Here is a 143,274-nt window from a genome sequence, read left to right on the forward strand (position 1 = left end):
AAAAAGAGTTTGTTCATTTTCTGTGTATTAGAACAGGAAGACTGTTGGTTGGCTGACTGATTTCCCCCACTTACTCTCTGCCTAGTTAAAGTTTAGGTTTCATAAAATCGGTTTAATTTTTATGGTCCAAGTGAAATAGAAGATGAAACAATTAACTACTTAATTTAAACTATGTTAGCAGTCAATTCAAGTGGTTCTTACATTGGGCACTTTCATACCTTGAATTATTGATGAAGACAAATCTATAAAGTTGAATATTGGTCCTGATACAGTGCCAAGCTGGGTCAATTAGGACATGAAGTACAGAGCTCAGTTTCTAGCACACAGTATTTTTATTCCTCTGGATGATTTATATTAGTGTTGGCAAATGGATAAACTAGCAGTTATCAATCATTTTAAATTTGTAATATTATTTGATTTTATTACTTCTTCCTATTATATTTCTACCTTTTTGCTTTTAAATAAGTAAAGTTAGACTTAGCTAAGAATCATATGTAATTTTGCTTGTATTTTTTTCCTTTGAGATACCTACAATTTCTATAATTTGCCTTAAAATCAGTTTTGGAAAGGATTGCCTTAGACATAGAGAACTGGATGCATCTGGTCCTAACTTTTATTTTAGAGATAAAATAAAGCTGAGGCCAAGAGAAGTGAACTGCTTAAAATCAAACCACTGGTTGGTGGTTGTGGGAGACTGATTACAAAATAACTGCAATTGTCATTTTGTCAAAATGTGCAGTTGCCATCCGTGTCTTCATTCATTACAATGTGACTTTGTAGCTTCTCCCATCAAAAGGTGACGCAGACTTATCCATACCTTGAATCTAACCTTGCATTATGACTTCTTTTGGTTGATAAAACTCATAAGAATTAAGGGTGCCTATTCAGCACCAAGAGATAACTAATGCATAACTTATTTTGTCTTTTTCTTTTAACTCCCAGTGTATCCAGAAAATCAGAAATACACATAGGAATTTTTATTTTCCCTCATCTCCTGCTTCCAACTATTTAGCAAATTTTCAAATATTTGCATTTACTTTTGCTTATGCATTGAGTGATTTCTTTGCATCTTTTGCCTCATAAAGCTTTCTAAATGTGTAATTTTCCTTTTCTGTTTTTGAGTTTTCAGAACATCTTTGGCTGAGATGGAATTTTTGTCCGTGCTATTGGGCATTACTTTATGGCACAAAGTTTTAATCCACGTAACAGCTTCCAGCACATTTACCTTTTTTGGCAGGCAGGTGATGCTGTCAGCTATGTCATACCAGCAGGCAAACAGCAGCAGGCAAATAAGTGTTGGAATAAATGGAATAAAAACAACATCTTTGACCAAGGGGGAGGTCAAATTGTGTTTGATAAATTTTAGTTCTTTGTCACCTGAAGCTATGCAGCATGGATTCATAGCTACATCAGCATAAGGCGTTATCATATTCACAGCTGAAATAGAATCATATTATCTAACACCTTGTTTTTTTTTTTGGAGAAGTTACTTATTCCTAGAGAGACACTCTAAAGTAATAAAATGAACACTGAACATTATCATGGAAATTCTAAGTTCAAGATTACCCACCCATTAGCAGTATCACTTTGGGTAAGTCACTCAGCTTCTGTCAGACCTTATTTCTTCATTAGTTGTTTTACAGAATAACATAAAGTGTATAAGGCATTTTGCAAGCTGAAAACTCCAGTGTCTATTTCTCTCCAGAGTTTCATACATTTGCAGTTGCTAACTGAACATTCTCTGCTAGGACCAAAGCTTCAATTTGCTCCCTGACTTCCTGCATCCCTTTACATGTTACTAATACTTCACCAGTCATCCAAGGTTCTGATCTCCAAGTAAGGGTATTATGCTTCTTTTTCTTGCTTTGCTTACGCTTGATAAGTTATTCATCAATGTATGCCTATAGAAAATTATTATTAATCACCTGCTTTCTTTCGGGTTGTTGTACATCCTCCCTCTTTCAGTCTCATCTCTGTATTTCAAGCCAAGTTTTGCTCCATTTGATCTTCCTGCTTCACATTCTGCTCCTCTGGATCTGGCATCTGTCTTAAATTCCTTGACTTAATTTTAATCTGATGGAATCATTTCTCCCATTGTCTGTTCTTTCAGCCCCAATGCCTCTGATTACCTCTGGTAAGAAGAACTGCTTTATTCCTAATCTGTGCTCTGTAAACCTCCCCTTGTCCCCAGTGACCAGCTGGGCCCTCTAAGCCAGCTCATTACCATACACATTTCTTTGTGGGAAGAAGAGACAAACACTATAAGGGAGACTGAGAATGTTACTTTTTTTTTGCAGGTCTGGGGATGGAACCCAGGGGCATTCAACCTCTGAGCTACACCCCCTGCTCTATATTTTTATTTTTTATTTTGAAACAGGGTCTCACTGAGTTGCAAAGGCCCTCACTAAGTAGCTGAGGCTGTCCGTGAACCGTGATTCTCCAGTCTCAGCCTCCCGAATGCTGGGATTACAAGCGTGCGCCACCACACCCTGCTTACCTAATTTTAATGAACATTATTTCCACATGTGAAAAGATGAAGAGGATGATGGCTATCTCACAGGGTCTTATTCCTGGTACAGAGGAGGTACTCAGTAAGAGTTCTTCCCAGAGACCAGGAAATGCTTCCACACACTAAACACTCCTCAGCTAAGGATTCAAAATAGTTGCTTAGAATCAAATAAGAGAGATGAAAATGAAACGCTTAATACAATTTGTATGTAGAGTTAGAATATGAAATGAAATACAGGTGGCTGAGTATAAACTGAGAAATAAGAAGCAGAAACTAGAGTCATTCAAGAAACGCAGGCAGGCAGTGACTTGGAAAGAAGCCATTAAATATAAATTGATGAAAATAGAGCTGAAGAATATTTTAGGTGTGGGAATCACATAGAAAAATGCTTTGAGAACAAAACAAAGTAAAACACTATGGTCCTAGCCTGGTAAAATAGCAAGGATGGATTTTAGGCTAAAGATCGTATTTAGAGAGGTAGAATGGTGCTGGCTGTTGGAGATTTAAATTCTTGTCCTGGTAACAGAGAAATATATATGAGGTAAGGGTTCCAATTTATTCAAATTTACTTTCAATAAAGGAAATGCATTTTGTTTTGTCTTTCTAAAAGAGGCAATTGAGGAACTTAATGAATTTGTAAATCCTTTGAGATTACATTAAATAAGTGGTCTAACCCATTTTCAAAATGCATCATTTTAAATGTGAAAAAATGTGTTTAAGCCATCATCCTTCTGAGAGGTTTCCTTTGTTTTATTTATGAACATTAGTTACCTTTCCTTTCAGTGTGAATTGGGCCAGAAAAATCACAAATGCAAGTCTTTTGGATTGTCTACTCCTAGCTCTGCACATTTTACAAATGAGAAAGCAGAGAGGAGCAGGTTAAATGTCTTTCACAGGTCATAGCTAGTCATTGACCAAGTGAAACTTCCACTTCTCTCTAGATTTTAAATCTAATGTTTTTTAAAAATATCCTGTACATTAAGGAATTTCCCTCTTCCCTCTTCCCATCCCATTCAGTTAGGTTGCTTTATTTGTTCATCTATGGTACTAAGCCAAACATGGGAAGGAGGAAATGGGGTGGGAATTGGGGAAGGATTAAAGGAGTGATGTGCTTATGTATGCCTCTACCATCTTGTACCCCATTAAGATGTATGACTATAATGCACCAATTAAAAAAGAAGAGAAAAGCCGGGCGTGGTGGCGCACGCTTGTAATCCCCGCGCTTGGGAGGCAGAGACAGGAGGATCTCGCAGGTTCGAAGCCAGCCGTGCTGGCGTAAGAGACCCTGTTTCAAAAATATAAAATAGGTCTGGGAGTGTAGCCCGGAGGAAGAAGGGCTTCCAGGAACCCCAGTACCACCAAAAAAAAAAAAAAAGAAGAGAAAAGAAAAATAATAAAAGTAAACAGTAATAACTCAAAAAATATCCTGAAGGACTTGAGATGGCCAAAACAATATTAAAGAAAAAAAAACAAAGCTGGAATACTTCCACTACCAGATAGGAAGACTTGATCAAAAGCTATATTAATTAAGAAAGTATAATATTGGCACAATAAGACTAATAAACAGAATAGATTCCAGAAAATATGAACACTAACAGTGCTTTGATTTGATAAGAGCATCACTGCATTTCAGTAGGAAATTGATGATATGCCCAATAAATTGACTCAGTTAATGGGATATATCAATAAAAACAATAAAGAACCTTAACTTCCACCTCACATCAAATACAGAAATAAATTTGACATGGATCACAGAATTTAAATGTGAAAACTATGTTAATCAGTTTTCTAAATTAAAACTTGGAGGATATCTTCATGACTTTGGTATAGTAAAGATTTCTTAACTGAGACACAAAAACACTAGGCAAAAAGAAAAATGATTAACAAATTGGATTTTATTAAAATAAATAAATTTTTGAATAAAGTGTTAGCATTAGAAAGATAAAAGTAAAGCCACAGGCTGGAAAATATTGATGTAACATATATGTATTTGTCAAGTTACTCATCAGCAGATTAAAAAAACTACAAATAAATAAAAAATGTAGAATACTCAGAATAGGTTAAAGATAAGAACAGACATTTATGGCATCAAAATTGCTTAGAAATAAATAGAGGTTTAATATTGTTAAAAATACAGTTAAAACACATATACCAAAATATTTAAGATTAAAAACTGTCAACCAGCCAGATGTAGTGGTTCATGCCTGTAATCACAGTACTTGGGAGGCTGAAACAGGAATATCACAGGTTCAAGGAGATCTTAAGCAATTTAGTAGGACTCTTAAGATCCTACAGAAACCCTCTTTCAAAACAAAAACATAAAATGGGCTAGGGACTGTAGCTCATAGGCAGAATTCCTCTGGATTCATTACTTAGTATCAAAACAAACGAGCAAAAACAAACAAATAAATATTACCCACCAAGTTTTAATGGTGATATGAAGGAACTGAAATTTTCTAGTGCTGATGGAAAGTACACTGATGTGATCAGTTTCAAAAATGACTTGCCAGATATACCAATACTAAGCTTGCACTTAACCTGTGACCCAACTTTTCAATCTTAGCTACATAAACACACACACACACACACACACACACACACACACACACATTCACAGACAGGTGTATATACGTATACATGTGTTTATATGTGAGTGAGTATATGTCATTTAAAAGATATATAAAACATGTCCAGAGAAGCTTTATTCACAAAGTCCTAAATGAAGATAAACCTGTTTTCAATCAATACTGACATGAGTAGATACATTTTGGAATAGCTACATAGTAGAATACTACTGTAAAATAAAAAAACAGACTACAGCATGGATGAATCTCACAGACATAATGTTGAATAAAAGAAGTTGGGTTAAGGAAAAGTACATGATTAATAATATTATTTATATTAAAGTAAAAAATAAAAAAACTAATATATGATGATCAAGTTAGAATAATGGTTTCCTTGATGTAGACAATCAAAACATGTTAGTTAGGTCTCCTCGCCTCCTTCTATTAAAAGCTCCTCATTTCTGTTATGTGAGAAATAACTAAGTATGTCCTTGAAGATGCCATATTGACAAACTGCCAGCTTGCTAACTCTATCCCCAGGCACATTGCCACCTTTGTTCACTCTGTGCCTTTAGTAATCTTATGCAGAAGCTTCTTGCAGAAGTCTTTACCTGCAGAGGTCTCTAGTCCTCAGTTGGTCATCACTGAGTAATATGTTCAGCTCCCCACAGCTGGAATAAAGGCATGTCACCCCCTGCCACAGAGCCCTCACTTCTACCTTCAGACCAGATCAAGCCCATAACTTCCAAGTTTTGGTCACTTGCACAATACTTGCATTATTGGTAAGAAGGTGCTAATTGGGAGGGCACACAAGAATGCTTTTTAAAGCTTTGGGAATCTTTTATATCTTAGTCTGGGTTGTAGTTTTATGGATATACAGATATTTAAATATTATTGAGCTGAATACATTTACTACATGTTATATCTCAATTATTAAAAATGGCAATGATATTGTTATAGTTATATAAAATCTGCTGAAGAGCTCATGCATTAATGTTCAGAGTTGATATAATAAATCATGAATATTATAATTTCATTAGTAGATGAATCCATTGCATTGGATTTACTGGATGCTAACCTAGGCAGGTGGCGTATGGCTGGAGAAAGTTGGGTCTCTCAGGTTGTGACCTTAAAAACTGTGCTTTGGTCTTTGAATCCCCTTGCTTATTTGCTCTGTTTGCTTCTATCTTCCCTGATGTGAGAGTAGAATTCATGTTCTCCCTGGTTCCTGTGCCATGCCCTGAGCTCTGTAGACTGGGCTTCATATGGAGTGAGCCATAAAATTCTCCAAAAGCTCTGAGCAGATAAATCTTTCATTTTCTAAGTTGTATGGCCAGTCCTTTTGGATTACAGCAATGATAATATGATCAAAACAAAAGTTGGCATTGGAGGAGTGGGATCACTGATGTATCTAAGTCTCAGCATGTGTTCTATGAATCTTTGAAACTTGTTTGTAAGAAGAAGTTGGAAGGGCAAGAATGTCTCTAGAAAAGCATACAATAGAAACAGTAGGTAGGAGATTTTAGAAGGTAAAGACAATCCCATAGGAAAATTGAATAGAAGCTATATGTTACATTCTGGATAATAATTTATCAGCATTTTGCCTATGTCCTGAAACTCTGTATAAGGTTGAATTTAAAGATGATGGACTCATTAAACTGGTGGAGAAAATATCAAAACAACAAAGTATCCAGACTGTATTATGGATATTGATGTTTGTGTAAAGTAACTTGTACAGTGAATTTCAGAAGCAGAAAGCAAAGAAACTTTATAGTTTTGCGATTTGGCCAGAAAGGCATGTATAAAACTGGGTCCCAGAGACATAGTGTTGTGCAAAAAAATAAGGTGGCTAAAAAGAAGTAGAATTTAGTTCTTAAAAACAAGCAAACAAACAAAGAAACAAAAAAAAAAAGAAATGTAGTCAGCAAAGTTTGTAAGCATAGAAACAAGAGTGGCCTTTTTGAAGAAAGGCATTCAGGTTTCTTACCCTAAACAAAGATGAAGTTCAGCCCAGTGGTAGCCAGTGTTGGAGGCCAGCCCAGTTGCTGATGAGAATAAAAGGACTAAGCAGCAGTGATTAAAGAGGCCACTATTACCTTTGCTCTTGGTAGTTGATTTTGGCACTTAGGTAATACTTTGCTAAAAATAAGGGTTCATAGAAGCTTCCTTCCAGACTTCAGAGGAAAGCCTAGAAAGTCAGGCAACCTGTGGCACAGTTAAAATTACTGCAAGCAGGCCCAAGTGGGGGCAATTTGTGAAGCTGTAAGGGTGAAGCCAAGATTGAAAAGAAACACCCTGAGATTGAGAAATGTCAGAAATGTAGAACAACAACAAGGAAAGGTTGCAAGCTGCAAATTATAAAGATAGGCTAGAAGAAACAGTTCATTGCCAATTGCAACCAACTAGGCCATAGGGACAGAGCTGCAAAAAGGCCTTTTGAGATCATATCTCACCACTATGTCATCTGGATGTCAGAAAAGGAGCTGTGGGATTAAATGCTTGCCCTGCTGAATTTTTATACAGGTTTGGTTTCATTTTTTCTTTCTAAAGCCCTATCCTCTTTTGAAATTCAATTGAAATTTCAAAATTGCTGTGCCATTGTATATTAGATTCATGTAACTTGAGTTTTATTTAGATTTTTATTTTACTTTTTTATAGGGGCTCAAAGCCAAGAGTGTGCCTTGAAATTCAGAGAATACTTTGCACTTTGGACTTTTGAATGATGTTGGAACTGCTAAGAAATTTGGGAACTCTTGAAGAAAGACTAAATGCATTTTGTATCCTGAAATGGGCATGGGCTCTTTAGGGGCCAGAGCTAGAATGTTATGCTTTGATATATAAAGTTTTCTAAAAACTCATGTATTATTGTTCAGAGTTGAAACAATTAAATTTTGATATTATAATCTCATCAGTTTAAAATTCATTGTAATGGATTGATTGGGTGCTAAACTAGGCAGCTGAGGTACGGATGGAGAAAGTGAGTCCCTGGAGGAGAGGCATGAGGAAGTCTGCTCTTGTCTGTGAATGCTCTTGCTTTTTTGCTCTCTCTCTGCTTCCATCCTCCATGATGTGGGATCTGATCCATGCTATGGGAAAGATGTGATATTTCAGAATCATCAGCATTGTAGGGTAATGGGGAGCACTATTTGGAGCTACAGAGCAGGCCTCCTCTTGAAATCTTTTTGGTGGAAGGAGAGACCTGTTTCCAAATTAAAAAAAAAAAAAAAGTATAAAATAGGTCTGGGAGTATAGCTCAGGGGTAGAAGGGTTTCCAGGAACCCCAGTACCACAAAAAAAAAATCAAGATAACTACTAACAATGATAATTTTATTTGTAGTCATATAGAATTTTAATAAATACATTTTTTAAATTTTAGTTTATTTTTGCCATGTATTTTAAGCATAAAATTTATTTGTGTGTCTACAGAGTCTAAAGCCACATTTTGTTCACTGATTTTTTTCTATAGGAATTTATAAACAGAAGCAAGAACCTTAATATTATACAGTCCTATACATTTTAGTATTTTTTCTTTTTCACCATATCTTCAAATTACTACTTTCTTTGCATGCATGTGTATATGTGAATGTAGCTAAACAACTTTTTAAAATACTTTTTCCTTTTTAACACATGATAATTGGGCATATTTATGGAGTACAGTATAGTATTTTAATAAATATGTATAATATATGCTGATAAAATCAGGATAATTAAGCCGGGCGTGGTGGCACACGCTTGTAATCCCTGCGCTTGGCAGGCGGAGACAGGAGGAACATGCAGGTTCAAAGCCAGCCGCGCTGGCTTAAGAGACCCTGTTTCCAAATTTAAAAAATGTATAAAATAGGTCTGGGAGTCTAGCCCAGGGGTAGAAAGGCTTCCAGGAACCCCAGTACCACCACAAAAAAAAAAAAAAAAAAATCAGGATAATTAGCAACTTAGGCCCTCTGCAACTTAGTGAGACCCTGTTTTAAAATAAAAGAATAAAATTGGGCTGGGGGTGTAGTTTAAAGGTAGAATGTCCCTGGGCTCCAACATCAGTACCACAACAACAACAAAAAAGAAATGATAAGTATAAATGCTAATTATCCTGATTTTATTTTTTTGTGGTGGTTGCTGAGGCTGGCCATAAACCTGCAATCATTCTGCCCTTTTTATTTTTAAATAGAGTATCATTAAATTTCTCTCCTCATCTTTCAGTTTCCTAAGTATTGGGATTCTGAGCCATTCTGATAGAAGTGAACTGTTATCGCAATTTTGACTTACATTTCCCTAATGCTTAGTGATGTTGAGTATTTTTTATGTATATATTTGATGGTCATTTGAAAGTTTTTCTTTGAGAAATGTCTATTGAGATTATTTGCCCATTTTTAATTGGACCATTTAGGGGGTTTTATTGTTTTTTTGAGTTTCTTATATATTTGAGATATTAATCCTTTTTGAGTTTCTTATATATTTGGGATATTAATCCCTTGCCTACAAATATTCTTGATTATTTTATAGGCTATTTCTTTACCTTTTTGATTGTTTCATTTGCCGTGCATAAAAATTCTTAAAATTCCGGTTGTTCATTTTCACCCTTATTTTCTGTGGTTTTGTAGTCCTATGGGAAAAAAATATTACCTACACTGATGCCTTCAAGTGTTCCTTCATGTATTAGTCTAATAATTTCATAGCTTTAGGCCTTGAATTTAGAGCCTTGATTCATTTAACTTGATCTTTATAAATGGCGAGAGGAAGGGAACTAATTTTATGTGTCTGCCCACAAATATACAGATTTCTCAGAACCATTTATTGAAAAGGCTGTCCTTTATTTAATACGTTTTTTATACTTTTATAGGTGCATTATAATCTCACATCATAATGTAGTTCATAGTGGTAATGAAATGCGCACACATAGTTCTTGGTAAGTTTCCTCTGGGCTCTCTCCCCACTCCTCCCTTCTTCGCAGGGCACTGAGACTGGCATTAATATTATTCTCACATATGAACATAATGTCAGTGGACTGTTTTCATCCTTACTTTTCTCTCTCCCACACTCTCCCCAGAACCACCTCCCTCACTCCACTGAAATTTCTCCTCCATTATCTACATCCCTCTTACATCCTGATTACACCCTAGCTTCTGCATATAAAAGAAAACACATGACTTTTCACTTTCTCTGACTTTCTAATCTCAATATAACGTACTCTAGGTGGATCTATTTTCTTGAAAATTATGTAATTTTTTATTGCTACATAGAAGTACATGTTGTGTCTAGCCCATAATTTTGTCCTCCACTCATCTGTTGGTTATTATGAATTGTTCTGCTATAAACATGTATATATTACCATATGCATATATTAGCATAAAATTCTGATTTCAGTTCCTTTGGAAAGATACCCACGAGTTGTATAGCTGGATTATTTGCAGTAGAACCATTCCCGATGTTCTGAGAAATATCCACACTGATTTCCATTTGGGCATCACTAATTTGAGTCTCACCAACAGTGTAGAAGATTTTCTACTTATTCACATTGTTGTTAGCATTTAATCTTGTTTGGTTTCTTGGTGACTGTCATTTTAAGTGGGGTTAGATGGAATTGTGTCGTTTTGATTTTTTCATCTCCTTGATTGCTAATGACTTTGAACATTTTTTATGTATATATTGGCCATTTGTATTTCTTCTTTTGTGACATATCTCTTTAGTTAAATTGCCCATTTCTTGACTGGGTCATTAGATGTTTTAGAGTTGAGTCTTTTAAGCACTTTGTATATTCTAGATATTAGTTCTTATCAGAAGAATACCTGACAAAGATCTTCTCCCAATCAATAAGCTCTCTTTTTAAACTCTTTATAGTTTCCTTTGATGAGCAGAAAATTTTTCGTTAAGTCTGCCCCATTTATTAGTTCTTGTTTTAATTTTCTGAATTTAGGGATCTTTTTTGCAAAAGTTGCTACCTGTGTCTATATATAACAGTGTTGAGCCTATGCCCTCCTCTAGTAACTTCAAAGTCTTTGGTCTACTTTCCAGGTCTTTGATCCATCTTGAGTTGTCTTATGAAAAATGAGAGCTAGAAATGTAATTTCTTTTTTTTTTACAACTGGATAACTAGTTTTTCCAAAACCATTTGTTTAAGAAACTTTTTCCAACATATGTTTAAGTCTATGTGTCTATTTTTGTGCTGATATACTGTTGAATAGTTGATATACTCTAGATGTCTTTGGCTTATTTTTCTGGGTTCTAATATAGGATTATGTTATTTGTATATAGAGTTAATTTTAGTTGTTCTTTCCCGATTGATATTTCTTTGATTTTCTTTTCTTGCCTGCCTTCTGGCTAGAGTTGTAAGTAGTATGGTATAAAAAAGTGATAATAGTGGACATCCTTACTTTGTTCCTAATCTTAAAGAAAATTCCCACAATATTTCTCCATTCAGTATTATTTTGGCTTTGGGTTTGCTGTATATCACTTTTATGCTATTAAGGTAAGTTCTTTCTACTCTGTCTGCAGTGTTTTTTTTTACATAAATGAGTGTTAGATTTTGTCAAATGTTTATTCATTTATTCAGTTTATTCAGTTATTATACTGAGATGATCATAAGACTTTTGTCCTTAGTTTTATTTATATGGTGGATAACATATTTATTTGGCATATGTTGAACCAGAAGAAAGAAAACTAATGTGATCATGGTGTACAGTTTTCTTCATATGTTTTTAATGCATATCACTAGTATTTTGTTTAGAATATTTTTGTGAATATGAATACGTTTATAAGATCAGGGTCTTTATTTTTTTTTCTTTCATTTGTTTTATAGTGTTCTTTCGGCTTAAAGAGTCTTTGCTCATCTCTTGTCTGAAAGATTGATCTAGTAGTGTAAGAAGTGTGTCAAATCTCCCAAAATTAGTGTGTTGGGGGTCACCTGAGACAAAATATCCAAAGAGTTTGTTTTACAAAATTGGGGGTAACCATATTTGGGACATTATATCTTCTTGTTGGATCTATTCAGAGCCTGTAGCCTACTGGCTGAAATTTAATGCTCAAGGACACCATCATAGCTCTGTTGGATTTGAACAGGTGAAAAATATGGGCTGCTGGCTTCCAACATCTGTGATCACTGGGCCCGAGCTCAGCAGGGCAAGAGATTATGATATTCTGCCCTTGTGGTCTGGCTGGCTGAGCTTTAATGTCCCAGAGATACGAACACTAATCTGCTGGTTGTGATAACCTGGAGCTCATTTAGCTATTGGCCCAGTCAGCTACTGGCTGACAGGGTATTGTATTTCCAGCCTGCAGTATGGCTATCAAATTGCCCCAGATATACTGCTCTTGCTCCACCAGCTTCAATCACATGAAACCCTGTTGTTTCACATGAAACTCCTTGCTTTCAGAGCCTAAACTCTGGCAAAGAGAGATTGCATTGTTCTTATTCTGGGGCTTGGGTGACTGATTCATTAAGTATTAGAAACACTGCTGCTTCTTTGGGCAACTGTGGTCATATGAGATACTGCTGGTCACTTGATTTGATAGTTTTGGCACCCAAACACTTCAGAGCAAGCATTTTTAGCCTCCTGAGCCTGCAGCACTTTTGACTAAGTTATTCTACATCATAGACACCACTACTGGTGGTCATGCAGTGGTCACTAGACACCCTGCAGAAAAAAGATGAATTGCCAATTCTAGGTCCTTAGCACCAGAGCATCCCTAGAAATTATCTGCTAGTTTACATATCTACTATGTCTGACTATAGCTCCCATTTCTGCAGGGATAACTTGCAAACTCATACACCCAGTGGGTAGGTTCATTGCAAGCAATTTATGTAGATGTTCATGCTACCACTTGGTTGGTTTGTAAACTTATATTTTTAACAATGCCACTTGAGTACCTGCAGGAAGCATCTATAGTTTCTTGGTCCCCATGAGTCCAGGTGCAGCCACTGAAATTTGCTGGTTGGTTTGGCTGGTTGGTCTGGATATTCCCAGTTGTCTTGATGAGGTGAGATATAGCCACTAGGGTCCTCCAGAAAGGGCCTGTCATTTCTTCAACTGATTTTAGTTGCAGCCACAGGAATTTTCTAAGCAGTTTTGCTGAGTTATTTGGCTGGGCAGTCTAGAGAGTTGCTGTATTCAAGTGTTAGTGTATGGTGAGAAGAACGTGTTTACTTTTGGTGTTGGCTCTCTCCAATCACTGGCTCCACAAGATTTAGCTTATTTTGTGTTGGCGTTGGAGTTGGTCTAGGAGACTGTGGTTCCAGCTGACCACAATGGCACCCACCACTGCTCTTTGTTCACCATGTTCACCAGATGAGACAGTTGGATGTTTTTTTTTTTTTATTTTGGCTTGTACTCTCTGTGATGCCTCCAATTAAATCACATTTTGACTTTCTTCTGTTGCATTCTCTTTGATTTTCTTCTCTTGCCCAGAAACAGTCATCTTGCTGGTTGAGTTCCAAATCTTGGAATAGCCAAAGCATCCTGCCTTCCTCTATTCTGCCACATTTTTATTGTTTAAATGAAACTCCAAAATGTTTTTGGCACCTTTGTCAAGAATCAGTAGGCTGTAGAGCTGTGGATTTATTTCTGGGCTCTCTATAGTTTTCTCTTGGTCTATGTCTCAGTTTTTATGATAGTGGCATGCTGTTTGGGGTACTATGCTTCTTTGGTATGTTTAGAGATCAGGTATTATAATGACATTAGCCTTGTTATTTTACTCAGTATTGCTTTTGTTATTTAGAATTATTATGTTTCACATAAAGTTTACAATTGTTCCTTCTAACATGGTGAATAATATCATGATATTTTAATATCTATTACACTGAATCTTTAAGTCATCATGAGTAATGTGAACATTTTTGTACTGTTGATTCTTCCAGTCCTTGAACATAGGAGGTTTACTAATTTGTGTGAGTGGGTGTGTTTTAGTTTTCATTACTGTTTTTTAATTTTCATTGAAGAGGTCTTTTGTTTCTTGGTTAAATTTATTTCTAGGTATTTTATTTTAGGCAACTATAGTAAATGAAATTGTTTTCATGATTTCTTTCTCAAAATGTTTGTTATTGGTGTATAGAAATGCTATTGATTTTTGTACATTGATTTTTGTACTATGATACTTTACTGAATCCATTTATTAGTTCTAATTATCTATCAATGGAGTATTTAGGTGGATGTCTATATAGAATTATTTCATCTGAAAGCAGGGATAATTTTTTCCTCCCTTTCTATTTCAATTTTTTTTCTTTTTTTCTTGTCTGTTCAATCTAAAAGTTACAGTACTATATTAAATAAGAGTGGTGAATTGTAATCCCAGCATTTGGGAGGCTGAGACCAGAGGATCATGGTTTGTGGACAGCCTCAGCTACTTAGTGAGGCCCTCCGCAACTTAAGAGACCCTGTTTCAAAATAAAGAATTAAAATATAGGGCAGGGGTGTAACTCGGAGGTTGAATGTTTCTGAGTTCTATCCCTAAGCTCACACAGATACACAAAATAGACTGTTGAAATTGAACAGCCTTTTCTTGTTTAAGATCTTAGAGTAGATGCTTTCAAATTTTCCCATTCAATATAATGTTGATTATGGGTTTGTTATATTTAGCCATTGTTATATTAGCACATTTCTTTTGTACCTAATTTTTTGCTTTCATTGTGAGTTAATGTAGATTTTTATCAAGTGCTTTCTCTGCATTTGTTGAGATAATCATATGATTTTTATTCTTCAGTTTGATGATGCCTGATAAATCACTAACTGATTTTGATATGTTGAACTATGTTTACATCTTTGAGATAAATCTCACTATCATAGTGAATGGTTTTTCGTTGATTTGCAAGAATTTTGTAGAGAATCTTTACATCTATGTACAGGAAAGATATTGGTATGTAACATTTTCATTACTTTTTGTTGCGTTCTTTCTTGGATTTGGTTTTAGGGTGATGCTAGCATTGTAAAATAAATTTGGAGGAGTTTCCTCCCTTAAATTTTTATGGAATAGTTTGAGAAGAATTGATGCTTTATCTTTCAAAGATGGAAAAATTAATTAATAAAGCCATATGTTCTTTTTGGGAGACTATATTTCCAGTTGAATCTCATTTCCTGCTTTTGGTTTATTCATGTTTTCTATATGTTTGTGGTGCAGTTTTGATAAGTTATATGTGCAAATCACAACTTTCTAAAAACAACTCAAATTTATTTTTTTCCTCCTTCTTCATCTAAAGTTCCTCCTATGACACATTTTCTCCCTAGCTTCTGCATATTAGAGAGAGCATATACATTTTTACGTTTTCTTACTGACTAATCACAGTTAGCATAATGTTCTCCAGTCTATATCTCCACAAATGATTTAATTTTGTTCTTCTTTGTGGTTGAGTAAAATTATATCGTGTACATATCCCATAGTTTTGTTATCCATTCATCTGTTGATAAACATCTTATCCCTTGCAATATTTCTCTACGTTGGTGCAAGAAACATTGAACACCTTTACCAGATAAAGATTGACATTTTAACATTTTGAAAAATGCATACTTCTGTACTTAATAAACAGAATTGCCATAGCTTTCTTTCAAAACCTGTTCCTCGCCGGGCGTGGGGGCGAGCGCTTGTAATCCCTGCACTTGGGAGGCTGAGACAGGAGGATCACACGGGTTCGAAGTCAGCCTCAGCTACTTAGTGAGGCTTTCAGCTACTTAGTGAGACCCTTTTTCCAAATAAAATATAAAAATGGTCTGGGAGTATAGCCCGGAGGTAGAAAGCCTCTGGGTTCCACTCCCAGTACCACAAAAAAAAAAAAAAAAAGATTCTGTCTTTTACAAAACTGTACATACTGTTAGAAAATCAACCTCTCTCTCTCTCTCTCTCTCTCTCTCTCTCTCTCTCTCTCTCTCTCTCTCTCTCTCTCTCTCTCTCTCTCTCTCTCTCTCTCTCGCCTTATAATTCTGTATTATTAAGAGAGACGGTAAAATGCCACTTTACTTAAATAACTACAATAGTAATTTCTGTGAATTACTTCCAAAATGGTAGATATTTTTGTGGTTGGTATTTATACTTCTAATTATGTTTTTTTAATTCCAACAGTATATCTGTCCTGTGTAAATTTTTAGCAATGGGTTGGAGACAATAAATTATTATTTATTAAGCTATGACTTATTTCTTTGTATCAAAAAGGACCCTATGACTTATTTTAGTCCAGCTTTAGAAAGTGCTAGGTGCTAGTTCAGGATATGATATCAGAGCTGTTTATGCTATAATGCCTTTGTAGCAGTCTATAATATTTGAATATAAAGATTATATTTGCCTCTATTTAGCTTGAAAGGTATTTCCCATTCACTACTCTCATGTTTCCATATCCTATTTGCAAGCTTCATCATAAGAATTATAGAGCTAGAGGGACTTTAAATATCCCCCAGACCAGAGCTTCTCAAGTGGTGTGTGTGTGTGTGTGTGTGTGTGTGTGTGTGTGTGTGGGTGTGGGTGTGTGTATGTGTGTGTGTGGGTGTGTGTGATTACATGACATTAATGATTGGAGATGTGTTGAGATATCATCATTTTAGAATTTAAGACCACTGGTGTGACATTTAGTATCTTCTACTTGGTGTGTGTTTGTGTGCATGTGCCTGAGCACATCATGTTGTTACATAAAAAAAGTTGGAAAACCTAATTATATATTTTTCATAGGTGAAACTATGAACTAAAACTAAAACTAGGAACTAAAACCTGTTGAGTTTGCAAGGTGTTTCTACAGAGTTTATTAGACCTGGTGCTAGATATGAAGTCCAGATTTTTGTTACTCTTTCTGTGATGCAATTTGGCATAATAAACCTCCTTTCTTTTATTTGAACAAGGCAGTAGATCTACTGGCTGCTTTTGGTATATTCTTTGACAAGAATATGATAAAACTTACTTACGAAAACAGTTTGCTGAACTTTCCTGGAATTTATTTTAAATGCATTGATAGCAATTCATATAGAGAGCTCCAAGATAGATTCTATGATTATTTTTGGTATAGAAATGAAAATTTACATTGAGTAGTTAAGTGGCTTGTCAAAAACTTCAGAGTAAGTTTTACATATCAGTTTTTCTGGATCCAAAGCTTATGTTTTTTGTGAATTATGACATAACTATTTGTTGAAATGCAGATTGCCATCTTACATGATACAGGAATTCCACCTGCAAAGGAAATAGATAGAAGATAGTGTGAGATACATGAGAAGTTGCTTATAGAGGCAATGGGACATTTGTTGTAGCTGCTAGTACCTATTAACTTTGAACTAGCAATGGTTTTGTGGAACTGAAAAACAAGTCACAGGTGTTCTGCAAGAAGATTCCTTGGTTATTTTACTGATTTTATTGCTTCTATAAGACAAATAAATCAGGAAATTTTTCAGTTGAAGTATAACTACAGAGAAATAATGTTTACAAGATTTAAAGAATTAATACTACAATATTATTTTTAGATTCTCCCATTGACCACCATCTCTCAAATGAGTGTAATTCATGTAAAGAATTATATTACTCTCCCATCCTAAAATAATTAAAGGTTTTGTCATATTTTAATTTTTTATACTTACTTTACTGCCAACAAAATGCTTGGGGACAAAAACTCTTCTGCATTTTATACTTATGCAAAAAGTCACTCATATTTTTTAAAATAAAAGGTGAGAATGATAGAAAAAAGTACAGCAAAATACCATGGCACAAAGATTTGCCAATAAAGTACTTTTGGCTTTTCTTAGTGAATCTAGAGATTGTGAATCTAGATCCCAAGAAGAGGACATGCAAAATGAGCTTCTTGTGCTAGAATTCAAGAAACTCAAGGAACAATAAGTTGATTCAAATGAACAGGAGCACACTCATTTAGCTTCAATTTCTGCGTTTTTTTTTTTTTTGTGTGTGTGTGTGTTTGTGTGTGTGTGTGTGCTACTGGGGATTGAAAACAGGGTCATTCAATCCCCGAACTACACAAATAGCCCTATTTTCTATTATTTATTTTTAGCAGGGTCTCACTATGTTGCACTGGATCTCATCAAGTAACTGAGGCTGCCTGTGAACCTGTGAATCTGTGATCCTCCAATCCTCCTGTCTCAGCCTCCCAAGTACTGGGATTACAAGTGTTTGCCACCATGCCTGGCTCCAACTTCTACGTTTTTAAAATACTATAATACATTGTTGGTGGGATTGCAAATTAGTACAACCACGTTGGAAAAAAGTATGAAAAATCCTCAGAAGAATGAGAGCAAACTTACAATATGATCCAACAATACCACTTCTGGGTATTACCCAAAAGAATGGAAACCAAACTACCAAACTAATGCATGCATATTTATGTTCATAGCTGCACAACTGACAATTGCTATACTATGAAATCAGCCAAAATATCCATCAACAGATGGATGGATTACAAAACTATGGAATATGTACACAATGGAATTTTATTTAATAGCTACAAAGAAAAATACAATGTCATTCACAAGGAAACGAAATGAACTAGAGAACATTATGCTAAGTGAGATTATTCAGTCACAAAAAATAAGAAATAGGATGCTCTCCCTAATATGCCAAAGCTAGGGAGAAAATAGGTCATAGGAGAAACTCTAGACAAAGAAGGAGATACTATAGGTGAGTAAATAAGGCAACATGAGGGGAATGAGTGGAGGGAAGAGGAAAATTCCCTAACGTACATGATGTACATTAATAAATGTATCAAACTCAATCACTAAGTCAAACATGAGAAGAAGAAAAGGGTGGGGAGAAAATGGGGTGGGAATTGGGTAAGGGCTAATTGGGTGATATGTGCATGTATTACTTTACCATCTTGTACTCTACTGAGATGTATGACTACAAGACACCAATAAAAAATTAAAAACAAATAAAATTAAAAAATATTTTCAGATTTTGTGAGGTAGAATAAGACTATATACAAAATGTACTTAATTTTACAGTTTACTGCAAAGCTACTATAATAAAAGTAATAAAGCCCTTTTTAGACATATAGACCAATGTAACAGACAAAGATCTTAGATATAAATCCTCATTTATATGGTCAGATGATTTATTTTTTGGTGGTACTGGGGTTCCTGGAAGCCCTTCTACCTCTGGGCTACACTTCCAGGCCTATTTTCATATTTTGTTTTTATTTGGAAACAGGGTCTCTTAAGCCAGCCCGGCTGGCTTCGAATCTGCATGATCCACCTGTCTCCGCCTCCCAAGGGCGGGGATTACAAGCATGCGCCACCACTGGCTGGTCAGATGATTTTTAACAAGAACACGTAGACTAGCCAATGGATAAAAGATGTTCTTTACAACAAATGGTGTTGGAAAAACTGGACATGAATACACAAAACAATGAATTTAGACAGTTACCTACACAATATCTAAAACGTAATTCAAAATAGTTAAACAACTAAATATATGCGCTAAAACTATAATATTTGTAGAAGAAAACATACATACGAGAAAATCTCCATGACGTTGGATTCCTTGATGATTTATTGGATCTGACATCAAAAGCATAGAAAACAAAATAAAAATAAACTAGATAAATTAAATGTATCAAAGAACATATATTTGCACGATCATCAAAGTATGTATTTGCACATATATTAGTATATATTTATGCCCAAAATACTTCTTTTCACAACTTACTACAAAAATATTACAATCAAAACAGTATGTCACTTCTATAAAGACAGACATATAGATCAATGCAATATTCCAGAGAACCCAAATAGGATGTACAAATGACCAGTACACGATATCACTAGGCATTAGGAATAAAAAACAGAAGTACAAGATTACTACTTCACCCTCATTAAGATGTTTACTACTTTTTAAAAATCCAGAAGATAGTAAGTTTTGGGGAAGAGGTGGAAAAATTGAAATGTGTGAACTGTAGATGGGAACGTGAAATGGTACAGTCACTTTGAAAAATGGTTTGGTGTTTTTTTTATTTGCACATAATTACTGTAAGGCCCCAAAATTCTAATTTGAGGTATATGTCCCAAAGAACTGAAAGCAGAAACTTGAATAGATAACCTTATATCCATGTTTATAGGCAGCACTATCCACATAGCCAAAAGCTAGAAGCAACCCGTGTCTATCAACAAATGAATGCATAATTAGAATGTGGTATGAATGTAGGATAGAATATTATTTAGCCTTAAAAGTGAAGAAATTTTGACACATGCCACAACATACACGTTCCTTGAAGACATCATGTTAAGTAAAATAATCCAATCACAAAGGACAAATTTATACACGGTATTTAAAGTAGTCAAATTTACAAAGACAGAAAGTAGTATGGTAGTTGCTAAGAGCTAGAAGTGGGAGAAATGAGAAGTTAAAGTTTAATAGGTAGAGAATTTTAGTTAGAAAATGTTGGGAATCCTGCCCGACAGCTGACGGCGCTTGACGAGATGATGACTACCGATGACTCGAACACAAACCCATGAGCCGGGAGTCAAGTCAAGCGAGATCTCATTTATTCCTCTCCAAGCAGTTCTTTATATAGCACCAAGCCATGAGGGGAATTTCCATGAGAAATAGCCTAGCCTATCCGGGATAAAGATCACTAGCACGTAGTTTACAGCCAATCCCAGGCCAGTACACGAGCCATTCATGTGTGCGGAAAGCTCCTTTAAAGGTAGAAAGGGAAAAACCGCTCAGTCTCCCCACCCATAGTGAATGGGGAAACCACGCCTTCCTAGCTTCCTCCAGGTGCCATCTTGACCATTTTTGCTGAATCACTTTACTTAAAGTTTTGCCTTAGGCCGTAGGCCACTCAGGCCTAATCTTCTTAGGCGCTGTATAGACACACCCCATCAAGAAAATATGAAAATATTCTAGAGATCAATGGTGGTATTGGTGACACAATAATGACCTGTGTATACCTGTGGTATTAGGTATACACTTAGTGGTTAAGGTGGTGGATAGTTAGGAATAATCGACACCATAAAAATGTGCTTATCCCTATCTTGTCCTGGGGAGGATCAAATTTTAAAAAATTTAATGTGTTTATATTGGTGAATTAGCCTCACATCATAATGTAAATCATGTTGGAAATAGAATACATGCACACAGCAGTTGATGGGCCTCACCCTCTCTGGCCTCCCCAGCTCCCCCTCCCCTCATCTTCATGCCAATACTGAGTGTTGAGTCAAAATGTTTTTTTGAGTAAGAGGGGGGAAAAAAAAGGGAGACAGAACACGGGAGAAAAACTTGATCTGCCCCCTTTAAAGAAAAGCTATTACTTTTACTTTGAAAAATACTATTTTCTTTAGAGTTGGCTTCATATTTTCAATATAGTTGGGTAGTTCTATGACTGTTTATTCTGCATCTTTCCTCCAGCTTTTAGGAATATCATTGCCACCTTTGAAATCTGTTTACACGGATCATGATAAGTCTCATTCTCTCATTTTATTAGTCAGGGTTCTTCATTACTTTAGGAAATTGTTTGTTCAACAAAGACCTATCTCATTTGAAAAATGGTTGCTGAATCCCCTGGATTATGGCAGGGATTTGATTTTGTAATAATCTCCCACGAGAACTGTCCAAACAGCTGTGAAGGCAGAAGCCAGCAAAGGACAATCATTGTCTTTAAAGCACAGCAAGGAGGGACCAAACCTGGGCACAATGAATCTTTTCTGCTTCTCACTGGTAAGTCTCTTTACAGGCACCTCTTATGTTGTATGTTTATGTTACTGTGCCATATCAAAGGAATTGAATCAGGGTTTATGCTAACCTTCCTATATGATGACATTAATGCAGTTAATGTTTCTTAAGGGACTTTACATCAGAAAGGACTGAAATGATGCTTTCATTAAAGCACTTAAGGTAAATATTCAGAGACAAAGAACTTAAAAAATACATTCCCTTACCATCATTATTAATCATTTAACATTTTAACACTTGCTTGTGAAGTATGATTTCCTGAGAACAGTATTTTGGAAGAACTATTTTATTTGTCATGAGTATTAGAAAAAGTTTTGAAAAATATGCTGCATTTGGGTTACTTGCTTTGCTTTGAAACAGTCTAGGAATAAAACCTTTTTCTGTATTATTTGAGTAATGAATTCCATTCATTGTTGGCTTGGCTAAACCTCCATGGAGGCAGAACTGTGAGTTACACTGCATTGTAAATGTAAGGTCCAGTAGATGAAGCCAGTCCTGGAGATGTGCTCACTCAAGGGTAGAAGTAGCTCTCACAATCATTTTTATACTATTACTTTTTTTTCTTTAGCCTGAAGTGGAACAGTGAAAGATATCAGGCAGCTGTAGATTTGGAAATACTTTATAATTCTAACCTGAGATTGTGACCATCTGCCAATGCTTAAAAATGGATTTCAGAAATAATTTTATTCATTTCTATTGATGTTTACAGCCGGGTATTATGCCTATTCACTGATATTTTAAGATATTGATGGGAAGATCCCTCTCATTTGGGAAAATAAAATGGTTTACTTTGAATGTTTGTCTTTGTTTCAAATTGCAAATGAGATTAGCATAAGTTCTAGAGATGGTGCTGACATACATTGCAATTCCTTCACAGGAGGCATTTTAAGTCAATATAAGGGATTTGCTCTTAGAGCATCTTGAAAAATTAAATGCAATTGTGAGTTGTGGACAGCTGAATCATTGAGTCTGAGTTGTCTGTCTAGTCCAATTTACAAAATAACTGCTAGGTCTCAACTTTGCTTTGTGCCATATAAATCTAACTGGAAATTTTTTATTTCAGGTGATTTAAATATTACTGTGCATTTGTTTCTAGTTTGTCTAAAAGAGGTATACACAATTTTTGTGAATATACTTCCCATGGAAATAGGCACTGTAGCACCAAAGACTGAAATCATTTCGAATGGTAACATAGTCAGTATGCTAATGTTTTTATAACAGAGCATGGTACTGTGTAGGGCAGTATATGTTTGTAATCCTACTGTTAAAGACATATAACTATATAATGAACACAATTGTTTTTCTCAGTAACATAGGCAAGGCAGCACATACAAAGAATCATTTAAAGTCCTGCTCCTGGACTCAATATGACTGCAACTTTTTTCTGTATTTTAAAGTTGTCCTTAGAAGTTACTTGCTCAAATAGTTAATAACTGAGCCATGATGAACACTGGAGTATTTGTATAAGCACTCCAAAGTTGATAAACGGTGAAACTTAATTGTTTTAATAAAAAAATGTGCACTGAATATTTGAAGAACAAAAAAAGTATTTTAGGTGTCTCTTTTTTATTCTTTCTTGTGATATAAATAAAAAATATGTAGAAATATGTAGCGTATGGGTTCTCAGCCAGGGTGTTGTGACTTCCTACTGTTCTGTCATAAACAGCAAAAAAAGGGGGTATGTTACAGCTTTAATCAGATATTTACCCATAATCCAAAACACATTTTATCTGTGCCTGTAGAAATGTGAACATATGGGACACTGCATGTAAGAAAAGAGATCGAAAAATCACAGATTTTGTGGAAAGATTACAGATTTTTAAATGAAGTATATATAGATATATTGACCTTTAAATTTCTGGGAAGCCAGTGATTTTAAGTATCACATAAAGATTACCATGAAGAAAAGAGTGAAAGAGTTAAAAGCCCTCCTTTAAATGGAGGAAGAAATTATAAGTCTTCAAGTAAATGATGTTTTAAGAGAAATATAAATGCAGAAACTTAACTACCCATTCTGAATCTTGCATTGCTATACATAATCCATTAGAGGTGAATATTTTTCTCTTGGGAATACTTTTTTTCTTAGTTTTCTTTAAACTAATTTAGGAATACATTGTAATTTTAGATACTTATTGCAAGTAAATAATTTTGCTAAATTTAAAACTTTTTGGTAGTCCGTGGTTTACTTAAAATTTTCTATGCAATCAATTAATTTTCTTCTTCTCTAGCAAAGATACTATTCTTAGCTTTTCCACTTCTTTCTTCTGTGATTCAGACAAGAAGGAATGCTATAATGGCCGGCATCCTTGTCTCATTTCTCACATTTGTATAATTGCTTCTAATTGAGTCTTCCTGAGCATTTTGATAAATAACCCTAATTAGGACAAGGGATTCTCATTTTTTCCCAATTTACTAAAATTTTATCATAGATGTTAACATTTTCAAAAGCCTTAGACTTATTGGTGTAAATTTGTTTGAATACTTATCATATATTGAAATGTTGAAACATCCTTGTATTCCCATATCAAAACACTGATTAGTCATGATATATTTTTACTTGTGCCATAAAATTTAATTTGACTGACAGTTAATGTAGGATTTAAAACTAAGTTAAGTAAAACTGAATAGTTGCAGTAATTTGAAAATTCCATTGTTTTCTTTTTCTGGAATTCCTATAGTCTTATGTTGTAGTTTCTCAGTATACTTTCCACATGTTTATGTGCATATTTCATATATTTTCTATTTATCTTTTTATGCTGCCCTGGGTGAAATACTTAGCATTTCTTTTACTTCTCTCTCTGATTAGTCTACATTCTTCGAAATTTAAGAAAAATTTATTGGTGCATTGTAGTCATACAGCATAATGGGGTGTAAGAGGGTGGAGACATTCATGCACATATCACTCATAGCCCTTTCCCAATTCTCACCCTATTCCCTCCCCCTTCCCTCATAATGTTTGGCTTAGTGATTGACTTTGATTTGTTTGTAAATTTTGATCATTTAATATCATTTTCTGAAATTTGTTATTCACTTTCAAGACTTTTGTTTGGATTTTAGTCCTATCATGACTCTAGTTTCATTTCTGTCAGTTTTGGCATCATCATACATTATTTGAATCAGATATTACATTTTCATTTAGCTTTGAGAAGATTATAAATATTCTCTTTTAAATTATTTCTCCATCTGTTTTATAATTTTAATTTAATCTGGAATGAAATGGTTTTATTTTCAGATTGTCAATTTGGTTGGCTCTACTTCTCAGCATTTGAGTTTTGGCTTCTTGCATGACAAGTCTTTCCTCATTCTCCTCCACATTCTCCTCCTCCTCCTCTTACTCTTTTTTCTTTTTATACTCCATTTTCTCCTAGTTTCTTCACCTTTGTCTATTTATGAGTATCTCAAGTCTCTCTGAAGCCCCAGTTTAGAACCAAGGATGATATTGCTGGCCCAGGGATACCCTCTCCAAGCTGATACATGGTATACTACTGGTATAACACCAAACCATGAGCAGCTTTATATCTCATTTGGGGGCTGTATTTTGGATTTTGCTTTTTAGATCCTCAGCATCCTGTAAGCAATTCCTTTAGCAGTTGTTGGCAGAAGCTTTTTTTCCCCCACCTCTTTTAGTTGTTGTGAGTGCCACTGTAGCCTGTGAACTCAGCATGGGATTTGCCTTATGTGAAGGACATATACATCACCCGAAAGACTTATGACCTGCTCAGCACTGCCTGTTTCTGGGTAAAGGATAGTAGGCTCAAAGCTTTAGCGCCATTCACTTCATGTTTCTTTTAAAAAGTTGGATTTTCCTTTATGTTAATGTATGCTGGAGAATGCATATCTTCCTTAGATCTTTATAATTTTCCTAGTAATTTACCATATGTTTGGAACAGGAGATTGGAAAATAAGAAAGTGCAAAACATATTGTCTGTTTCTAAAGAGACAGTGCATTCCAATTTTACCCTGGTTATATGTTAATATATTTTTAAAAATGAAAACATCTTCAGTATAGTACTATATTTAAAAATCCTGTCAAACAAGAAACCCATTTTTAATAATCCAGAAAATTTTCATATTGATGAAACCTTGTCAGCATTATCAATTAACATCTACAGAATGAAGTGTTTGCGTCTCTCCTCCTTCACTGCTTGAAGACAATGCCAGAGATAAACTAATTCTGTCTAAACAATGAGGAAAATAACAATTATGTTGTTTCCCAGATACAAAAAAGGAGTCATAATATTATTCACAACAGTTTGAATTACAAAGTCATGCAATTTAAAATTTAATGTTCCCAAAAGTTCAAAACATTATAATATGTATGTTCTAAATGCTTCTATTAATGCCTTGTGAAATACTTTGGGTATTTTAAAGTATATGTTGTATTCGTTCTATGCTTATGGCTCCTCTGTAATGTGAAAGAAACTGCTCCTTTATAGTGGAGAAAGCTGAAGGATAACAGATTGTGTTTCTCACACAAGTAAGTGGTACTTATCAAAGGCAGACATGGGATTAAGACCTGAAACCAACATGGTGTATTGGTTGGATCAAAAAGGCCTTCGTTTAGCTAGCACTCTGAAGGTGATGTCTTTATCACACCTCTGGAGGAACTGCTTCCTAGCATGCCTGCCTCCCAACACTGAGAATCTCATTTGGATTTCTGCTTCACACCAAGTGGTGAGAATGTCTTTCTTCACTCTTGTGTTGAAAATTACCATGCTATAAACTCTAAATCCCTGCGGCTGGTGTAATTTGAATGGGGTACTATAGAATGGTACCTGGATAAATTAGGTGCTTTTATTCATAGGAAATTATTTTTCTCTTGATCTTTAACTCATTCCTGTCTGGGTTGCAGGAAGGCTCTATGGATAGTTTATATGAGCCAACCTCAGAGCACGAGGCTGATGGAGGAAGCACTTCTGGGAGGACTGGTTCTCCTACCTCACCCACAGGGGGAAGAGGACAAGGGGACCACTGTCACTTCATGGTGAGTAAAGCCTGAAACTGAGTGAGTCTCTTCTCCAGTGTGTGTGTAGTCTCACTGCTCAATGACATCTCTTTGTTTTTGTTGCTGTTGGAACTCACTTAAAAAAAAAAACTGTCATGAACAATACATTTCAATCATTTCCCCCGTTTATAAATTCTTCGTAAAATATACTTGACAATTTTAAAAGAAAATTTCAAATGTTGCTTTTATTTCTGAAGTGCAGATGACTTATTTTTTGGCCATTTTTTATCATCCTGGTGAATTATTGTGTAGCTGCTACAGTAGTCTGATAACATTTTGCAGTTAAAAACAAAACCACCACCACCAACAAAACAGATTAGCAGAAAGAACTATTCTGTATGCTACTGTCTGACAATTAACACTTATTTCATTGTAATGACAAAGTATCACTTAGCACCAAATATCTATAGGAAATACATCTTTCTAAGTGACAATTAGTGCAAAATAATATTCTAGAAAGTAACTGTACAATGCTATATTTTAACTGGACACAGGCACAGCTGCCCATCAACTTATAAGAACTATTTGGTCAATGACCCTGCTAAGAAATGAAAAATCCATTATTCTCAAAAAATTATCTTCCTTCCTTCCTTCCTTCCTTCCTTCCTTCCTTCCTTCCTTCCTTCCTTCCTCCCTTCCTTCCTTGTTCTTTCTTTCTTTCTTTCTTTCTTTCTTTCTTTCTTTCTTTCTTTCTTTCTTTCTTTCTTTCTTTCTGTATTGAGCCCAGGGATAGTATACTCCAAGATCTTTTTACTTTATTTTGAAACAGGGTCTCTCTGAGTTCATGAGGGTCTCCCTAAATTGTTGAAGCTTGTCTCACACTTTATGATCCTTCTGTTAGCCTCCCAAATCCTGGAATTACAGGTATGTATGCCGCCATTCCCAACTTTTGTTTATTTTGAGTTTCTGCTATTTCTTCTTATTGATGTTTTCTTCATGATTTTAGCTTTACCGGATCTACTTCTTTTATTTCTTTATTATTAATTTTTATTGGTGCATTGTTTTCATACATATTAATGGGGTACAAGATGGTACAGATATACATGGACACATCACTCATTTAGCTCTTCCCCAATTCCCACCCCATTCCCTCCGCCTTGCCTCCTTCTCGTGTTTAGCTTAGTGATTGATTTTTATGTGTTTGTGAATGTACAACATGTACATTATGGAATTTCCCTCTCCCCCTATCCCATTTCCCTCAATTAGGTTGTCTTATTTGTTTATCTTTGGTTTTTCCTTCATCTAGCATTCCTCGTCTAACTAATTCTTTTTCTCCCTAGCTTTTGAATATTAGAGAAAGCATATTTTTTTTGCATTTTATGATTGACTAATCTTAGCATGACATTCTTTAGGTCCATCTATTTTTTTGCAAATGACATAATTGTGTGTGTGTGTGTGTGTGTGTGTGTGTGTGTTTTGTGGTACTGGGGTTCCTGGAAACCCTTCTACCTCCAGGCTATGCTCTCAGACCTATTTTACATTTTTTTTAAATTTGGAAACAGGGTCCCTTAAGCCAGCAAGGCTGGCTTCTAACCTGTGTGATCCTCCTGACTCCGCCTCCCAAGGGTGGGGATTACATGCGTGCACCACCACACCGGGCCATAATTGTGTTTTTTTATTGGCTGAGTAAAATTCCATTGTGTACATATCTCAAAGTTTTGTAATTCATTCATCTGTTGATGGACATCTTGGCTTGTTTTATAGTTTGACATTGTTGAATTGTACAATTAAGAACATAGATAACACATGGATTGGTTTGGTAGTTTGGTTTCGATTATTTTGGGTAGATACCCAGAAATGATTATTGGATCATATGGTAGGTTTATTTGCATTCTTCTGAAGATCCTCCTTACTATTTTCCAAAATGGTTTCACTAATTTGCAATACCACCAACAATGTATTAGAGTTCCCACTTCTCCATACCCTTGCCAGAATTTGTTGTTGTTATTTGTGTTTTGGATGACTGCCATTGTAATTGGAGTTAGGTAACATTTTAGGGTAGTTTTGATTTGTATTTCTCTGATCAATAATGATATTGAACATTTTTTCATACATTTATTGGCAATTTGAATATCTTCTTTTGTGAAATGTCTACTTAGTTTATTTGCCCATTTTTATTAAATTATTAGTTTTCTTTTTTGTGTGTGTGGTACTGGGGTTCCTGGAAGCCCTTCTACCTCTGGACTATACTCCCAGACCTATTTTTTATATTTTTATTTGGAAACAGGGTCTCACTAAGTTGCTGAGAGCCTCACTAAGTAGCTGAGGCTGGCTTTGAACCTGTGCAAACCTCCTGTCTCAGTCTCCCAAGTGCAGGGATTACAAGTGTGCGCCACCACGCCCGGCCCTTGATCCTCCTTTTAATTTCTTATATCTTTGGGGTCTTGTTGAGAAAGTTGTTACCTGTGCCTCTGTGTTGAAGTGTTGGACCTATCTGCTCTTCAAGGACCTGCAAGGTTTCTGGTCTGATTTCCAAGTCTTTAATACATCTTGAATTGACTTTTGTTTAAGGTAAAAAAGTAGGGTTTATTTCTATTTTTCTTCAGATGGTTTACCAGTTTTGCCAACAAGATTTGTTGAAGGGGCTATCTTTTTTTCCAGTGTATGTTTTTGACCCCTTTGAAAAAAATCAATTTTATAAATGTACAGAGTTGTTTGAGTCTTTTATTTTTCTCTGTTGGTCTATGTGTCTGTTTCTTTGCCAATACTATGCTGTTCTTATTATTTGTAGTATAGTTTGAAGTCAGGTATTGTGGTGCCTCCTGCATAGTTCTTGTTGCTGAGAAATACTTTAGTTATTCTCTTTTGTTGTTGTTGTTGTTGTTGTTCTAAATGAATTTAAGAACAGATTTTTCTGTCTGTGAGAAATAATCATGGTAATTTAAAGGGTATTAAATTGAATCTTTAGATCAATTTTGGAAGAATAGCCATTTTAATGATATTTATTCTGCCTATCCAATAGCACGGAAGGTCTTTCAATCTCCTAAGGTTTTATTTTTATTTATTTTTTCAGTGTTTGGTAATTTTCCTAGGTATTTTATTTTTTATGGGATATCATGAGTTGAAGTATTTTCTGGATTTCTTGTTCAGTGGATTTATGGTTGTCATAGGAGAACTTCTGATTATTTATGATTGATTTTGTATCCACATGCTTTGCTAAATCTGTTGATTAGTTCTATAGGACTTTTGGTGGAGTTTGTTGGATTATGTACATATAGTATTATGTCATCTGCAAATAGGAATAGTTTTAGTTCTTTTTTATTTTTATTCCTTTGATTTTCTTCTCTTGCCTTATTTCTCTGGCTAGAGTATAAAGTACTATATTGAAAAGAAGTAGTGATAATGGACATCCTTATCTTGCTCCTGTTTTTTATGGGGAATTATCAGTTTTTCTCTATTTAATATAATGTTGACTATGGTCCTATCGTATATTGTCTTTATGATGTTGAGGTATGTTCCTTCTATTTTGGTCTCTGTAGTGCTTTTAGCCTGAATGGGTTTTGGGTCTTATTAAATGCCTTTTCAGCATCTTTTGAAATGATCATATAATTTTTGTCTTTGGTTCTGTATATGTGGCGAATTACATGGATTTTTTTCATACATTGAACCAGCCTTGCATTTCTGGAATGAACCCAACTTGGTCATGGTGTCTGATATTTTTTTTTTCATGTGGTTTTGAATGTGCATCTCTACAATTTTATTTAGCTATTTTGTGTCTAAGTTCATCAACAATATAGGTCTATAGTTTACTTTGTTTAAGCTGTCTAATTGGTTTTGGCATTAATGTGATTTGGGATTCATAGAACAAATTTGGGAGACTCAGACTCTCAGTTCATTCTATTTTTTTTTTTTTTTTTTTTGGTACTGGGGATGAAACCTAGGGGCATTCTACCTGTGAGCTGCACCCCCAGCCATAGTTTTTGTTCTTTATTTTATTTTATTTTATTTTATTTTATTCTATTTTATTTTTTGGTGGTACTGGAGTTCCTGGAAGCCCTTCTACCTCCGGGCTACACTCCCAGACCTATTTTATATTTTTGAAACAGGGTCTCTTAAGCCAGCACAGCTAGCTTCAAACCTGTGTGATCCTCCTGTCTCCACCTCCCAAGTCGGGGGCCGGTTGGGGGGGATTACAAGCTTGCGCCACCACACCCGACTTATTCTTTATTTTGATACAGGGTCTCACTGAGTTGCAAAGGGCCTCACGAAGTAGTAAAACCACGATCCTCCTATCTCAGCCTCCCAAATGCTGAGATTATAAGTGTATGCCACCACACCTGGCCTGTTTCATTCTATTTTATGGAATAACAGATTGAGAATTATTGAGATTAGCTCTTATATAAAAGCTTTATAAAGTTCACAACAGAAAACATCTGGTTCTGGAATTTTATTTGATAGTAGACTTTTTATTGCTGCCTCAATATCTTTGATTACTATTGGTCAGTTTAAAATTTTAATATCCCATGACTCAGTTTAGGAAGTTTGTATGTATCTAGAAATTTGTAAATTTCTCTACATTTTTTATTTTTTTGGAGCATAGTTTTTCAAAGTAGTTTCTGATAATTCTCTTTTTTTTCACACTGTCAATGCTAATATCTCTTTTTTCATTTCTTATTTTAGTCATTTGGATTGATTCTCTTCTACTTTTGATTAGATTGGATAGTGGTTTATATATCTTGTTAATTTTTTTAAGAAACCAGTTTTTTTTATTTTCTGTATTTTTATTCTCTAATTCAAAGATTTCTGCTCTGCTTCTAATAATTTCCTGTCTTCTATTGGCTTTGGGGTTACAGTTTCTGTTTTTTTAAGGGTTTGAGGTGTGGTCATTAGGTTATTTATTTGGTGATTTTTCTGTTCTTTTTATGTGGACAGTCATTGCTATAAATTTTCCTTTTAATATTGCCTTCAAGGCATTCCAGTGGTTTTTTTTTCAGGTTTATAAAATAACCTTGATTTTTTAAAAGTTAATATATACACTGCAGGAAACAAAAACACAAGTATCAAAGAACAAAGTCATCCAGTCACGAGAAGCTTAGTTGGCTGTGGCATTTAAACTCCTGTGTACACATATAAAACATGCCATTTGTGTAATCAGGATTTTAGTATTCATCGTGCTTTTTCACACATCAATATCATATGCAACTCAAAATCTCAGTTACATGAGTATTTTCAATAACCAAGGATATAGGACACCAACTCAACTTGTTAAAAAATTGTAATCCTGCCTTTATTGGGATGAAAATTTCACTGAAAATAAAAAGAGCAGCAGACCATTGGACAGACATACTGACAGAGTTGAGTAAAATACTACATTCCTTTAATACTAAATTTAAAAGTAGATATAAGCTGGGTGTGGTAGCACACGCTTGTAATCCCCATGCTTGGGAGGCAGAGACAGGAGGATCACGTAGGTTTCCAAATAAAAAAGTATAAAATAGGTCTGGGAGTGTAGCCTGGAGGTAGAAGGGCTTCCAGGAACCCCAGTACTGCAAAAAAAAAAAAGTAGATATAAAGTAAGAGTATACCAGCATGTTTCTAAGAGTTATAAGATTTCTACTACTAAAGTATAGATAGTGGGAAATAAGTACTTGTTGGAAACATCTAGGCTGTCTGGATATTTTTAAAGTGCATGGCGAGGATCAAAGACTTAGAAATTAGACTTGAGACTGTGAAGTTAGTAGAGGAGAGCATAGGTTCAACACTACAACATATTGGCACAGGCAATAACTTTCTCAACAAAACCTCCAAAGCTCAGGAAATTAAAGCAAGAATTAACAAGTGGGATAGCATCAAACTAAAAAATTTCTTCTCATCAAAGGAAGCTATCAATAACCTAAAGAGGAAGCCTACAGAATGGGAGAATATCTTTACCAGCCACCACTCTGATAGGGGACTAATATCCAGAATATACAAAGAGCTCAAAAGACTCTACACAAGCAAAACAAACAATTCAATCATGAAATGGGCAATTGAACTGAATAGACACTTCACAAAAGAAGAGATACAAAGGGCCAATAGATACATGAAAAGATGTTCTACATCGTTGGCCATCAGGGAGATGCAAATCAAAACTACACTGAGATTCCATCTAACCACAGTCAGAGTGGCAAGCATAAAGAAATCAAATAACAACAAATGCTGGCGAGGATGTGGGGAAAGAGGAACTCTTTTATACTGTTGGTTGGAATGCAAACTAGTTCAGGCACTATGGAGATCTGTGTGGAGATTCCTAAGAAAGCTAGGAACAGATCCACCATAGGATCCAGCTCTACCACTCCTGGGTATTTTTCCAAAAGGGTTGAATCCAGAGAACTATACCAACATATGCGTTCCTATGTTCATAGCAGCACAATTTGTAATAGCCAAAATATGGAACCAAGCCAGGTCCCCATCAACAGATGAATGGATTGCAAAATTATGGGAAATAAACACAATGGAATTCTATTCAGCTATAAAGAAGAACAAAATCATGTCATTTGCAAGAAGATGTAAAGTCCTGAAGAGCATTATGTTAAGTGAGATCAGCCAAGCACAGAAGGATAAGGGACATGTTTCCTCTAATATGCCCAAACTAGGGAACATAGAGGATACCAGTGGTACTCCAGGTAATGGAGGGGAAATACCAGCAAAGCTTGAATGAAGAGATAGGGGAGGAGGAAGACTGAACTCGATTAATGAGGGTCTACATCCAAATATGTGTAAAATTATGAATATGGCATGGTTACTCTGGACAATCATTGGTGGGGGGGGAGGGAGAGGGCACCAAGTATAGTTTAAATGTATTCCATTTATGTTCAATAAAAAATAAAATAAAATAGAGATAATTCTTTATCCCCTGTATATGAAATTTAAAATAAAATTAGTATTCCTTAATGTTAAAAAATAAAATAAAAAGTGCATGACACATGGTAAAATAAAGGGCTAAAGTTATGATCTTTTAGTATTTTTTGTTGTTACTTCATAGTACTGGTTGCATTTGGGGAATGGAATTATTAAACTTGATATCTTGGAGAGGATGCTGATTGACTTTGGATAATGTGGGGGGGGTGCACAGAAGGTTTTTGTGCCCTGTAGTTCATATTGTCTAGGAATTGTTACATATGTACATTTTAATTACAATTGTTGAGTATTAAAGGATAAATTATAATTCCTACAATATGTTAGAATTTAGGAAATTACTCCCTATATAATTGTCCTTTTGTTAGTTTTTAAGAAAAGTTCTCTTCTGAGATGACCTCTGTTAATCTGTGTCCTGGAGCTGGGGGTGGTTCTGTACTTACTACATGTTACTGGAATGGGGAAGAGGGAGAGGAGGGATGGTGTGGAGAAGAGCTCATTGTTAGTATCTCTGTACCTGAAAGAGAGTTTTAGATTCTTACCATAAGTTTCTGTGTGTATTTTTGGTAAGTACTTGTGTTCATTGTGCACAAAGTTCATATTTACATCCTAACACCTTAACTTTATAAATGTCCCAAAGTGACAGTGTATGGTAATAAGTAGATCTTGATTAGCCAAATTGTAAATACCTTTTTGTTATAATTGTTAAGAAGGTGTACCTTGGCCATGGAATTATTACACTTCTGGGCAGTGTGTGTCAGGACTTGTTCATCCAGCGGACAACAGAAGGGCGGAAGGAATTGCACAGAGGTGAAGCAAGTGTTTCTCAGATTTACGTTTTGATTTTGATGTGAGCCATTGGTGTGTGTACATCTTCTGTGCTGTCCTATAGTAACACCTTAATTCACTGGGAACATACTTTCAAGCTAATATTTTAGTATTAGAAATCCCAAAGGTTTTGATATGTTTTGTCTTTATTTTCATTTGTTTTGAGGAACTTCTCGTTTTATCCCTTACTTCTTCTATGACCCGTTCCTCATTCAGCAGTGTGATGTTCAGTCTCTGTGTGTTCATTTGTTTACTCTGTGTCTTCTTATAGTTGATTTCTAGTTTTATATAATTGTTGTTTGAAAATATACAGGGGAGTATGTCACATCTTTTCAATTTACTAGTGCTCACTTTATGACACAGAATGTGATTTTGGAGAAGGTTCCATGAGCATCTAACAAAAATGTAAACTCTGCTGTAGTTGGGTGGAATAGAAGGTATGTATCTAATAGGTTCATTTGGTTTATGGTGTTCTTTAGGTTGAGGCATCTTACTGACCTTTTGTTTAGAAGATTGGTTTAGCGGTGTGAGAGGAGTTTTTAACTCTCCCAATATTATAGTATTGGGATCTATGTGTGACTTAATATCACAAAGAATTTGTTTTATGAAAGTGGCTGTACCTATGTTTGGGGCATAAATGTTGGTTATTGTCGTTTCTACTTGCTGGATTGTTCCTTTTTATCAGTAAAAAAAAAAAAAAATTACCTGCTTTGTCCCCTCTGATAAGTTTGGACTCTAACGTGTCTGATATAATTGCTATTCCTGCTTGTCTTAGAGTTCCATTGGCAAGGATTACTTTGTTCCAGCCATTCACCTTTAGTTTGTGACTATCTTTACTTGTAAGGTATGTATCTTGCAGGCAGGAGATAGATGAATTCTGGTTTTTAATCAATTTTACCATCATATGTCTTTTAGTTGGGGAGTTGAGGCCATTTTTGTTCAGTGTAATTATTGAGAGATGATTTTTAATTCCTAACATTTTGAGTTTTAACTCCTGTTTATGGTAATGTTTGTTCTTCTTTGCTTAGTTGTTTGATTGATGGAAATTATTATTTCTCTGGCTCTGGTGTTTATTACTTATTTCTTCTTTGCAGTTAATCTATTTGAATATTTTTTCTAGTGCTAGTTTAAAAGATATAAATTCTTCCAGCTTTTGTTTGTCGTGGAAGATTTTTATTTTTCTGTTGTATTTGAGAGATATTTTTGCTGGGTAGAAATTCTTGGGCTGCAAGTTTTTTTTGTTTTGTTTTGTTTTGTTTTGTTTTTTTAGTTTGGAATATGTTGCTATAGCCTCTTCTGGCTTTCATGACACTTGGGTTTGGAAGTCTGGAGTGCCTCCAAATGTCACTTGGTCTTTTGATTTTGTTGCCTTTATGATTCTCTCCTTGGCCTTTACATTAGTCAGTTTGACTATTATGTTATGTGGTGAACCTTTGCCCTTTTACATAACAGCTATCACCTACAGAGTGAGAGAAGTCTATTGAAATCAAGAGCGACAAACTTAAGAAACCTGAAGTCATGAGAAAGAAAAATAACAAGGAAGTAATGAGTTTCTACAACTCCACAATACCAGAACCCACCAAAACATAGCTGAAAAGGTCACCAGAAGGACAAATCAGAACTTTAATAGTAGAAATGATACAAGAATTTCAAAAGGAATTTAGAGAGAGCCTGAAAAAAATAAAGGAACAAATAAACAAAAATTTTAAGTAGGAATCAGAAAGAAGCTCTGAGGGAAGTGACGGATGTAATCTTTGAAGTGAAGGCATCAATACAAACTATATGAACAATACACTAGACCATATGGAAAATAGAATCTCACTCCTAGAAGATGACCACTTCAAAAATGAATGTGTAGTAGGTAATTTACTAAAAAAAAAAAAAAAAAAAATTCAATAGCATGAATTGGACATTAAATAGATATGGGCCAATTTTAAAAGACCTAACCTAAGAATAATAGTCAAAGAAGATCAATTAGAAGCTAAAATCAAAGGGATCAACAATCTTTTCAAAGAAGTAATACCAGAAATGTTTTCAAACATACAAAAATACATGGATACACAGGTACAGGAAGCATATAGAACTACTTCTTAATGAGTATGCTTTAGGTGAAGTATGTATGAGGTGATCACATAAATTAAATTAATCCTCACACTGATGTTCTTACATTTATTTCTTGATGAAAAAATTGTGTGAGAGGGAAAGCCTAGATAATTTTATAAAAACAATAAACCATTAAGTGTTAAAATAGTATTTAAACAAACATGTCTACATCACTAGTTTCTGGTAAATCAAGTCTGAGTATGTGTGTTTGTGTGGAATGATAAAAACTGGATTTGTAGAATATGTCAAGCCCAAATACATTTTAATCTAGGGGAAAGGTTTTAAGAAAGCACTTTGTGAGTTTTACACCTACCTCCATATGTACCAATTTTATTTTCTGGTTATAATAAAAACTACTTATTTTCATACAGAAAGTTTCTGTTTCTTAGAAGCTTAGAGCATCTAGAAAGCAATATCAGTGAATAAGTTTAATAATTATTTTCATCAAAGGATAAATAATACAAAAAAATTTAATGAAGCAGAAACTCTCCTAATTTCTATACACTTTTCAGTATCCATAAGATGTCAGTTTCAACACTTGTGAATAAGAAGAGGTAATAATATATATATCAGTGAGAGAAAGGTCATTTACATGGGAGCCCTCAGGTGGCATACAAAATATTTGTAAGCTTTTTCATCTGTAAATAGAAAGAAAAATTGAATACATTGAGGAGCCTGAATATATTTTTAGAGGTGTCAGTTTAATAAATATGCATGAAAAAAACCAAATTCATGTCCAACCAATCTACTAGAATTTTCTTCAAACATCACTTATCATGAAAGAGTAAATATAAATAAAAGCATAATTTAAATTGATTCTGCTTTATCTCTGTCTCTTTGTCTCAGTATTTAATTAAAATATATATATATATGTGTGTGTGTGTGTGTGTGTGTGTGTGTGTGTGTGTGTATTTTTAGTATGGACATATTTATGCACATATATATTATGAATATGTGTGTAAGTGTATATGTATATAAATTATATACATACACACTGAAAAGTCCATTTGAACATTGATTTCACCATTTTATTGTTGTTATACAAATCATTAACTTATTATTCATAATTATTTTATTCCTAATAAAATTATATTACAATCAATACAATAAAATTAATCTTTTAATAATAAAATTGAAATACTTTAAATATCTGCTTTCTAACTCTCCCTAGTTAGTGATTTGAAGCTTTCTTTATTTTTTCCTCTGAGTCTTTGAAAAGTGAATTTTTTTGTAGTGGAAATTGAAATCAGGAGCTTTCTACCTAAAAATTTTACTACCCCATTTTTTTTACTTTTTATTTTAAAAAAGGGTCTTGCTAATTATTTTATTGTCTCACTAGGTTGCTGAGGCTGGCCACAAACCTATGATCCTCCTGTCTCAGCCTCCCAAGTACTGAGATTACAAGCATTTTTTACCCCACATGGCCAAGAATAGATTTTTTTTTAAATCCTAGTATTTGTATTTCTCTCCTCCCGATCCAAATAAAAAACATTTTAGACAAATCTTGACAATATCATAAAACAATTATTATTTTTGGACTAGTTTTCTAGAAGGCAACTACCCTGATGTGAATTGAGTGGTACCTGAAGGTCTTCAGCCTCAAGCTAAGTTCATCTGTAAGGTTCCCAGAAAGGACAGGCAGTCTCAGACAATCTCAAAACCTTGAGAACTAACCTGATATCAATTGTAATTGATATGGTAGAAATTACCACTCACACTAAAAATAATGTCATTTACCACATTAATTGAAAAGCCAAAATGTGAGAAGAAAGCTTAGTTCTTTGACTTCTAAGAGATATTTATGTACTTACTTATTAAGAATGATACTATTTGGAAAAGACTGTTTTAAGCATGGCAGAGAATTCCATACATGAATATAATGTCATCCAGCATCTCAAAGGATATGATCTAGTGTTGACCAGCTGCACAATTAAGAGTAGTAGAGGGGTCAAAGGGAAAAACGTTTACTTTGGAATCTTAAACAAGGGACATCATTAAATATACCTTTAAATTTTGATTGCAGTTCTACAAAAGGGTGGTAAAGGGGGAGCTAGTCCAAAGGGGAATCAATTTAAAATGGAAGATTTATTAATTTTTTAAAAAAGAAATAATGAAAGCTATGGAGTTTTGGAGGACTGTTGCTAAAAACAGTGGGTAAAAGGCTCTACAGAGTGAACAGTTACACAACTAAATAAGAATGCTGAAGAATAATATTCCAATATATTAACCTAAAGACCACCAACCCTGTTATTACAGTCTTTTAAATATTGGATGTGATTAGTCCTGTACATATTTTAATGCCTTCCTTTTATGCCTGAAGATTATAAATAACTTGAGTTAGAAAAAGAGTGAGAGCATAAAATGTTCACATTTCTGCCAATTTGAAGTTAACTGTATCAAGCCTGAATTATCAGTTTTCCATATACATTTTTTGAACAAAGCAAATATTTGTCAATTTTTCGCTTCATTTTATATCTCATCAATTAAATTAATAGAAAATTTGAGCCTTTTTAAAAGAGGCTCACATATAAGGCAAGGGCAATGTCTATATTATTTATATCTTGCACAGAGTGGTTATTTAGTAAATATTTGTAGGCAAAACTATTGAGTTAGGGAATATTCATTTCTCTAGCTAAACAAATTATTAATAAAAATGGAGCGCCAGTGGTGTAGTGTTTAGAAGTGTGATCTTTGGGTTAGGCAGAAATAAATTCTCATTCCATCTCTGTTGCATGCAAGCTACAGGACCTTGGAAATTTGCTTTAATTCTCTTGACTTTAGCTTCCTTCTGTTATAAAATGAGAAGAATCTTCAGTATAAATCTGGTCAAGTTTGATTGCAGAAGATAGAATCTACTATTGCTAATGTAAGCAGGAAGGATTTAGCACATAAGTGAAGGAACCATCAGAAGGGCTATTTCACTCTAGAGCAAGGATTGCAAATTATAGCTTGAGGCAGTCTGTATTTATACTGCCTCTGAACTAAGAATGGCATTTGCATTTTTAAAAGTTCATTGAAAAACAAAAAGAAGGGAGCCAATAGAATGCAATAGACTCTATCAGTAGCTCAAAACCCTAAATATTTCTGTGTATCTTTTTTACAGAAAAGGGTTGCTAACCTCTGTCCTAGATCTGCAGGGTTCAGTAACAGGTGGCAATCCTGTACTTGAAATATGGCCAATAAAATATATATATATATATATATATATATATATATATATATATAGGCATGGTGGTGCACGCTTGTAATTCCAGTGTTCCAGTGCTTGGGAGGCGGAGACAGGAGGATTGCTCGCACAGGTTCAAAGCCAGCCCCACTGGCTTAAGAGACCCTGTTTCCAAAATAACAAAATATGTAAAAGACCTCTACAACAAAAACTATAAAACATTAAAGAAAGAAATTGAAGAAGACCTCAGAAGATAGAAAGATCTCCTGTGCTCATGAATAGGCAGAATAAGTATCATCAAAATGGCCATTATGTCAAAAGTGATCTATAGATTCAATGCAATTCCCATTAAAATACTGGCAACATTCTTCATAGACCTAGAAAAATCAATCGTGAACTTTATATGGAGAAAGAAAAGACCCAGAATAGCCAAAGCAGTTCTCAGCAATAAGAATCATGCAGGAGGCATCACAATCCCAGACTTCAAATTATACTATAGAGCAATAGTAGTAAAAACAGCATGGTAGCCCCTGACCCTCCTCTCCACCCGGAAGGACCCTGAGGTCCGGGCCCCTGGCCCTGACCCTGGGCAGGTGGGCAGGCATTGGTGGGGCACCCCTAGGCGAACCCCTTTCCACCCAGAAGGACCCTGTAAAAAAGGAAAAGAAAAAGAAAAAAAGGAAAATATCGGAGAGGGGTCAAGGAGGTGGCGGGTGCCAGGATACTGGAGATGCAGACAAAACTTATCCAAATGAACTGGAATTATTGGAAAAATTCTCCGCTAAGGAGGACTGCTTTTTCTCTACATTGTTCAGAATCTTGGACATCACCTGTAAGGAGAGAGACTTTAGCGGAGACCAAGGAGAAAGGCAGTGCTAAAAGCAGTCTCCACGTTGGCTATGGAGACTTGTATTTAGGAGAAGCAGAAATCGGAGCCTACCAACCTTATTTTTTTTTTTTTTTGAGAAATTATACCAAAGGTTGAATGCTACCGTCGCACATGCTTAGGAAGACTGGACAACATTCAGAGTGGAAAAAGAGCTTCAGAAAGATTTGAAATGGTGGAGGCAGTGGCAATGGCAGTGGCCAGTACTCAGGGGAGGCAGAGATCTGATGCATTACACCTGGAACCTTTGAAGTAATGACCCCAGAGGCAGAATGCTACCACCATGCACCCTCGAGAATGTGGGACAAGTAGTTTGGGTGAAGAGGGTCTCAGATTAGAGCCTGCCGAGGGGTGAGGCCGGTGACAGACACAGCAAAGCTGGGATCGGAGCCGGCCGTGAGGCAAGGCCGGTGCTGGGGCCTCCGAGGCCGGGATCGGAGCCTGCCGAAGGGTTAGGCCGGTGCCAGGGCCAACGGGGCCGGGATCGAAGCATGCTGTGAGGCAAGGCCGGTTCTGGGGCCTCCGAGGCCGGGATCGGAGCCTGCCGAGTGGTCAGGCCGGTGCCAGGGTCAGCGTGGCCAGGATCGGAGCCTGCCAGGAGGCAAGGCCGGTGATGGGGCCTCCGAGGCCGGGATCGGAGCCTGCCAAGGGATTAGGCCGGTGCCAGGGCCACTGGCCGGCATCGGAGTCTTCCATGAGGCAAGGCCACTATTGAGGCCTCTGAGGCCGGGATCGGAGCCTGCCGAGGGGTTAGGCCAGTGCCATGGCCAGCGGCCAGCATCGGAGCCTTCCATGAAGCAAGGCTGCTACTGAGGCCTCCGAGGCATGGATCAGATCCTGCAAAGGGGTTAGGCCGATGCCGGGGCCATCGGCTAACATTGGAGCCTGCCGTGAGGAAGGCCGGTGATGGGGCCTCTGAGGCCGGGATCAGAGCCAGCTGAGGGGTTAGGCCAGTGTCGGGGCCAGGGAGGCCAGAACCGGGGCCTCCCATGAGGCAAGGCCGCTGCTTGAGCCAGTGAGGTCTGGATCAGTCCACCAGGTAGCCAGGCCACAACTGGGACCGTCAAGAGTGGGATTGGTATTTGCAACGCGGCATACACAGAGAAATATTGCAGAAAATTAAAACCAGATGCTTCTCCTAATCAGCAATAACTAGGAGGAAAGGGGCAACAGGAAGTGGTTGAGCTATAGAAAGGGCCCTATAGTGAAGCAATTAAGGTGACCAATCAGAGGGTATGGAATAGGGGAGGATGGAGCCTCTTTAAGAAGCAGGAGGTACATAAACATGTGTATCAAAGTTAATCACCAAACAAGCATGGGATAGAGGAAGGGGGAGGGAATGGGATGTGGACTGGATGAGGGCTAATTGGATGATGTGTGCTTGTATATCCTCTCAAGTCTTATATTCCAATGTGATGTATGATTAAAATGCACCAATAAAAATAAATTTAAAAAACAGCATGGTACTGGCACAATAACAGGTGTACTGACCAGTGGATTAGGATAGAAGATATAGAAACAAATCCACACATCTTTAGTCAATTAATCTTTGACAAAGGGGCCAAACTCATAAGCTGGAGGAAAGAAAACCTTTTCAACAAATGGTGTAGGGAGAACTGGCTATCCATTTGTAGAAAGATGAAACTAAATCCTTACCTCTCACCATGCACAGGAATCAACTCGAGATGGATCAAAGACTTAGAAATTAGACCTGAGACTGTGAAGTTAGTAGAGGAGAGCATAGGTTCAACACTACAACATATTGGCACAGGCAGTAACTTTCTCAACAAAACCTCCAAAGCTCAGGAAATTAAAGCAAGAATTAAAAAGTGGAATGGCATCAAACAAAATAGTTTCTGTTCATCAAAGGAAACCATCAATAATCTAAAGAGGAAGCCTACAGAATGGGAGAATATCTTTACCAGCCACCACTCTGATAGGGGACTAATATCCAGAATATACAAAGAGCTCAAAAGACTCTACACAAGCAAAACAAACGATTCAATCATGAAATGGGCAATTGAACTGAATAGACACTTTACAAAAGAAGAGATACAAAGGGCCAATAGATACATGAAAAGATGTTCTTTATCACTGGCCATCAGGGAGATGCAAATCAAAACTACACTGAGATTCCATCTAACCCCAGTCAGAGTGGCAAGCATAAAGAAATCAAATAACAACAAATGCTGATGAGGATGTGGGGAAAGAGGAACTCTTTTACACTGTTGGTGGGAGTGCAAACTAGTTCAGACACTATGAAGATCTGTGTGGAGATTCTTAAGAAAACTGGGAATAGATCCAGCTCTACCACTCCTGGGTATTTTTCCAAAGGGGTTGAAATCAGAGAACTACAGCAACATATGCATACCTATGTTCATAGCAGCACAATTTGTAATAGCCAAAATATGGAACCAAGCCAGGTCCCCATCAACGGATGAATGGATTGCAAAATTATGGGAAATAAACACAATGGAATTCTGTTCAGCTATAAAGAAGAACAAAATCATGTCATTTGCAAGAAGATGTAAAGTCCTGAAGAGCATTATGTTAAGTGAGATCAGCCAAGAACAGAAGGATAAGGGACATGTTTCCTCTAATATGCCCAAACTAGGGAACATAGGGGATACAGAGGGACTCCAGATAATGGAGGGGAAATCTCAGCAAAGTTTGAATGGAAAGATAGGAGAGGAAGAAGCCTGAACTTGATTAATGAGGATCTACACCCGAATATGTGTAAAAGTATAAATATAGCATAGTTACCCTGGACAATCACTGGTGGGAGGGGGGAAGGGAAAACGGGGGTGGGAGGGAGAGGGCACTAAGTATAGTTTATATGTATGCCATTTATTTTCAATAAAAAATTTGTATTAAAATATATATTTTACAGAACACAATAAGTATAAAAAAGTAAAGACTTCATGCCGGGCGTGGTGGCGCACGCTTGTAATCCCCGCGCTTGGGAGGCGGAGACAGGAGTATCGCGCAGGTTCGAAGCCAGCCGCGCGCGCTGGTTTAGGAGACCCTGTTTCCAAATGAAAATGTAAAAATAGGTCTGGGAGTGTAGCCCGGAGGTAGAAGGGCTTCCAGGAACCCCAGTACCAAAAAAAAAAAAAAAAAAAGTAAAGACTTCATACATAATGAGTCTAAATTTATCTTAATAATTTTATACTCATTTGTTAAAAGGATAGTATATATATATATATATATATATATGATATATGTCTGGTAGTGTAGCCTAGAGGTAGAAAGGCTTCCAGAAACCCCAGTACCACCAAAAAAAGACGCTTATTTATTTATTTATTTATTTATTTATTTATTTTTTCAGGTCTGGGGATGGAACCCAGGGGCATTTGATTGACCACTGAGCTACACCTCCTGCCCTATTATTTATTCTTTATTTTGCAACTGGGTCTCACTACTTGCAAAGGGCCTCAGTAAGTAGCTGAGGCTGTCCGCGAACTGCGATCCTCCGGTTTCAGCCTCCCAAATGCTGGGATTACAAGCGTGTGCCACAATGCCCGGCTCACTCATTTATTTTAAAATGTATACTAGGTAGGGCTTTTAATTCCTCATTTCACCTTCTAAATTTCATGTGGATGCATACATTTTGTCAAATTAAAATCATGTATTTTATTCAGACTTAAAGAGGACTCATGGAATGTAGCTTTTAGCCTCTGCATAAAAGACACAGGCTAGAGGAGGGCAACCACATCTCTGCAGTCAGCACAAAGGGTGCCTAGTTTTCTGTAGGTGGTTCATCTTTGTGTCTAGGGTCATAGTTTCATGCTAATATTCAAAATGACTTGGCTGGAACACTTTCTCTGCAATATTTGGGGCTTATTAAGTGATAATAAAGTTTTATTTCTGTTAATTAATATGAAGAAGAGTGACAAAATAGGCAAGACCATCTTAAAGCCATGGCACACATCTGCAATCCCAGGCACACCGGCAATCCCAGTACTTAGAGGTTGAGACAAGAGAATTATAGGTTCAAGGTCATCCTAAAAAGCTGAGCAAGCCCTTCAGCAATTTAGAAAGCCCCTTTTTCAATAAATAAATAAAAAAGACTAAGGGTAACCAGGCATGGTGGCGCATGCTTGTAATCCCAGCATTTGGGAGGATGAGACAGGAGGACCACGGTTCACGGATAGCCTCAGCTACTTAGTGAGACCCTTTGCAACTCAGTGAAACCCTGTTACAAAATAAAGAATAAAAATAGGGTTGGGGGTTGTAGCTCGGAAGTTGAATTCCCTGTGGTTCCAAATCCAATACCGCAAAAAATAAAATAAAATAAAATAAAATAAAAAAGACTAAGAGTGTAGCTCATGATGTAAAATGGCCCTGAGTGCAATCTCTAGCACTATGAAAAACTAAATAAAAACTTCAAAACCATCTAGAAATGGTTGCACCTAAATGCCAATAATAATCTGCTTCCTTTGTCATTAAAATATGTTTCGTATATCAAACCAACAAATCTAATAAGGTAATGTAAAAACCCCAACATTTGTACATGTTCTGGTTTGTTTGTTTGTTTGTTTGTTTGTTGGTGGTACTGGGGTTCCTGGAAGCCCTTCTACCTCTGGGCTACACTCCCAAACATATTTTTTTTGGAAACAGGGTCTCTTAAACCAGCACAGCTGGCTTTAAACCTGCATGATCCTCCTGTCTCTGCCTCCCAAGCACAGGGATTACAAGCGTGCACCACCACGCCCGGCTATATATGTTCTGTTTTTAAAAACTGTGGCTTGTATTTTTAGGTGAAGGTCTTTAGAGAAGAGCTCTCTAAAGGTGCTCTGTATTCATACATGGTATACAGGTTATTCATAATGAAGTCCAGAAGTGAGGTTATTGTGAATTCACCTCAAATAAACTCACTGTTCCAAAAGCAAAAAAATTAAAAATTAAAAAATAATGAAAATTAAAAAGACCAAGGGTGTAGCCCATGATGTAGATCGGCCCTGAGTTCAATCTATAGAACCCCCCCCCAAAAAAAAACTAAATAAAAACTTAAAAGGCAAGACTGCTTAATACCATTTTACCCTAGAATAAATCACAAAGGAGTTGCTAAACAAAATGCCTTGTTACAACTTTTGGTAGTTGTTTTCAACAGCAGCTGAACTTCAGGATCACCTGGAGACAAAAACACTATCAGAACCCATACTGAGCCAATATTTCTGTCCATGAGAAATGTGGTGTGCCCCTCATGGTTAATTTGAGATATTCTACTCCTCACATCACAATAATACAGTTTTTGAAATCAATCAGCAAAGATAATTTTAATTATATATTTAAACCAGTAAGCCTAAAATATTATCACTTCATCATGCAACTAATTATACACTTGTACAAAAAAGAAGACATTGAAGCCTACTGTGGATTTCATGCTTAATAGCACATCTCATTTCAGCTGCTAGAGTTTTGAGGGTTAATGTGAGCTCGGTGTCAAGAAAGCAATAGAACAGGTGTATTTTTACCCACCTTTGGTTTTGAAATCAAAATTAAATTAAATACATGTATTTCTTTAAATGCCTTTGCCGGAGAGGCATAATAACCAGGAGCTCTTGCCATTCCTGGTGGCTTCAAGGAAGCAGAGCAGATAGTATTGATTCTCCACTTTGCTCAGGGTAGGATAGACATTCACATTTAAAAATATTTGACAATACGCCTTAGCTATGTAGTTGGGTAATGAGCACAGATATTAAAGTACAAATATATTTGATAACAAATACTTAGTTATATGCTTTAGAATGAGATCAGATTATAGGAAATGAGTGTACACACATGAGGAAGCTGAGGTTAGGGACTGGGCCACAGTGACAGATGGAGTCCAGGCTAGAGTTCTGACTTCCTAAACACTTCTCTTGTTTTTGCCCCAAGTGTGTTTCTAAACACTTCTCTTGTTTTTGCCCCAAGTGTGTTTCTGTATGATAGTGTATGCACACATGTGTACACGGGAGATAGACAGACAGACAGACAGACAGACTAGGAGAAGAATGTGTTTTGGGGTAATGAAAGTGAGAAGAGGGAAAGATAGTAAGGGGAAAAAGGTCAACAATATAATATATATGCTAAATATAATCTGTTATCTGGAGGACACAGCAGAAAGAATTTGAGACAAGCAATGAAGTTAATAGACTTGAATTTTATGCCTGCTCCCAGGCTGGGAACTGTGTCCTTGGGAATGTTACTGAACTTCTTTGACCCTAAGTCTTTGGAGCAATAGAATATGGATAAAAATATTTTTCTCCTGGTGTGTATATAGGGAGGATCAAACGCTATAGCACACATTGAGAAACTGGCAGAGTACGTGTTAATGATCATTTCTCTTTTTCTGCAAGCCATCACACCAGAGCAGAGTGATCTTTTAATTTAATATCCTTGATTAAATGACTTTAAGTCAAACTCTCACCGGAGCTTGGATGTCGTTTTAAAATAACTGCTCAAAAATAATTTGTAATCAGCGCTCCTTACCTAAAAGCATTGATTTTTATTGGGCTGGACAAGAAGCAACAGAATTTATTGTTGATGTGCATTAGAAAACCTGAGATTTTAATCTCCACAAATTGCCTTCAAGTCCCTGGTGTAGTGCAATGTTTGACAATTCAGCTTGAGATTTCCCATCACATGTAGATAGCTGGGAACAAGGAAATCTATCATAGTAGCATTTGTTTACCTACTACTTTGTATTTTCAGGGTTTTCTTTTCCCTTTGTACTTAAATATTTCTTAAATGGAAGTTTAGTTTTTTATACACTCCGTCATCAATATTCTGCTCTTATAAAATGCACAAGGGAAATCAATTAAATTGTTCCCAGCTACCAGATGTTAATGAGAGGGTAATACAGCAGGATCAAGCATAGTTTTAAAGACAAACAATATGATGCGTGTCTAACGGTTGGTTAGAGCTCAGTCCTAATGAAGCCAAGGTCAGGGGTTTAATCCTCTTATGGCTAGTTAATTTTGCTCTACTCCATAGCCACTAGCAGCATCTCTGACCCCAACCAGAAGTCTTGGGTCTTTCCTGCACTGATCGTTAAGGTGTCTGGGTTGGATGATGGAGCCATCAGCAGGAAACTATCACCTGCTACAAGAAGCACAACTCAAGGGAAGATCTTCTCTGCTTCTTTTGCCCAGGAAGGCTTTCCATCATTATAATCAGTCTCAAGGCCACCAGGTACAATTTTCAGCTTTCAGCTTAGTATAATTCATGGGAAAATAGTCAAAGCATTAGGAGAGAGAACTGAATTCTTACCCTGGCTTGGTTCCTAAATAGCAGTGAATAAGCCATTAGCCAATCTTGAGCTCAGTTTCCACCTCCATAAAATAATAAGATTAGATTAGATGCTCTCTAAGGCCCTTTACTGCTCTAAAATGGTTATATGAATACATTTAAAGTTTATTTCTTTCAAAAGGGGAAGAGCTATTTAACATTAAACATTATTATTTTTTCTTTTTGTATTACAGAAGGCAGAATTCTAAGTTGGTCTCCAGTGAACTTTACTGTATTAGGTAGGGTTCTCTAGAGCTTGCACACACGTGTGTGTGTGTGTGTGTGTGTGTGTGTGTGTGTGTGTGTGTATGTGTGTGTGTGTGTGTGTGTGAGAGAGAGAGAGAGAGAGAGAGAGAGAGAGAGAGAGAGAGAGAGAGAGAATTGGCTTATGTGATTTAGAAGACTTGCAGTACAAAATTTGTAGGGCAGGACAGCAGGCTGCAAACCTTACATGTGGGGAGAGAGAGGTGTCTTATTTTCTTAAGGTCCTCAACTGATTGATTGAGGCCCACATTATGGAGGATGATTTACTTTATTAAAAGTTTACTGATTTTACTGTTAATATCATCTTAAAAACACAATATCTTGACTGATGTTCTACCAAATATCTGGGCATTGTGCCATATAAATGTTTGTGTACTACACTAACCATCACATCTGCCTCCTGGCATTTATGTCTTTGTGTAATTCTCACCATCTCATGTGACTTGATTCCTATAGAATACGGCAAAGGTGATTGGAAGTGTTTTCAATGATTAGATTACTTTGAAAAGACACGTTAGCAAGACATGTCATTATTGCCTTCTTATCTTGTTCTTTATTGTGAATGAAGAATCCATGCAGAAACCTCCCACATAGTAAGGAACTGAGTATGGCTAAAAGTCCACACTCATTGAGGGCTTCTTCAACAGCTTTTGGAAAATCAAATGTTGTTAAGATTAAGTGCTAGTGCATAAAGACCATTTTCCAAGTTGAATCTTTGGATGAGGACTCAGACCTTTAAACCAATGACTTGATTCATCCTTTTAAGGATGCATCTAAATCATGAGAGTATTCTTTTTAAAAAAATTTTTATTGGTGCATTATAGCCCTACAAATTAATGGGGTACAAGATGGTAGAGGCATACATACACACATAACTCAATTAGCCCTGACCCAGTTCCCACCCCATTTCCTCCCCCTTGCCTTCTTTTCATGCTTAATGATTGACTTTGATATGTTTGTGAATGTACATCATGTACATTAGGAAATTTCCCTATTCTCCCTCTCATCCCTTATCACCTTATTTGCTTATGTATAGTTTCTTCTTCTTTGTCTAGAGTTTTTCTTATGATCCATTTTCTCCCTAGCTTTCACATTTTAAACAAAGCATCTGATTTCTTACTTTTTGTGACAGACTAACCTCACTTAGCATAATGTTCTCTGGTTCTATTCATTTCCCTGTAAATGACATATTTTTGTTTTTCTTTATGGCTGAGTAAACTTCCATTGTGTACATATACCATAGTTTTTTAAACCCATCTGTTTATGGACATCTTGGCTAGCTCCATATTTCAGCAATTGCGAATTGTGCAGCTATGAACATAGATATACATGCATTAGTTTTCTTGTTTGGTTACCATTCTTTTAGGTAGATACTCCGATGTGGTAATTGTTGGATCATATGATAGGATTTTTTCCCATTCTTCTGAGGATCCTCCATACTGTTTTCCAAAGTGGTTGCACTAATTTGCAATCCCACCAACTATATATTAGAGATCCCACTTCTCCACATTCTCGCCAGCATTTGTTGTTGTTTTTGTTTTGAATGATTGCCATTCTAGTTGGAGTTATGTGAACTCTCAGGGTAGTTTTGATTTGTATCTATCTGATTGCTAATGATGGTGAGCATTTTTTCATACATTTACTGGCCATTTGAATTTCTCCTTTATGAATTGTCTGTTTAGTTCCCTTGCACATTTTTTGATTGGGTTGTATGTTTTCTTAGTGCTGAGTTTCTTGAGTTCTCTGTATATTCTAGATTTTAGTCTTCTATTAGAGGAATAGTTGGCAAAAATTTTCTCCTATTCTTGGCTCTCTGTTGAGGTTCTTGATAGTTTCCTTTACTTTACAGAAGCTTTTCAGTTTAATGAAATCCCACATAATGATCTGCTATTTATTTTTTGTGACAGTATTCTTAACCCACAGAAACTGTAAGATAATAAATGTAAATTATTTTCAGATATTAAATTTTGTAGTAATTTGTACAGCAATATATAACTAATATAGAATTTTAAATTGAGATAAAAGGTTTATCAGTATTATTTGTAGATAATCAAACTCAGCTAACTTAAGTAAAAAGTAATATAAGTTATAAAGAGTTCTAAATTGTTGAAACTTGAACTTGCAGAAATTATTCCTGAAAGGTTTCTTTAAAGACTAAAAATGAAACCACCATGTGACCCAGCTATACCTTTCTTCTGTATCTTTTTAAAAGAATTAAAGTCAGAATGCTTATAGAAATATTTTTATAGCAACACAATTCATAAAAGCCAATTTATAGAAGAAACCTAGGTGTCCCCCAACAGATAAATGGTTTAAAAAAGTGATAAACAAACACACTGAAGTTTTACTCAGCCACAAAGAAGATCAAATTTAGGTTATTTGCAGCAAAATGTATGGAACTAGAGAACATTATGTTAAGTGAACTCTCAGAAAATAAAGGGTCATATGTTTTCTCTTATATATGGAAACTAGAGAAAAAATAAGAAAGAAAAAACTTTGTGATAACAAGGAGACAAGTAGAACAGTGAAATGGGACCACGGAATGGAGGAGGAAAGGGGAAAAAAGGCATCTTGAGAAAGGAAACGGACCCAATAATATTATATCTATATATGAAGGTATTAATACCAACCTTCCAAGCATATATGGAGAAAGGCAAGAGGAGGGAGGTACTGATTTGGGTCTAGGAGGAAACCACACCAAGAGATGTTGTGTGCATATATGAATGCATCACTTTAAATTTCATGATAATGTATAATCATATTGTCCCAATAAAATACAAAAAATAGAAATTACTTCAAAAAGCACACTACAAAATCAGCCACCCAAGAAAGCCACTGATTTGGTGACAACCCCAAAGAGGTCAGCACTGCAATGACAGGTTCCAGAATAACACTGTCTATGCTGACACCTGTGAAGCTGAAAGAGGATGCTTACACCTTGACTTTTCCCTGTGTAATCAGTTAAATGTTATTGTCTATAGTTGGAGCCTGTGATGGATGTGGACAGAACAACAAACCCTATTGTAGTGTGTTGGGAAGTTAGCTGTGTTTCTGTCCCTATTTCCTTTCTCTTCTTTGTCCTACTTCTACACACTGATTTTAGGGTAAGTAAGAGATGTCCACTTCAAATATATATATATATATATATATATATCCCAAATATCTAAAGAGTAACAGAAGGAATTATATCATTAAATCCTATAACTACTAAGCATGTCTTCTTAAGAATTATAAAATAGAATTAAAAACTAGTATAATGTAACAAGCCAGAACACTGAATTTGGAAGTCCAAAGAAACATAAAAATTCCATCTTTGAACTGTGTATGCTATGGGATCTTGCATATGTTGCTTAAACTCTTAAAGTCCTTATTTTTCTATGTGAAAATCCTTTATTATTTCTTAACTATCATGTGAGGATAAAAAATGGCAAGGCATTTCATATTATTAGTAAGGTAGCTGACACAAAGTAAATGATTGATAACAGATGATAACTGCGGGAACATAACTGTGGTTTGTGTTTAACCATACAAATTCCTGGGAAAAGTTTACATTTAAGCTGGGTTTAAAAAGGGAGAATTAGGCTGCCATGGTGGCACACGCTTGTAATTACAGTATTTTGGAGGCTGAGACAGGAGGATCGCGGTTCACGGACAGCCTCAACTACTTGTGAGACCGTCCGCAACTCATGAGACCCGGTTTCAAAATAAAGAATAAAAAACAGGACAGGGAGTGTAGCTCAGAGGTCAAATGCCCCTGGGTTCTATCCCCAGACCTGCAAAACAGAAAAAAAAAAAAAGAGAGAATTAAAGATGATGGAAGGCGGGGACTAAAGTGTCTTCACCCAGTGTCTGTAGCACCTTTCACAAAGGCCTTGAAAAGCTTGTGTAGTTTAGTGTCTTATAAAAGGATACAAGGACACATTGAAATGTGACATGTCATCTTACAATAGGTGAGTAATGGAGAAGTCAAGGTAGGTGGCTTTCACGGTGGTATTCTAACTACTTACTGCATTTCTTACTTGGCTCCAAACTATTAGAGTCAGGAGGGTTTCTTTTATTTTTTTGTTATGTCTCCATATTAGGATCAGCATTGGCACAGCCATTAATAACACAGACACTGAAGGAAGAAAATGAGATTAGCAATGGTATCCCATCAGCTTGGTCTTTGTCAAACTGTGAACAAGAGGAGTCAGTGTCAAAACACTGCATGTAATCCTCTTCCTGATTCCTAAATTATGTGATTCATAACAAGCCAACATATAAACCACATTATGCTAATTAAAAACACTACACCTTGTTCATGTTGAATTCTGTCCCATTGTATGTATAATTACATATAACTATTCTTTTGCCAGAAATTCATATGTGAACACTTTGGGTAAATTTACTTGGTTTCCATCCCTAAATAGAGACTTGTGTTAAAATAAAATGAAATCACTAGATTACGGTCAATTATACCCTATTGTCTTTTTTATTTTCTAGGTTCATGATACAATTACTAATTGAACCTAATAAAAGCTAAGGCTATCTTTTTAATAATGTTCTGAAGTAAAAGCTGTAAAACAAAGAGACCCATCCCCATTTCAAATTTTTCTTACAAGCTTTTGCCACTACTACTGTTTGGGTTAGATCAGGAATCACGGATTATTTCTCCTGGAAGGGATTTTAAAGTTCTCATTCACCAGCCTTCATTCTATAGCTGTAACCAATTGACCACGTTTCCAGGAGGGTGTGGATCTTTTGTGTAGTTTAGTAGCAGACCTGGAAGGCCACTTTGAATTTTGTAGTGCCAGATCAGTACATTTTCCTCATAAGAACAGAATTTAACATTTTTATTCATCTTACTTCCAAACTCACTTTTTTAAAGTTTTCTTGGCTTGTGATTGTTCCATTTCTGGCTACAAGGATTAAATAATGATATCGGTGGCACAAAACATAAAACATAATAAACATTAGTTGACCCTCCCCATTTTGAACCCTTGTGTAAATATAATTCCATAAATCACAACACATTTGAGGCTACTTAAGATAGCTAGCTCTCTGTTTCAAAAAATCTGGAAAGAAATAGTCTTGAAAAGAAAGAGTATTTTATCATGCAAACCACCATACCCTAGGTAACTTATTTTTGCCATCCAGGATATTTATAGTGTTAAGAAAAGTTTGTTACTTCAGGATTGATAGACAGCTCACTCAGTACACCAGTAGACAAATGGCAAAGTTCATATACAATTTACAAGCTCTATCCTTGATGGATTAGATATGGTTCCTGTGCATTCTCCAGGCACTACAAGTTACAAGATCAGCCCTGAGATGGGGGAGGATGTGTGATGTTATTCATCACCCTGTTAGAAATCAGAGTTCATTAATGCTATGGGATTGCTACCTCAAGACAGGAGCTGTGCAGGCTGGCAAGAGAGTCAGCTTTTCCAACTAGGATGAGCTGATTGTTACCTTTTTTTATTCATTTTGTTTTCGCCTGAGGATGAAATCTGTTTTCTTGAGCACCATACCATGATTACAGTAACATACTGGGGGTCCAACATGAAGACTCTCATCTAAAGTCATTTGTTCTTCAATTGCCTATTTTCAATTAAATGTGTTGTTATAAATTATTGAACATTTATGATGATGGTGGTGACATTCACAAAATGATTAGCATTTTAAAAATATAGCAATGTGGAGTCTACACACTTGTCTTCAAATATGAAAATATGTAAGAAAGGTATGCTTTTAGCTGGGTTGGTGACCTACTCCTGTAATCCCAGTACGTGGGAGGCTAAGACAGAAGGATCATGGGTTTAAGGCCAATCTTAGCAATTTAGTGAGGCCCTTAGCAACTTAGCGAGACCCTTTTTTTACAAAATATTTATTGCTATAAAGCTGAGTATTTATTTCAGAGGTAGAATGCCTGTGGCTTCAATTATTTTGTGTGGTGCCAGGAATTGAACCCAGGAACATTCTACCTCCCAGCTACACTCCCACTCTTATATACTTTTTTTTTTTTTGGAGGTACTGGGGTTCCTGGAAGCCCTTCTACTTCCAGCTACACTCACTCCCACGGGCTACACTCCCAGACCTATTTTTATACTTTTTTATGTGGAAACAGCGTCTCTTAAGCCAGCGTGGCTGGCTTCGAACGTGCGTGATCCTCCTGTCTCTGCCTCCCAAGTGCGGGGATTACAAGCGTGCGCCACCACACCCGGCACTACTTTTAAAAATTTTTATTGGTGCATTGCATTCATACACATTAACGGGATAAAAGATGGTGGAGACATACATGCACACATCACCCAATTAGCCCTTACCAAATTCCTACCCCATTCCCTGCCCTTCCCTCCTTCCCATGCTTGGCTTAGTGATTGACTTTGATGTTTTTTTTTTAAATACATCATCTATTTTCGAAAGTTTCCCTCTTCTCTCTTCTCTTCCCCTCAGTTATGTCACCTTATTTGCTCATCTGTAGAATCTCCTTCATCTAGAGTTCCTCCTGTTACCCATTTCTCCCTAACTTTCACATATTAGGGAAAGCATCTGATTTCTTATTTTTTGTGACTAATTTTACTTAGCATAATGTCCTCCAGTTCCATCCATTTCTCTATAAATGATGTATTTGTGTTTTTCTTTATGGCTGAGCAAAATTCCATTGTGTATGTATCCCACAGTTGTTTTTTTTTTTTATTCTTTATTTTAAAACAGGGTTGTACTAAGTTGAGGAGGACCTCACTAAGTAGCTGAGGCTGACCATGAACTCAGATCTTCCTGTCTCAGCCTCCCAGGTACTGGGATTACAAGTGTGTGCCACCACACCTGACTGCACTGTTTGTTTACTAATGATATATGATATGTTTTCTCTGTATTTTTGTAGTGGGTCTCTCTTTTGGCTAGGTGCTTATTTGTCAAGTATCTGATGGAGATGGCAGATGAATTCTCTATTTTTGCAGTCAAGCATATAAGTAGTATCGTGTTGTGGTGAAGACACTATGTGTACAATTTTGTCACTTACTAATCATGGAACCTTAAGCAAGGATCTTGATGGTCTGTGCCTCAGTATACTTATCTGTAAATTAAGGGCAATATGATATTATCAACCTCATTGAAAGACTGTGAGAATTAAATGAATTATTGGATGCAGGGCACTTCTATTTTTTTAATTGGTTCATAGTAGTCATATATCCTAATGGGGTACAAGATGGTAAAGACATACATATACACATCAACTTTGCTTGTATTCCACCATCATTATTCTAAAAATATGTAAGGGACAGCCTGTAAGCCTTATTCTTTTTTTTTTTTTTTTTTTGGTGGTCCTGGGGTTCCTGGAAGCCCTTCTACCTCCGGGCTACACTCCCAGACCTATTTTTTATACTTTTTTTATTTGGAAACAGGGTCTCATAAGCCAGCGCACGCGACTGGCTTCGAACCTGCGCGATCCTCCTGTCTCTGCCTCCCAAGCGCGGGGATTACAAGCGTGCGCCACCACGCCCGGCCTGTAAGCCTTATTCTTAGCAACTTGCATTAACCACCAACGCTCCAATCAGGCACATTTACCAGCATTCTCTTTTGGGATATGTTCCACAACTTGTTCATCCTCATGGGATTTTCTTTATGTTGCAATTAGGATTAGAGACAATATAAAGAGTTTTACGGCTGAGAAATCATCTTTATATCTGTGGTAATTTATTATTTCATTATATACTTCTCTCCCTGTTTTCAGAACAGAGCTAATAGCTGGTACAAACATATCATCTTCCTGGTGTCTTTTGGTGCACTGCAAAATTAATCTACTTTATGAAATTTTAAACATCATAATTATCTTCTTTGCTATATTGTTTTCAACTTTTTAAAAGGTGACTGAGTATGTAGCTCAGTAGTAGAGTACTTACCTAGCATGCATGAATCCTTGGTCCAATCTTTAGTACTACTAAATAAGTAACTTCTATTGACTGTTAAGTATTTTTTGAACATCTCTAGAATCTTTTTTGAGTGCAACCACTTTGGAAAACAGTATGGAGAATCCTCAGAAGAATGGGAACAAATCTATCATTTGATCCAGCAATACCACTTCTGGGTATCTACCCAAAAGATAGGAAGCCAAACTACCAAACTAATGCATGTGTATCTATGTTCATAGCTGCACAATTCACCATAGCCAAACTATGGAACCAGCCAAGATGTCCATCAACAGATGAATGGATTACAAAACTGTGGGATATGTACACACTGGAATTTTACTCAGCCATCAAAAAAAAAAGAGTCAATTACATCATTTTTAGGGAAATGGATGGAACTGGAGGACATTATGCTAAGTGAGACTAGTCAGTCACAAAAAATAAGAAATCAGATGCTTTCCCTAATATGTGAGAGTTAGGGAGAAATGGGTCATAGGAGGAATTCTTGAAAGAGGAAATCCTATAGAGGAGCAAACAAGACAACCTAAAGGGGGAGAAAGGAGGGGGGAAGAGGAAAATCTCTAAAACACACAATGTACTTAAACATATTGAAGTCAATCACTAAGCCAAGCAAGGGAGGGAAGGATGGGGAGGGAATGGGGTGGGAATTGGGTAGGGGTTAAATCAGCAATGAGTACATGTTTGTACACACAAGTTTTTACCCCAATATGATGTTTGAATATAATGCACCAATAAAAAAATTTAAAAGAAAAAAAAAGAATCTTTTTTGAACCATGGGAAGGTGAAAAATACTTAAAAAACATTCAATTCAGTTTGGATATTATGGCATTCTTGGAACTAGTATATTTTAATATTAATAGAACCAAATTAGTTATGCAAGTGAATATCTTCACTTTTGCAAGAGAATTGAACAAAATAGAAATAAAATTAATTATTCTAATGGAACTGCATGTGCATGTATATGTGTGTGCATTTATATTTATGTTCAACTCTTGTCTAATATCAAAACTATATGTAAGTATTAATGAAGATTTTACCTAATAAGAAATAATATCATCTATAAGTTTCCTTAATGCATTTTGAATCAATTGAAAATTTTATGCAACAGTTTATCTTTAAATTGAAAAACAATTGAATCTGAAAGGATCTTGAAGTCAAAAGTCATTGATAGCCTGGTGTGGTGGTGTAGTTTTAGTAACTGAAAACCTGAGGTTTAAGGCTAACCTCACAAACTTTACAAGACCTTGTTTCAAAATAAAAAATAAAGAAAGCTGGGGATATGCTCAGAGAGAGAATATCCCTGGATTCAATTCACCAGTACAAAAAAAAATGTAATTTATGGTAGATAATTGAGAGAGAGAGAGAGAACAACTTTTGAAATTCTTCATAGCATCCAAAGCATTGATAGATATAGAATACACTACCTCAAATATGACCCCATTTGGTATAGTAAATATTTTCAGATGAAGAAAATTGAAAAAAAAGAACCATAGTAGCAGGAAGATTTCTCTGATTTTCTCCAGCAACCCTATTCCTGAAGTGGGTTGTTGAAACTGGACAGCCCCTGACCTTTTCTCCCCTCAACAGGCCATAGGAACTAGTGATTCCTCACCTTTTCTTCCTTGACTTAGACCAAAGAACCTAAGGTCACTGTCTGAATTTCCCCCCTTTCTCCTCCTTGAAAGCCTCAGGTCTCCTTCCTTCTATCTGGAAGGAAGAAACATCACCTAAAAAGGCTAAGAAGGACGTAATCAAACAGGTCTGTGTTCTCCTCGTGTATTACCGTCACATCACCTCCTTTTGTCCTTTTGTCCTCTAACCATAGCTTTGCATGGCTGTTCATAAAAATACACATATTTCCCTAGGGCTTTGGGCATTCATTTTTGAGGCTCCATGCCTCATGAAATTTTTATTAAATAAATATGTATGCTTTTCATTTTTTTATCTGTCTTTTATTATAGAGATGCCAGGGATGAACCTTTCATTGGGTAAAGAAATATTTTTCCCTTCCAACAGTGTCTGTCTAAAATGAGAGCTAACAGGAATAAATTGTACCTGAGCCCAGTAGATGCTCAATAAATGTTAACTGAACTGCCAGTGTCAGGATTAATGAATGGAACAGTTCCAAAATAAAATTTTAGCATAAATAAAGTAACTTGCATTTAATTAGGATAAATCACTGTCCATATGACTCTAAAGAAGTTGATCTACCAATTTGATTGGCAGCTTATTGGTTTACAAGTCAAAGGTACGATCACATCAACTTTACAGCTTTAAACATTCACCATGGGATTTAGACCATCAATTACTGCCCATCATTTTCCTCTGGTACCAATATACCTTTCACATTTCTATTAGAAGGGCAACAACCACTCTTGACATGTTCACTTCGTTTTTCCTTTTGAGTTTGTAATTTGGAAATAAAATGTATTACCCAATAGTGCAAGAAGCGGGCATACCTGTAACCAGTGATTAAGAACAGAAATATGGAATTTGGTACCTAAAATATATCTCCTAAGTGGAATCATCATTTTCTTCATACATGTATATGTGTATGTTAAAACATATATGTGTACATATATATTCATACATATACCATATATCATAAAATATATCAAACAATATAATATATAAATATATCACATTATTTATACATATACATTGTTTGTGTTTGTGTGTGTGGTACCAGGCATTGAACCCAGAGGCATTTTACCTATGAGCCACACCCCAGCCCTATTTTGTTTTTATTTTGAAACAGGATCTACCAGATTAATGAGAGTCTTACTACTTGCTGAGGCTGTCCTCGGACTGGTGATCATCTTGTCTTAGTGTTCCAAGTACTGGGATTACAGGTGTACACCATCACGCCCACTATGTCTGTCTTAATCTGACCTAATTTCATAGTTATGTAGAAATGATTTGGTCCTTGGAGCTTTCTCTCATGCACATTATAAATAACACAGGAGGTTGGACATACCCTTTAGTTTCTACTGATTCTTCTGTAATAATTTGCCTGTGTTTCATTTCTTAATTTTTCTAACAATTGCCAGGAATAAAATTTAAATTAAGTCACAAATTCTCTAGTGAGTGAAAGGTAAGACCAAAGATCAGTGGTTGATTTAGGTGACAATGAAATGAGGGCTAAAAGGAATAAATTCTACCTGGTATTTATGGCAAGTGTCAAGTTAATGGACTAGACAAAATGATTTCACTGACTCTGAAATGCTATCTTCCTTCTGCAATATAGAGCATAACACACACTTGTATGGACACACACACACACACACACACACACACACACACACACACACAGCTGTAGTTCCAAAAATAAAAAGCTGTATGTTATCTTTGACTTGCCCCTCTAGGAATAAAGAACCCAGGGTCTGAACTCCAAGTACGTGACTGTCTGCTTATGTAAGCAGAAGTCAGAATGGAAAGCCATTTACATTTTCCACAGCTGCTTTGAATCTGGCACAAGCAGTACTAAAAATTGCTTAACCAGTTCAGTAGTAATCCACAACTAGGCAACACCTAGGAAACAGAGCTATTGTTTTAATTATGTAGCTGTTGCCCCGTTTAAGTAATCTTTTTTCCTCATATAATTAATCTCAGACCCACATTGTGGTTGACCCACCCTATCCTCTAAGAACCAGGCTGCCTAAGAACTGCATTCAAACTTTCATGTTAACAGATACTAAAAAGATACATAATGAGGAACCAATCTGTTTGATAAAAAAAGATTATTAATGGAGTAATGTTATTTGAATGATTAAAAATATAAAAGAGTGAATTTGTTAGAACTCCCCCACCCATGTCACTCCTGAATGGCATGGGATTGTGACCATATTCTGTATTTCTATCTTTTTAATAAACTCCTTTAAATCTTCAAAAAAATATAAATGGTATCTATTGTTTCTCATTTTCCTCTTTGCAGATTCCTCATTTGGCACTGACTAACTCTAGATTAGACCTCCTTCTTCTATTGTGATGAAAGGTAGAATCTATTTTTAAGAGTATGAGATTTAGATAGATCAAGAGATCTATCTAAACCCATAAAACAAATTGCTGTGATTTAGGATAATGGATTTTAACTATTGATACATATCTGAACCAGGGTGTATAGACGGTGTGAACAAGGAAGCTTGCTCATCCCTAGTAAAATGCAAATATGTGTGACAAGTAAACATTGCTAGAAAAATGGTTGGCCATTCTTTCTCCAGATGACCATGACAAAGCTGATTAACAGTTGATTGTGTAAAAGAAACAATTTCACTTACTAACTGAGGCTTGAAAACATCTAGACCAACATCCAAAGAAGTTCAGAACAGATCTTAAGTAGAGATTGTTTATTTTTAGGACACCTGATAACAAAGCATAGGAAACTGGAGGAGTGGCCAGTCTCATTATTAGCCCCTCAAAGACCTGTTGATAACCCAGCTCACCAGAAGGCTTGGTTCATGACACCCACAACTTTGCCTACGCTCTACTCCTCTACTGGATATCCTGCTCTGGGTGATCCACTGGCATTTCAAACTCATCAAAGCTTGCTCCTCAAGTTCAGTGACGGACCGTTTCAGTATATGCCCTTTCAGTAAAGCTCTGCTCAGCAGCTGGGAAAATAGGAAATTTGAGTTATCCTCAGATCATTATATTGTGATATAAGCACTATAAGGTTTGGAGAAATGGCCTCTTCAATCACCCAATGGGGAAAAGATCTTCTTTTATTCAACTATGCACAGACTGATGCTATTTATCCTTTCAGTCAAAGAACTAACTTTCCCTTTTCTGATATCCATTCGCCATTGTTTTCTAGCCTTTGTATGCATTTATTTTTCCTCCTGCATAAAATATGGATCCTAATTTTTTATTATGTAAATTCCTACCACTTCAAACAAACAAATCTATCCTTCCAGAACATGATTTATTGCCCCCCCATCATGTAGCAGATATTCACTATGAGTTTTTTGAATAGAGGGGATGAACAAAAAACAAAGAATCTGAAAGTTCTTAAAGGTGCCTGAGGGAACTTTAAGCTTTTTCAAGGATGATAAAAACTGTGACATATTTTTTTCCCTGAAAGTGTAAGGGATTTTACATACCATTTGGTTGTTCTGAAGATAAAGGTCAGATGAATCATGGATGTATTTCAGCACCCACAGAGTATTGAAATAAGCTGAGTTCCCTTTTTTTCAAAATAAAGTACTAGGCTAGTGTTGTAACTCAGTGATACAGCACTTGTCTAGCATTTGCAAGGCCTTAGGTTTGATCCCAGCACTGCAAAAGAGAAAAAGGAAAAGGTGCTACATAATGTAATTGTCCTTCTCTGATATGTATCCCTACCCCCATTTTCTTTAATACTGTTTTATTGGTGCATTGTCATTATACACAAGAGTCATAGTGAGAGTCATAGTGACCCAATTATATATGCACATAACATTATTTGGTCTACTTTCTTTCCCATACTTTCCCTACTTCCCATTCTCCACTCTGCTAGTCTTCTTATTTTAATAAAATCTCTTTTCTTCCTTTTTTCTCTTTATCTGGCCAATCTAATTTAGTATGGTATTCTCCAGTTTCATCCATTTTCCTGCCAATGATATAGTTTTGTTCCTCTTTGTGGCTGAATAAAACTTCATTTTATCTATATACCACATTTTCTTTCTTCATTCATCTGTCAATGGACATCTATTTTGGTTCAATAATTTGGCTATTGATTTGCACTGCTATGAACATGGGTATGCATGTTTACACAAAATACTATAGTATTCTGACTGTATTTTTTTAAAGATATTGAGGAGTGGTATGGCTGGATAATATGGTGGTTCTGTTCCTAGTGCTTTTGGTGGATTGCAGTTATGAAAATTTTATTGCCTGCTTTCATTTAAGAAACCTATTTGTTTTATTATGTTTTTTCCAAACTGGCCAGGGCTTGAAATGAGTCATAAATCCTCATTAATAAAGAATGTATTCTACCTTTCTTAATGTTACAAAGTTAAAAGGAGAGAAAAAAGACTTGAGATAAGATTTTGTGACACTTACTAAAATACAAAAGGAAAAGCACTGATAATTTTACAAACAAAATGAAAAAATGAGCTTCACTTGAATTATACTGAAAGATGAACATTACTTGAATTCTCTCTTATTTTATAAAGTGATTTCATCTTACTTTATCTAATCTTATTTTGCAGGAAGTTTCTAATTTTGAGAATGAAAACCCAAAAAAAAGAAGGTAAGCCAAATTTAAATTACAAACCTTATGTTCTCTTAGTTCTATAATGAGGATGAGTATTTTAGTGGGCTTCCTGCCAGAGTATATTTTTTTAACTGTCATGTACAAGTGTAAGCGTGTATCACCCTGCTACCTACCATTCCTCTATTTATGCTGATGCACAGCAAACCTGTGTTATAACATTCCTGTAGACAGGGATGTAAAAATTAAATTTTAAGAAGAAGAAATGTGTTTAAAGGAGGCTCAGATTAAAGTGGGAACTTACTGGAAAACATGTTTCTATCAGTGACCTGTTAATCTTCAGAAGAATTCATCTAATCCAAATAAAATGTGTTTGCAAAGAGGTTTGAGTTATTTAGGTCAGGCCTAGTTTTACATTCAGCATACTGAGCTGCCAGAGGAAGTGACATGCACGTGTTGTATTAAGTAATGGGATTTAATGAATAATCAGGAAGTACACAGAAGCAGGAAGTTGGTTTATAGGGAAACTTGCAGATTGGTTGCTGGTGACAGAGAAGCATAGTTGGCTTGTAGATGGATTGCTCTAAGACCAGGTTGTGAAATGTGTGAAATTCTTCCCCAGTGTGCTTGTCTTAGTCAGCATTCCCACACCTATAATCTAAAAAAGTGACCAAATGATTTAAAGGGAAGAAGATTTATTCGCTCATGGGTTTTGGAGATGTGCGGGATCAGTCCATAGGAAACCAGCCTCGCAGAACTCAAGGCATGGCTGTGGGAAGCAGAGAAAGGAAGAAAGCTAGGCTTCACTCTCATATCATGGGGGGCTGAATCAAGAAAGAGCAAGTGAGGGGAAGAGGAACCATATATAATCCCCAGCGCTCTACTTTCAGCCACACCCTACCAGCCCAGGCCACCACCCAGATAAATCTATTGTAATGGATTTATCCAAATCTGAGATTAAGATTAAAACCCTCTTGACTCACATCAACTCTAACGCCAATTTATTAAATCTTCAGGGGGCATTCTATATCTAACTTTATAGTCCTTCTTCTGCACAACCCTTCCCTTCTCCTGGCCCACAGACTTTCTGCTTCCATACTCTTCCTTCCCTTTCCTGATCAAAGCATTCTCCCAATGAAGGATAAAAAGCCATCTATCCTAAGGAGGTACTAGGGTGAGTAACAGCCAAGGCTAGCTGCCAGGCAAAGGGTCTTGTTCAGTCTTAACCCCCTACTGGTCTGTTTATTTTATCCATGAATAACGAGCTCACTAATTCTAGGTCAAATACATAAACAAAATTGTAGCTGTTGGCTTACAAGTGATGTTTCCATAGTTTAGAAGCTACCAAAACATGGAGGGGCAGAAGGAAGAGGAATTAAAGGGAAAATGCCTGATTCTGACCCAATTATGATTTTTCCAAATAAATTAAGGTGATCCTCAAATTTCAACCAATTAAAATCGAAGCTAGGAGTGGTAGTGCACACCTGTAATCCCAGTACTTGGGAGGCAGAGACAGGAGAATCAGAGGTTTAAAGCTGACCTCAGCAATGTAGTAAGGCCCCCAGCAACCTGGTAACACTCTGTTCCCAAATAAAAAATAAAATAGGGCTAAAGCTGTAGTTCTGCGGTAGAATGCCCTTAGGTTCAAGACCCACCACCAATATATACATACATACATACATACATACATACATACATACAAATTGAAGACACTTTTGAATTCCCCAATTGTATTTGAACCTGAAGGGAATAACGTTTCATATTGTTTCATATCTATCTCATTTTGTAATAGTGTTTTTTAATATTATATGCCAAAGAACAAATTAAAACAAATAAAAATGGTTAGGAAGAAAAGAAATTTATATATACAGATTTTTGCTTATAACCCTGAACTCAAGAAATGAAAAAAACATGATTTTAATTTAGTAACTATCAAATACTAGTAGTGGAAAACATTTATGCTAAAACAAAGTTAATTATGCATACAGGATATGAGTTATTCATTCACATGCATGAATCCATTAAGGTTGTCAGATCAGCATAGTCCCATTCTTTCTTTCTGTTTGAAAACATTTTATTATAGAAATATTCAATCATACCAGAGTAAGAGATAATGAAGAACTCAAATTGCTAAACTTAAAGAATTAGCAACCTATTGTCATTCTTTTCTTGTCTATACTCATTTTATGACCCCACCCCTATTCCCATTGGGTCTTTTAAATTAAAGCAGATTCTAGGCACATGACTTAATGTTTTAAAGCATAATAAAAATACCAATATTCACTAGAATATAATAACAATATCACCAAATATACAGCCAATATTAACATTTTCTGATAGTATTGGTACTTTTACAGAGAAGTTTTGGGTCAGGTTTCAAACAAAATTCCCTGCAATGTGTTTGGTTTATGTTTCTTAATGCCTCTCTATTTATTTGTTGAAGAAATGGGGTTATACATCCTGAATAATTTTCTGTATTTTTTAATCTTACTGACTGAATCCTTATTACATTTTTAAACATTCTTGTACTCTATGTTCCTTATAAAATTTTAGTTAAATCTCAAGATGTGATTCAAAACTATAGACATAATAAGGTACATCTTCAGCGACTTTCAGAACAGTGTATTTTCTGTTGTACTGCATTTTAAGCCATGTCTGGTAATCTCCGTTCTTATGACGGTGATATTGCTCAGTGGATCAGATGGTATCAGGTTGACCCATGCAACATAAAGTTGGCCATCAGCCTTTTGAATAAAAGCTTTAGAAGCAATTTGTAATTATTTCACATATCTACTATTTAATTAGGGATGGTGTAATGGTTCTATCAATTTTTGTCATTTTATTTATTTTTATTTTATTGGTGCACTATAGTCTCACATAATAATATGGATCATGTTGACAATAGCCTTTATTCACACAGTACTTGGTGCCCTCCCCAACTTTCTCTTTTCCCTCCCTCTGAATACTGAATGTCCAGGTTAACTATGTTATATTCACATGTATACACATGTTCGAATGTAGCTTTTCCATTCATCAATCTCATCCTTCTTCCTCCCCGACCACCCCTTTCTGGCTTTGCTGAGGTTTCCCCTCCATTATCTGGAGTCCCTCTGGTATTCCTAATACTCTCTAGATTTGCATCATTCTTTCTGTATTTATTATACAAAATTACAATTAGCCTTCTGTGTTCACAAGTTTTATGTTTGTGGACTCAACCAACTGTGGATTGAAGATAATAAACAAACACAAATTTGTAGTGAACATATACATAATCTTGTCCAGATGCTGTAAAGAGAAGAGTATAACACAGCATTTACATTATATTAAGCATTATATGTGACCTGGAGATGACTTAAAATATACAGTATTATGTTTTAAGGTTATATTCAAACACATGTTTTCACTACATAAAATACATACAGAAGAACATTTCCTCATTAACTACTTAATTCAGGTAGGCTTGACTTGCTCTTTTTTCAGGTTTTATGAATATTAGTTTCTTCATATTTCATAAGTTTCTAGATCAAGATATTTGTATTAACTATAATTTGCCACCTAGGTTCAGAAACATTTAAGTCCATGGATAGTCCTTAGAGGTAGAATTAATTTCTACTCTCAAAGGCATTGCAGATATTCTAGTTTTTGTTTGAATAAAATATTATATACTCAATCTAGACTTAAAGGTCTGTTTCTTTTATTCTTCTAGGTCATTCCGAAGAGTTACATCTGTAAACAAAATATTTGGTTAGTGAATCATGAGATTTCTTGTGTGAAATCTTATGATTTCTTGTGTGAATGATGTGTTGTTTTCTTACAAGTGTTATTCTTCTGCTACTGCCATAAAGCAACAGTATGTGATTAGTGAATGTCAAGTTGAATTGTCTTTGAATTTTGTAGAAGAAATTAGACTAAGAAATGAATCTGGGTCTATTCTAACATAAAGTGACTAAGATAAAGAAACCATTTAGTTATTTGGAATAATTTACTTTTGTATTTTAAAAAATAATTCTCTTCGATATTTTATTAGCTGATTATCTTCCAGCTCTCCAAATTTAACTTGCCTGGTCACCTGGTCAGGGTGACCTGTTAAGATCTTTTCAGATCTATGAATCTAAGAGTAAATAATAAAGAAGTAGGGAACAGTTTTTGTTTTATAATTCTTCTATAGCATCTCATATGCCAGATTTTCCTTTTTCCTTTTATGATATAATAGAGTAATAATGAGGGCAATTGGGATTATTCTTATTTTAGTTCTAAAGTAAAAATCTAATTCTAGTAATAACTCTTAGAAAGTTAATAGATCACCTTTCTTTTTCTTTTATCAAATTGAGGGAATTAATTAATTAATTAATTTATTTATTTTATTTTATTTTATCTTTTTTTTTGGTGGTGGTACTGGGGTTCCTGGAAGCCATTCTACCTCCGGACTACATTCCCAGACCTATTTTATTTTTGGAAACAGGGTCTACGCCAGCCAGCGCGGCGGGCTTCGAACCTGCGCGATCCTCCTGTCTCCACCTCCCAAGCGCGGGGATTACAAGCGTGCGCCACCACGCCCGGCGTGGGAATTAATCTTTATAAAACATTCAAAATGGCAAAACATCTGGATTATCTAGTCAATAGTTCATTTTTTAATGCACTATATCAAACTTGTGGGTACCTTCCTTCTTTTCCTTCTCCCCCAGAGAACCTAGGACTCTAGTGGCAATTCCTATTTATCTATTTTTACAAGACCAATTTCTTGGCTGGACTTGGGAAGTTCAATATAACCAAGGTGACAGTCCTCAATGGGTGCATCTTCCAAGGGTACCCGCACTGTAATCACATAAAATATTTTTCCAGCTGTGACATGCAGAGTGTCTGTCTGTATCTTATCTAGTTCATTAGTATCTTACTGGCACCTGTTGTTAAGTATTTTGAATAGCAGCCCTAATTTAAATATTACATAGTATTAAATAAAAGGAAATAAGGCAAAACTTTATTTTTTCATCAAGATCATTCTCATGATGTAATCTGTTTGTGCATTTAAAACTAGGGGTGTTCCCATCTTACCATAGTTCTTGATTATAATGCACTTTTTAATAATCAAAACAAGATAGCAAGTAGTGAGTTTTGATGTACATTAACAAACATATCAATGTCAATCACTAAGCCAAACATGAGAAGGGAGAGAGAGGGAACGAGACGAGAACTGGGTAAGGCTTAATTATGTGATGTGTGCATGTATGCATCCACCATCCTGTACCCCATTAAGATGTATGACTACAATGCACTAATAAAAACTTAAAAATAATAAATTTTAAAAAACAACACAGCAATACTGAGTTTGTCTCCATACTACACTTTGATTACCTTATTTAAAATTTGTTTATTAAATGTGTGCTACATGCAGAATGATTAAATTGTGGTAATGGCATTAGAAGCGATTCCATTTTACTTGCTATACCTCGTTTCTTTACATTCCCATGCTTTGTTTTAGCTATGGAGAAAATGAGGCTGAGCCAGTCATGATTCCTCTGCCCAAGGATTCTACAGTTTTATGAAATTTTCACAGTTCAGTGTCCTCTCTGTACATACTTTATCATTTTGCTAATGATAAGGAATATGGAGAGTGGAGATGATACTGTAATTTATGCATAAATGGTTACAAATTCAAGAAAACCATGACAAAGACTAATGCAGTCATAATCAACCAGAATTTGAGTAACAGCATTTTACCTTATATTCATGAGGGTTTGTGGAGTTCATGGAAATCTATGTCAGGTGCAGGTTACCTTGGGTTGTCTGTCAGGGACTAGAACTCCCCAAAATGAACTACGGAGCTCTCTGATCATATCACTTTGCAAGTTACAACCATGTGCTGAAACTGTTTTGATTTAATATGTCTTACACTTACTAGACAGATGTTACTGTGAATTCTGCTAACCAATCCCCTGCTTTACTTTAGAAGGAAAAACTGTGAATGACACAATCTGGCAGGAACCCAGCAAGTCTGAGAATGATTCCTACATCAGAAGTCCCTGTCAGCTAAAAGGTAATTGCTAAATTTAGTTCATCTGACTTTGCACTTTACCATAGTAGTTTAAAGGGCAGGTAAGAAAAATTTACATCTTTCATCATTAAAATAGGAAGGGCATTGTGATCTACTTAAAAAGGAAAATCAAATAAGAGAGAATAAAAGAAATATCATTATAAAATCTTAAGATGTACATGCATATGTTTGCATGTACATATACATACAGAAAGGAAGTAAAATATAATTAAGTTGCTTATTAAGGCAAAAAAGCAAAAAAAATTGATTGCAAACATTTGGAAATCTTTAATCTCCAAAATAATTTAAAATGCATTACAATTAGCAAATAGGAAAACCTTACATTTAGTTTCCCTAAGGTAATATGGGAGAAATAGCCTTATTTATTAATGCAAAATTATGTCATTTTATAATTTTAAAAATCCCCAGAAGAGCTGTGAGAAGATAGGTTAGTCAAGTTTTTCTCACTGTGATGAATACTTAAGAAAAAATAACTGAGAGGAGGAGAGATTTCATTTTGGTTCCTGGTGTCAGGAGGCTTCAGTCCATATCCTGCTGGCTCCATTGCTTTGGGCCTGAGACAGTACAGAACCATGGCTGTATGGGAGGGGTGGAGGACACTGCACCGCTCAGCTCATGACAGCCAACAAGCAGCAGATGGGGGAGGGAGAGGCCAGGGACAAGAAACACCCTCCCAGGACATGCTCCCAATGACAGACTTCTTCCAAACATGCCCCACTGCCTTCAGTTCCCACTGCCCCCAATCATCCATTCAGCTATCAATGGACTAGCCACTGATGAGGTCAGAGCCTCCTGATTCAATTTTTTCCTCACAACTCCACCACTGGGGACCAAACCTTCAACATATAAGACTCTGGGGGACATCGCAGATCTAAGCTCTAACATAAATGCAAAAGAAAGTTTTACGGGATAAACAACAGTACAAAAAGCTGATTTGCTTGGTATTGCTCCCCCACCATTTGTATTATTTGTAATATAATCATTTGTATTATTGAAAATACAAATGATTTTATTTTTCAATACTTTAAAAGTTTCTGATTTTTAACTAAAAAGGTCTTTTAATGTTTGGGGACAAAGGGAATATTAATGTGATTTTGCAGTTAGGAGTTTAATACTTGTTTGGTTATGTATCTTATTCAGATTTGCATTTTATTTTTTCACAAAGTCCTTAGATTTAGAAAGCAATTATTAATAAAATACATTTGAATTACATCCTTGCCCTCACCCACAGTCCTTGACTTTATTGGAATTTATTGTAAAGAGTGCCACAGTAAAAGATAACAATTTTATGTAACAATTTTATCCATAATTAAGTAAATGAGTTTAATTAAAAATTTTTAATTTTAAAATATTCTCTGTATTAATTAAATAAACAAAACATTTCATGATTATTTGAAATATTTTCTTTGAATGACAATAAAGTGAATGGTTTAATATTATCAATGTTTGATTGCACCATCTTCACTACGTGTAACCTGGTTGTCCATCCATACCTAGGGTCAATCATTCACCCATTTCATTTATATGTCCATTACTGTGATAAGCACAGGCTATATTTTAAATTATTTTATTGATTTATGGATAAGGAAGTTATAACTGTATTATGCATTATTTTAGGTTAATTTCATCCATATATCTACTCAAGCATTCCATTTTCTAAGACTTTCTATGATATGTTTCTTTGTTTTGTTTTGCTTTGTAAACTTAGTGGTCATAGGCAGATAATTTGGCTACAAGTGCAGAAAAAGCAGCGAAGTATTTTGACCTTAGGTGAGATACTTCTGATTGGTGATCTCTCATTGCCAAAGGAAAAACAAAACATAAATCTTTTACAGAATACTCTTCAGTGCTGATGTTTCTGAGTTTCTTGAGTAACCACTGTCTCTTCAATTGTGTGTGTGTGTGTGTGTGTGTGTGTGTGTGTGTGTGTGTGTGAAGTTCAGTCCTCATTACCGCTGTAGAAGTTGAGTCACGGGACATTACCTGGGGATTAATACTGCACTGGGAAGAGTTGATGGCCTGAGACCAAGGCTGTCTGTGCCTTTATAAATCGAAAAGAGAAAGCCAGTGTGGGAAGGGAGGGCCACAAGTTGCAGTCTTGGATTTTATGGGTGTAGTAGCTCCATTTTGAAGTCTCAGAGTATTTCTAAGCAATTAGTGCCCTACATATCAACCCATAATATTTCTTTCTCATTTTAAATACTGTGTTTTAGCCTTCGGTTGTATAATTGCTTCAGTGGTTTACTGTGCCTGAGGATAGGTTGTTGGTAGAGTCTGGTGACAGGAAGATAGGAAAGTGCATCCTTGCCCTCACCCACAGTCCCTGACTTTATTGGAATTTATTGTAAAGAGTGCCACAGTAAAAGATAAAAAAAATAGGAGGAAATAAGTAGTACAAGTGACATTAACTCCTCAGGAATCTGCTACAAACTCCTCCCCCCAAAAAGGCCATTCCTTTCAACTCAAGTTTCAAAATTGTATTTTGACATGACCCACATTATACTCATAGCATTTTGGCCCTAAAGAATATTGGATCTGATGACAAACTTTCATAGCCTAAGTTCAGCTGAGGATCTGGTCTGCTGTCTTAATCCTAGGACATATTCATCTATCTCCACAACATGACTATGCTACATCTATGAAAACAATATTCATCAGAATAAGTTGACATCCAGAAGCATAACATTCTTAGTTTATTTCACTTTTGTGCCTTTTCTAAGAATTTTATCTAATTTTATATTTATCATATTAAATTATTATATCTGTAAAATAAACATAGGGTAAATTGAAAAGGACTTTAGAACTAAAAAGATTACATATGAAGGAAAGTTAATCTGTAATTTGTGTTAATTGTATTTTCAGCATCATGTAAGGGAAAAATTATAATTGTATAAGGTAAGGTAATTTTAAATCCTCAAAATTTATTTATTTATTTATTTTAATTTATTTGTTTTTTGGTGGTACTGGGGTCCCTGGAAACCCTTCTACCTCCGGGCTACACTCTCAGACCTATTTTTATACTTTTTTTATTTGGAAACAGGGTTTCTTAAGCCAGCACGGCTGGCTTCGAACCTGTGTGATCCTCCTGTCTCCACCTCCCAAGCGTGGGGATTACAAGCATGGCCTCCATCCCCGGCCTAAACCCTCACAATTTAAAATCTTCAAAATATTTATTTCGCTTTTAGTTTTGTAAAAATGTTAAAAACTGAGAACAAACTTGAAAACTATGAATTTGAGCTCATCCAAGATCAAGTTAAAATTTAAGTAAAGATAGTTTCAAGCATACTTTTCCTTTTTAATACCAAAAATATATAAAGAATAAAGAAAAACTAAATTTAAAAAGAATAAAAATAAAATAAAATATATTTGAGCATTTAGGTGATTTTTCAAGCAGTCAATATGACTGTGACAGATTATTCCACAAAAACATTTGAAAAAATTGACATTAGTAAAGAAAGTTAATAAGTAAACTTGGTTAGTAATAAGAGTAGTATCGACTGTACCTACACTACTAAAGAATAGCTTTAAAAATAAATCCTCTTTACATATGATTTTATTATATTAATCATCCAAAGAAAAAACATAGGAATAAAAGTAGTATTATTAGGGTCTTTTCTTCTAATATTCTAATGATATTGGTTTGATACCTTCATTTTCTCCTGAATTCTTTTCAATATTATTTGATCAGCCTCATCACTTTAGGGTATAAATATTTTTGGCTTAATTTTTAAGTATGTCACTATCTTTTTTGTCAGATATCTAAAACTCTCATTTCAAGATGACAGATATATAAAGTCACAAGTGTATTTACTCTTCTGACTAAGATTTAGGACCGACTTTGTCTTTTTTGCAGTGCTATGGATGGAACCCTGAACCTTACATGTGTTAGACAAGGTCTCTATCACTGACTTACAACCCTAGCTCAACACATTTAATTAAAAAGAAATGTTTCCCAAGAGCAGGCAGTTCAACTCTGGGTAGACCATACCGTATGGGGAACAGCAGAGAGAAGTTTTATTTCACACCTGAACGTCTGCTAAATTTCCTGAGGAAGGGTTGCCTCCTGCAACAGTGCCTCTCAGACTTACAAGGAAGGCTTTTTGAATTAAATGATGAGACACTCTGAGCTCCTATGTTTTGTACAAGCGAATCTTATGATCCTGAAATTCTTTAGGGGAAGTCTTATGAGGATTATAGTTGCCTATTTGACAATTTTTATGGCCAGAAGCATTTCTATTAGAATTACTTAGAAACTGATTAGAAATGGTTCTTTTTTTAAATCTCACCCCCCCTTTGTTCTTGTACCTGTTATTTGAGGAGAAATTTGAGTCTCTTTTTTTCTGTCCTGAATGTTGCATTCTTATGCACACAGATGGTTGTGACTCACTATGTAGTTCACACATGTTCTGATGATCTATAGCTGCAAACTAACCACATCAATACTTAGTGGTGTAAAACAACGTTTTATTAGGCTCATGAAATTCAAACAGATATCAAGCCGGGCATGGTGGCGCACGCTTGTAATCCCAGCATTTGGGAGGCTGAGACCTGGAGGATCGCGGTTCGCGGACAGCCTCAGCTACTTAGTGAGGCCCTCTGCAACTCAGTGAGACCCGGTTTCAAAATAAAAAGAATAAAAAATAGGGCAGGGGGTGTAGCCCGGAGGTCAAATGCCCCTGGGTTCCATCCCCAGACCCGCAAAAAAAAAAAAAAACAGATATCAAGAATTCTGACAGAGTCATGCTTCTTTGAAGTGATGTCTGAGGCTTCGGGAAGACTTGAATGAATACAAGGCATTAAAGGTCTGGTGGCTGGAATCATATAGAGGTTTTCTCACACGCCTGACATCGGGGCTTGTACAGACTAGGCTCAGCATGGGCACTCAACTCTAGAACCTCCATGTGGCCTCTCCATGGGACTTCAGTTTCTCTAAGCCTGAGGGTTGAGCTAGCCAGCTTTCTTTCTTTCTTTCTTTCTTTCTTTCTTTCTTTCTTTCTTTCCTTCTTTCCTTCTTTCCTTCTTTCCTTCTTTCTACTGGGGTTTGAACCCAGGGGCATTCTTTCTCCAAGCTACACACCCAGCCTTATTTTATTTTTATTTTTAAAGCAGTATCTCTCTAACTTGCTGAGGGTCTAAGTTGCAGAGGCTGTCCTCGAACCCACGATCCTTCTGTCTTAGCTTCTTCTCAAGTTCTGGGACTACAACTTGCACCACCACACCCTGAGAGGGTTGGAAGCATCTCAAAATGAGTGTGCCATCCAGAGGAATCATGGCAGATGCTGCACAGCTCCTCACCTGGCCTCAGAGGTCACAAGCATCAGTTCCACTATATCACACCACTGTGGCAAGTGAAGGGGGTGAAGATTAGTCTAACTTCAGCAGGAAGGGGATTGGAATCCAGTTCTCTCTCTCTCTCTCTCTCTCTCTCTCTCTCTCTCTCTCTCTCTCATGGATTTTTTTTTTGTGTGTGTGTGGTACTGGGTTTCCTGGAAGCCCTTCTATCTCCAGGCTATAAAACCTATTTTATACTTTTTATTTGGAAACAGGGTCTCTTAAACCAGCGCGGCTGGCTTCGAACCTGTGCGATCCTCCTGTCTCCGCCTCCCAAGTGCAGGGATTATAAACTTGTGCCACCACGCCCGGCTAAAGAGTGAAATTTAATCTTTACTTACAGGACACTGTAAGATATGAAATTCTATATAAGAAATAAGAAACCCGTTTAGAGGACAAACTTCATATAGGGTATACAGTTTGGAGCTGTTCAACTGTAGTTTTGTTATAAAAAGTGCTACAGTAACATACAACAGTTTAAAAGATTCCTTAGTAGAGCAACTGTAAGACAAACAGATATCTGAGATAATACACCATTCTTGACGGAGGAGCAGGAAGCTGAAGAACAGGTGGTGTGGGAGATGTGGTTGTGACCATCTTTGGGAAATACAATCTGGACCTGCATATTGCCCAATTCATCATCTATTGCTTTCTGATACTCAGTAGAACCAAGGTACCACTGTCTTTATAAATGCTGTCTTCGTAGGAAAATATTTGAGATGATCACAAATATAGAGAGGCACACACTAATCATCATAAAATGCAATTATCCTGCTGTCCTATCTCTGGTCACCATTTCTCACAAGTTCCCCATTTTATACAGCAGGGAGGTAAACTTGCCTTTCCACTAAAACTGAATTCATTCAGAAGAAAAGCTTGCTTGTGGTCATATAGCATTTTAAAAACCAGAAAAAATATATTAAAAACCATGTATTTATGTTCCATTGGAAATCATGAGGAAAACAGACAATTCTGGTCTGAAAGTCTCAGAAGAATTAGAGAATGCTAAAGATCCTAGCTGCTCTTTGGCTGGGATGCAGATTCCCTAGCTCAGTACAGAATTCTTATAATCTCCTTGACCAAGTTATCTTCAAATACTTAAATTATTTGACTTATGTAAATATTTACATTTGCAGTATTGATCTAGTGAGTTACGTCCAAATTCTTGCCCCTAGTACTCAAGGTCCATTAACTTTTGACCATAGTTACCCATCCAGCCCTATCTCTTCCCACAGTGTATCCAGAATTTCCCTCTAGATTCTCAATCTCTACACTTGAACATGGTCCTCTCAATGTGCATAGCATTACTTCTATATTTGTACCTTTTCATTTCCTTCCATGTTTCCTTACATTCCTCAAGCTTCCATTCTGTCCCCTCTTCTTCCACATGTACTCTGGATTGTAATGATGGCCCCATAGCATTATCATTTTACTGTTACATGTTATTTCACAAATGTATCATGTATGGTCCTATCTTATTTTCTCAGCTACATTCCAGAGTACAGGAGGCCACTTATCTTTTTCTATATCCAAAAGAATGTCTCTAAAAGGAGTTCTTTAAAATTCAAATAAGAAGAGGAGGAGGAGGGAGAAAGTGAAGAAGACAGGAATAAAGAAAGAGAGGAAAAAAATTTTTTTAAATACAGAAGTTAAAAATGCAAGTTACAAAACCTCAACTGCTGTCATGCTGACTCTGTGACAGAAGATCTCTTTACAAGGACAAGAGAGGATCTCTTTTCAAAAGAGAAATCACCAGATTTGCTTATTTTAAAATTTAAGTTTTTGTGGGAATTCTATAGTATGTCTTCTTTAATTTTCAATATTTAATTATTGCTACAAATAACTTTGAAGCTGACCTGTGAATTTAATATATTTTTCACCATTACGATGATAGTGATTTGGGGGAAAAAATTCTGAACCTAGTTTTTTTTAACTATGCATGGAGGGTAGGTTTTACCTATAGTTCCTCCACAATAGAATATGAGAAAGAGAAGAAGTGGAAACTGAAGTGCTGATTACAAGTAAAAATGAGTGAAAATGAAGGGAAAATTCACTAGCTTGGTGGCCGAGTAATTTCTGTGGGTCTTGGTATACTCATCTGTAAAATAAAAGGCTGAGATTAAGTAGCCCATAAAATCTCACCCTCCTTTGCACAGTATATATTTCAGATTTAAGTAAATGAAGCTTTTTACAGAGGCTGAAAAAGAATTGCTATTCCTTTTGAAAAGGTTTCATTTAGCTACAAGCAAATGGATGCCAAATTCCAAAGCTTTCATGAAAGCGTGCACAGAATGATTTTGACATAAATAATTCATGCTGAGAAGAACCAAGCTAATGAAGCTCAAAATGCCAGGGGTGGAAAGCTTAGTTTAAGAGAAACAGGTGAGGTGATAACCTCATGGAATCATAGCATTCTGGAATTAGAAGTGGCATTTGTCACCAGTAGAGTATCCCTTTATTACCAATAAAAGAAGTCACCTCCTAACAAAGTTCTATGGCTTGCTTAAGAGCACAGCTAGTTGGTGGCGTTTTGTTGTTGTTGTAATATTTTTATTCTATTTTCATTTGTTCCTTGTAAAAAATACTATATTTTTAAGTCAAGACAATATAATCTCATGATAGAATAAAGAAAATTATAATGAATATTAAATTGCACCTAAACTTCTTAAATCCTTTAACTGTTTTTGTTTTGTTCCACTTTTGTCTTTCTTTTTCTTTCTGCAGTACTGGGGATCAAACTCAGGGCCTCATGCACACTACAAGCACTTTACATGTGAGTTGCACCTCAACCCCAAATCCTATAATTTCTGATAATCTATATGTAACCTTTATCTCTTTTCATAGATCTAAATGAAGATGGTTTTCTTTTGAGCACTTACACACATAAACATCAAGACAACAATGTACAAGGAACTTCCTATCAGGTGAATAATCACATTTACATGATGTTTTGTGACGATTATCTTGTTACCCTCTATAATATGGTAGATGTATCCATTATTTAGGCAGCTTTGTAGATGCTTTTTATGTAGTTGTTGGTTGTTTTATAATTGGTGTGCTTATGTCCTTGTGAATTGGGATACAAATAAAAACAAATGATGATTTGAGATAATAAACCACTTTGACTGCTTAAAATATCATGCTCTACAGTCTTTTGATAAGTAATTCTGGGCCAATTAAGTTAATATACTGAAATGTCCTCTGATGAGACCTTTGCTAAGTGGTTCGAACTCTGTGGCAACCTTCAGTGTGGGACGTATGCCTCATATCTTCACATTTGATAACAAAACATATACTGGGATTCCTGACCTCTCTCTTTGAAAGCTGCATTAATCAGCCCAGGAACTCAAGCAATTAGTGATGTCTAAATGTTGGGACTCCCTAATAATAATAGTGTTAATTCACAGTCAAATTGTTGCTATTCATCTTATAACAAGAAAAAGTGCCTGAGTTGATAGGGCCAACAGAGGCATAAGACACTTCGGATATATTTCTGATAGCCATGGGGTCCTCTTTAATCATTGTGATAGTTTTATTAGAAAATTTAGAACTGACCTTCCTTGGTGCAGTAGATTGATCAATAGGCAGAGGACATATAACATATGAATTGTGAAGGGTTGATTTGGTGAGAATAGGAGGCTCACATTCCTATATCCAACCTGATTTCTAAGGCTGTTGGAGTCCCTCCAGTGAACTAGACAATGTACCATAACTTTTGATCAACTAGTGCTTCAGCTGGCTATTCTGCTCCTGCTGAAACGAGAGACATATACTCTCTGAAACCTGCTAAGACATTGACTGGGCGCCCACCTACCAGCAGATTCAACCAGAGTGTGTGAACGGGGGCTCCGAAATCAGAGCGTGGTTTGTATCTGGGTTCAGCTCTTAGTCACTATGTGACTTTGGGCAATTTGTTTACTTTCTACCTCAGTTTTCATCACTCTGTAAAATTGGTCTATAAAAGACCCTCTGCCTCAGGGCTGTCATGAAGATAAAGTGAAGTACTTAATGACAGCAGACAGCACTTAAGCTTCATGGCTGGCATTCAGGAGATGATCAAAAGTGCTCAGTTGTCATGGCTCCTCCTCTTCTCTCCTTCACTTCTCCCTCCCCCTCCCTTTCCTCTTACTCTTTGCAAGGCTAGATGACCTTTCACAAGTACAACTGGCAGATGATCTCTGAAATATGCGATCTCATTTTCCTAAATTCAGATGAGGTCTCAGATATAATATCTAAGTGAAACATTGTCTGATAGCCAGGAAAAAATCATAGTGCCTGGTTTACAGGAAGAGATCCCTAGACATGCCTTTTGCCAAGCAGACTCTTTCCACAGGTTTTTAGTAGAAAAAAAAATAGAACTATTTCTTTGGAAGAATATATTAATGCGGAAAGTCCTTACAAGAAAATAGTGAAAGTTAAGACTTGCCCTCAACAACAACCAGTGCTTCTGGAGTTGTAATTGACTGTAATGTGGTGCTTCTAAGATGGTAATCATTTAATAGTACTGTGGAGTTTATCACTAAAGATGATTTGAAGAAATTCATACCCAGTAAAAGTCAAACAGGAGCTGTCTCATCCCAAAATCCTCACTTAGGAGTAAGGAGTAGTTTTAATATTTCTGTTCTTATTTTTAATAGGCATCAGTTAAATGTGACCAACATTTATTCATATAACAGAGTATTTAACAGTAACAGAGTGCTTTGAAAATATTAATATACTAACTCCTTGTGATTGAGAAAAAAATAAATTCAGTTTACCCTTAGAAGGATGAGGAAGGGAAGAAATGATTCTCTGATGGAGAAACCTATCTAACCTGAAAGGGGAGATTGGCTGTGGGCAGTCATCAGGTAAACTTCAAGTCTGTGGCTTCATATTAGTGAGTAAATTACTTTTACAGCATTATTTCTGCCTGTGTAGTCTGAGCATTGTCTGTCAGACTCACTTGGGGTCCGGTAAAAATGCGGATGTCTCATCTGATGATGTAGCTCACTGAGAAAGCACTTGCCTAGCATGTACAAGGCCCTGAGTGTGATCCCCAACACTGAAAAAGTTTCAGACTTCTGAGCCACACTCCTGTACAGCTGCATTATCATGATTGGAGTGTAGGGATCAATCATTTCTAGGGAACAGTGCTCAGTATCTGAACCTTAAAACTCTTTGGGATGGATGGTTGGTTGGTGGTTGTTCACAGACTGGATGCTCCATGCATATTTTTATTGTCAAACCTGATATGGCTCAGGTTTGGTCTTAAAAGACAGTAGCCTCCTGATGAAAGTGAAATTGACATTTTTTATTATTGTGGGAAAAATATATTTTCATTATATAATTTTAAAAGTTGCTTAAAAGTAGAAAGGATTGAGAAAACAAATAACATCTTAACAGGCTGAGTATTTTCATATGGCCGTTTGAGTATCAGTAACGTGGAATAAAGTTCATAGAATGTAAAATATTGTTGTAGTTATACTTATCATATGACCATCATTATAAAATATATTTTGGACACCAAAACGTTTAGAATAAAAGATTTAAACATTAACTGAATTCTCAACCAGAAAGCTTTCAAATAGACATGTTTCCAAAATGAGAGGGGATGTTTAAGCTTGGTTGAAGGCACAAAGACCCAGTGGCAGGTGCAGGAGAATATGTTCATGGGCTGCTTCCTCAGTACTGACTTGCTCCATGAATATTTCTGCATACTTGGCCTGGGATAAACTTGCTGGAGATCCAGGCTTGCAGGAGAAGAGCTGACTGAGAGAGACTGAGGGAAAGCAGCTTGCTTAGTACTGAGATCATTACACTGACTAGAAAGAACATCCCAGAGGAACTTAACTCCCTGCATTTATTTTTGTACCCTTGTTCTTGTTTGTTCTTCTCTGGCAGCCTTCAGTTGATGGCTCAAACCTTTGGTAGCATATTGAACAGGGTATAAAATATGCAGTAATACAGACTTTGGGCTAATATATTTTCAAAACTCTTGCATGCCTCATTTCTCACGTAAATTTTTAGGTTGCATTCAGCCTTGGGAGCGTCATTCATATTCATGATAGAAAAGAGGGATAACATTTATTATCCCTCACTGCTGCTGATATTAAACACTGTCAAGCACCCCCACCCAGGACTCAGCCTAAATAGTTTCTCCCTGAACTCTTTTAGTGAGAAAAATATCGTTGTGTAAATTATTCATTTAAAATCACATATGTCTATGTGTACAGATACATATACACATAAACATATGTGTTCTAGTCTGCATTCTTGCAGCTATAATCTAAAAGATTGACCATGTAACTTAGAGGAAAGATGATTTATTTTATTATGGTTTCGAGTTCAGTCCACATGAGCCTGGTACCTTGGAATCCAGAGCATGGAAGCGGAAAGTGGAGAAAGGGAGAGCACATGGGCTGTTCTCACATCATGGGGGCCAGTAGCAAGAGAGAGAGAGTCAGGAGAGAAGGAACCATATATATACAAGGCTGCACCTCCAGGGATCAACCTCCTCCATCCACACCCTATGGAACTACTGAGTACCACCCAGGTAAATCCATTACAGTGGATTTATCCACTTACAGGATTACAACTCTCAAGATTCAATTATATAAAAAATTAATAAATGAGCTCTTTAGGGGACATTTTATATCTAAATATAACAATATACACTCCCTTCTATGGCAGCCATAGAAGTATTGAGGGTTAAATCACTCCACTTAAAATTCACAATTCAACCAATTTTATTCATGATGTCTTTTACTATGGAATCTGCAAGGATAAAGATTTGATGTCGTTCTCTCTGCTGTCGTTTGGAGTGCCCAGGGGATCCAGTTCTGGCCAATGAAATGTACATGGAAACTCCTGGGGAGTACTTCCTTTATAGTAAAAAAAATCAAGGTGGTATGAGAATGAACGTTTGTCCTTTGTCCTCTTTCCTGCAGCAGGTGGGCATGGTATCAAGTGAGTTAGCAACTGTCTTCTAACCATGAGGCAAAAGGCAGGGGTGAAGCATGAGAAAGCAGGTGAAGGCTTAAATCTGAGCCAGCACTGGACTTCCTTGGTCTGGACTTCTACTTAGTAGAAACATAAGCCCCATACTTGGTTAATCCACTGTTAAGGATTTTTCTGTTCCTCAAAGCTGAATACACTCTTAACTGATACATCTTATCTTTAAACTAGTCACTTGTGCCAATACTGAAGTCTCATTGCTCCATCCCAGCAATCTGATGGAACTGTCTACAGAGTGGGATGATGTCCGGACTCAGCTCGGATTGTGCAACCTAGACTTGCTGCCTTGGCTTCTCATGAAATGCAATCAGCATGTAGAGTATGTTATTTAGTCTTTTAGATGAAAATCTGGTTAATAATGAATAAATGATGACCTATACACAAACCATCACCTGCATGTGGATTTAAAACAACACCTATTTATTACAGCACACTACTGTTGGCTGAGATGTGCAGGGTGGATTAGGAGCTTCACTGAGGTCCTAATGACAAATTACTGGGGAAGAACTTTAAGATTCTGGTAAAATGAAATTAAAATAACAATAGATTTTCTCATTTCCATGTTCAGAGTTATACTGCCTCTAGTATATACTTTTCCTTTCAAACCAAAGCAAAGAGGTTTAAAAAATCCTGTTTTAACTTTTTTCCAAAGAAGAAATGTTTGATTCTAACAAATGAATTATGCGAATGAACTATATTTTTTAGTTAAATCCCAACTTAAAATGTACATGGGTATTCCCCTTTTGCTCAACTGAAGAAGTTGAGAACAATTATGGAGTTTCTTAGCATTTTCTCACTCATTTTTAAAAAGAAATTATGTAATTTGCATAACAGTTAGTAAACATATTCTTATAACTTATGCTGCTCCAAGCACCAGATACTAGTTAACATCCTGAAAATGTAACACATGCCTGAAAATGTGGTGCATTTTTTAAAAAGCCATATACAGAAGCAAAATAAAATCCAACTTGGGAATGGTGGTACACACATATAATCACAGTAATTGGGAAGCTGAGACAAGAGTATCACAGGTTTGAGGATAACCTCAGGAACGTGATGAGACTCTCACAACCTAGTGAAACCGTGTGTGTGTGTGTGTGTGTGTGTGTGTGTGTGTGTGTGTGTAAAAGGTGGGGAAGTGTAGAATGCCTTCTGGATTCAATCCTAAGTACCAAATAAATAAATAAACCCATTCTTTTCACCCTTGCTTTGGTCACTTAAGCATTTTTATAAGTTTCCTGCTTCTTGCCTATGTTCCTTGGTTATAACTTGTGGCCTGAAATGGAGATTTCTGCTTTGGTTTGGACTTTATAGCAATCAATCTCCCCTTGCTTTTCTAAGAGCCTTCATCCTTGACCTTGAGCTCTTTGCTTAAACTGCTTAAATTTTCTTATTTGTAAAGTGATAATAATAAAAGTTTCTTGTGAGTGTTACAAATATTAAACAAAAGAGGACATGTATCCTGTGCCCAGAAGATTTTCACAAAACATTCATATCCTCCTCTCTCTAACACCCTCTCAATTTCATGGTTGGCTCTGCTTTCAGGAGGAAATTTTGAATCTCCTTTGTCTTACTCCACATGGGTTTGTATAACAAAATTTATTAGACTGTGTTATTTCTTTTTTATTTTTATTTTTTGGTGGTACTGGGGGTGCAACCCAGAGACCTTCTACCGCTGGGCTATACTCCCAGACCTATTTTATATTTTTATTTGTAAACAGGGTCTCACTAAGTTGCTGAGAGCCTCACTAAGTAGCTGAGGCTGGCTTCGAACCTGTGCAATCCTCCTGTCTCAGCCTTCCAAGTGCAGGGATTACAAGCGTGTGCCACCATACCCGGCTTAGACTGTGTTATTTCTAAACAACATAAATTTGTTGTTCCCAGTTGAGGAAGCTGGGAAATTCAAGACCAAGCTGCCAAGCAGAGTTGCTATCTAATGAGGCTTGCTCTTGTTTCAAAGATGGGTCCTTCTTTCTGCCTCTTCCTTGAGTGGTTAAAAGTGGTTAAAAGCCGGAAGCACAACTCCTTCCTACCTCCTATGGAGGGCACTAACCTCATTCATGGGGTAGATATTTCACTACTTAATCACTTCCTCAAAGGTCCCACGTTCTACTGCCATCTTACTGTGTATTAGGTTCCCATGCATGAATTTTCAGGGAGCTCCAATATTCAGACCACAGTATCCATCTACCTCTGTTATAAACACGATCCGTGCCCATTGCTGCAATCTTGAAGTGCTTTAGGTATCAACTGTGTTTGATAGCAGGTACCTGGAGTTTTGAAAGAAGTAGCTTACATTGCTAGTTACCAAATGTAAAAAAAAAAAAAAAAAAAAAAAAAAAAAACCTTATGATGTAAGTGGGGATGCTATTCAATTCTAAATGTACATTTATTAATTCTGTGTTTAACAGAGTTTTAAATAGAGACCTCTTAAGTACCCACTAGTGTAGGGCACTAAGGAATTGCAGAATTGACTGGCACTAAGAAGTTGCAGAGTAGACTGCCTCATAAGATATTTCCAGATCCTAATTCTTTTTCCATCAACCTTCTTAAGGAATTTAAATCATAGATTGGGATTGGAGTGAGTGAGGGGATGGGTTATAATCTAACTTATATATGTAATATATACTATATAATGTTTATATACTAGGCATAAAATGTACATGTTCCATATAGTCATACACAGGTAGTCTGTATTCATCTTCATTTATATGTACATACAGAGAAAGACAATGATAAAAGGTCAACCAGGATACTTTGAGAACATGAAAATTATAATGGAGATAGTGGACTCTGCCAATTATTTTGTTATCTTTGTAGAATTTTTATTTGTTTTGCTTTTTTTGCTTTTTTGAGGAAAACAGTAGTCTCTCCTTTTTCCTTTCCTTTATATTTATTTATTTATTTACTTATTTATTTATTTATTTATTTATTTTTGTACTAGGGATTGAACCCAGGGGCATTCTACCTCCAAGTCATATCCCAGCCTGATTTTATTTTGAAACAGGGTATCACCAGGTTGATAAGATCATAAGAGTCTTAGCACTTGCTGTGGCTGGCTGTGAACCTACAATCCTCCTGTCTCAGCCTCGAAAGTACTGGGATTACAAGCATGCACCACCATGCCTAGCTTCTTTTCTTTTCTTTTCTTTTCTTTCTTTCTTTCTTTCTTTCTTTCTTTCTTTCTTTCTTTCTTTCTTTCTTTCTTTCTTTCTTTCTTTCTTTCTTTCTATTGGTACTAGAGATGAACCCAGGGGCATTCAACCTTCAAGTCTCACTAGCAGAACTTTGCATGATTTAGGCCATCTTGGGATAATTAGGGAGACCCTGTGACTTTCAACATGATTCATATTATGATGTGAGACTAGAATGAACCAATAAAAGCATTATAAAAAATTTAAAAATAAAAAGAACTGGGAATAGTAAAGCATCATCAGTGGTAAAGCATCATCCCTGGGTTCACTCTGAAAAGAGAAGAAAAGAAAAGAAAGGAAAAGAAAAGAAAAGAAAGATTCAGCCTGTTGCTCATCAAAGGGTGAGACATCTCTTCCTAGATATTCCTATTTAAATGAATATTTTGTCTCTTTCTCATCATTAAATGAATACTGTTTTCTGTGGTTCTCTATTATATTTGTTTTCAGCCGCCACATAGAAATTTTCCTAGAAAACTTTTTTTTAAAAGCTTCTTTATTAAGAAGTTTCTTGACTAGAAGAAACATGAAGCATTTCCTTCAAAAAAAAGGTTACTACATAAAAATTTTCCCCTAAAATTTAGCAATTTTTGAGATAGAAAAAATTTAATAATATCAAAAGTATATTATCTTTGTGTGCCAACTCTCTCTTGTGATATTAAAATCCTCAGGCCACATCAACTATCTTTCTTTCCTCGTGGTGCCAATGTTAGACAGAGGTTCAGGGAAAGGACATGTTTTAGAAAGTCTGGCAAATTTCCAGAATAATCATGTACATTGGCAAGTACTATAGATTATGGACTTGACTGTATGTCCTATTTATAGCTCTTGTTCCAGATGGGTTTGGGAGAACATTGCAAATGAAATTATACAACTTATTCAATTATTGTTTCCTAAATTGGAACTGTAATGCAGACTCGCAGCTTTTGTATCAGAAAACACCTTCAACAAATCATGTTTCTTAGGCATGACTATAATAGCCTCAAAATATCTTTATTCATAGCTGCCTCCTCTCAGAAATGACTACCATGTTGTTAGCATCTAAGTTACTATAAAAGTTTTCTTCTTGACTAGTATTTTTGTCTAGGCAAGGAAAGAGGATTAAAAAGACACTATTTAAATATTACTTCTGTTCCCTGAAAAATTATTGAGTTCAACCCTTGCTATTTCTCTTTCTGTGTTTTTAATGACTAAATAACAAGGAGTTGTAAGGAAAAATAAATTTTAATATGTGCTAGAAAGACTTCCAGATGAAAGTAATAAACATATCTGGGAGGACTAGAAAATACCTTAACTAGAAATCAAAGTAAGAAAACCAAATCAAGAGACCTACCTGTACAGCTAACTGGACACTCAGGTTACTCATTTCACATTTTTGCATCTCAGTTATTTTCATTTCTTTGTTGTTGCTGTTATTGAGATCCAGGGGCAATCTACCTCTGAACTATATCCCCAGATATTTTCATTTTTTTTAAATTTTGAAACAGGGTCTCACTAAGTTGCAGAAGGTATTACTAACTTGACTGAGGCTGGCCTTGAATCTATGATGTTCCTGTCTTAGCCATCCAAATACTGGAATTACAGGTATGCACCACCATGCTGGGCTCTGTTTTCTCATTTTTTAAAATAAGGCATGGCACTCAGAAAGATTTGTTTTAAACTTTAATAATCTGTAATTAAAATTAAAAATTAAGAATTTTTGCTCAATACTTTTCTAAAATCTAAGAGTTTATGTGAAGTAACAGAAGATACTTATGCCTTTTCATATCTCTGAACTCATTTGAAGTACAATGAGTTCTTGTAATCTAGCTTCTTATTTTTGTAGATGAAGGGACTGAAGTACACAGAGGTGAAGTCGCTTGCTCAGGTTCACATGGCTAGTCACCCTGCAGAGCATCCAAGCAAGACAGCCACTTACCTGTAGAGCAGGGCTGCTTAGTGCATGAGGCCTTTCTGTTTCTCTCCTTTATATTTTGTACTTATTGCTTTATGATTTTTAGATAGATACAGAAGTTGAATATTGTCTAGATAACTTCCTATACCCAGATCTCCTTCTATTATTAAAAATCCAGTGGTACTTTTAAATTAATTAATGTTCCTATTGTTCACGTGTGTGTGTGTGTGTGTGTGTGTGTGTGTGTGTGTGTGTGTCCAGGGACCTTCTCCCTTTGAGATAAACCTCCAGCCTGATATTTTATTATTTTGAAACAGGGTCTCACTAAGTAGCTGGGGCTAGCCATGATCCTGTGATCCTCCTGTCTCAGCCTTCCAAGTACTGGGATTTCAAACGTGCACCACCACAACCGACTTACGTTTATTTTTTGAGATACTGCTCTTATGAACAGTTTTAAAAACTTCAAAATTTCACCGCAGAAGATAATACATAGCAAGTGGGGAAGTTGTAACTCCTGTGGGTTTTCCCTTAAAACAAAAACAGCTTCCATCTGAGCCTCTGGTGTAATCCTGGAAATTTAGGGCTGATTTGGCAATTCACCAGCTTAAAGGCTGACTCTCACTAACGGGGAGATGAGTAGTGTTGACTTCACCTATGGGAGGGTGGAGACATGGCCAGGAAGCCGCAAGTCCATAGTGCCATAGGAAACAGAGCCAATGTAGCTTCTGAAAAATCCCTTTCCTGATTGCCTCCCAAAGGACACCTTGATCCAAGACCAGAATTATGCACCTCAACATCTTCTTAAAGGAAGGAGAAGGAACTTGAAGCTTGTATTAGGACCTGAGTGAGCAATTTCTGTTTACATCCTGGGCTAAGATTATTACATCAAGGTCTTTGTTAGATAATGCTAAATTATACAGCTTCACTGTTCAAATGCCTCTAGTTCTCCAGTCAAATGCACTTTCCCACCCCTACCTGATGTAATCTTTCTCTCTAATGAATAACCGTGGAATTTTTATTTGTATATTTACTGTGATGCACACGAGCTTTTTCCTCCAGGTGGATTTCTAGCTGGGAATTTAACTCATGTGTATGTATTTGTGGAGCACTAAGGCAGTAGGATGTGTGGAAAGAGCTCCCCCTCTCAAGGAGGGAATGGGCACAGTCACACATGACTGATTTTTTAACATGCGTACTGAGCTACGAGTGTTGTAGGCAGACAAATGTCCCGGACTCCTTTGCGTCTCCCACAGATCAGTTGTTCAGTAAGTACATGTGTGCTAAATGAATAAACGAAGCCAGACATGGTGGCTCACGCTTGAAATCCCAGCATTTGGGAGGCTGAGGCAGGAGGATCGAGGTTTGATGAAAGCCTCAGCTACTTAGTGGCCCTTTGCAATTAAGTGGGGCCCTATTTCAAAATAAATAATAATAATAATAATAATAATAATAATAATAATAATAAAATAATGTTGGAGATGTCGCTTAGAGGTAGAATGCCCCTGGGTTTCATCCCCAGTAACTAATAAATAAATAAATAAATAAATGTCTTTTAAGCTTTGTATGTGATTTGATTAATTCAACTATGTGTTCCATCAATAACTGTTTTAAAAACTATGTATAATCCTATTTTTAAGTTTTGGTCCAGTCTTAATTTACTTTCAGGTTCTCCTACTGTAAAAACAATGAGTTTTATAGTCATAACCATATATAGCTATCTAATATTAACATGGTAACTTCCTCAACAACTGTAATTATTTCTTCAATCAATATTTTATTTGCATATTTTTCCAAGAAGAGTGTGGCTGGGTGTGCTAGCACATGCTTGTAATTCCAATACTTGGAAACTTAGAGTATATTTTAGGACATGAGTAGAGACTAGTCACTTAGTAAAACAAAGAATGTAGAGAGCTGTGCATGGTGATGCATGCCTTTTACTCCAGTACATAGGAGGCCAAGACAAAAAGATTGCTTGCCTTAGCATCTTAGTGAGACTTTGTATCAAAATAAAGGGCTGGGCATATAGCTTGGAGTAAGAGGTAGAACAACCCTGAATTCAGTCTCTAGTACTACTAGTACTACTAGTACTAATAGTATTACTACTACTACTAATGATAATAATAACAACAACAATAATAATAATAATAAAATAGAGATTAAGATTTTGAGGCTTAATTTACCATTTAATGGTTATTTTTATTTTTTGCTTTAATCTTGAAAGTAGCTTTCTCTTTTGCATATAATTTCTATATATCTTTCAATAAAAATTTACAATAAAAAATCTGAATACATCTATCTTTCATAGAGACAGAACTGATTATTCAAACCTGCATTCTAAGTATATTTTAGAATTAGAGTTTCCTCAGTTACAAAAATATCACACCTTCTATGTAGAAAATTCAAAAATAGAGTATATTATAAAATAAAAATTATTTTATACAAATTTACATTATGTTTCTATGTAAAATATTATGAGCGTAGCATTTTTAAAACCCTATGGGTTAGTATGTTTTTAATAACCCAGGTAAGACTCATAAGATTAGGAAGCTCAGAGAAAACTGTCAATGCAAAGTACAAAAGCTACCTGAAGTTTCACTTCAGAATTTCCATTATAATTTTCTTTAAAAATAAACCAAAATATTAATTAAAAAGAATAAAAAATCTTTGTTCTTCCTCTCGTTGAAGAAATTATGTAAAATAGGTATTGTATGATCAGGATTTTCTATTTTAATGCTTGCTAAAGATGACAGTAGAGACAAAATTTTCTCTAAATTAGAAAGTTAGAACAAAAGAAAGAACAAAGAGATTTTGTTTCATTGCTCAAGGTCTGTCATGTTTCTTTCCAGCTTCCTTTTCATTAGTGATGGGGCAAAGAGAACATGATTCAGACAGTTAAGTGATGTAGATTGAGTGAGTCTTCATAAACCTAAATTTCTCCTCTTTAAAAGGAAGTTATAAAATCAGAAGAGATATACCCTTCCAACATGTAGGTATGTTTCCCTTAAGCCTATATATATATTTAAGTAGATATTTATATTTAGGTCTATACAATTGAGAATATCTACTTATATCAGAAAACCAATTTTAACTTGTGAAGCAAAATCCTGAATTTGGCTAGTTTTATTTTGGTTGTTGATACTAGATAAGTAATAATTATGCTGGCTTCCAAAACTCTTGTGAGAAAGAATATTGGATTAAATGTCAGAATAGTTGAATTACATCCCCACTTTATTATTAACAAATTATCTTTTCTTACATAATCTACTAAAGATAGACTAGATCTCCAATAATTTCCACTATAGTTAATAAAACATGATTGTTAAACTAACTTGGTTCAATAGATTCATTGATGCCATTTTCTTGTTTTAAATTTTATAGATGTACTATAGTTTCACATCATGTGGATCATGTTGACAATGGCATATATTCACACAATACTTAGTGCCCTCTCTCCTTCATTTCCCCTTTTCCCTCCCTCCCTCCCAATACTGAGTGTCCATGTTAACAATGTTATATTCACAAGTATACACATATTTGAATGTAACTTTTCCATTAATTAACCCCAGGCTTCTTCCTCCCCTACCTTTCCTTTATGGCTTTGCTGAGGTTTCCCTTATCTGGAGTCCCTCTGGTATTCTTAATAATCCCTAGCTTGAGCATATTAGAGAAAACATGTCCCTTCTCTTTCTGTACTTGGTTAATCTCACTTAACATAATGTCCTTCAGATCTTTCCATATTTTTGTGAATGACATGATATTGTTCTTTATTGCTGAGTAGAATTCCATTGTGTATATTTCCCATAATTTTGCAATCAATTTATCTGTTGATGGAGACCTAAGTTGGTTCCATATTTTGGCTATTGTGAATTGCGCTGCTATGAACATGAGTATGCATAGATTACTATAGTTCTCTGATTTCAACTCCTTTGGAAAGATACTCAGAAATGGTATAGCCAGATCATATGGTGAATCCATTCCCAGTTTTCTAAGGAATCTCCACACTGATTTCCATAGCAGCTGAACTAATTTGCACTCCCACCAACAGTGTAAAAAGAGTTTCTCTTTCCCCATATCCTTGCCAGCATTTGTTGTTATTTGATTTCTTTATGCTTGCTACTCTGATTAGGGTTAGATGGAATTTCAGTGTAGTTTTGATTTGCATCTCCCTGATGGCTAATGATGTTGAATATTTTTTCATGAATCTATTGAACACTTGTATCTTTTCTTTTGTAAAGTGTCTATTCAATACAGTTGCCCATTTCTTATTTGGGTAATTTGTTTTTCTAGGGTCGAGTCTTTTGAGCTTTTTGTATATTCTGGATAAGAGCCCTCTATCAGAGTGGTAGTTGGTAAAGATCTCCCATTCTGTAAATTTTCTCTTTAGATTATAGATGGTTTTTTTGATGAGCAGAAAATCTTTAGTTTGATGCCATCCCACTTGTTAATTCTTGTTTTAAATTCCTGCACTTTGGAGGTCTTGTTGAGAAAGTTACTGCCTGTGCCTATGTTGGAGTATTGGACATATGCCCTCTTCTAATAGCTTTACAGTCTCTGTTCCAATTTCTAAGTCTTTGATCCATCTCTAGTTGATTCCTGTGCATGGTGAGAGGTAAGGATTTTATTCCATTTTTCTACAAATGGATAGCCAGTTCTCCCAGCACCATTTGTCAAAAAGGCTGTCTTCTCCAGCGTATGAGTTTGGTCCCTTTGTCAAAGATCAATTGACTATAAGTAGGTGGGTTTGTTTCTTTATCTTTTATTCTCTTCCATTGGTCTGTATGCATGTTATTGTGCCAGTACCATGCTGTTTTAACTACTATTGCTCTGTAGTATAATTTAAAGTGAGGGACTGTGATGCTTCCTGCATGGTTCTTATTGCTGAGAATTTCTTTGGCTATTCTGGGTATTTTCTTTCTCCATATGAAATTCATAAATAATTTTTCTAGGTATATGAGAATGTTGTTGATATTTTGATAGGAATTGCATTGAATCTGTAGATCACTTTTGGTAGATTCGCCATTTTTATTATATTCATTCTGCCCATCCATGAACAAGGGAAATTTTTCCATATTCCAAGTTCTTATTTAAGTTTTTTCTTTAATGTTTTATAGTTTTCAGGTATTTTACATCTTTGGTTAGGTATATTCTAGGTATATTATTGGTTTTGAGGTTATTGTGAATAAAATTATTTTTTATTTCTTTTTTTGATGATTCATTGTTGACATTAGAAAAGGAACTGATTCCTTTAAGTTGACTTTGTATCATGCCACTTTGTTGAATTGGTTAATGAACTTCAGTAGTCTTTTGCTTGAGTTCTTTGGGTCTTCTAGATATAGGATCCTGTCTGCAAACAATGATAATTTTAATTCTTCTTTTCCTATTTGAATTTCTTTGCTATAGTTTTATTGTGTTATTGCTGTGGCAAGAGACTTGAGGACTATATTGAAAAAGAGTGGTGATACTTGTCTTGTTCCTGATTTTAGAAGGAATTCTTGCAGTTTTTCCCCATTCAATATGATGTTGGCTTGGGGTTTATTTTTATTGCCTTAAAGATATTGAAATACATTCCTTCAATTCCAGTTTTCTGTAGTGTTTTTAACATGAATGGATGTTGGGTTTTTTCAAATGCTTTTTCAGCATCTATTGATATAATCATGGGTTTTTTTGTGTACATTTTATTTATGTAGTGAATAACATATATTGATTTGCATATCTTGAACCAGGCTTCTTTTCCTGGGATAAAACCAGCTTGGTGGTGCTGTACAGTTCTCTTGATATGGTTTTGATTGCGTATAGCTAGTATTTTATTTAGAATTTTTGCATCTATGTTTATCAAAGATACTGGTTTGTAATTTAAATTTCTTGAGGTATCTTTATTTGGATTTGGTATTAATGTAATTTTGACCTCATAGAAAAAGTCTGAAAGAATTTCATCTGTTTAAATTTCCCAGAACAAGTTGTGAAGTATTGTAATTAGTTCTTCACTGAAGGTTTTGTAGCATTCAGCTGGAAACCCATCTGGGTTTGGGCTTTACCTTGATGGCAGATTTTTTAATACTCTTTCTATTTCTTTGCTTGCTTTTGGTTGGTTTACGCTTTCTATGTCATCTTGGTTCAATTTAGGTAGGTTATATCTGCTTAGAAATCTATTGATTTCTTTCATGTTTTCAAATCTATTGGAGTTTAAATTTTCAAAATAGTTTCTGATAATTCTTTCAATTTCCCCACTGTGTTATTAAGTTTTTCAAAGAACCAGCTTTTTGTTTTTTGATCCTTTTTATTGTTTTTTGTTCTCTATTTCATTTATTTCTGTTCTGATTTTATTATCCTGACTTGTGCTGGCTTTGGGATAAGATTGTTGTTGTTTTTATAAATTCCCTGAGATGTGTCATTAGGTTGTTTACTTGGCGACTCTCTCTTCTTATGTGGGCATTCAATGCTATAAACTTTCTTCTTAACACCACCTTCAAAGTGTCCCATAGATTTTGGTATATTGTGTCTCTATTTTAATTTAATTCCAGGAATTTTTAATTCCTCCCCTTATTTCTGATCTTACCCACTCCTCACTCAATAGTTTATTTTTCTATCTCCATGTATATAAAGAGTTTTTTTTTTTTTCGGTCTTCCTGTTGTTAATTTCTACTTTCATTCCATTGTGTTCTGAAAAGATGCAGGGAATTGTACTACATCTTTTGAATTTGATAGTGCTTGCTTTGTGGCCCAGGCTATGATCTACTTTAGAGAAGGTTCCATGCACAACTGAGAAGAATGTGTACTCTGCTGTTTCTGGTTGAATATTCTGTTTATGTCAATAGGTCCATTTTTTTTATAATTTCCTTTAGTTCTGAAGAGTCTTTACTAATCTTTTGCCTTGAAGATTGACCTAGTGGTGCGAGTGGTGTTGTGAAGTCTCACACATTATTTCACTTGAGTCTATTTGAGATCTGATGTCCTGAAGGGTTTGTTTTTCAAATGTGGGTAACCCACATTTGGGGCATAAACATTTACTATCATTATGTTTTCTTGCTGAATTGTTTTCTTTAATAAAAGGAAGTGCCCTTGCAGTCAAATATTTTAATGGAGTACAAGATAGTGGAGGCACACATGCACACATCACTCAATTAGACCTTACCCAATTTCTGCCCCATTCCTTCCCCCTCCATTCTTCTCATGTTAGGCTTAGTGATTGACTTCAATATGTTTTTTAATGTACAACATGAACATTAGAGAATTTCCCTCTTCCTCCCTCTCATTCCCTCAGGTCACCTCATTTGCTCATCTATAGTATCTCCTTATTCTTCTCGAGTTCCTTTCCCTAATATGCAATAGGGAGAACATCTGATTTCTGATTTTTTTGTGACTGACTAATCTCACTTAGCATAATGTCCTCTAGTTCTGATGTTTTTTAGCTTAAAGTCTGTTTTATTCGATATCAGCCTTGCTACCACTGCTCATTTTTGGTCTCCCTTAGCATTTTGTATCTTTTTCTATATTTTCACTTTTAGTCCATGAATATCTTAGGCTGTAAGGTGAGTTTCTTGCAAACAGCATATATTTGGATTATGTCTTTTAATCCACATTGCCAATATATGTCTTTTAATTGATGAGCTATGTCCTTTGATGTTCACTATTATTATTGAGACATGATTCTGATTTCCTTTCATTTGTGTTTTATATTGTGTTGGATATAATGTTATTTCTTCTTTGCTTAGTTGCTTCACTGTTTAAATTCATCTCTTCTTTGATTCTAAAATTTGCTTCTATTATTCTTTGATTTATTTATTTAAGTATTTTCTCTACTGCTGGCTTAGTATTCATGAATTTTTTGAAATTCTGCTTATCTTGAAACACTGTTATTTCTTCATCAATTTTTAATAATAACCTTCCTGTGTATAGCAGTTTTGGTTGGAATTCCTTTTCTTCCAGGGTCTGGATTACATAGTACCAGTCTCTCCTGCCATTCATGACTTGTGTTGTAAAGTCTGGAGTGATTTTTATTGTTTTGCCCCTGAATGTCACCCATTCTTTTTTTCTCACTGCTTTTAAGGTTCTTTCCTTAGCCTCTATGTTGGTCATTTTGATTATTACATGGCATACGGAGGTTCTTTGATCTTTACTTAATGGTGTTCTGTATGTCTCCTGTACATGGATGTCCAAGTCTCTTTCCATGTTTGGAAAATTCTCTGAAATTATTTTTTGAAGAGATTATAAATATCTGTTCTGTACCTCTATCACTTTTTCAATACCTATTGTCCATAAGTTATCATTTTATATTGTCCCCTAGTTGTTCAAAGTTTAGTTTCTGTTGTTGTAATGTCTTCTATATACTGTTGACTGTGCTTTCAGTTTTGTATGAACTGTCTTCTAATAGTGATATTACATTTTCTATTTCATCTAATTTTCCATAATTTCTTTCTATTGCTGCCTTTATTTCAATTACAGACACTTTTATTTCATTCCAGGCCTCTTTCTGAATCTTTCTTAATGTCTCCAATTCCTCTTTTATTTTCTGTGTACTTGCTTTGAGGCCTTTCATCATATTAAAGATAAGGATTCAGAATTCTACTTCTTGCATTTCTTGTAGGGCAGTATTGGTGATTTCCCATGTTTCCTTACTGTTGCTCATTCTCATATTTTCAGAATTCTCAGGAATGTGTTTTCCTTGTCTTGCTATCTTCTTTCTTTTTGTGTATGAATCTGTTGATAACCTGTCTAATCCAATCATGGCAGCAGGGATTTAGAGGTGTCAGCAGGCTCATGCACCGATAAATAGTGTTTGTTTCAAAAATGAGGGTTTGATGAGAAGGGAGGAGCTGGGGTGATGGGCAAAGGAGTAGGGTAAAGTAGAGGATATGATTAAGTTGAGTAAGAATTTAAGTATAATAAAGTACAGATACAGTAAGGGAAAAATAGTTTTGAGAGAAGAGTAGATAGGATAGAGGGAGGAAGCTTATAAAAGGAATGGGAATGGGGTAAAGAAACTTTCATATAATAACAAAACAAGTAAGAAAACTAACAACTTTAAGAATAAATCAAAGACAAAATACCACCCCCCAAAAAAATAAACATAGTGACAGTGGGGGAAAAAAAAGCAGTACTGCTAATTTACATGTATAGGGCTGGTATAATGTCTGTTCACTGTAGTTGATTCTGAAGTATGTTCCAATATCTTTCATTTTCTCTGTAACTTATTGTAAGTTTTTGGACCCACTTTATCAATGTGCACCTCTCTTGCCTCTCACTGCTTTGTGTTCAAGTTTCAGGGCGATGAGTAAGCATTGGGTTCTGCACTTTCTGGCCCTGGGCTCTGCAATTTCCGGCCCTGGGGCTCCATGCTTTCTTGTAGTTGATTTTTGTTTGTTGCAGCTACTGAGATGTGCTGTATCTCACAGTTGTCATTTTCTTCTTTTGCCATTTTCTATAATTTTTTCTATAATCCTAATAGTCAAAGTGTCAGAAAATGAGTTTTACTTAATGTAGTAGTCTAAAAAAATTTACATTACTTAAAGAAGTGACCAAAAAAAACTAAAAGCTATTTACATTTATAGGTATAAATATATATGAAAGAGATAGTAGGTATCTATTATATGCATGTGTGTGTGTGTGTGTGTGTGTGTGTGTGTGTGTGTGTGTCAAAATTATATTTACAGTCACATGCAATTACTATTTGGATGGAGATTTACATCTTTCAAAGAGTATTCTATTTAGAAATACAAAAATAAAAAGAACCAATTATAGAGTTGATAGTTTTAATGAGGGAAAATTAATCAAGCATAGTAGTAATGAAGATGGAGACAAAGCAACAGATTCAAGATAGAATTTAGAGACGGAGTGTAGAGCCAACTATGATTTATGCGATTGCAGTTGGTAGAATGAAGATTGGATTTACTGAACTGAAGAAAGCAGGATGAAAAACACTTTTGAGGAAGCCTCAAAGCCAGCCTTGATCATACCTATAAGCCATTTTAAATGAATAATTGGTAAGCAGACCCAGCAGCACACTCCTGTAATCCCAATAGTTGGGAGACTGAAATAGGAGGATTGCAATTTTTAGGCCAACCTCAGCAACATAGTGAGACTCTGTTTTCAAAATAAAAAATAAAAAGTCCTGGGATATAGCTCAAAGGTAGAATGTCCCTGGGTTCAATGCTCAGTACCAAAATCAAAACCAAAAAAAATAGACTGTTGAATAAGTGAGTCTGAAGATCAGGATAGAGGCCTGGAGAAAAATATATATTGGGTATCATTGACATATAAATGGTATATATTGTCACATGTGTACATATGTGCACTTAATTTAAAAAAATAAAAGGAAGTGTCAGCATACAGAAGTTCAGTAAGGAATAGTCAACAAAGGCAAAAGGACACCCAGGAGAACATGATGTCATAGAAGTACAGGAGAAAAGTATTTGCAGAAGCTCCTTGTGTTCAACAAGCTGAATATCAAGTAGGAATAGTCATTAGGACTGTGCATAGGACCGGAAGGCAATTTATTTATTTATATAATTTTTTGTGGGTCTGGGGATGGAACCCAGAGGCATTCAACTGCCAAGCTACACCCCCTGCACTATTTTTTAATTCTTTATTTTGAAACAGGGTCTCACTAAGTTGTGGAGGGCCTCACTAAGTAGCTGAGGCTGTCTGAAAACCACGATCCCCCGGTCTCAGCCTTCAGAATGCTGGGATTACAAGCCTGTGACACCATGCCTGGAACCCAAATGCAATTTAAATAGAAACAGATACTGATGACTGAGTAGATGAGGTCAATTGAAAGAACAGAAACATAAAGGAATTAAATAAAAGGAAGAATACATAGTTAATTTTTTTAAATGCATGCTAGAAAAAGTAGTAAGAAAAGAGGAAGAAAAAAAGGAGTAATGGCTGGGCATGGTGGTGCACGCTTGTAATCCCTGAGTTTGAGAGGCTGAGACAAAAGGATCGTGCAGGTTCAAGGCCAGTCTCAGCTGACTTAAGAGACCCTGTTTCCAAATTAAAAATATATATAAAATAGGTCTGGGAGTGTAGCCCAGGGGTAGAATGCCCCTGGCTTCCATCCCAAGCACCATCAAAAAAAAAAAAAAAAAGAGTAGTGAATTAAAGATGGTTAAAAATTAGCACCAGGCATGGTGGCACGCACTTGTAATCCCTGCCATTGGGAGGCAGAGACAGGAGGATCACGCAGGTTCGAAGCCAGCCTCGCTGGATTAAGAGACCCTGTTTCAAAAAAAAAAAAAAAAAAAAATATATATATATATATATATATATATACATGAAGAATATCTAATAAAAGAAATCTTCTAGAATGTTTTCAAAATAATAATCTTTCCACCTTAATCTCCTTATCTGTTACCATTATATTTTCACTGACTCTGAATAAATTTTTAAATTTAGCATTCAATCAATTGACAGACTTCTACTGAGGACCTAATAGCAGGTTAAGCACTATCCCACATTCTGGAGATACAGCATTAAATATATATATATATATATATATATATATATATATATATATATATATATATATTTTTTTTTTTTTTTTTTTTTTTTTTTGGTGGTACTGGAAATTGAACCCAGGGGCATTCTACCTCAGAGTTATAGCACACACCTATTTTATTTTATATTTTTTAAAAATTTGAAACAGGTCTCACTAAGTTTTGGTGAGAATTGTTAAGTTCCTAAAGGTTGTCTGAGAATCTGCAATCTTCTTGTCTCAGCCTCCCATGAACCACCAAGCCTGACATTTATATTTCTTATAATAATATTAACTCAAACATTTGGCCCTTGTGTATATACTACCTAGTAGGAAGAGGGTGAGCTTGTATAGTAAGAAGCCAGTTTACTATCAAAAGTTTTACTACAAATTATCTACTTCGTAGAAAAAAATATATATGTATATATAAAATTAGAAGTGTGTTTATTATACTCAGCAAACATTCATTAAGCCATGCACTATCCCAGGAACATGGAATTGGAAGCTAAATAAAATGCAGTATATTGATTTGATGTCTAGTAACTCAATGATATGTGAGAGAACAGATATATTCAGTTAATAGTATCATGCTTTCCAAAGGATATTGTAAAGTGCAAAGAAAATAATAAGGGGTCAGTTTGTTTGCAAACCTCTGATCCAAAAGATCCCACTCATCTGAATTTAGACATCTTCCAAATGTTTCTCTTCCTCCTGGGGCAAATCAGTAATATAAAGTTTACTTTCCCCAGTATATAACACCTTTCTCCAAATCAAGTGCAAGCCTTTTTCACAAAGAAGAGAGAAAGTGTGAAGGCTGTTTTCCATGCCAGTGTTTCAGTGGAGCAATTAAGTTTGGCTGTAACAGGAGGAGGTTGCCATCACAAAAGAAACCCAGCAGAGGGAAGCTGGTTGTGCAATGTCAGCTTATTATTTCTGGAAGGGGCAAAAGATTAGAAAATAGCTCTTCCTCAGTTGTAACAGGTCTATTAAACTGAGTAACTCAGAAAGCACTGAAAAAGAATTCTGACAAAATAATGCGAAAAAAATAGCGATAGAAATTGTGTTGAACCAAACATGACCTTTGGAAAAGGGGAAGATTTTGCATATCTAAGAACAGCTCATCACATATCTCTTTGAAAGATTAAAATGATTTCAATATTTCCCCATTTATTTAATGCAAACAGGTATGGCTCTTTCTGACAAACTGTCATATTTTCCACGTAGGTGCTATTATGCAGAGAAAGAACATCAAGTTTATATTGGTTGTTCAAAGTCATTTTTAAAGACCAAAATAAAATCTGATTATAAAGATTGGAAGTGTTTGCATGCCAGAGAGCCTTTATTCCCAAATATTTCTTTGGGCTTAGTCTCTCTCAAAGGATTGAAGAGAATTATTATAAATATGTCTCATTCAAGCATTAATGAGGAAGCAAATCATTTGCCTTTTGAAAATTGCAGTGTGTATTTAGATGCCATTTATCAGCTCTTCAATGAAAAGAATGAATCAAAAGCAGAGGAAAAATATTTCTGAGTCCAGTGCTTTCTAGACAGAAAAGAAGTATTCCTATATATTTTGTCATATCATGTAATAAAATCTAATACAACTACTTTACCAATTACATAAAAATTAGCATACAAAGCATTAACTTAAGGTATTGTGAAATCCTAAAGAGCAAAACTTTAAAAATGACAAATAAAGCAGTATAAATAAAATTCCACCAATATTAAATTAGTGGGAAACATTTGTTATTTTTCAAAGCATCTTTAAGAGCAGTGATATTATGTTAATTCTTTTTATCCATATGTTGCTATAATAAACAAGTGACAGTGATTACTAAAACATAAGGTAGCATGCTGTGGTTATATTTTGTTTCACTGGGTGCATATCTATTAGAAATCAAGAGGCTATTTAATAAAACTATATTATTTAAAAACATTTTTTTTAACTTTTGTTTTTAACAGTCTCACTGAGTTGCAAGGGGCCTCGCTAAGTAGCTGAGGCTGTCCACTAATCACAATCCTCTGGTCTCTGTCTCCTGAATTCTGGGATTACAAGCATGCACCACCATGCCTGTTTTAAAAACATTTTATACTTTAAAAAAATGCTATTTTCTCAGAAATTTCCAGTTTCTTCCAACAATTGCAAGTAACAATTTTAAACTTGTCCTTCCATTTATATTATGCTATCAAGACCCTGATCCTTTTTATTATTTCTTTCTTTTTCTTTCTCTTTCTCCTTTCTTTCTTTCTTTCTTTCTTTCTTTCTTTCTTTCTTTCTTTCTTTCTTTCTTTCCTTCTTTCTTTCTTTCTTTCTTTCCTTCTTTCTTTTTGGTGGTACTGGGGTTCCTGGAAGCCCTTCTACCTCCGGGCTACACTCCCAGACCTATTTTTACATTTTTATTTGGAAACAGGGTCTCCTAAACCAGCGCTCTCTGCTGGCTTTGAACCTGCGCAATCTTCCTGTCTCTGCCTCCCAGGGGATTACAAGCATGCGCCACCACGCCCGGCTCTTTTTCTTTTTCTTTTTCTTTTTATGTTTTTCAGTGCTGGGGCCTGAATCCAGAGACATTCTAACCCCTGAGTCACAGCCCTGAGACTTTTTATTTTTTTCTTTGTAGCAGGGTCTTGCTAGATTTCTGAGATTCTCATTATCATATTCTAAGGTTGTCCTCGAACCTGTGATCTTATTCTCCTGTCTCAGCCTCTCAAGTATTGGGATTATAGGTGTGTACCACCAGGCCTCGATTCTATCTACTGTGTCACATTGAGCAGGAGTAAGTCATTTATAGTGGTTTTAGATTCAATTAATTTGCCACATTTTGAATTTTAAAAAATGTTTTAAAAAAACCGCATGGCTTTAGTATAATCAACTAGCATATTTTATAATTATTTTTGTCATTTACTGAGAGCTTTATTGAATCTTGTATGATACAGTATGAGTGCCCAAGAACGTGCCCTCTGCCTTTGATGCCATGCTTTGTAGCTTAAATAGAGAAGTGGGTTTTTTTATGGCTAAGGAAGGAAATATTAAAAAAAATGCTCATAAACTGACCATATGTTTTGCCAAAGGAAAGTTAGAAATGCTACACAAAGAGCCAAAGCAGACATGTCACAAAGAGCAACTCAAGGACAAAACCATCAGCTTTGGAAGGAGGGCAGCACCTGGTTATTACAAGCTCAGCCATCAGGTGGCCCAAAGCCTCCCATACCACCCTGCTGGTCCTCCTCACTGAGAACAGCCAGTGGGATGCAGAAAGAGTGTTTCAAAAAAGGCAAAAGCTACAACTGAGCGGTTAGCACCCAGCTACCATCATGTGGCCATGCACTAATACCCAGAACCACTGCAAGAGTCCGATCCACAGGCCAGGGAACCACAAGGGCTCAGGTCTGGGACCTGGCCTTGCGAGTCTTGTCAGCAACAGCAAGTCCTGCTCCAAGGCTCAGCTCACAGATGTAGCTGGAGACAGTGTACACTAGGGGGGCAGGTTCCAACGGGGGCCCTCTATTAATGAAGGACTGAAAGCAGATAGATCAATGTCAAAGGGCTGGGTAAAGCAAGATGGCCTAAGAAACTTTCCAGCTGATTTTGTGTCTGCAGAAAGCAACAACCCAGAAGAGGCTGTATGTCAAGGTCAAACCACATCTCCCCTAAGAAACTTCCAGTGAACTTGAAAAGAATCATTTGCTTTTACCAGGTGATGAAGTGGTACATTATCAGTATAGTGAGTGCAGAGAATCCACTAGCCATTCACACCAGTTTAAATAAGAGCCAGTCTACCTAGCAGCTTAACTACAGTACTTAAAATTGTCTTCCAGGATTTGAACCCAAATTATGATGAGCTTTCAAGTTACTGCTTAAACGGTCTCAGGCTTCAGCTTTTAAGGCCACATTATTAATTTCTCTTCATTTATTATCTCACCATATCTTACATTACATCTTTCATGAAGAATAATGTCTTTACCTTGTACTGTGTTTGTCTTAGGCCATAAAATCAGGTGGTGATCTGGTGGGATCAGTGGGGACATTAAAGCGACTACAGAAACTGGTATGGACCAAGAAAGCCAGGGTGCAGAGTCTGGACGAGGTGAAACGAACAGTTATAAATCTCCGTAAGTAAAAGCTCAATAAGCTGCAAAAAGTATTTTGAGGGGTGCTGGTGAAGCAAATATTAATAAAGGTCATTTCTATAAGATCATAATATAACCAGTAAAGCCATTATCATGCCCAGTGCCTATAATCCCAGTATTTGGGAGGCAGAGACAGGAGGACCAAGGTTCAAGGCCAGCCTCAGCAATTTAACAGACACCTAAGCATCTTACTGAGATTCTGTTTCAAATTTTTTTTAAAAACTTAAAAAGGCTGGGAGTATAAATTGGAGTGAGAGTACTCCTAGGTTCAATCCCCAGTACTCTTTCCTCCAAATAATAATAGCCATTAAGCTTAAAGCTTTTTGTTTTAATCCTAAATTATTTTAATACAGACATCCTAATTCCATTCCTAAATTTCATCCTACGCCTATGTTTCACCTTATTTCTAAGGCCAAGGCTGACAAATAGAGTGAGAGACCTGAGGGTGAAGCTCGGAGGGAAAATAAGAATTAGCAACAACCACTCTCCACTCTTCCTGTCTGCCTTTCTGTTTCTTGGCCATAGGGAACAGTAATTTTGAATTTTGATTTGCGTGCAGTAAAGTCTTATGTCTGTAACATGTAACTTTGATTTGAATGTATTTACTTACAATGCCCTGTGAATCATAGTCTTTCATTTGTACCACTTAAATGTTTGAATTTAAAGGGATTCGATGATTTAGATCATTATCTATAACTGTTTAATGTATTAAGGTAGTCCCTCCTTACCTATAACTTTACTTTCCACAACTTAAGTTAGCCTTGGTTGAGAAATATTTATGGAAAATTCCAGAAATAAACAATTCACAAGTTTTAAATTCTGAGTCATTCTGAGTACCTGATAAAATCTGATGTCATCCTACTTCACTCAGCCAGGATCATGAATGGTCCCTTTTTCCAGCATATCTCTGCTGTATAGGCTCCCTGCCCCATGGCAGAAGAGGTGGGGGGGGAGAGAGAGAGAGAGAGAGAGAGAGAGAGAGAGAGAGAGAGAGAGAGAGAGAGAGAGGAGATATGAAAGAGATGAAAGCGAGATGGAGAGAGAGGGGGGAGAAAGAGAGAGACTATTCATAAAACTTTGAATACAACATATGCTAATTTTTCTATTTTATTAATGTTATTCATCCCTTATTGTATTTAATTTATAAATTACTTTAGCACAGGTATGTATGTATAGGAAAAAATAACACTGTATATATGGATTCAATACTGAATAGGGTTTCAAATATCCAAGAAGGTCTTGGGATGTATCCCCCATGGACAAGGTTGAACTACTCTGCTAGAATCTCATCAAACCCACTGCCACATTTTGTAAATATAAATCTCACTAATCAACTTTATAGAACTAAAGATATGCCTTTTTTTCATTTTCCCAGTCATCTTGCTTTTTCAAATTGTTTCACTATAAGACATAATACATTTACAAATTGCATTGCAGATTGATATTAAAACAAATCATTTTAAATGGAAGTAGGATTTTCTTTGTTTTTTATGATGTTTTCTTACACATATGACCTCAAAAAATTAAAAATACTTAAGCATAGGAGCACATACTCTATATGTTAACAAGATGTAGAGAATTTTTCAGTGTGTAATTTTTCTCAAGCATCTTTCAGTAAGCTACTTGCATGTGACTTCCATTCATTCCAGTCCAACTGATGTGAATCAATAGATACAGTTTCACCAGGCATGGTGGTACACAACTATAATCCCAAGACTTGGGAGGCTGAGACAGGAGAATCATAGGTTCGAGGACAACTTCAGCAAGCTATAAGACTCTCATTAACCTAGTGAAATCCAGTTTTAAATAAAATAATACAGATGGATATGGCTGGCTTTTTTCTGATCTTCTCCTCTTCCTGTGGAGGCAGCTCCAATGGCTGTGAGGACCCTGAACCCTAAGGCAGAAGTGGCCTGAGTGAAGGTGGCGCTGGCGGTCAACATAGGTGCAACACTTGGGCTGCAGGAAGTGCTGAGAACCAACCTGGGTCATAAGGGAACCTTGAAGATGCTTGTTTCTGGCACTGGAAACATACAGTTTACTAAGGATGTCAATGTGTTGCTGCACAAAATGCAAATTCAACACCCAACAGCCACTTTAATAGTAAAATAGCAACAGCCCAGGCTGACATAAATGGTAATGGTACAACTTTCAATATCATTATCATCTGAGAGCTCTAGAAACAGGCAGTTCCTACATTTCTGAGAGTTGTCATCCCAGAATAATCACTGAAGGTTTTTTTTTTTTTTTTTTTTTTTTTTTGGTGGTGGTACTGGGGTTCCTGGAAACCCTTCTACCTCCGGGCTACACTCCCAGACCCATTTTTATATTTTTATTTGGAAACAGGGTCTCTTAAACCAGCGCAGCTGACTTCGAACCTGCGCGATTCTCCTGTCTCCGCCTCCCAAGTGCGGGGATTACAAGTGTGCGCCACCACGCCTGGCATCACTGAAGGTTTTGAAGCTGCAAAGGAAAGGGCAATTCATTTTTTGAAACAAATCAAAGTAAGCAGAGAGATGGACAGAGAAATGCTTATAGATGTGGCTAGAACATCTCACATAAATCTGAACAGATACAAGTTTAATTAGAGGGCTTCTTTTGGACCATGGGACATGACATCCAAGTATGAAGAAAAGAGTAGAATATGCATACAATCTCACATGCAGTGTGTCATTAGAATGTAAAAAAAAGAAGTAAATTCTGGCTTTTTTAAATAAGAGTGCAGAAGAGAGAGAAAATAAAACTAGTAAGAGCTGAAAGAAAATTCATTGAAGATAGAGTTAAAATATAATAGAACTGAAAGAGAAATTGTATGGTGATTTAGATAAAGGATTTGTTGTTATTACTCAAAAGGGAATTGACCCCTTTTCCCTGGATGCTCTTGTAGAAGAAGGCATAGTAGCTCTGTGCAGACCTAAAAGGAGAAATAAGGAGAGGCTGACTCTTGCTTGTGGTGGGATAGCTCTCCATTTTTTGGATGACCTAAATCCCGATTGTTTGGGGTATGCAGGACTTGTCTATAAATATATGTTGGGAAAAGAAAAGTTCATCTTTATTGAGAAATGCAGTAATACCCATTTTGTCACATTATTGGTCAAAGGTCTAAATAAGCAGTGACCCATGCAAATCAAAGATGCAATAAAAGATGGCTTAAGGATGATTAAAAATGCTATCCACAATGGCCGTGTGGCCCCAGGTGCTGGTACAGTAGAGGTGGTGACGGCTGAAGTGCTGAGTAAATATAAGTGCAGTATAAAGGGCAGGGCCCAGTTTGGAGTCCCAGCATTTGTTGATGCATTACTCGTTATTCCCAAGTTTCTTGCTCAGAACTCTGGTTTTGGCCTTTAGGAAACATTGGTTAAGATTCAAACAGAGCATTTAGAATCTGGTTAACTTGTGGGTGTGGACTTAAACAGAGCAGAAGTAGGAGCATGGTATAGGATAACTACTGTGTGGAAAAATAGGCTCTTGACTCCTGCACTGTGATGGCCACCGACATTCTCCTGATTCATGAGATCCTGTGAGCTGGAAAGTCTTCTCTTAAAGGTTGGATTTAAACTCCCCTGTATCGTCAGAATCTTGAGTACAGAACGAACCTGACCGATTTTGCTGTGGGATCTTTGTCCAAGTTTCAAATGACTTTTCAAAGGAATTTTCCCATCTGACCAAAGGATGCTTGGCAACTATTCAAGTTATGATGTGAACTGACAGCCCCAGTGTTTTTTAAACTGTACTGAGTGCAGTACATAAAGCAGGTCCTTTGCACTCAGCAACTGTTTTGTTTAGCTGCAGTGATAGTAAAGATTGTTGGAGCTGGTGGATAAAACACATGTTAGATACCTACCGATCTTTCATTATTAAATTTTCCTTGAAAATAAATTTCAATGGTTTTCAAAAAAATAAGGCTGGGGTGTAGCTCTGAGGTAAAATGCCCCTGGGTTCAATCCCAGCAATGTGCATGCACACACACACACACACACACACACACACACACACACACAGATATAGGGTTTCAAAATATTTGGGTTACATCTAATTTTCATAAAATAATTTTCTATAACAAAATAACTGTTTTAAGAAATAATTTTGTAAACTGTTTGTTAAACTGAATGACTCCATGGTATATCCTATGTTGTTCATTTGTTTTTTTGATGTAAATGACAATATTCATGATTTCTACCTGTAAAGTTATTAGTCTTATTTTTGTGTGTGTGGTACTAAGGATAGAACCCAGGGACATTCTACATCTGAGCTACACCCCAGCTCTATTTTTTATTTTTTATTTTATTATTTATTTATTTATTTATTTATTTATTTATTTATTTATTGGTAGTACTGGAGATGGAACCCTTCTACCTCCGTGCTACACTCCCAGACCTATCGTCACAAGCCAGCAAGGCTGGCTTCGAACCTGTGCTATCCTCCTGTCTCTGCCTCCCAAGCATGGAGATTATTTTTTATTTTGAAACAGGGTGTGACTGAGTTGCAAACGGCCTCACTAAGTAGCTAAGTCTGTCCATGAACTGAGATCCTCTTTTCTCAGACTCCCAAATGCTGGGATTGCAAGTGTGCACCACCACACCAGACTATTAATTTGTTTTTTGCAGTTTCTACTTTATAATTTTTAGTAAGTAGTATACAATGAGCTCTTTATTTTAAAAATCCAAAAATATAAGCATTAAAGTTAGTCACATTTAAAAATATTACTAAGAAGAAACTTCAAATACTCCTCTATAACCTTCACCCCAGATTTATCATTTGCCAGCCTTATCATTACAAGTGCTTATATTTGCATCGATTTTTCCTCTAAACTTTCTGAGAGTACATTACAGTCCACCATCATGCCCATCTTCTTCCAATACTTCAGTATATATTTCCTGTGTTGAGGACATTAAGTCACACAGTCAAGAAGTTTAATGTTTATTTAATGCTATAATTTGATTACATACCTACCTAATTTTTCTCATGTTTTCAATAATGTCCTTCATAATATATTTTTTGGCTCAGGATCTGAAACATTTCTTGCATTACATTTTCTTTTCTCTTCAGTCTCTTACAATGTGCAAAACCTTCTTAGCCTTAAATAATGATATTTTTAATAGTCCAGGTCTTTTATTTTGCAGGCATTTTTTGTAATATTTCCTCATGATTAATTTTATGCTATTTATTTTGAGTTTATATAATACTTCCTCATGATTCATTTCATGCTATGCATTTGGGGTAGGAATACTATTACATTGGTGATAATTTGTCCTCAATGTTTCTTCTTTAGGGGCACATGACCATTTGTGCTGTTATCACTGATGCCAAATTTGATCACTTGGTTAAAGTTGTGCTTACGAGGCTTCTCTTCCATAAAGTTGGAATCTTTCTCATTATAATTTATAAGTTATTTGTGAAAAGACACTGGAGACCCTATTTATATGGTGTTTTTTATTAAATTTTCATCCACTGGCTCTAGGAGTCACACAAATTCTTTTCCTGACTCAATTTTTACAGTAACATTTGCAAAAGATTAATTGTGAAAAACTCTGGTATTTGATACTTACTAGCATTCTACTATAAGAATAATTTTTCTCTTTGTATTTGTTTACTTATTGTTATCTGTATAGACTCATGGATTACTTTCTATTCTAATAAGCTAAAATGTATTTATTACTATGATTTATTTTTAACATGCAAACTGTTCCAAATTCAGGCTGCAAGAGCTCTACCAACTTCCTCTTAGTGTAAAGTTCAAGATTTGGAAATTCTAACTTTTACAAATCAAAAAGCTTTTATTTCCCATTTTTAGTAAGAAACTTATCCTCTAGATAGAGAAGAATATATTAATTTCCAACTAAAAATGTGCTGGCATTCAAAACAAACACATACCACTATAAGCCTTCTACACATCAAGTGGACTCCTGACATTGAGAGAAACAGCTACCAACCCAAAAAGGGACCATGTATCCATGTTTTTAAAAATGTGATTTTTGTAATAAATTATTTATTATTCTGTTGCCTACATGTTCCTAAATACATGCAACACACACACACACACGCATACGACTTAAAACTTATGCTTCTTTTCCATCCAGAAGATGAAGATGACTCATCTGTTTCCTGTATGAAATTATCCAGATCCCAAGAAAAAAAGGCTAACAATGTTAGCACAAGGAGGAAGAAAGAAACAAAAACTAGATTGGAGTCTAGTTCTGCATCCCTGGGTATACCCAGAACTTCAAGTGAATGCAACTTGGAAGACTTATTATCTCATTATGAAGATGACATTCACATGGGGAACAGCTGGAAGCCCTTTCCAGAAAACTCACTCTGGACATGTGTTGATTTCCAAATCACCCCAGTTGGATCCTGGGGCAACTGTGCCTCTTGTGCTCATCACCCACGACTCAAGACTTCTCACACAGATATGGATCTCTTACAGTCATGGGTAAGTTAGTAAACTATGGAGATACATCATCTTAATCTGGTGTCTGCACTGGCAGGAAAGAAGCAGATAACAAATGTGCTAAACTGTCACATTTTTTAGTTTCAGGAAAATTGCCAGAGCTAGAGCTCTCTGTCCAGAAAGCAGAACAGCTCTTGTGGGTTTTGCCCATGCTACTATTGCATGCATCCCTCTGTGAAAAAATATGCGGCTGCATAGTCTTTTCCCAAAGTTTTCTTTTAATTGAAGGACAACTCCAGATGCTGATTCAGATCAAGAAACTGTCTAAATTATTGCTATTGTAAGAAAGTTGCACTGAGAGTAGCTAATTTTCATGAGCATTTTCTGTGGACTCTTAGGCACTTTACATGCATTAGGTCATTTAAACTGCACAATAACCATAAAACATAAGGAATGTTATTCTAATATTAGTTCTTTCCTGTTTTACAATGGAAGAAACTGAGGTTCATTATGTTAGTTATAAGTGCAAAGCCAAGTGTCTAATAAGAAGTAGAACCAAGATCTGGAACCCATATAGTCTAATGATAGAGAAGCAACTTTTAATTAATATAGTGTCTTAAACATGTTATTTTCCATTATATATTCATCAATTACATATTGGCATCTCCTAATCCATTGTCCTCTGTGTTCTAAGCTAGACTCCAAGGCTATAGGATAAGAGAAAGTACAGACTCTGCAGTTGGACAAATTTGGTATGCGTTCCAAATCTGATGCTCTTTTAGCTTAGGCAACTTATTTAAACCACTTCATCTAATATTTTTCACTGAGAAGTGGAAATAGTAATATAAAGCTCATGAGATACCTGAGAAGCCAAAATTAAATATGATAAATCTTCTAGGACTTAAGGGTGTCTATCTTCTTTTCATTTTGTTTCTATATACCTTAAGGCATACGTCATACCTCAATTTCCCTTTGGTTAATGGGCATTTATGTTTGCAGTGAATATGAAGATAGCCTCAGCTACTTAGTGAGACCCTTTCCAACTCAGTGAGACCCTGTTTCAAAATAAAGAATAAAATATAGGCCTGAGGGCATAGCTCAGGGATAAAATGTCTCTGGGTTCCATTAAAAAAATGGACAAAAAAGTACCAGTAAAAAAGGAAATGAACAGTACTGCAAAAATAAAAAAAATTAAAAAAATAAAACAACAACAACAACAACAACAAATGAACAGCTCTGTGGATCCAGAAAGCTTACTGTATACCATTTTCCTCTAAAGATCAGTCTCTCATTAGACAGGGGCTATATTTCATAATGTATAAGAGATCTCTAAAGAATCTTATTTTCTTATGAAGACCTTTATAACTTTTAAGATTTTTGCACTGCCTTTGAAAATTAGGGTTAAAGTCACGTGGCCTATGTTAAATATTACAGGTGTCTAGTAACAGATTGAAAAGTAGTGACAGTGTCCAGCATTTATCATTTTAGGAATGCCTCTTCTACTTATTTAGTCTTTCTCTTCTGCGATAGCTGTCTCTACAAACTTCTCTTTGGCATCATCTCAGAGAATAGCTGGTAACATAATTAATAAGGACCTCTTTCTGAGGACTCCCTGGGAGATTGAGATGCAGGATCAAAGATGCTGACTCCTTGGCAAATAGTAGAGTTGATAAATAAAAATCAAAACAGAAATATACAGAATTTCCTTCAGGAATAAGATTTGAACTCGCTAGCTTGGATTTCTAGGTTTCTGCAGTTTGGCTTCAGTCTAATTTTTCCAACCTTATCTTTTTGCTGTTCTTTCTTTATAGATTCTTTATGCTAGACTACCAAATTGAATGACTTGATATTCCTAAAAGCTCTTTTACATTGTCCTGCCTTTGTATCTGTGTGTTTGTGGTGGCCTCTTCCTGCTGTTTTACACCCCCTTGAGAGCCATTTTAGGTTCACAATTGAATACTCTTTCTCCAGAAAGCATTCCTAGACCATGCCATACAGAAGGGATCTCTCCTCCCTTTGATCATTCAAGCACATTATTCTTTCATTATACATGCATCACTTACGCACTGGCATCTACTAAGTGCCATTTTAGAATATTAGACACTAGGGATAGAGAACTTAAATATATCTTATATATCATATATATATATATATATATATATATATACTGACAAATATATAAATATATTATATATTTATGGTCTTCATGGGGCTTATCATACTCTACCGTGTATAAGAATTAATTAGGTATTTGTTGATTTTCTATAAGTAATTTATCTTTGTATTCTTCCTTCATAGTACCTAGAAATATAATTTTAGCAAACATCTAACAAGCATTTGCTGCCTAAGAGAATAGAGTTTTGAAACCAACAGACTTTGTTTTCATACATCTAGACCCAGCATTTTTTCTCATTGTCCTATTTTTATAGCCAAAGCTTTATTCATTCCAATTGATCCAGCTACACGTAAACTCGGAGTGTATGTAAGTGCTTTGTGGATCTGTGTGTGTAGATTTAGGTAAACACACAATATATGTGGTTTTCTTTTTTATTCATATTTTTGCCTCTTTTAATACATAACTAAATTATTAAATAAATTTTATCTGCAGAAGGTCAAACATATCTGCCAAATGCTCAGAAATTCAAATGGTAATGTCCGGCCTTTGTGACAGGAAAGCCTCAGTGGATTTGGGGAGAGGGTTCAAGAGCATGTTAGAGTTAAATTGGTCTAGTAAACTTAATGAGACCACTTATGCTCCAGGATTTGAGACACTGGAGAGAAAGAAATTGGTTGAGTGCAAATTATTATTTTATATTCTATACATGTATTCTATAATAATAACAAGTGAAAATATCCACTTTCATTTTAGCATAGCTGATATTTTTCTGTCGTAATTGCAAAGTTATTATTTGGGTTATTTAACTTTCATGCTGTAGAAGGTACAGGAGGCAGGGAGCGTTGAGGGAAAAGATGAGTGCTACTATTAATGACAGGTGGTCAGAGGTGACACTTTTGCAATTTCAAAAGGTAAATGTATGACTAGATTTTTTTTATGAAAAGTATGCCAACATATGCAGATATGGTGGAGCTGGGCCTAAACCCATATTCCATGGTAAATTAATCTCATTCACAAGGACACTCACTTCTCTTTGACTTTAGAAATTTTAGGAAGAGTAGATTTCAGTGTCTCCAATCTCATTACCAAATCAGAGTCTTGAGGTGGCCTGAAGCTGACTTGTCTTCTAGAAAGTCCTGATTCACTCAGGAATGACCTTGCAAAGCCCACTACAACCTTGCATTCTGCATGCTGGTTCTAATGGATTAAATCTAGCTCTTAATTTTTTTTGGGGGGTGGTATTGGGGGTGGAACCCAGAGGCTTTTCTACCTCCAGTCTATACTCCCAGACCTATTTTTATGCTTTATTTGGAAACAGGGTCTCACTAAGTTGCTGAGATCTTCACTAAGCAGCTGAGGCTGGCTTTGAACCTGTGTGATCCTCCTGCCTCAGCTTCCCAAGCTCTGGGATTGCAAGCGTGCGTCACCACACACCGCTTCACCCTCTTTAAGTGACTAATATTAATGCTGGAAAGTGATATTAGTTTCTAACCACTCCTTTACCTCTGGGTGACTCTGCATACCCCCAACACCCATTTTTAAAGCAAGGTTGGAAAGATGAAATACATTAGTGTCAGGACTCAGTTAATATTAAGCAACATTTATCCCTGAATGTAAGAACTCAGAGGCCTACCTTAAGATGGAAAAAAAGCAACATTTTAGTCATCTGAAGTATCATAAAGAAACTGAATCAGACTGGAAAGCGTTTGTGAAGGACTCTTCACAAACAAGTCAATAGGAGACTGAGACACACAGAGATTTTTAACATGCAGATTAGTTGCTTGTAAAATCCAAGGGGTCAGGGAGTGAAGAAGAACATGTGATTAGAGAACTGATATAAAATAAAAGAGGAAAAAATATGATCTGTGAAACTGGGCACTCCACTAGAGAAATGTGGGAGGAAAAACCAGGGCTGTGAGTCTCTTCCAGTATCTAAGCTGAGTGGTTTTGAGATGGGCCTTCAGATTCATCTTAAGAAAAGTAATAGTGGAGGTAACCAAAAATAATATTTGAAGCCAAGTGTTTAGAAGGAATTCACAGGAAGAGCAATTGAAAAATACTTAAGATGTTCCGTGTACTAAGAGCTTGAAACATCTTCATAAAAAAAGGAAAAATGAAGAAAGTGAGCCACAAGCTTGGAAGAGAAGAAGAATAAGAAATCAGAAGTGTGTGTTGCAAAGGATATCAGATATTCCTTTAATGTATTATAAAGCAAACATTTTTGAAATATGAGATGTTTGCGGGTTCATAAGAAAGATAACATTATTTTATAGTACTAAGAAGTAAAAGTAAGCTAGACGTGAAAAATGGAAGAGATATCCATTCCTCTTCTTAAATGTTTATAATATTTTGAAACCTGATTTATGAAAATGGTGATATGTTTTAAAAAGTGACTATAACAAAAGCTCTTTATAGGAAGAATCAAAGTCAAAGGTCTAAAAGAACAAAAATAGATGCCTAAATAGTATAGTTCAAATACAGGCTTGGTAGAAAAATAATAATGGTGAAAGACAAAAATCACAGTACAAAATTTTAAAAACAAGTAGTTTATGTATGGCATCTCAAGGTGAGAAAAATGAACAGGTGAGATGAACAAAAATGAACAAGTCTCTACTTAAAGGCATTTAAGAAGAAGAGGATGAGGAAGTCTTGTTGAAATATCCTATGAACTCATCAGAATAGTGTCAAAAGAGAAAGTTTGGACGGTGACAATAAATAGGCAACGGCTTCACTGGGAGGAACCAGATGTGTGCTAAGACTAACCAAGAAATAAAGGAACTAAAGATTTTACCACTCGTCTTTTTGTTCAAATGAGGAGCAGTGCATAATACTTATTGACGTAGGAAAGTGCTCCTGGGATGTAGGAACATCAGGAAACCTGCAGTCTATGAAAGGAGTTCATAAGCTTTTTTTAAAAAATTTTTCACTACTGGAGATTAAACTCAGGGGCATTCTACCTCTGAGCTATACCCCTAGCCCTGTTTTTTATTCTTTATTTTTGAAACAGATCTCACTAAGTTACAGAGGGCCTCACTAAGTAGCTGAGGCTGGCTGTAAAACTGTGATCCTCCTGTCTCAGCCTCCTGAGCACTGAGATTACAAGTATGCACCACCACACTTGGCTATGATAAGCTTTCTGTGATTGTGTCTACTTAGTCACTCTATCCTGCCCTTTTGGCACTCTTGCTTGGGATTCATGACCCTTGTATTCCTTCCTTCAACATGACACATATGTTACAAATTATTTTACTTGACTAATCTAACTGAATATTTCTATTTTCCTAATAATTCTGAAGTTCATATCTAATACCATCACTGCTCTCCTTACAACCTTCAAGTCTCTCTCCAATACGAACTTGTCAACCTAATCAAATCTCTAGTCTTTTTCATATTCTTCTCACAGGTAATGTCACTAGTAGTATCCTTTTATTAAATCAATGATTTCCTCCATCTTCATATCTTAATACTATTCCCTCATTTTGGCCTTTATTTCTCCTCTACCTACTTATTAATGGTATTGTAGTCTAAAAAATATATGTGTAAGCACAATCCTCCTGTAAACTTCAAAAAAATACATAAAAAGGCATGAGTATTGAGAAGACTAGTAAAAAGAAAGGAGGCATATGGTTTAGAAAAAAGAGAAAATCTAATTTACAGATTCCCATTTTCTTTGTTCATCAGTGATGTTAGGCTCCAGCCTAAAAGCTTCTATATTTTTGATAGGGTTTATTTTCTTGAACCAATAAATGATAAGATATACTAAGAAGACAGTTGACATATCCACCCAGGAAAAAATAGGCTATAAGCCATCGATGTATGATTCTTCATAATTTAACACCTTTGGTGTGAACTGTAAGACAGCACAAACTATTTTTTAGCAAAACTTTATGCTTTACTCTCTTACACTGGAATTTCTGTGGGATAGAATAAAAAGAATTTTCAACAGATAGATTTGGACAACTTGTAAAAAAGGAGGTACATCAATGATAATCTGGACAGAAACTTTTGAAAGTAAATGTAGGAAAATATGATACAAATGTACCAAAAATTAACTACACTTACTACACTCAGCACCAAAATTAATGAACTTGAGAACTGAGATTCTAAAAATAATTTTAAGGGTCTTAAATGAACAAGAACAAGTCATTAATTATGAATAATTTACATGACAAATTTTTAATTATAGCCAATATAATGTTTGATGGAAGAAGAATCATCATTTACCTAAGAAAAGAATTTGAAAAATAGGAGATGCTCTAATAGTTTATTCATTCATTCCTCTATTTATTTAACAAATTGCAATCGAGTTCCTCCTGAACCTCTCACTTTGTGACCTTGGTGCTCCACGAGAATGTATGTGTATTTTGGGGTAGGGGAACCAGATAATCTACCATTTCACATATATAATGATAGTCTATGGGCTCCTATTAAAGGAAAAGGCTAAAAAAAAAGAACAAATATTCATAATCCTTGATGTAAAAATTCACACTGCATTATCAAGAATAAAGCCTGAAAGAAATATAACCAGATTTACATTTTGCATTTAAAAAAAGATTATAGAAGAAACACTTAAATATGAGATAGTATAATCATATAAATTGTTTTCAAGTTTATAGAAATTATTTAGGTTGAGGTTTTTTTTTGTTGTTGGTTTTTTTTTGGTGGTACTGGGGGTGGAACCCAGAGGCTTTCTACCTCCGGGCTATACTCCCAGACCTTTTTTATATTTTATTTGGGTCTCACTAAGTAGCTGACAGCCTCACTAAGTAGCTGAGGCTGGCTTCAAACCTGTGCGATCCTCTGTCTCAGCCTCCCAAGCGCGGGGATTACAAGCATGCAACACCATGCCCGGCTTATGTTGAGTTTTAGAAAAATAACTTTTTTGCAAGAAAGAGTTTATTTTTCACTTTGAAACAAGGTCTTGCTAGATTGCTGAGAATCTTGCCATATTGCTGAAGCTATCCTTGAACCTATGATCCTCCTGTCTCAGCCTACCAAGTACTGGGATTACTGGTGTGCTCCACCACACCTGGCTTGATATATTTGTTTTAAATAAGTAGCATAAATTATTCAAATGTTCTTTCTAATAAAATATTTTACAATAAATAGATAAGACAAGAAGATGCAACTTCACTGTATATGTGAAGTATTATCCTATAATTCCAGGATAATGACAGGAATTATTAAATTAGACTTTTAAGGCACCGCTGTAGCAATCAAACCAATCTAATAATTTGGGTTGGAGGTTTGTGTTTCCAAGACAACACAAACCTCATGTATGTTACTGAGAATTATAGACTTGTGACACAATTCTGAAACTATTAAAGAAACCAAGAATGTCTCTCCCTTGTGACTGTCCCTAAGGGTTTTCCACCATTTTTCTCTTTATGTTTTTCTCCCTGAGATTTTTTTTTTTACTTAAGTGTATCAAATTCAAGAGAAAATTTTATTTGGCATTCCCCCTAACAAAATCTTTCAGAAGTCATCAAACAATGTTTGTCATTTAGAATAGTTCTCAAAATAATGAAATAGTGCCCAAGATAACTAATTTTTACTATGTGTTGGCTTTCACAAAAAAAGTTGAATATTAGGTGCATACTCATTTGGAAAGAGGACAATTGAGAGTCAATCCAAAGGGACATAAGTATGCCTACTGGCCATTGGATGCCTACAGTTTCTTCTTATAACTTAACTTTCTTGCATGGTTCAACAGAGTAAGTTATCAATATCACCAATCTAGACATCAACCTTTGAGAGGAAAGCAGCCTGAATGTTAAAACCTTTTATGAAGGTGAACATATTAAGTGTTGCTAAGTTTTCTTTTGTGTTAGAGAAGTAAGTTTGTAATTCAAATATTGGCTTAAGCAAAATAAAGATTAAGGCATATTTTGTGTGTGTAGCATGGGTGTGGTAGGCTGTTATAACTCAAAGGAACACAAGTTGGAGTCAGGAGAGTCAGCTCTGAACTCAATACCTTTACATAGTAGGATCTCCTTGGGTCAAGCTGCTCACTCTCTATGGGGTCCTGCCTCTTCTCTAGAATGGGTGAGGGATAGCAATAACTTGTTAGTTTCTTTTTATTTTCAAAATTTGATAATACAAAAGTATGGTTAGGAAAAATAATCCTGTATGATGAAAAAGATTAATTTACATGCACAAAGTTTCTTTTTAGCTGGGCCTGTTGGTATACAAATGTAATCACGTTACTTGGGAAGCGTAGACAGGAGGAATACAGGTTGGAGGATAACATCAGCAAATTTGCAAGTCTCTTTCAAAATTAAAAAAAAAACATAATAAAAATAATGGGGGTTGTATCTTGGGGGTAGAGCATCACTGCGTTCAATCCTCAGTACCAAAAAAAAGTCATTTCTGCTTTTTCTTTTCTTTTTGATTGATGCACTGTAATCATACATCTTGATGAAGTTTAGAGTAATGGAGGCACATGCACACAGTACTCATTGCGCCCTCCCCCAGTAGTTGCCCTATTTCCTTCCCCTCCCCTCCTTCCTGTCCTCAGCACAGAGATTAACTTTGATAAATTTGTGTATGTATATCATGTCCACTGAGGTGTTTCCCTCTTCTGACATGTCCCTCAGTTTAGGCCACTTTCTTTACTCATCTAAAATTTTTCCTCCTTTGTCTGGCATTCCTCCTATGTCCCATTTTCTCCCCAGCTTCTGCATATTAGAGAGAACATCTGACTTAGCACTTTTTGTGACTGACTAATCTCATTTAGCATAATATTCCCCAGTTCCATCCATTTCCCTGCAAATGACATAATTTTGTTATTCTTTATAGCTGAGTAAAATTCCACTGTGTGCAAAGCCCATAGTTTTACAATCCATTCATCTGATGCGGGACATGTTGGCTGGTTCCATAGTGTGTCAACTGTGAATTATGCAGCTGTAAATATAGGTATGTGTGTATTACTCTGTTAGTTTTGTTGCCATTCTTTTGGGTAGTTACCCAGGCGTGGTATATCTGGGGCTTATAGTAGGTTTATTCTAATTCTTCTAAGGATTATCTACAGTGTTTTGCAAAGTGATTGCACTAATTTACATCTCACCAATATTGTTTTAGAGCTTCTACTTCTCCATATCTTATCTGTTGTGGTTTGTGTTTTTCATGATTGTCATTCTAATTTGGATTAGGTGAAATCTCAGGGTAGTTTTGACTTGCATCTTTCTTATTGCCAATGATGTTGAACATTTTGATTCATTTATTTGCCATTTGTATTTCTTCTTTTGTGAAGTATCTATTTAGTTCACTTGCCCATTTTCTAATTGGGTTATTTGTTTCTTTGGCAGTAATTTGAGTTCTCTATATTTTCTAGATGTTATTCCTCCATCAAAGAAGTAGCTGGCAACAATCTCCTATTCTGACAGCTTTCTGTTGAGGTTCTTAAAATTTTCCTTTGCTACACAGGATCTCTTTAGTTTAATTCTATCCTACGTATTGATCCTCACTTTAATTTCTTGTGCCTTTGTGGTCTTTTTGAGAAAGTTTCTGCCTGTGCCTATGTGTTTGGGATGTTGGACTTATGCATTCTTCAAGTAACTGCAAGGTCTCTGGTCTAATTTCCATGTCTTTGATCCATCTTGAATGACTCTTGTGCAGAGTAAGAAGCTCTTTTTTTTCCCCTTCTTCTTCAGATGACCCTTTATTGACCTTGTTTCTATGTTTGTTTATTTCTTTCTTTTATAAGCTATTTTAGGGTTATTTTTCTTCCTCTTGAGAGCTACACTTCCTCTGTCCAGGCTGCTTCCTCTCACCCTCATGTTCTCTGGATGCACCATCAGCTGAAACTCACACAATGCAAGAGAGAAACAACAACTCTGCAAATGAGTACACTTCATTTAGATTAAAACCAGTACCTCAGGCCATGAAAATATTTTCACGAACCAAAATATCTACATTTTCATTCTTAGGAGCTAAGAAAATCCCTGCCATTGAAAAAAAAAAAAGTACTTCTAAAAGAAAATCCTTTACAGTGACATTTCAGAGGATTAAATTCTGCTTTGAAAAATGAATGGGTGAAGTTTAAGTAAGATTGCAGGAGAGGGCAGAAGGGAAGGCTCTGCAGTACAAAAAGTACTGGGTTGCAGGGGGACATCCTCATCTACCACCCTTTAGCCTACTAAATAGAGCCCCTGCCTTCAAGTCACAATAGAACTTCTCTCAGGCTTTATGTTTTATTAACTCTATGAATTAGGCAAAAGATTATTGCTATGTTTCAGTTAGATAAATTGACTCCTATGAAGATAAAATGAAATAACAGACCCTATAGCTGGTGATGGCAGAAGTGGTATAAATATAAATCCCTAGTTGGGCATGGTGCCACATGCCCAGAATCCCAGGGCTTGGGAGGCCAGGATTTTAGTTTTGAGACTGGCCTTAGCAATTTAGAGAGACTTTCAGTAACCTTGCAAAACCCTACTTTAAAATAACATAAAACTAATTTAAAGGGCTGAGAGTACAGCTCAGAGGCAGAATGACCCTGGCTTTAACCCCCAAACCCTAAATCTTAGTCCAGACTTTTCCTAACACTAAATTTTTCTTAAATTGTGCATCAGATAGAGACAAATAAATATGACAGTAAAGAGAAGCAGTACTTGGTGGAAAGTTTGCAAGTACTGGAAACTAATAAGCACAGCCTTTGATTATAGCCACAAATGTCCATTAGCTATTTGATTTCTCTGAGTTTCAGTTTCTTATCTACTATATAAATAAAATATAAATTTCTTTTGGTCTCCTTGCAAGAATTGGACTAAATAATGTAGGGGGAGTGGTAAACTATAGCTGATACCCTACTGAAATTTAATATGAAAAGACTAGTATTTTTTTTTTTTTTTTTTGGTGGTACTGCGGTTCTTGGAAGCCCTTCTACCTCTGGGCTACACTCCCAGACCCATTTTATATTTTTTATTTGGAAACAGGGTCTCTTAAGCCAGCGCTGCTGGCCTTGAACCTGCGCGATCCACCTGTCTCTGTCTCCCAAGCGCAGGTATTACAAGCGTGCACCACCACACCTGGCAAAGACTAATATTTTTAATGGCAATTATTGCTATTTACTTATAATTATGTGTTTAGAATTGTTTATTTTTCATCCTGTGAACAGTAGTATACTGTCTATGCTATACTGGGTATTTCCCTGAACTTTGGGGTTATGAAGATCACTAATGCATGTATTTTCCATTAAGGATATCATCATGAACAATTCTTAGCAATTCTGTAACACATTAGATATTTGCTTTGAATACACATTACTGGTTTACACTACTTTTCAAGATTATTTTATATAGTTTGTTGAATTTGCTCCATGGAACTAGGAAATTCAGAACCACCTTATTCAAATATACAGATGAGCACAGGGCAAAACGCCTTTTACCTTCTCAGGGACACTCTAGTGACTATGGGTTTCTGAGGAATGCAGACAAAACATGACTCTAGGGTGTAGGTGCTGGAGTTTTGACCCCCATTGTGCTTCTGACCTCCCCCCCCAACAGTTGCTGTATTAACAATGTCTTACATATATAAAATGATATTAGGTTTTAAAACCATAATCATATATTTTATCATATACATATTTCATGATATTTTATTTCACAGTCAGAATACAGTTCTCAAGCATCATTACTTGTTTTGTAGGACAATAAAAAATGAAGAAAAGAAATTCATGTTTTTTTTCTTTCCTATCCTAGCAAGTGGTTGAATTCACTCTAAAATCCCTTATTAATATTCAGTGTAAGTTTTTTATGCATCTCATGATTCCCAGCTATTAAATACAACCACAGTGATGAATAACTGGTTTAGAAATATGCTCTTATCGCAGCTTACCTCAAGTCCAACCTAAACAAAAGCCTATGTGTCATTTATAAAAAGAACTTTCAGCTAAGGCACAGTAAGCCCTTCAAATCAAGGGCTCACTTATACACTCAACAATTTGTTTTGGAGTATTTACATAACACTAGAGAAGGATAACTATTGTGTAGAAGTGTACATTGTAAACTTCATCATCTAATGACATAGTCCCATAAAAATAACCTTGAGTTGGAAAAATTAATAATATTTGTGATTGCTACCTGTACTATGAAGAACTATATTGGCCAAATTTTACCTAGTCAAAGGGTCAGGAAACAATGACAGAGGTACAGATTATTGAGCTCAAGTTTGATTAAACAATCTAAATCAACTATCTCAAAATAGAAGGAATGAGAGAATTGCAGAATGGCTGGAGAGAAAGCAAGGAGATGAGGCACAAAATAAGTCTGAGGAAGAAGTCAGACCACAGAGGACCTTACAGATTATGCCAAATTTTATAAGATGTATTCACCCTCTAAAAGCAATGAGTTATGCAAAAGTGGTTTAAGTCAATAGATCGTTTCTTGCTTGTTCATTGAAAGTCTGAGGCAAGGTGATTACATTTATACTTGGAAAAGATCACTCTGTACACAGAGATAGCTTGGAGGGGGAAAGTAGATGGATGATGGAAATATGAACAATAGAAGGAGATTAATGAAAAGCTCTCAGCCATGTAGACATCTCCACATATACATTTTTTCAAATGAAAGAAATGTCAGTTTTAAAAGTCATCTTTTGTTATGCCCAAAATGGCCCAATTTACTGTGGGACATATGGTCACAGATGACAGTAGAAAAGTGATATGATGACATGACTGTGCAATCGAAATCTGTCCTTTAATTTTTGAAACTCAGAGGCTCCTAGCTACCACAGTGGTTTAATGGAAACATTACCAATGGTTAAGGAAAATTATCCATTTTTCTTTCCTGATTCCACTTGGACATAGGCCATTGTTTCTACAACGAGTGGCTTGGAGCCATGCAAGGTTTCAGGGGAAATTGGCCTTGCACAAGAGCATATGAAGAGATAATACATATTGCCACCATAAAATCTCTAATGAATATTAAGGGTAGCTTTCATTTGTGGTGATTGAAATGAACTCATAAATTCTCTCTCTAGGATGCGAGAATTTTTTCTTCCCTGCGGAGAGATTTAATGGATTTGTGGCATTCTGAATGATTTGGCAAGAAATCAGAGGTACCTGTGCAGTCACCCGCAAAGGGCACTTAGTTTCTTGCATGTGATAGTCAACCACCACAAAATATTTTCTGTAAGAACCCAGAATAATTGATGCAACCCACCGTAAGTCATGACAAGGTGTCAACTGAAAAACTAGAAAAAGAAGTGGTTAATGACACCGCAGTTTTAAAAAGAAATTTGACTTTTAGAGAAGGGTTATTTCCTTTTCAGAAAAAAGTTCTAGACCTGCCACCTGCAAGAAATTTAGGTCAGTTGTTTGTGGCAAGGGCCATCATATTTTGAGGCCACTGGGAGCTCCTACTGCTCTCTGTTTGGAGGAGATTAAACTGTTCCCACACAGTGATAAATATATCACAAAAAGCTGTAACAGGAATAGGGGAGTTGTAGCAGTTAATGGTACAACTTCCAGTTAAAACAATATTCTTTGGTTTCTTTGTCCAGTTCCCATTTTGTGTGTGCTATTTTTAAGTCAATTTTTCACATTTACAGAATCAATAATGTTCAAAGCTTTATAGGATTAAAGAGGAAAAATTAAAGGGAAGAATTTCAGAGAGCTTTTCTGGCTGTGTGGGATTGGGTTGACAGAATAAATTTCAAAAAGTAAAAGAATAATCTATTATAACAGCAGATAAGAATTTAGACTATTTTTTGTACACATGGACGCAAACTGAGGAAATAATCCTGAGCAGCAGTTACCCAAAATGTATTCATGTGAAGCAGCAATTACCCCAAACCACATTAATTTTACTATTTAATGTGGGAGATAATTTTTTTCAGAAAAAAAGCAACTTTATAGTGCTTTTTAATGCAGGACTTTCAATAATTGAGGTAAAAATAATTCTGAGTAATTTTTGTTCTACCAAAGGACTATATTACTTTGCGAAATGTATGTGACCATGTTTTCTGATATCATGGGTAAAATAATTTAAAGAACATTAATCCAAATGTTCAGCATTTATTTTTCACAAAGAAACCACTACTCTGATTCAAGATACTGAATTGCTTTTCAAACCTGGAAAGCAAAACTTGGTTCAGTGAAGGGAATCTTTCCAAGTATAGACTTGGCTCCCAATTAAGCTTCCTTTTGGTGAGAAACTTCTGACTTCCTCTTCGTTTACTTCTTCTTCTTCTTCTTCTTCTTCTTCTTCTTCTTCTTCTTCTTCTTCTTCTTCTTCTTCTTCTTCTTCTTTTTCTTGCAGTGCTGAGAATAGACTTAGGGCTTTATGCATGCCAGGCAAGTGTCCTACAACATATCCAGCCCAAAGTTATTCATTTGTTATGATTCTGGGCGGAAGGAGAAGTCAAATGGGATGAGCTATGGTTTCTTTATTTGTAGAACAGAGAGATAGTACTAGATGATCACTAAGGCCTCTTTTTTGAATAAATATACATTAACTCTGCAAAGAAATCAATAATAGTTGTGAATTATATTGAATCATTATAAAGGGCACCCAGTTCCCATAAAAATATTTCTAAACCCAATTTAGAAATCTACAGTGGTGAATGACTTTCAGTGCACAATTTAAAAATAATTGGAAACGAAATATTATGTGGTTTTTTTCTCATAGCCATTGAACACTTATTAGAACTCAGTACTGCTCAAATTTAAATGATAAAGCTCTATTTATGAAGTAGACTTGAAGGACTTACTATACCTGAGAATTGGAGACCTTTGTAAGCTTGAAGGTTTGAGGAGAAATTATATTGAGAGAAAGAATCATTGCACATTTGATTCCAAACAAAACAATCTTTGTTTCACAATTTTGCCTGAAAATTATGTTTTATTTATTTATTTATTTATTTATTTATTTATTTATTTATTTATTTATTGTGGTACTGGGGTTCCTGGAAGCCCTTCTACCTCGGGGCTACACTCCCAGACCTATTTTTTATATTTTTGAAACAGGGTCTCTTAAGGCAGCACAGTTGGCTTCAAACCTGCATGATCCTCCTGTCTCTGCCTCCCAAGCGTGGGGATTACAAGTGTGCGCCACCACACCCGGCCTTGAAAATTATGCTTTAAAGCTGTATTTCTCAGTGTGTGGATTTATAACCAAGTACGTGAGAAACGTCTAAGGCCTTTTTAATGCTTGCCTGCTCCAAACTCACCAAAACAGAATTTCTGAGATAGACTCTTTTAAAGCTCATTAAGTGATATTTTTGTGATCTTGTAAGTTTGAAAATAACCTCTAATAGAGAATAGCAATTCATTACCCCCTGACTTTTCAGTTTCATTAAGAGATATTTAAGACTGTCATTATTAAAAGTTATTTAATCTATAAAACTTAACTAGAAAGCTATAACTAAAATTTCCAAAGGAAGTAAGAGGGCTCTGAGAATTGAGGAAGTTGCCCAAAGTAAATTCAGTTTCAGAACTGAACTGGTATTTTAGTCAGGGACTTCTGAATCTCATTTTTGTAAGACATATTACCTTAGGGACATCACGCTAAGAACACAAGAAAAAGGACACTGGGATGTGCTGGGAGGGCCTTAGAAATTATTATCTCAACACTTACGGTTATACAGAGACTCTGATGGGTACAGCTGATAAATATCCAGAGGTAGTCTTGTGCTTTCCAATTGACTGTATTAAAATTTCATCAGAGAGCTGGGCATGGTGGTGTAATCCCAGTATTTGGAAGGCTAAGACAGGAGAATCACAGGTTTGAGGCCAGCCTGGGCTACTTAGTAAGGCCTTCTGCAACTTAATGAGATCTTGTATTAAAATAAAAAATAAAGTTGGGGTGTAGTTTAAAAGTAGAATGCCCCTGGGTTTATTCCCAGTACAGCAAAAAGGAAAAAAATTATCAGAGAATGTTAGGGACTTTTTAAAATAAATAATAGAATAGAAAAATCCCCAAACAAAGGGTATAATAAACCATGAGCCCATTTACCATTAACCTTCCAGATTTTACAAAATGTTTTTGAATAGAAGTAACTCTTAGGATTGTAACCTAGCCATTGGTTTTTGTTTTTTGTTTTTTGTTTTTTGTTTTTAATCTGCCCAAATAGAATTTGATTCTCCTAATTAGGTCGTTGTTTTGATTTTTTTTCTTTAAGTTTAACATCCAAGCTGGAGTAAAATGTATTCATGTGATTTGTTTATGACACTTTTACCAATTTATTTATGCCTCTTTCTTTGTTGCCATTTCCAATTGCCTCTTTTGACATCTCTCTCCTCCCACACACACACCATGGACATTTAAGTGGATTGATTTCTGTGGGTCTAAGAGCCATGAAACCCTCTGTCAATACCACTTCTTTATGACCTAAGGCCCCCTAACACAGCATCTTACCAGATAACTGAAGAGCAAAAGTCATCTTCTCTGTCAGAGGGTCAAGGAAAATCCCCAGCTTGCTAATTCTGAAACTTCACTTACTACGGGAAGAGTTTCCAATCTTATTTGGTCATGACCTCTAAATCCGAAGATGTTTGTACCATGCTGTGTCCTCTGAAAACGATCACGAGACACATTTTTAGTGTGGTTAGCACTGTATTTACCATTTATATTTAGAAGTTTATTTTATTGAGGTGGTGGTGGACATCATGATGTTTGTGTATGGGTATGTATATACATGCGTGTGTTTGTTTGAGTTAGATGTTAGATAACACTTAAATAGTTCAAAAAGGAATATGCAAAAGGTTTCATTTGATTCACCATGGCCAAATTTCCTCTACATTTATTTTTATATAAAAAATAAGTAGATTTTAAGTGGCAATGTGTGTTAGTAGTCAGTCACATATGATATAATAGGTTGTTTTTAAAAATGCTCTATTAAATGTCAAAATAGATTGTAGGAAAAGAAAATTACTAGGGTTAAATGAGAACAAAATGAATGATTTTGAAATATTTATGTTAAAAGGCTTTTTGAAATTGAATGCTTAGCTTCTGTAATGTGGTTTTCTGACTGTCTCGCAACCCTTGAATATCCTTATTCAACACAATTAGTAAATCTAATGTCTGTATTCATTGGGCATTAATTCAGCTGAGATGAGAGTGGAGGAGTCTCCTTTGACTAAAGTGCAATGAATTTAAATCGAACCAAAGAGCTGCAGTGAAAATACGGTCATTGCAAGGAAGCTTTCAACCAGTGAAACAGCTTGTTGTTTGTATCTGGGCAAATGGTTAGAAAGGAAAGATTATGTCTTGAAATCTAAAAAATAGAAATAATTAGAAAGTTAGTCTACATATATAATTGAAGCTGAGAAATTATGACATGTTGCTGTCATTTCCCTTTTGATAGAAATTGCGTCATTCCCATCCTATTATCATGGAGACATTGTTCTTTGGTTTTCTTTTGAAATTAAACATATCAAACAATTATCAAATATTTATTAAACGCCTCTTATTTTTCAGAGGATATTTTTATTTTAAATGTGGACAGTGCTATATTTACCATAATTTTAAGAAGGTTTTTGTAGGAGGTTATAACCATTATTAGGCTTCAAAGGAAGAAATCCTGAGTTTAAACTTAGAATCCATGGCACAGATCATCATATAACCCTCTGATATGCAATCACGTCTTCTATGTAGTGGCAAAAATATAGCCTTTCTGTAAGAATTATTACTAAGACATTAAGAGGTTTCAGTAAATTTTGTGTTGGTACAACAAAATACTTAAAAAGTTGGATTTTTTTAATGTTTGTTTTAGTACACAGTCAGTTCTAGAGACAAAAAATTCAAAAGCATGGTGCTGGTATCTGATTGGCTTTTGGTGAGGGGTAAATGCTGCTTTATCTAATTGCATAAAATGTGGAAGGGCATGTGTGGAAGAGAGACAGGAGTAGCAAGCATTTGCATTATTAGCACCCACATTCTCACAGTATATAATTCAGTTTTTTGGGGGGGTACTGGAGATTGAACCCAAGGACATTCTGCCTCCGCTACACCCCCTATTTTTTATTATTTATTATTTATTATTTATTTATTATTTATTATTATTATTATTATTGCAAGCAACAGGGTCTCACTAAGTTGTGGAGGGCCTCTCTAGCTGAGGCTGACCATGAACCTGCAATCCTCCCATCTCAGCCTCCCAAGTACTGGTATTACAAGCGTGTGCCATGATGCTTGCCCCTCTAATCCAGTTTTGTGAGAGTGAGAACTCACTTAGAAAACAAAGGCACTAATCCATTCATGAGAGCTCTGCCCTCATGACCCAAATACCTCCCACTACACCCTGCCTCCCAACAGTGCCGCACTGAGGAATGAAGCCTCAACGTGAGTTCTGGTGAGGACAACGCATAGTCAAGCCATAGCATAAGAGACATTTTATATGATGAGGCTCAGATTTTTGCCTGCTATATAGATGATGGCTAGTCACTAGTGCAAACTTTAGAAAGCCACATCTCAAAACCAGTAAGGCATTTGTAGATTCATGTATGAAGGAAGCATTAGGTTGAGCTTATTGATTTGCTTTGGATATTGAATGCTGTCTCTACACTTCTAAATATAAATTCTAGTGTAATGTTAACATTATCCATAGAGTATCAGTAGTTGAAGTTATTTTACATAGATTTCTGAGGGCTTCTATGTTAATCCCATAAAAATTAGAGAAAGAAAGATTTATTTTGGTTCGTGGTTTCAGAGGCTTCAGTTCATGGTCAGCTGGCTTAAAAAAGAAACAACATGGCAGAAAGATGTTTCAGAGAAAAGATGCTCAGCTTATGGCAGCCAGGAGAAAGGGGGGTGGGCGCAGGGAGACTGACTTCCTCCAGGAACAAGAAATATCCTTCCAGAACATGCAATGAGTAACCTCTTTCCTCCAAACATGCCCTGCCATCTATAGTTTCTACTACTTCTCTGTACTATATCTAGCTATCAGTGAGTTAATACACTGATGAAACTGAAGCCCTCATGACCCAATCACTTTTGCAAAGCTGCAAAACTCTACCTTGAATACTGCTGCCACTGAGATCAAGACATCAACACATGAACCTTTGGGGGACATTCAGATCCAAAGGATGTACACAATTCAAAATATTCCATCTGTTCTCAGCTTTGCGCATTCCTTGGTGTCCATTCTATTTTCCTCCCTTTGCCTCAAGTCATTCTTCCATACCTTCCAAGTCTCTCTCTGTCATGTAAGCTTATGTGCACTACAACTCTTCTTCTCAGTCTGATTTTGAGTGACCCTCCTCAGCCTTCAATTTCCTCCTCTGACTACTCCTGCAAAATATTCCCTTGGGTAAAAATGTTTTTTATGCTTAGAAGGAATCATAATTGAATGATAACTTGGACTTTTAAAATTGATAGTGTCTATTTTATGTTTAAAACATGATAAACTTTTTCTTCAATGTAATTATGTTATAAATATGCTTTTCCATTCTTGGTTATGTCACAAAATTAATATTTTGTAGCATTGTCAGTTATGGTCAAATAAAATAAAAGAGATAGTAAAATATATTCATAAAAATATTTACTCATACATGCAAGAACAACATATTGTGTCTCAGGAGATTATGACACAATTGCAGAGTGTGAATCAGAATGCTTTAACTGTGTCCTCTTGCTCTCTAGTAAATTCTGTCACTTGAGTAAAGTTATATCACTTGTAATGTGTGTGTGCATGCATTTATGTTGCTTGAAATACTAAAAAACTAGATCAATCTTAAGTATTTATAATAGGACCTTTTTAAACCATTCAAGACTTTAAACCATTAGAGCATATAGCCCGAGGGGTTCATAGGTTTTAATGCCACCTATCAGAATTAGGAAGAAGTCATTTGCTTGCAACAAAACTACCAATTATCATTACAGATCATGACATTTGGAGGAAACACACCTAACAGGAAAAACAGCTCTTCTCCAGTATCCTCAGTATTGATCTCAGTTATAGCATATTTCTTGAGATTTTTACTTGAATGGGAAGAGATATTTCAAGATATGGATATAAATTCGTTTCTTCAATTAGGATGAAGATCAAGGGGAACAATTCTGGGAACTCAAATGGCTTGCTACTGGAAAATTAATTTAATATATTTCATGGTTATGAGTTCTCAACTGAATTATTTTTATCAACATCAAAATGTCAATACCAAAATAATTTAAATGTCTATATCATAGTATTAGAATTGTCATTTTTTATTGTGACATTCCCATAACTAAATAAGGTGGTCTGGCAGGACTGAATTTCAAAGCATGTTCCTTTCCTTATCCAGGTAATATCATGCAGACAGAAGAGCTGTAATATAACATTGTGGGCCAAACAGAGAAGAAGAAGGGTGAAGTTTTCTCCACTCTGAATGTTTGTTTCACAAATGAGGAGACACTGAGGAAGTATAGTGGTCAATGACTTCAAAATTTTAGCAAATTCAAAGAAAGATACTTCATGTCCACTTCTCATCTCTAATCCCTTCTCCACATTCAGCCAGAGACTTTTATCTGACACACAAATATAGCTGTGTTCCTCTCTTGCTTTGGCAATAATTCTTCAATGATTCTTTATCCCATACAAATGTATTCTCCTATTAAATTCAAATCTATGGTACTTAGTGCAGTGTATTCTTTTTATATTGCTCCAATAACAAGGTAGTACAAACTGATTGGCTTAAGTCATAGATAATGTTGTCTTGTAGTTCTAGAGGCTAGAAGTCTAGTGAAGATGCCCTCTTCAAATCTCATCTCTTCCAGATTCTGAAAGTCCCAGTCATTCCTTGATTTGTAGTGAAACAACTCAATTTCTGCCTCTACCTTTACAAGGACACCCTCTCCCTGTGTGTTCCTTCTTAACCTCTCCTTTCTGCATGTGGGCATCTACATTTTTTTTCTCTCTTTCCCTCTCTCTTTTTTGGGTGGTACTGGGTTTCTTGGAAGCCCTTCTATGTCCAGGCTACACTCCCAGACCTATTTTATACTTTTTTATATTTGGAAACAGGGTCTCTTAAGCCAGAGCGGCTGGCTTTGAACCTGCTCGATCCTCCTGTCTCTGCCTCCCAAGTGCGGGGATTACAAGCGTGCGACACTACACCCGGCTTTTCTCTTCTTTTAATGACTGTAAGCCTATTGGATTAAAGATCCACACTAGTTCATTATAACCTAGCCTTTTTTTTTTTTTTTTTTGGTGGTATTGGGGGTGGATCTGGGCTATATTCCCAGATCTATTTTATATTTCATTTTTAAAACAGGGTCTCACTTAGTTGCTGAGAGCCTCACTAAGTAGCTGAGGTTGGCTTTGAACCTGTGTGATCCTCCTGTCTCAGCCTCCCAAGTGCTGGGATTACGAGCGAGCCTTAAATAACCCAATTACATATGCAGCAACCTCATCTCCAAATAAGGTCACTTTCTGAAGTACTAGGGGTTAAGACTTCAGAATTTCTCTTTTGATGGATACAACCCACAACACATGCCGTCCAACTCTTCCCAATCTGCTCTTCAGCTAATTCTTGCCAGCCCCTTCATCTGCCGTTGTCGTGAGTATCATACACACGTGCAGTAGGAAATTGCTTCTCATTCCCAGAATGTACCTGCCTTAGCATCCTAACTGCTGTATCCTAATAAACATGACCATGAAACTTAGAGGAAGGAGGATTTTCTTGCTCCCAGTTTCCTTGGAAATTGGGTTCATATGTGAGGCCAGTGTCTAGGTCTTAGAGCAGGGTGGCAGGAAGCAGAGAAAGGGAGAGCACAAGGGATCTGCTTCTCACATCAGAGGTGGGAATCAAGAAGAAGCAAGCAAGCAACAGAATCAAAGATAAAAGCACAATCCCTGGGTACATGCCCCCAGGGACCCACTTTCTTCAGCCACATTCCATGTATCTACTACTGAGATTACAACCTCGAAACTGAATCATATCAACCCTGAACATTAATAGATCAGTTCCTCAGGGTACCGTCTATATCAGACCATAACAATAGCAGACGCTCTCATGCCTCCAATTCTATGATGTTCTCTGCCAATTGCTAGATTTTCCCCTTATCTATGTAGCAAATCCCTATTTTGCTCAATATTTCTTGACAGATTGCCAGTGAAATATTACCTTACTTCTCCAGGCAATTAACAATTATCCCTGTATGCTTTCATTTTTTATTGTACCCTGGATTGGTCTAGAACACTTTGCATTTGTTTCTCATTGTTTGTCTACATATCTTTTCAATAAACAGTTGCCACTTGGGAGGCAGTGACCATGCCTTTCAATCTTGAAAACACTTGGCAGGGTGGCAGGCTCCTAGTAGACAGTCAATAAATATATTTTAAACAATAGCATAGAATCCCTCTCCAAATCTTGGAATACAAACAACAGGTTAGAGGAAGCCCATAAGCAGTATCTTATGCTTGTGGGAATTAATATTTCATTCGGTCTTCTCACTATTGACTAAATGAGAAATTCTTCAAAGGGATTGTTATCACAGTACAGGACTTAAAAAGGCCCTTAGGAGTGACCAAATTATTCTCACTTAAAGGCAAATAACAAATTCTACATTTCCAAGAAAACCATTACAATGTGATGCTGCTCAGGGGATTTTGTTCACCTACTGATAACCAGCAGAGAAGATGACCTTTGCTGGCTAAAATAAAGAAGTTGGCCTTGTATGTGCCATAATACATACTGATTGATTGCTTTATGAAATGGAAAAACAAGTCTATGTATTTCTCATTGATACTTATCATATAATAAAGAAGGTTTTGTTTTTTCTCTTTCAAAAGAGAAGGTTTAAGTTGGGCATGATGGCACACACCCATCATTCCAGCACTTGGGACCCTGAAACAGTAGGATTTCAAGTTTGAAGCCAGTCTCAGTAACTCAGCAAGATCCCAGGAACTTATAATGACCTTGTTTCTAAACAAAAAATAAAAACAGCTGAATGTGTAGCTTGGAGGTAGAATTTCCCTGGGTTAAAAGATCGATAGTGCAAAAAGAAATGAAAAGAAAAGAAAGGAAGATAAAGACAAGAGTTAGTTCCCTAAAGTACCATCTCCACAAAGATGAGTTGGCAAATTCAAGCCAAGCTCTAATATTAAAAAACGTATTGGCTCAGGATTTTAGTGGAGTTGGGCCCAATATAATTTCTTTCAATAGACAAAGAGATATTTTATTTCAATTAATGCTTTGCAGGAAAGATCATGCTTAGAATTAGAAGTCATGGAATCAGGAGCTAATTCAGTAGAAAGGGAAATGCAAATAGTTTCCTATACCTGTAAAATCAGGATAAATACTTCACGGAAAAGTTATTAGGGTAAAATAATCTATGTTAAAAGATGTCAAACCCTTGGGAAATAATTATTTATAAATCAATAGGTCATTATTGTCAAAATAAAGATTTTTGGCATATTTTATGGATTTTCAATAAGGAAAACAGTGGGGTTTCTTTGTGTGTGTGATACTGAGGATTGAATCCATGAGCATTCTTTCTCTGAGCTACACACCCAGTCCTATTTTTTTATTCTTTATTTCGAAACAGGGTCTTACTAAGTTTCAGAGGGCCTCACTAAGTAGCTGAGGCTGTCTGCAAACCTGTGATGCTCCTCTCTCAGCCTCCCAAGTACTGGAATTACAAGCATATGTCACTGCACCTGCCTAGAAAGTAGGTTTTTAAAGTTGATTGCATTTTGTGTGCTTCAAATTTCTAATACTTTTATGTAATCTAATTAAACATTTGTTCCACCCACCATATCCTTTTTGGTTTTGAGGCATATGGATTCCAAGATTTTTTTTTAAGTTTTTGGTGTATATTAATTATATAAAATAGTGGGCCTCCTCATGACATATTTGTAAATTCATGTAATATATGTAATCAATTTCATTTTTCAGTACTTCCTCCTGCTCTCCTCTTCTCCCTACTCAGACCTCTACCTAATGTTCTCACTTCTACTTTCATGAGGTCCCTCCTGCACTTTTTTTCTAGCTTCCACACAGCACTTTTCTGAGATTAGCTCATTTTCTTTAACATTGTTTTCAGCTCCATCTATTTTCCTGCAAATGACATAACTATGTTTTTATTTGTGGCTGAATAAAACTACATTGTAAACCGGGCGTGGTGGTGCATGCTTGTAATCCCAGCGCTTGGGAGGCTGAGACAGGAAGCTCAGACAGGTTCAAGACCAGCCTCAGCTACTTAGTGAGGCTCTCAGAAGCTTAGTGAGACCCTGTTTCCAAATAAAAGTATAAAATAGATCTGGGAGTATAACCCGAATGCTGGGATTACAAGTGTGTGCCACCACGCATGGCTTTCCATTCATTTCTTGATGGACACCTCAATTGTTTCCATAATTTTGCAATTGTAAATTGCACTGCTATAAACATGAGAATGCCTGTATATTTAAAGTATGCTGTTATTAATTTTTTAATAGATACTGAGAAGTCGTATAACTTCTCAGATCCTATGATCATATGGTGGTTCTATTTTTAGTTTTTGAGGAACCTCTGTATTAATTGCAATAGCGGCTGTACTAATTTACATTCCCAATAACGGTGTGTAAAAGTCCCTTTCCCCACACATCCTTGCCAGCATTTATTTTCATTTGAATTCTTGATGGTGGATATTTTTACTGGAAGGAGATGAAATCTAAATATACCTTTGATTTATATTTCCTTGATGGCTAAAGGCATTGAACATGTTTTTACATATTTGTGGATATTTTTACTTCTCATTTTAAGAAGTATCTGTTTAGTTCATTTGCCAATTTATTGGATGGGTTATTTTATTTTGGTGCTGAGGGTTTTTTTTTTTAGTGTTTTTTTTACATCCTGGATATTAATCCTTTGATGGATGAGTAACTGCCAATAATTTTCTTGCATTTTATAGGTTCTTTCTTTATCTTCTTTGCTTTACAGAAAACTTTAGTTTTATTTTATCACACTTATTGTTTCTTGATATTGTTTTCTGAGCTACAGGGCTTGTTCTCATTCTCCTAAGACCTTGTGATATATCATTATATTTTTCAATTGGAATATTTCTAACTTTTATTGATGTAAAATAATTATACACAATAGTGGGTTCATTCTAGCATATTTATATAGGCATATAAGATGTTTTGGTCAGTTTTATCCTAATTTTTATGTAGGTACTCATAGTTATAAACTTTCCTTTTAGAACTTCCTTTTCTGTTCCATAGAATTTGGTATATTAAATTTCTATTCTTGTTTGATTCTAATTTTTATTAAATTTATCCTCATTAATTTTAACCCACTTATTATTCAGAAGTGTTCTCTCCAAAATCCAAGTGTATGTATAGTTTCTGCAGTTTTTCTTGCTGAATATTTCTAATCTTATTCCATTATGAGCTGATAAGATGCAAGGAATTATTTTAATAATTTTATATTTACTTTTTTGGTTTTGTGACCTAAAATACGATCTACTTTGGAGAAAGACCCATGACCAACTGAAAAGAAATTAAGCTGTCAGATGAAATATTCTGTGAATTGCTTTTAATTTTATTTGACCCATATTATATTTTAATTCTGTACTATATTTGTTGATTTTATGTCTGCATCTATTAGTAAAGAAATATATTGTCATCACTTAATATTATTGTATTGGGACTATCTGAAATCTTATTTTGAAAAGTTTTTGTTTTGTGTAATTAGGCACACCTAATATTTACTACCATTATCTCTTCTTGTTAAATTATTCCCTTTATCAATATGTAATTATCTTTTTTTTGCCTCTTCTAACTGATTTTGACTTGATGTCTGCTTTGTCAAATATGAAAGTAGCTTCTGCTTGCTTTTGGTTTATATTTGAATGGAATATAACTCTCTACTTGCTCACTTTCATCCTGTTAATGTCTTTTTCTATGAAGCACATTTCTTGAAGGCAACATAAAATTGGGTCTTATTTTTCTAAGTTAACCTGTCAGTGTATCATTTACTTTTATTAAGAAAGTTGAAACCATTTACTTTCTTTTTTTTATAAGGAGGTATTATTACTTTCTGTAATTTTTATTTTTTTCTACTTTTTCTTAGATTCTGGTAATTATTTATCTATTCTTTTAATGAGGTTTAGTCTTTCCCAAGCTTTCTTGGTTGTTTTTAATCTTTTGTGTGTACGATTGCCATATGTATCTTCTTAGTTGGCTTAGTGGTCACAAATTTCTATAGTTTATCCTTCTCTTGAAAGGATTTTTTTCTCCTTGGATTCTGGAAGAAAGCATTGCTGGATATAGAAATCTTGGTTGAAGTGGCCATTCTTTTCTTTCAGGGCTTGAAACTCATCATTGAAATTTCTCCTGGACTTTGGAGTTTCATCTGAGAAATCTGTTGTTGTTCTTATTGATTTTTCTTTAAATATGATCTGGTAGCTCCTGCAGTTTTTAAAATTGTTTCTTTGGGATTTTTTGGCATTTTAATTATAATGTAACATGAAGTGACACCATTTTGGTTTTGTCTAATTGAAATTATAAATGCCTACACTGACTGAATGTTCATTTTATTTCTAAGGTTCAAAAATTTTTCTGGTACTATTTCACGGAATAGTTTACCAATGATATTAGTCTGTATCTCTGATTCTTCCTCAATAGTTATAAACATACAAAATAATTTGCTTAATATTTTCCTAGAGTTGTTAGATATGTTCATAGTTTCTCATTTTTTCCATAGTATTTTCTAAACGTTCAAGGCATTTCATCTTGTTTTCAAGCCCTGAGATTCTTTTACCTGACCAAATATGCTGGAGAGTCTTTCAACTGAGTTTTTATGTGGATTTATTTTATTTCTGATATTTTTGGGTTTTTTTTTCAGAATGTCCATCTATTTATTTAAATACTTTTTGACTGCCTATATTTTCTACCTTAGCTCATTCCTTGGATCATCTTTTAATTCCTCAATCATTTTAACAATCTACTTTGTTTTCTTTGTAGCTCTGTGGAACCCAGAGCTTTTGCATGCTAGGCAAGTGCTTTACTACTGAGCTACATCTCTACCCTCCAATCAACTTTTTGAATTGAATATTTTTTGTATACTATCAGTTTTCTGATGTCACTTAGTTTTGTATACTATCAGTTTTCTGATGTTTTAGTTCTCTTAGCTTCTTTTTTTGTTTGACACTCTATCCACTTAAATATCTGTGAACTCAAGCCGGGCGTGGTTGTGCACGCTTATAATCCCCACGCTTGGGAGGCTGAGACAGGAGGATCGCACGGGTTCAAAGCCAGCCTCAGCTACTTAGTGAGGCTCTCAGCAACTGAGTGAGACCCTGTTTCCAAATAAAATATAAAAAAGGTCTGGGAGTATAGCCCGGAGGTAGAAAGCCTCTGGGTTCCACCCCCAATACCACACACACACACACACACACAAATATATATATATGAATTCATTTATTGTTTGGGGCTATAAACTTTTAGAGGAGTGTTGTTTTCATGTTTCTATATGTTTTTTAAAGTTCTGGGTTATTTATACATCTTTTTTGATGGTTTATTATGTGAGGGTTTTTAGCGAGTAATTATTTCTTTACAATGTGCCCTGAACTAGTTGTATATCTGAGCATCAAAACATCCAATCATCATAATCAAAGTGCTAAGTCCAAGCACCAGCACCAGTTTGAGAGAAAAGAGCAACTGCCAAGAACAATGATAACATGAAAGCAAACCTTATATTAGCTTATACTAAAAACTTATTATTAGCCACCTGTACAATTCTAACAGAGTGATAAATAATATAGAGTAGGCTGAAAAGTTAAACATTAATGATAGGATATATAATATTAAATATACTGGAAGAAGAGAAGAAAGAAAGAAAACTGGGATATGGTAGGGAGACAGAAGATGAAAGGAGAGATACAAGAATAGGGGGTAAGGGAATGGATATGGGAAAGAAATATGGAGAAATTTTAATTAACTGAAAAAAAATACCTAAAACTAAACTATGATAAAATTAATATTGAAGAAGAGACAACAAAACACTTTTCATTAAATAGACAAAGCAACAACACTCCTAAAAGGATTAGGTTTTCTCCTTCTTACGGTATTTAAAATACAAGAAACTTCTTTCTGGGTATTCAGTTTTACAGTCTCCCATCTATGAAGAGATTTGTGGAACACAATTATTGTACTGATTGTTCACTCTCAGCTCTGACCCAAACTAGCCAAACATGTTAGGAGAGTCCATATGCTAAGCCTCAGCCTTCTTTGCCTGACAGCATGCATTTGGGGGAATGTCCATTTAAAAGCTGGATTTATACTCAGTGTCATTGTAGCTTAAATCCAGATATAAGAATATATGTAGTTTTAATTGGAGACACTGGCCAGTCCTCTTCACTAGGTAGACTATAGACTGATTGAGATTGTACCACAGTTCACCTGCAAAAAGTCTCAATCCACAGGGTTGAGGGATGGAAATATTCCTTTGAAAGAAGCTTCCGTTTCCCATGAAGCCACCATATGGGCAGCACTAATGAAGTCTATTTTATTAATTTTTTCTATATGCATAACTGATTTTTCTGGGTTTAATCTGGTTGATAGCTCTCTGAATTGATTCTGGTGTAGTGTTTTCCTATCAACTTCTACTATTCATGGAACGAGACTATTATTTTGATTCAGTCTCAGGAAGTAGGTACTACACAGTAGGTTTCTCCAATCTGCCATTTTTTTTCCCCACACAGCAAATTCTGAGACTTAAGCTCTGATATTTGTCAGTTTAAGGAGGTGGGCTAAAGTGTGCACAACTGTAGAGGTGAGTTTATTGATTCATTCAACAAGTGCACCCCTTTGTGCCAGGCCCTATAGCAACGCAAGCAGTAGGGTTGACATCTACCTTTCAAGCACCTACACATAATTATTTGGAGAATGCCTTGTATAAGGGTGACATACAGGCCAATGTCTAAGGATAGCAATGAATCAGTCATGTCAAAAGTAAAGAGCTGTTTAAGCAGAAGAACAAGCTAGAACAAAAGCCCAAGACTGAGAAGAATAGAGTGGCTGTCCAAGCACAAAAAGAAATAAGCAGATCAGATCAGAGACAGAACAAAGGAAAGGTGAGTACATAGGCTAAGGAAGAAGAGGTTCAGGCCTTCTTGGTCATGGAAAGATTGGACTGTGTGTTCTCTTATAAACCCTCAGTTAAATACTACTACCAAATCTAAGTGAAAGCAAAACTAAATTTTCCCCTAAAATTTTTCTATAGCTGGTATCTAAGGATAAAGAGGACATTAAAATATTATTATAACATATGACAATGAAAGAATCTCAAGCTGAACTAGTAAAACACATGCACAGGCTTTGGAAATCGGGTGGAACATGTTACCAGGATGTTGGGACAAACTGCGACCACATCTTAGAACAATGGTAGGACTTAAAGTCTAGAAATTTAAGGGTTTTCTACCTTTTTATAGAGGCTATAATTAGCATTTCTTATGATTATGTATCAAAAAAATTTCAAATATCGTCCAGTTTAATCCAAATAATAAGCTAAAAAGGAATTATTATTTTTTACTTGACGGATGAAAAAATCGAGAGCAAATCTTGTATCCAAAGTCATATAGCTTGTCTACATTCTAAGCTATCTCAATACTGCAAAGTCTATACACTCTCCTCACACTACAGGGCCTCCGTGGATGGTGACACTAAGAAAAACAGATCCTTTTATTCCCAACCCCTCCACCTGCTGCCCTAACCAGCTTTGATCAGTACAGGACTTAGTCATCAGTATGTAGTTGATCAGAAGTGCCACTTTATGTGGTCAGAATTCCATTCCCTTGAAAATAAAACAAGGAATCTCATTTATTTCCAACCTTATATTAGTTTTCAGTTAATCAGTTAGTTTTCTCATGTTGCTGGATTAACTTAGATATATTAGCTAATTGATTTATCATAATGCTTGGTTGAGAATAAAAATCATACATTTCATTTCTCACAAGCATAGCTGCAAAAGTTATGGAAAAGTTTTCTAATGAGCAAGAAGAATAGAACTGAGTTGCAGGTAACATACTTGAAAATCATGTAAATTACATCTTGAATTTTCCCTTCCTATAAATGACACACACACACACACAAAAAAAAAAAACCTTTAAATTAGAATGCGGGAGGGTTTCCAAGGAGCTCAGCTTCACTGTGGCTTTGCTCTTCATGTGGAAACATTATTCTAGGTGTATTGGGTGGGGGAGGGCAATGTGTACCTACTTACAATGTACATGGATTCCTAAGAATCTCTTCTTTTACCCTTCATGCTAAAAGAGAAAGGTGGAGCTCCATTTCAGGGAGGCTTGTCCACATAGGTGAATATATATGTGAAATGTATATGACATCAAAAATTATGATTTTGCTATGCCTAACACTAAAAATATTTGACATGATTCCATTATGTTCATTTATATTTAAACTAATACACAATTAAAGTATGTCACCTTATAATTATATTGTAGTAAAAGGTGAGGGCATGAACATCATGCAAGGGCTTTAATTGTTTTAATAAACAGATTATACAATTGCCGTTTCCCATAGCTTTGCAACTATAGCATAGTTTCTACTGAAAAATAATGTCACTTTGAATCTGCTATAATTTTTTCTGAAGGTAAAACGGAAGTAGAAATAATCTTTCTCTGCCTATTTAAGACTAACTTTTCTGAGAAAAGGAAGTTCCTACGTAGCTCTTCAGCAATATTTAATAAGCTACATTTTTTACTTCAGTAAGTAAAGACAGGAAATCACGGTCTATTGATCAGTGCAACTTATCTTCCTTTTGTGTTTCTGAGGAATAAAGTATGAATTAAACAAGGGATTTAAATAGTACACAAGAAGGGGACTATATGCAGACAAAGTTAATAAAAAATAAACATGGGTCTGCAAAACTTAATCCAGTTTGCTTTTGATATTTTATTATGAACGGAATTTACTTTCATCCACATGAGATATGATTCAGGTTGCCCTGAATTATATTCTAAGTTAAAATTATTTCAAGTATTACTAATAAAAACATACAATTTTTATTGTTTGTTTTATACTACCTATAAAGAGTGTAAAGGAAAATTATTTGGCAGGACACTGTTTGTTTGTCTGTGCTTGTGGGAAGAATATGAAAATGTGGAGAGAAGAGGTACGTGAAGATTAAAATGACATTGCCTGGGCAAGCCTCCGGTTTATGTTCTGTCTTCTTCCTGCTGTCTCAAACCAGCAGCCGTATCATTATACCAATCTTAAACACTGTAAAGTAGAGGTGGTACTGTCAGGAATTTATGTAATTAGCTACATTTCTTTTCTAAAATTAGGAGCTTACCCAATAAGAAAACATATGAAAATGTTTTCAAGGGCAGAGAGAATATGAGGAAATAGGGATGGTAAAACTAGATGTTGCTTAGATATAGTTTGGCTGTTGAATATGTCACCCCTGTGTTAATCAGTGTTTCATCACTGGGACCCAATATCTGGGAAAAACAGGAGGAGGGATTTAGTTTGGTTCAGTTTTAGAGGTTTCGATCCATGGTCTGTGGGCTCCATTGCTTTGTCCTGAGGTGAAGCCGAGTATCATGGATAGAGGGCATGGTAAAGAAAATATGCTCTGTCATGGTAGTTGGGAAGAAAAGAGAGAGAGAAGGAGAGAGAGAGAGAGAGAGAGAGAGAGAGAGAGAGAGAGAGAGAGAGAAGAGAGAGAGAGAGAGAGAGAGGAAGAAGAAAAGAAGAAGAAGAAGAAGAAGAAGAAGAAGAAGAAGAAGAAGAAGAAGAAGAAGAAGAAGAAGAAGAAGAAGAAGAAGAAGAAGAAGAAGAAGAAGAAGAAGAAGAAGAAGAAGAAGAAGAAGAAGAAGAAGGAGGAGAAGAAGAAGGAGAAGAAGAAAGGAGGAGGAGGAGAAGGAGGAGGAGGAGGAAGGAAGGAGGAGAAGGAGGAGGAGGAGGAGGAGGAGGAGGAGGAGGAGGAGGAGGAGGAGGAGGAGGAGGAGGAGGAGGAGGAGGAGGAGGAGGAGGAGGAGGAGGAGGAGGAGGAGGAGGAGGAGAAGAATGAGAAGAAGAAAAAAAAAGGAGGGACTGGAACAAGTCCTTTAGAAGGTGGGGCCTAATGAAAGGAAATTGAGTCTTTGGAAATGTGCCCTTGAAGGGAATATTTGAATGTTGGTTTATTTCCTCTTTCTGTTTGCTTCCTGGCTGATACAAGGTGAACATACCTCCACCATAGATGTTTCCGCTACGATGTACTGTGCCACAAGCTCATAGCAAAAGAGCCAAGTGACCCTGGGTTGAGCCTTCTAAAGCTATGAACCAAAATCAATGTTTCATCTTGTTTTGTGTTTCAAGTATTTGTCACAGTGATGCAAAGCTGACTAACACAATAGTGTATTAATTATACACATTTACCAAAAGGATGCAAGCCATGAGAGAGAGAAATCAAATAAGAGTCGGGCATTGTGGCACATGACTGTAGTCTCATTATTTGGGAGGCTGAGTCAGAAGGCTGACACATTCAAGGCTAACCTCAGCAATGTAGTGAGACTCTCAGCAACCTAGCAAAACCTTTTTCAAAACAAAAATGTAAAAATGGTTTTGTTTGTATCTCAGGAGTAAAATGCTCCTAGGTTCAATTCCCAGCGCCAAAAAAAAAGAAGAAATAAAAAAGAAAAGAAAAATAAAAAATAAAGGTGATCCATGGAACATAGGAAAATTCTAAAAATGGTAATTTCATAATGTTAGAGACATATGAAAACATATCCCATGTATTTATTTGTTTATTATCTAGAATTGAGAATATGCCAAGTGCTTTTCTACAACCTTTGAAGTTGTCTTTCACTAAATCTTAATAATGATGCCTTTCATATGGGCATTGCTGTCATGTCCATCTCATGGAAAGGCTAAGTAACTTGCAAAGGCCAACCTAATATATCTTAGAGGCAGAAATTGAAACCAAGCCATCTGGTTAAAGTCTGCTCCCTTGCAATCACATTTTACTATCTCCAAAATATTAAGAACAGAATGTTATGGAGAAGGAACAAGCAGAAAGAACTTCTGCAAGCTAAAAATATTATAGCTAAAATAAAATATTTATAACAATAATTAATAGGAAAAGTTTCCCAGAATATAAGACAAAAAAATCTAAGAAGTGAAAACAGAAAGAACTATAATAAAAATGAGAGTATAAATCCAAGATGTCCAACATTAGACTAATTACTTTTCAGAAAGAGAGGACAAAAAGAGATGAAGAATTTGCCAAGGAAATAGAAGCTCATGCAGAGTAAAAGAATAACTCTTATCAAGATATTTTAGGTTATACCAACAAGAGACACAACAAGATGGCTTGGGTTGAAAAATAGAAGCAGAGTCTCTATGGTCCTGAATCATAAGTACAGAAGAAAATTTTGAATTGATTGCAAACTTACTGGTTCTAATATTTTTTAACACATATAAAGCTCAAATCAATTTTCTTTATAACCAGCTGCCAGTAGCTCAACATTACTTTCCCCCCAGCCCTTACCATTACTGACCCCAACCACCAAATAAATCACTCCAATTTTATGCCAGGTCCTGTAAGTGTGCCAAGACATAGTTACGACATAGAGTGATGGTTATGAGCTGAGGTTTTGGATTGAATCCTGACTCCAGCACTTCAAGGATGATAACATTAGTACCAGCTCATGAAGGTTTGTGAAGATTATACGGGGAATATGTATATATATACAGTATGGCTGAATTATTTCTGGCCTATATCAAGCACTCATCATTACAACCATTATTATTAATATTATAATTTGAGAAAAGATTACTTCATGAATGTTATATCACCTAATCATAAATGAATGAAGTTTTATTGTATCTCATTTATTGTGACAACCATTGTAAAGTCTCTATATGGCTTTAAAAGTACTTAAAATATATATTTACAATTTATTGATGTAATCTGAGCAATTTACATTTATTTTTAACTTTATTTGCTCCCCTTATTTCTTCACTCACTTCTGAACTTGTATTTATTGTTTCTTTTTGGTGTTGTTTATTTTGCTGTCTTCTGTTACACCATGTTTTCAAATATCTTATCAAGTACAGATGTGATCTAATTTCTCTCTTTTAAGGGAGTTTCATTCTGTATGATTCTTGGAGTCACCATTTAGTTTAGATCATTGATCCTTTTTTGTTTACACTTCAGTTCTTGACTCTTTCTTGTTGTCAACCAACAATGCGCTGCTGTCTGATCTCTTCAGACATTTAAAATAAGAAATAATGCTGCAGAACCAAGCTCTCTATAAGCATCTTATCAAGATGTCCAGGACCTCACCAGCACCTGTCATATCTTAGAAATATATTTGAAGAACAACATAGGTATATTTTTTATTGAAAACATACTCTAATTAAACACCATGGTATATTTTAAGCTGATGATAAGAAATAACAATTACAGGGTTCCAGTTACTTGGCATATATATGAATGTTGCACTTGATGCCCTGTCGATGTATAATCTGCTAAAGGAGCCAAATCATTATTTTCTAATATAGAAGAATTTAAACAAATTTATTGTTTACTGAAATGCAGCTAAATATTCTGAATGCATCCATCTCCACATGGTGAATTTTCTTATCAGGAGAATTAAAATACTCAAAGTTTACTAAAGCTTCCTTTTTCTTGAACTGACCAGCTTGAATGGATACTACTCTTACCTCTGATACTCTCCTCTATCTATGCAAGGTGCATCTGATTTAGATTCTCCCCTACCTTCCTACTTATTTAGAAGAAGTAGTTTTAGGTAACACCCTACCACTGTTAGCAAGCATCTGGAAACTGCAATGAGGCTCAGCAAGGCAGCATATTATTAGGAGAAAATAATATGCAAGGTATTAATTTCCCATGTAGATTTAAAAGGACTACAAGAACTGGGGAAGAAGGACAGTACCTTCAATAAAAAGACTGGAAAAAGAAATTCCAGAGACAGAATGGGTAAGTGATTTCAGAGAGCAAAGAAATATGAGAGGTCCACAGAGAAGCTACCTTTGTCTAATTTACCCTTCCCATACGCCTGGGGATACTGCTATCCCATCATTTCTCTGTAAAACCCCGAAACTTAACAAGGAGATATTTTAATCACCACATTGTAAGAATAAGCTATATAATGGGAAGAGGGTGCAACACCCGGCTCCCACTTTTTTTCTTTTTTCTTTTTGAGGTATAGGAATGGAACCCAGGGACATTCTATCTCTGAATTGCATCCCCAGCCCTATTTTTTAGTATCTGTTTTGAAACAGAGTCTCACTAAGTTGTGGAGGGCCTCTCTAAGTAGCTGAGTCTGGCCAAAAATTTGGGATACTCTTGTTTCAGCCTCCCAAGTACTGGGATGATAAGCATGCGTCACCATGCCCAGCTCCCATATCGTTTTGAAACTATCCTCTGAATTACTGAATATAGAACTGCATAGAACTTCTTCAGCGCCTGTGTGTAATTGCTTCCAGAAATTCTAAGTAGAAATAGAGTTTTTAGGATGTTGTAGAATCTCCACTTTTACTAAGCCATATAAAAGAAGAAAAGAATACCTCCGCTGGACTCTTTCTCTGAATTTCCCTTCCCTGTACTGAAAAGAGAAGCCTGCTCAGAAGGGCCAGGAAGAAGAGAGGAGCTATCAAGATTAAGTTTCTTTTATGAT

At 35.7% G+C, this 143,274-nt stretch overlaps 1 pseudogene across 1 annotated transcript; it reads left to right on the plus strand.

Annotated features, from left to right (window-relative positions):
• Positions 1-26,205: 26,205 nt before the first annotated feature.
• Positions 26,206-109,451, plus strand: LOC308263455 (T-complex protein 1 subunit zeta-like; annotated as a pseudogene). Its single transcript has 6 exons — positions 26,206-26,280; positions 26,555-26,686; positions 101,078-101,204; positions 103,795-104,768; positions 107,303-107,655; positions 109,425-109,451. The product of its transcript is annotated as a T-complex protein 1 subunit zeta-like (transcript).
• Positions 109,452-143,274: the final 33,823 nt, after the last annotated feature.

The sequence above is a fragment of the Muscardinus avellanarius genome (assembly GCF_963383645.1).
Source record: "Muscardinus avellanarius genome assembly, chromosome: 5".
NCBI classification, from domain to species: Eukaryota; Metazoa; Chordata; class Mammalia; order Rodentia; family Gliridae; genus Muscardinus; species Muscardinus avellanarius.